At 41.2% G+C, this 121,896-nt stretch overlaps 5 protein-coding genes across 14 annotated transcripts; 2 read left to right on the forward strand and 3 right to left on the reverse strand.

Annotated features, from left to right (window-relative positions):
- Positions 1–48,120: 48,120 nt before the first annotated feature.
- On the reverse strand, positions 48,121–54,944 carry TEX36 (testis expressed 36). The gene is made up of 4 exons (XM_014879602.2): positions 54,837–54,944; positions 53,813–53,944; positions 51,744–51,824; positions 48,121–50,430 (listed from the first exon to the last, which is right to left on the reverse strand). Exons 1-4 carry the CDS (start codon positions 54,885–54,887, stop codon positions 50,155–50,157), a joined length of 540 nt encoding a protein of 179 aa, XP_014735088.1. The 5' UTR covers positions 54,888–54,944; the 3' UTR covers positions 48,121–50,154.
- Positions 54,945–56,517: 1,573 nt separating this feature from the next.
- EDRF1 (erythroid differentiation regulatory factor 1) lies at positions 56,518–78,453 on the forward strand. Of its 2 annotated transcripts, XM_088169444.1 has the most exons (25): positions 56,518–56,672; positions 58,004–58,212; positions 60,171–60,237; positions 61,390–61,515; positions 61,992–62,116; positions 62,456–62,615; positions 63,834–63,935; positions 64,205–64,326; positions 65,012–65,123; positions 65,809–65,956; positions 66,031–66,139; positions 66,444–66,555; positions 67,467–67,727; positions 68,039–68,110; positions 68,227–68,377; positions 70,106–70,294; positions 71,306–71,506; positions 71,855–72,077; positions 73,189–73,408; positions 73,772–73,930; positions 74,337–74,486; positions 74,701–74,854; positions 75,127–75,242; positions 75,805–75,965; positions 77,662–78,453. In XM_088169444.1, exons 1-25 carry the CDS (start codon positions 56,607–56,609, stop codon positions 77,828–77,830), a joined length of 3,684 nt encoding a protein of 1,227 aa, XP_088025570.1. In that variant the 5' UTR covers positions 56,518–56,606; the 3' UTR covers positions 77,831–78,453. The 2 variants fall into 2 exon arrangements, with proteins under 2 accessions (XP_088025570.1, XP_088025571.1); XM_088169445.1 differs by lacking the exon at positions 63,834–63,935.
- UROS (uroporphyrinogen III synthase) lies at positions 78,418–88,657 on the reverse strand. Of its 8 annotated transcripts, none has more exons than XM_088169458.1 (10): positions 88,522–88,657; positions 86,626–86,707; positions 85,807–85,890; positions 85,354–85,450; positions 84,096–84,170; positions 83,543–83,617; positions 81,671–81,754; positions 81,291–81,376; positions 80,661–80,842; positions 79,256–79,999 (listed from the first exon to the last, which is right to left on the reverse strand). In XM_088169458.1, the coding sequence occupies exons 2-9, from the start codon at positions 86,686–86,688 to the stop codon at positions 80,675–80,677; spliced, it is 732 nt and encodes a 243-aa protein (XP_088025584.1). In that variant the 5' UTR covers positions 86,689–86,707; positions 88,522–88,657; the 3' UTR covers positions 79,256–79,999; positions 80,661–80,674. The 8 variants fall into 8 exon arrangements, with proteins under 8 accessions (XP_088025585.1, XP_088025586.1, XP_088025584.1 ...); XM_088169453.1 differs by having other exon boundaries at positions 80,661–80,759; positions 88,522–88,656; XM_088169454.1 differs by having other exon boundaries at positions 80,661–80,759; positions 87,882–88,635.
- Positions 88,637–96,402, forward strand: BCCIP (BRCA2 and CDKN1A interacting protein). Of its 2 annotated transcripts, XR_015805217.1 has the most exons (8): positions 88,637–88,947; positions 90,453–90,527; positions 91,019–91,099; positions 91,800–91,892; positions 92,407–92,594; positions 93,766–93,943; positions 94,234–94,339; positions 96,046–96,402. XR_015805217.1 is itself a non-coding variant. In XM_014879630.2 (7 exons), the coding sequence occupies exons 1-7, from the start codon at positions 88,804–88,806 to the stop codon at positions 96,214–96,216; spliced, it is 930 nt and encodes a 309-aa protein (XP_014735116.1). In that variant the 5' UTR covers positions 88,637–88,803; the 3' UTR covers positions 96,217–96,402. The 2 variants fall into 2 exon arrangements, 1 of the variants encoding a protein (XP_014735116.1); XM_014879630.2 differs by lacking the exon at positions 94,234–94,339.
- A 233-nt stretch (positions 96,403–96,635) lies between these two features.
- DHX32 (DEAH-box helicase 32 (putative)) lies at positions 96,636–117,123 on the reverse strand. Its single transcript, XM_014879629.2, has 11 exons — positions 116,854–117,123; positions 114,352–114,542; positions 112,423–112,795; positions 110,397–110,642; positions 108,185–108,284; positions 107,911–108,069; positions 100,844–101,035; positions 99,756–99,911; positions 98,591–98,781; positions 97,587–97,768; positions 96,636–96,828 (listed from the first exon to the last, which is right to left on the reverse strand). Exons 1-11 carry the CDS (start codon positions 117,121–117,123, stop codon positions 96,636–96,638), a joined length of 2,253 nt encoding a protein of 750 aa, XP_014735115.2.
- Between the last annotated feature and the right edge of the window lie 4,773 nt (positions 117,124–121,896).

A 121,896-nucleotide genomic window follows, 5' to 3' on the forward strand; every position in this document is an offset into this window, starting at 1 on the left:
CACTGGGACAAAGCCAGGAAATCTTTGCTGGGAATGCTGTTAAGAGCAAGGAGGACAAGTTTTGTGCTCGGGGGTCCAAATAAGAGCTGGGTATAAAGTTCCTGAAAATATATTTTCAACATATTTCACTCATTTCTCCTGCTTTTGAACTGTTCACTGTTATCTCCAGTGTATTCCTCACTTGATCTGCCACTGGCTTGCTAGATCAACACAAGGTCCCTACTTCTGGGTACAGATTTATTAGGATTCCAACTTTGTCTGAGCAACATGATATATGCCACTAAATAAAGGAGAGATTACAAATACAGGCCTTGGATATCAAGCATCATACTGTCCTCCTTTGTGAAAACAATTCAGCTAAAATTACATATATGGAAAAAAACAGCATTAGTCAGGATGATTTATTAATTGTACATAACTTGCCTGAAGGCAGATTGGGAATGGAATTTAGATGGATGGACACAGAGGAGGATTAAGCCAATAATGGCAAGGCATGGTGCAACTTCTTAGTCACAAATGCTCTCATCACATGAAATTCTTTTCACAGATGATATTTATACTACAGCAGGAACTGCCCTACAGTTCCTCTTTTAAACATTACAGAAACTGAAATGCTGGTGTGATAAAACTTTTATGCTTACCAGAGACTTTCTGCAAGTCTCTTTCATATCAAAATTTGACAACCAAGCACTTTATTCTTAAGTCTGACAGGTGCTCAAGTCATTTAATTGGGAAACTTGCTCTTTGCTCAACTTCTGCCACATCAGGACTAGATGGGATCCTTTCCATATTAAAAAGGAAAACAAGAAAGGAGCTAAAAAAGCGTGGAAAATTGCACAAGAGACCATTCTTGTTACATGAAAACAAACGTTGGGGTTTCATATGAGTGATTTAAAACTTTCTGTCACAGGACTGAATTTAGCTCATGATTTATAAATACTGGGCAGAAATGTTCTGCACTGGTCTGGCTTGCCCATTAACTGGCCATGGTGATATTTCTTGTGTTTTCCCTGCACTGGACATTGCCAGACATAGGCTGCTGCAATAAACAGGCCAAGCTCTGGTCCAACAAGGAAAGCCAAGAAAATGCTCTCCCTCATAGGGGATGGACAGAGTGGAGGAGCAAGGATTGGTAGGAGATCCACGATTGCCTTGGAAAAGACATTTAATTTGCAAACAGCAGGAGATCCCAATCCCATCCCCAAATGCACAAGTGGCCCTGGGAATCCTACATTAAGGAAATCCTCCATCAAAGCCCCCCACCCCTCTCACCGACCTGTGAGCCTCGAAGGGCCAAGGCAGCACAGCCAATTCCTGTTCCAGGGAGCCCTTCTGCCAACGGGAAAAAGGCAAGACCAAAGTTTCAAGTCAGTAATGAAAGCTGAGAGGAAATCCACGCTCTTTGGTCCTCCCAGGTTTCCTTGCAGTTGCCCTGTGGTGGTGAGGCAGAGGAGGGAGAAAAGCTGCAGATGCTGCCAGACAAAGAGCTGGTGCCCTTCAGTGCTGCAGATGGTGGAAGCAGAATCCTCTTTCTTTTCACACTATCAATTAAGCAATGTTGCCAAACCCGCATCAGCTTCTCAGTCAAACATTTCATTTCTCAGCAGTCTGTGTGAAGTTTGAGAGCTGCAGTATGTTCTGCCAGCGGCCTCCAGAAAGCTGCTTTGCATTGTTTTGCTTAAATGGCTACAAAAGTGCTGTCAAAGAGACACTGTCAACTGCAGCTTTTGTGTTTATGTCTTTTTTACTTTAAAAAAAAAAAAAAGAAAGAAAGGAAAAAGAAACAAAACACAAAACCTCGTGGAGTTGAAAGAACTGATTTCTGCTTGTTTTATCAGTCCTTTTTACATTCCTTTGGCAGACACTGGGTTTTCCTCTCCACTATTCACAGTGCAAGCATATTCAATATTGAATAGACCTTTTTGACAGTTTTTGAACTTGTTCCATATGATTCCAAATGCACTGATTCACGGGGATTTGTAAAGTTCTTACAACGTTAGAAAAGTCCACTCTGACTCAAGAATTGTTTTACTTTAGGATAATTTAAAACTTCTGCTCCTTCATCTGTATGATTTCTCAGAGTCAGAAATAAACATTTTCACAACAGTTTTGTCTGCTTTGTGCTCTGAGAGGGATACAACAGCAAGCACTCACTGCCTAGAAGTCAAGAAATCGAATTATCTAATATTAGAAAGGCTCTGTTTTTGTCTTTCAACACCTAAATGGGGGTAAAATGCTGGTCTTGGAAAGAACAGTCCACTGATTCTCATATTTTAATGAGTGTCAGTGAGGAACAACTCTACACACATTCAAACACAAACTAAATTTCACTACTATGGTTGTAGATTTTTTTATTCACAGCACACTCTCATATTTTGAGTTTCCCAGCAGCCTGGCTATTTTTTTTCCTCCAGTATCCCCTCCATTCCCCTAATGCTGCTCCTCCAACAACTAACACCATGGCAGCAATACTGATTATAGTTTAAAGTTGCTCCTGTTTCCCTATTTTAGGAGTATTTCCAGCCTGATCCTCACTTTGGAGAAGCAGATGTGAATCCGTGTAAATTAATAAATGACAGTAGTGATGATTGCAGTAATGTGTTATGGGCTATTCTCAGCTGCTCCCAGACACATGGAGTGGTGGTTACATGTTCTATTCCACGGCCAGCATAAAGGAAATAAATAAAGCAGTGGTTCTCAATTTGTTGTCCACAGATTCACTGGAGTAATTCCCACATCAAGCAGTGAAGTCTACGGTCACTGAGTGCAAATTCAATACACAAGAGCCCACATGTTTTAGTGGAAATTTTTTTGGTGCCCACAAACAAAAAAGGGATGAAAACCACTGAGGACTGAAGCACATACAAATAGAGCATTAGATCTCTCACATATGTCCTCCTGGGGAAAAACTCCCACAGAAAGCACCAGGAATTAAATCTATAGAAATGTAATACAGCTCTATGGAATTTCCTCTGAAGGCCTATAGAATTTAGTACAGCAGGGAGTCCTTTTCAGAGCCCTTTTTTTTTCAGACAACTCACAGAAGGATATAATTCTAATGAATGGGATTTAAAAAAAAAGTAATAGATCGACAATAATCTTCTATTAAATTATTTCCCATAGAAGTATTGACAGCAATAGCTATTAACATTATTTTATAAAACTGGAGAGATATATTGATTAGTGGAGCCATTCTGTCCTGACACAGAGAACTCAGGCGATTTATGTTGCTCTTCATTGTTAGGCAAAGGGGTTTGTTCTTTCTCTTTTTTTTTTTTTTTTTTTAACATCTGGAGTCCCATGAATAATTACTTTAATTAAAATAAGAGACTATTTTATCTGCTCTCCTTGACAAGAACTTTGCCTCATGCTACCTAGCAAATCCATGTAAATACTTTTCATGGATTTTTTTGTGTGATTTAGGATGCAATTTCCTCTGGGGATTCCCAGCTCTTGGACTTTGCCTGAGCATCCCCAGGTCGCCCAGGGAGGAGCAGCCAGTAGAGCAGAGCTGGGCTGGCTCAGTGATGGACCAGGGATTGGATCCATGGCAGTGACAAGCCTGGGGACAGCAGAGCTCCTTGCACAGAGAGAGGTGAGGGGCAGCCAAACTGCAAAAGGAGAGGGAATCATGGAGTTACAGAATCATTTAGGTTGGAAAAGCCCTGTAAGACCATCGAGTCCAACTCTGCCAGCACTGCCAAGGCCAGCACTGCCCCGTGTCCCCAAGTGCCACATCCACGTGGATTTTAAATCCCTCCAGGGATGGGGACTCCACCACTGCCCTGGGCAGCTGTGCCTGGGCTGGACAAACCTTTGGGTGAAGCAATTTTTCCCAATATCCAACCTAAACCTCCCCTGGCACATTGTGACAATTTCCTCTTGTCCTGTCCCTTGTTCCCAGGTGGAAGAGCCAGACCCCTCCTGGCTGCCCCTTCCTGTCAGGTTTGCTTGTCCTAAGGACTGGGTGACAAAGGAAATGGGGAGAAGAGATGAGGACACAGACTTTGGAAATTCCTCCTGCCCCAGCTTTCTTCCCTTCCATTTAAAAAGGGGAGGGAAAACAAAGTAATGAAACCAACCTTATATGCCTTGTAGTGCAGGGATTTGTGAACTGATTAAAATATCCTGCAGAAAATATTGAGCCTATTTGGGTTTGACGATTTTCTCTAGATCCTCATTAGTGTTATCACAGATTCATCTCTAATCTTTCCCACTGTGAGGTGGCAAAGTCAGATTTGCAAGGATCTATCAGCCAAAAGCAAAAAGTCAGGGAAGGAAAAACTGTTTCTTCCTTTGATGATGCAATTATCTGGAAAGAATTTTTTTACATTTTATTTATTATTGTCTCCTCAAGTGTCCTTCATTTTGTCTTCTCTTCCCTCATTTACCTGAATATTGGCTAAACACAGGGAAACAAAATACTGAATTCTACTAAATTTGGGGACTCGACCTCACAGGAGCATAATCCTAATTTTTTTTTCTTTTTCCCCAAAGTGTGTTCTCCATGCTAAATCCTAGCCCCACTGAAGTCAAAGTGGCAAAATTCCTAATGCCTTACTCCCCTGGGAGCAGGATTTGGCCCGGCAGGGATGGGCAGTAGCTAAACCCACCACCTCCCATCCCTGGAGATCTTCCCAAGGCAGCAGTAATCAAAATAATTCATTTGCAGTTCTAAGCCTTTGATGCATGACTGCTGAGAAAGAAGATTTGTGAAAGCTGTGACAAACTTACACCTCAGCTTTCAGAAAAGGAGAAAAAAATCTGTTACTGGAAAATTTGCCAATTTTTCCCCTCTAGCCCTTAATGCAGAGCAATCCATTTGACCATATAATTATTACTTAAAGGAAAGGAGTTGGTAAAAGAAGTGTAATTTATGAGGGTGAACAAGGGAACAGATGAGATATATATGGATGAAACATTAGAAGAAAAATACAAAAATAAGAAAAACAATTCTGTATAATGCTGTCAGACCTAAATCAAAGTCAGAAAGGAAAAATGAGATGCTCGTGTACACAGATTATGCCACACCATCGGTTTTTGCTGGAGAAGGAAGAACCTTGGCAATCAAGATTATCTGATAATTACCTTTCTTAATGCATTAAATTCACTCAGCTTCACCTTCAGGCTCTAGCTGAAGAAAATAATGACACACATCCTCATGGTTAATGGTTAAACCCTATTTCCAAGAAATCTATTACACGTGGTGTCACCTAGAAAGCCACACAATAAAGCATCTTTAAAAGAAGCACTGATGGAAAAGGATGGGGTTTGGAAACATAAATAGCAGTTGGTTGCATCAAAACATTTTAATGTGCAGGCTTTAGTAATACTAATGAAAGTTTGATTGTCTTTGTTAATTAGCTCCCCGCCCTCCTTTGTCAGCTGCAGAACAAACCTTCTCCTGCCAGCATCTCAGGATGCATTAGACATCATTAAACATCATTTTAAAATGAACATTTCATTTAAAAGAGATTAATTTTCAAAGTATGGCAGTGCTTGAAAACTAATCTGTTCACTGATACAGCTGCTGAAGAATACCTCCACCTCCTAATTCCCCAGTATTTATGGATAGATCAGTCCACGTGCTGCTGCTAATGGGGTTTGGGGAGTCTATTTGATAATTTACTGACTCACAAAGGGTCTTTTCCAAGTGCCAACCCCTTTCCATAGGATGTGCAAACTAGCCCTGGGCCAGCAGAGAGCCAAACACATCATCTACCCAGTCACACAAGCTCTGGAAAGAATAAATTTAACCTGAACCTGCTTCTCATCCCTTCCTGCACATGAGGACATGTCCCTCACGGGCAGCATCTCCAAGATGAAGGGCTGGTGGGATGAGCCTGATCTCAGGGGACCAGATGCTCAACCCAGCACATTCCCCATGGTGCACACCCCCTCCACAGCACACTCCTTTTCCAGACCCTATCCTCTGCTATTTCCAAAGGAGTGATGGGATTTCACCTTAAAATATTTTGCAGGGAGTTGTTGGGTTGTCCTGGGTGTTTGAATTAGTCACACCAGACACCAGCAGGAAATAGAATCTTCTATGGTTCATTGCCACCATCATAGGGTCAGCATGGAAAAAGAAAAACGGGCCAGAGCTGCTTTTTAAATACAGAATGAAACATCATTTTTATGTGGAATTTGGTTGGTCTTAAGAAACTGACCAATTTTTCTTCTTATGAATAATTTGTTGCTGAAGAAATGGTCATTTGAGAACAAGTGAGGTGTCTGTCTGCAGCATGAAAAAATTCATGTGCTTCCAGAAAAACATGGGAAATTATTCTTCCAAACTGGATGTCCTTTATCTCACAGTGGGTTTCCTTTAAAGTGTAAACTAAAACTTTCTGAGACAAAAAAAGTCCAAAAAATTTTAGATAATTCTTCTAAAATGGTCTGAGGACTCTGTCATGTCTCCAGCTGCTCCACTGAGACAGGGAGAAGGAAACCAATCAGTCACATCATGGAACTGCTTTAATGGTGCACAATGAAATGGAATTTGCTACAGGATTTGGGAAAAGAAATTCGAGCTTACCAGGACAGCTGATTTTCTCCCGTGCTAATAAAACTCTGGTGACTCCCACGGGACTCTGCCTGTCACAGACCTTCATTTAAGCCAACTCTTTGGCAATGTCCGTGAGTAAAGACAGAAATTTAATAACTTTGCTGAAGTCTCAGGAGTTGATGAGATTTCAGCATTATCTTTGGGCACAGTAAATACTAAAATGGAAGCTGAATTGGTTTTCACTTGCTATCATTTGAAAGTGTTCTTGTTACCTTTTTTCTATGTGGATTGCTTAATTAGAAATACAGGTGCATTCACTGAGCTGTGTTTCACTGCTCAACTTAAAAAGCCATTTTTAAACTGCTGATACAAAGCAAAACAAATACTTGCTGTTTAATTGGTTTTTCTAAAAGTCATTTTAAATTAGTCATTTTTTAAATTAATTAATTTTAATTATACAGTGCAAATATTTATCTGTCAGGTGAGGACCCATAAAATGAATATGAGAAAGGAATAAAGATGTCACTAGAAGGGATGAAATGGGCAGCATCTGTGTCAGTTACTAATGATTGGCCATTATAAATAAAATTTTCCCTTCTGTTGCATGACATCATTTTTGATCTTTTTTTTGTACAGACGAACCATTAAAGCACTTCATGTATGACTCAGAGTGTAATTTTATTCTATCAAAGTCTATCTATCAGGACCACAATGTACTTGTCCAGGATCAACACCTACACAGTCTCCAGTGCCCTGTACAGTGGAGGTGAGCAGCACTGACAGAGCTGTGCCCCAGACATTTCGTGCTGCACTTGGCAGGGCACAGCTTGGCCAAGGGAAGCTGTGTATCAGTGATGCTGTGCAGCAATGCTCAGGAAATGACCCAGCAGCTTCACCCAAGCTCTTATGGGTCATGCTGGAGACCAAAAGCCATTTTTATCACCCACTGCCTGCACCTGACAATCACATATTATCTGCAGATGTCATGGCATTACTCGTCTGCTGTGCAGGACTCATGGAGAATGCTGTCAAATCAGCTCTCCCAGGTAAAACAGCCACATTTAAACCCTGATTCTGTGCACGTTGGTTACTTAAGCAGAATCCCTGGAGTTTACTGCAGGAGAAAAGGAACCCAGATTTGGTCATTAAATTCAGATTCTTTTTGCTCATCTTATTCACACAGTCAAAAAAGGTATTTGTATCATTTTGCTTTTCAATGGATGGAATAAAATTAGCTGCATAACAAGTGTCCTTGATCATGAATTATATAAAGCAATGCATATATTTGGAATTCCAAATACACAAAAGAGTGAATGAGAAAATACACCTGCTGAAAGAAGAAAGGATCCAATTTTCCATGCATAGTAGAGATCATATTCCTAAAAATGGCTGGAGCAGTCTGAAAATGTCTAAGGGACACATCCTGACAGTCCCTTTGACAGATGCATCTTAATTGTTGATTGACTGAGATTTTAGGTATCTGCACTGGGGTCAGTGAGCAAGGCCAGGTGGGTTCATCTCATGGAACTGCTTCATCTTTGATGCAATTCATGGAAACCCTGCAGAAGCACAGAGAGAAGCCACTCTGTCCCATGCCTGCATTCCCACCTTGCCAACAGCTACATCCAAACTGTGGCTGTGCCTCTAGGCAGAAATCTAACCCACTGAGGTTCAACATAAGGATGGTCATGCTTGAGGTGAGACCAGAGGTTCATCTCTGTGCTGGAGTGGCCAGTGTTCCAGTAGATATATGGAAAAAAAGGATTTTTTTGAGCACGAGGTTGGTTTTATGGATTTATTAATCCCTCATTGGATTTCCTTTCCATGAGAAAATGCATTTCTGTCTCTTTGAGGCTATAGGAAGCAATTATGAACCTTCAGGTGCCATTCTCCACCTTAGATCCAGACCTGAGAATGAGAATCGTTCAGGTTGGAAAAGACCTTTAGGATCATCAAGTCCAAGCCAGCAGCACCACCATGGTCACCACTAAACCATGTCCTTAAGAGCCATACCCACACGAATTTTAAACATTTCCAGGGATGGTGACTCTACCATTTCCTCTTCCAGATTTTCCAGGTTTTTTTACCTCCAACAGTGCTCATCCATCAGATCAGCCACAGCAAGTCTCTGCTTTTACAAGCCAGTAGGCATTGAGTGCAGTCAGAGTGACCCCACATGAAAATGTCCTTTCCAGGGGATGCTCAGCTTGAAAGGACTCAGTCTTTGGTCCCAGCACTGCAGGTGGGCATTCACAGCTCAGACAGAATCTCCTCCCTACTGAACACCACCCCCAGCCAGGCAGGTGGAAACCCTCACATTTTTGTGCCTGTGCCCTATGGCTCGTGACCATTTTGAATGACACCATCAATGGCTACCAAAAAAAGCCAAATGCAGAACAAAGGACCCAGTCCTGGCTCTATGGTTAAGGACCTGGAGCAATTCCAAATGATGTAAGGAATTATCAAATTAATTTAAGTTCCTTCCAGGTCGGACAGTCCTTGGCAGCCAACTGGACTGGGTTCAGTCTGAGACCCTGGGCAGAATGGATTCCAGCCAATATTAATAATTACTTTACTAATTGAGGTTCTTTGTTTAGAATCTACAAATTATAATTTAGGGTCTGAGGCATCTGGCATTCCCGTCCATAAAAAATTAAAGCACCTGGATGACAGCATTACTATTTTTCAGCTCTTGTTCAGCATAACAATTTTGAGATCTTGACGTTGGTAACATGCTTATCTCATATAGTTTGGTGTTTTCCTTGTTTTCTTTGATCCTTTGGAAATGACTGGAACCATGAATATCCTCTGGATGACCACCTTGGACCAAAGGGAATCATTGCTCAGTGATACAACTGATTTTATCTGCATAAAAAAGAAGAAAGAGAACTCCACTCCACCATTTTTCCACTTGATTTGTGCAATAATGTGAAAGCCCAGACCAACTCAGAATTATGCAAAATACCAGGACACAAAGTGTCTAATTACATTCTGACTTTACTGCTTTCTAACACCCTAAGTCAAAGTAGGTGAACTATGAAGAACATGAAATAATTGCAATCATTATCACATAAAAAGCACTGTATATGATTTTAGAGTGGTTTTGGGCTAAATCTATCTTTAGCTTAGCCTCATGGTATAAAGTCCCATTTGTGCTAATAATTCTGAACCTCAGTTCAGGGAAGTGCAACAGAGCTTGATGAAAGCCAAATCTGAGGAGTGATCAGAGTATTTAATTCTTCTGGTGCATGGAAATTCCTCTGACAATGAAATCTTGGATATTATTCCATTGATGCTACTTCTAGCAGATCGTCATGGAAGTGGTGAAAATGGAATCAACCTCTCAAGATCTGGACCTTGCACCGCTGAATTTCTATGATTATAGATCAAGATAGAGAACTATAATTCCTTATATCTATGCAACTTTTTATGAGATCTGCTACAAGCCTGTGGCTATGAGATCTGCTACGAGCCTGCAGTTTAATCCATTTGCTCATAAAATCAGCTTCTTAAATAAATTTTTAAGAAAACCCTCAGCTCAGCTCAGCTCAGCTCAGCTCTTTTATCCTTTATTTATGCTTTGTTTAAAATTACCAGAGTTGATAAGACTGAGCAAGGTTGCTTTGCACCTCTCAGAAGATGTGTGCACATTAAACATATTGGCAATATTTATTTATTCTGCCATCTGTCCCACCAGCTCCACCTTCTCAACAGTTTGGCCTAGAGAGGGCCAAAAATCACCTGAGCACCATAAACCGAGTCCCCGGCTGTCAGTGGAACACACTGAGCCCACAGCTGCTGTCCTGCTGCCCGATTTAATGAGGTTCCTAAAGTACGTGGGCAAGATTCGGGCTCTTGGTTGCCATGGCGATGGAGCGGGTGTCAGCAGCATCCCCATCAATGGGAATCAGCTCACGGCCCGTCAGCCCTGCAGATGTGCCCGGCCGGCTCTGCCCCGACACCGGGATGGGCTTAGCTGGGCTCAGCCTGACACCCGGCTGGGCTCAGTCCCGACACCCGGCTGGGCTCAGCCTGACACCCGGCTGGGCTCAGTCCCGACACCCGGCTGGGCTTAGATGGGCTCAGCCTGACACCCGGCTGGGCTCAGCCCCGACACCTGGCCGGGCTCGGCTGGGCTCAGCCCTGACACCCAGCTGGGTTCAACCGGGTTCAACCCCGACACTCGGCCGGGCTCAGCTGGGCTCAGTCCCGACACCTGGCTGGGCTTAGATGGGCTCAGCCGGGCTCAGCTCCGACACCCGGCTGGGCTCAGCTCCGACACCCGGCTGGGCTCAGTCCCGATGCCCGGCTGGGCTCAGCTGGGCTCAGTCCTGGTAACCCAGCCGGGCTCAGCTGGGCTCAATCCTGGTAACCCAGCCGGGCTCAGCTGGGCTCAGTCCTGGTAACCCAGCCGGGCTCAGGGCACCGCACCTGCCCGAGGAGCAGCTCTCTGCACGGGGATTAACACCTTGCTGTTCGCTCTGTCTGTTCTCTCACTGTTATGCAAACACGGTGTTTTGTATCCTCTGAACACCAGCACTTCTCTCAGGTTCCAGGAGAAGCCCAGAATCATGGAATCACTGGTTTTGCTGACCCATCAAGACCAGGAAATTCAATTCCTGGCTCTGTGCAGGACACGCCAACAATCTGAGCATTGTCCAAACTCAGTCACTGCTACATTCCCCAGAGGAAAAAGATTCTCCCATGGTTGAGTCAAGCACCTCTGAATTTCCCATCACTTTTCACAGCATTTACTACAATAGAGCAGCACCTACATTTCTGAGGCCAAATGCTTTTTTGCTGAGTCAATTCATCTGTTTTTGGAGGACAAGCATTGATGTGCAGTCTGTGATTCGTGTAGAAGTTTCCTCACCCAGAAGGAACTGAAAACCAGAGCAGCAATCCAGTGACAGGGAGAAAACATGTCATGCCAGATAACTCAGGTCGATTCCCACACATTTCCCCACAGCAGGCAGGGACAGAATTTTTTTCTCACATACTTTCAAAACTAAAATGTTTTAAGTGTATTTTTCCTTCTGTCCAGAAGCACGAAAGGGGTAATTTAGCTATTTAAGTAAATCTGGAATACCCAAACCTGAATGAAAGGTTGTCTCAGACGTTTATCACACCCCAAAAACCCAGCAATTAAACATATTTTAATGATCCAAATCTCAATTTACCACTTTACAGGCTTGTGAGATTATTCTTCAGATCCAAAGGAAACTGTTTCTTGCCCCTTTCCCAGCCCTTCTGACAGGAGCATTCAGACATTATCTTTCATCCTGGAATATTAAAGCCCAAACAGCACCATACCAGAGGGATTAGTGGCACATGTTTACACTGCATTGGCCATTCAGCCTTGCTTGTCCTCAGATGAATCTTAACAATAAAGCAAACACCTACACTGTGAACAACCAAAGTGGGTAATCAAGGCCTCTGGAAAAAGATAGGGAATTAGAGGGTTTGGAGTTTCTGTGAAAGAAGCAGAAGATGTCATCAAAGCTGGTACAAACTGACATTTAAGAAAGTATCACATCAAGTCACAAAAAAATGCTGTAAGTATTTTGTAAGGGTAGGTGAAAAAGCACAAGATCATAATGACAAAAATTCAATCCCTCTGGGATCATCTTAGAAAACAGGATCCACATTTCAAGCAAAGAAATTTCCCAACGAACCCAGTCCTCTCCATATGAAAAAGCTTCAATAATCAGGCCTATCCTTGACATGGCATTTTGTCACCCATCAAATCCTCTGTGTCCAGAGAGGGAAACAAATTCCAAAGGAATTCACCTGGGGAGTAGGAATTTCCTTCTGTAAGAATTAATACCATCATTTTTGCTACAGTTCTGAGCAGATGTTTTACAGCTCATGCTGCTCACCAAAACTGAGCTGAGCCCTCAGGAGCTGAGCTGCACCAGCTCTGCAGTGGGGACAGCATGGTCTGTGTCACTCTGTGGTTTGTCACTCATCGAGCTCGGCTCCAGTGCAAACACAGCAAACACGGCCCACACAATTTTATTTGCAGCTGGAGATTTATTTTATGCCGTTTATTACAGCTGCAGTTTTCATCAGGGATGTCTTACAGACTGGATTTCCTCATCAAAAGACAGAGTGTTGCTTTTTAACTTCACGTCCAGTTTTCCTATGGCAGCTACAGTGGCCAAGGGACATCTAGGACTTCTGGTATTGATTCAGCTCAAGGAATTTGTGACTTGGTCACAATCCAAGATATGCTGATCTTCAGAACAAAATCTACTGCTCTGCTGGTGTTCTCTGCCAGTCCTCATCAGATTCACCAGTCGTGGTAAGAGGAGATTTAAGGCAAAGGCACATCCAAAGTCTCTCCAGTGAGGAGTGAAGCATTTCAGCACTGCACCACAATGGCACGTTGGATCTTGGCAAACCTGGCCTTGGCAAGAAGCTATTTCTGCCATGGCCTTTATCTTGTTCTCTTCAGTCAAATTGGGTCTTATGGCATCTCTGTGATGTCTTTGGCTTGCTGTGAGTAACTGGAATGGATGAAGATAGAAAAGAGCATCCAGAGATCACTTGGAAATGGTGCTGAGGGCTGAGGGTAACATAATTCAGGAAAGGAAATGAAATCTTGTGATTTCAATGAAGATCAGTTGGACAAGGTTGGGGCCATTTCCATGCAGTTGAGGTCCTCTCCTTCACTTTTCTTCTTTTCACTTCTTTTCAGATTTTTGTCTCATCAATGTGCACCAGTTCATTTTTGCAGTTACTCCTCCTGCCTTTGTGTTTACCTTTCATGATTTCAGCATGTCTGTGGGAACAGTTTTGGCAAATTTCAGCCCTTTTCACTGCCCCTCATTTCAGCTCAGCCGATTGGGTTAAAGTCACTCCATTTGCAGATTTTTTGGGGATTTTTTCCATCTGCAGTTGATTTGATCATATCTCCTTTTCAGAGTGCTTGTTCTACTTTGTTCTCTGCTTTCAAGATTTCATTTCCTTTCCTCAAAGCTGTGACCACACAGCCTTCAGTGGTCAATCATGAAATGCTGCAGTTCATACAAAACATCTTCCCACTCTTTGCACAAGACCTGACCCCACCAAGCAAAGTCAAGACTAGAAGATCAACAACAACCAGATATTCAGATTATTCTGATTCACAAACCTCTCAGAAGTGTGTGTGCCTTACCTGACCCCTTGCATGGTATTTTCATGATGGCCAATCCTCATTTAAATAAGCAATAAAACTAATGACACTGACCATTTCCTGTCACTGCAAAGGCAAAACATTTATTTGATTAAACTCAGAGGAACCTGGCTTGTGGTTCAGAACATACTTGAAAGAAAAGGTAGAACATTCCCAACAAAAATTGGCTCAGCTGCCCAAGGGCAGAAAAATGAACCATTGCTGTATTATCTGAGACATTCACTTTACTAAAGCAGTAGACAGACAGGTGGAAAAGCACTGTGGACTGATCTGCTCATTGCTTTCCCTACTGCACTACGAGTCTTTCCTTCCACAAGGAACCTCTCACCAGGCTTCAGCTTCTCAGACTGACCAGCCCAGAGCATCCACTGGCACAGCAGCAGAAACTTCCTGTAACAGAGCACTGGGATGAGCAAGTCAATCAAAGCCATCCCTGAAAACCTAAGGCTGGTGTCTCCACTGATACCACCAGATAACTGCCTTAAACCCTGGTAATGTAATCCTACTCAATTATTTCTGCAGTGGTGATTTCCACACAAACTATTTCTCTAAAACTGAGGGGTCCAAAAAAACTCTGGCTTGGGATTTTTTAATTAGTCTTTCTATTTTATGGAATATACAGAAACTTAAAAGAAGTTTTTAAATGTTTGAGATTGAGTTTGTTTTTACAATATACAGACTCCAAATTTGTAGTAGTAAATGAGAGCTCTGTTCCATCTTCTGCACAAAGACACAATTCTGACTTCTCTCTCAACTTGGATATTAAAAGTTAACTTCAAATCCCTTCATGAAATGGATGTTTATTCTGGGAGGTTTTATTTGCAGTTTTTGGCATAGTGTGATTTGGTTTATATTTACTTTTCCCCATCATGGCTATAATTTCCCCTTTCATGATAGTGAAGTGTTCTCTAATTGGCTTTTATTTTGCTTCATATACTCTTTGCAACTCATAACAGAGCTTTGAAGAGCTCCCACTCTGGTGAGAGAATTCCTACAGAGGCTGTACTTGCTGTAAAATATGATGACATTAGTTAAGTGATATGATTCTCTGAACACATATCCCTGCCATCAGCCTCCAGGAGCCTGTATGACAGGGAAGCAGCAGTCCATAATAAGTCCATATACAACAGGGAGTGATGTGATCAGAGCATGTCCTACTGAAACACTTGTTCTTATGAAGTCCATGAATATTGCTTTTAAGTGTAAAAAAAGTAATCTATTCTGGAAAGACACTTATGAACAGAAAGGAGGAAAGAATACTCTCTGATCTCTTGAGCCGAGCTCTCAAGACATCAATGACTATGCACTCATTTATAATCTCCACTAATTTACTGGCTGCCCTAGAGACACACTTTGATCTTTGGGAAGATCTACTGTATCTCTCTGCTTTGCAACAGGCAATAAAAACTGTAACCCTTATAATAAAGTGGTCTAAATAATGTAGTCATAGCATCTAGCCCCCAATTCATCAAGGAAGATGCCACCTTGCACTTTACATTCTTGGCATAAATATTCATCACCAGCATGGGAAGGCTTGGCTGTGCAGAGCAAGTTTTGTAGTAGATGTCCTCTCTCTGCAAGTACATGTGCTGTGTGAAAGTCTGTGTAATTAATGTCAAGGATCACTGCTACACTTTGAGCTGAGGACAGGAAGCAAATGCAGTTTTCTTCCCAAAGCTGCCTGGTTGGTTGGTCAGTCAGATTGCTGTCATTAGAGGCTGTGGCTGTTCAGGTTTATTCATTTACAGCGTTGGGTACACGAGGCAGCAGCTCACATCCTGGCAGCACAGGGATATGTTCTGCAGGAGGTTTTGCAGGGGAAGGAAAGCACATGGAGAACTCAGCCCAGGGGCTGCAGGTGCCGAGCTGTGCTGGCAGAAGGAACCAGGTACCACGGGAGAGGTGAGGAGCAGAACCACTGCACGTCCAGCACTGAAACTCCTGCTCCTCCACCTTCTCCTTGCCACGGCACTCTGAGACAGCAAGGGGGCTCTTACTGCTCCCTGTGCTTCACTTCAAATGTCCTCCTGCAGGACTCGGCTCTCTCCTCCTCTCCCCTTTCTTTGGTGTTCAGCCCCACTCTCACTTGGAGCACCACACACCAAGGAGCTGACACTGTTTGGTGTCACAGTGCCACTCACCCTGCCTGTGTGTCACCCCCCTCCCTCCACATCCTTACAGTTTTTTTCATTAAAGTCCAGCCCAGTGGTCAGCAATCACTTCTCCTACAGGAAAACCCCACCACGCATCTGCTACTCAGTGCAGAGCAGAGATATTGCTCTGAAAGGAGCAGAAATATTCCTCTGAAACTTCTGCTCTCATCAGTGGAAGTGGGATGCTCTGCACTGCTGCAAAAAAGTTCAGAAAATCCAGCTAAAACTCAGAAAAAAGCAAGGCCCCAGAATCAACAGAAATTTTTTAATGTTTTGGCCTAAATAATGAATAAGGCTCCCAAGTAAACACTCCCAGGATTAGCCAAGATTATGAATGTCTCAAGACTGTAAAACAATAAAAGTCACAGCCAAATTTAACAGCATTATTTAGCATATGGTACAGATAGAGGAAGAATAATAAAATAATTCAAAGAGCTAAAACTTCCCCATTATAGCTTCTGAATCTGTAGATCCTTTGTACAATTTCTTCATAACAGCAGAAAGCAAATCCAGCTATTGGGGTTACAGGAAATCCCATGGGGAGGCATTTTTCTTAATTGTGTATCTAAATTTCATTTTGCTGGAAGAAAACGGATTATATGTTTTCTGCAGTTATAGGAGCAAGGCATAAAACACCACCAAGAATCCCAGATCTCCTGTGCATTCACTTTCTGTCACCCAGGGAAACTGTGGCAGAGAGATCCAGCAGAGAGCAGGATTAGTGACAGCACGTTTGTGCCAGCTTGGGTTTGTCATGTCAGAATCAGCTTCCCATCCTGGTGTACCTGTCTGGGAATCCTGCTCTTAAACAGCACAGTGCAGCCACACAACCTCTTGGGAGATGCTTCCAACTATACCTGGGGCTGAAATGGAGAGTGAATTGCCCACTTGCAAGCCAAAATTGAAGGGAAAAGCAGATTTGCTGCTGACTTTGCCGAGGTCCCTTTGTAACAAGGCAGGTGTCACACAGGAGTGGGTTTGTTTCTTATGAGGAAGCACCTCCTCAGTGTCAGCAATGAAATTACAGCACCTCCAGATGTTGTTACACACCTGTCCACACTTGTTGATCCAAGGATGCGAGAGACAGCACATGCACGGCATGGGAAATGACAGAATACACATCTGGATGCCAAAAAGCATTTACTGCAGCAGTTGCTCTGGGAAATGACCAGCCAGATACACATGGCTGGAAATATTACCATGGGATAGGCAGATCCAACAGCAGGTTAAAAGTAACAAAAAGAGAAGAAGCACAGCGGTATTTGGATAAAAAGAATTAAATACTCCTCCTGTCCCCAGACAGGCCCAAGTCTCTAAGGGGGTAAAACAGAGAGAACTGAATTTTCACATGCAACCAAAGCCAAGAAGAGACAGCACAGAGAGGCCTCAGCACGGAGCCCACTGCTCACCTGGAGCTTGGCTGCAGGGAACAGGGCGACTCTGGCACAAGTGAGGGGCACAGGACAGCTCTCATAGTCACAAAGGAGAGGAAACAGGAATGCTTTTTCTTGTGGAATGGGCAGATACAAAGCCTGGTGTGACTTCTCCACAGGCTTTCTGCTTTCTTTGAAGAGCCTGTAAACAAAACTAATGACCAAACAGGCAAAGCTAATCACTCATGCTGGTTTCAATACATGAGCTATTCATACTCAGTACAATTTTACCTCATGTTTTTTCTGAACCCTTCATCCTAAGAACGTAAATGTTCTTTGCAAAACTGCAATACAAAAATGGGACCCACACCTCTAAGTTCATTAGAATTAATGATTAATACTACCCAGAAGTCAGTCCTAAACCAAACACCATCACATAGAGTCATTTTCTCAAACAGAAACAGAGATGCCCAGTAAAGTCTCTTCACAACAACAGCCTGAGGGGAAGGAGGAGCCCAAGCAACATTTAGTTTTCACTATAAGAGGAATTTGTATAAGCTCTAGGAGAGTCACTGGAGATACTATTCCTGCAGGTCAGTTTAGTGAGATATTGCTGTCTCAAAATGACACCCATGGCCATCGAGTAGACATCCTGGCCATCACAGGTGTATGTCAGTTTTCCCAGCAGCACAGCAGGATGGAATGTTTATATCCTGGAAACAGGAGCACAGGGCTTGGCCAGAGCTGAGAGGAACAAGACAGAAGGAAAAGGGCAGAGGGTGCATTTGAAACAGAGGACTGGGGTAGGAAGGGGAGCAAAGACCCTGCAGAGTGTGTGGCTCTCTGCTGACCACGGGATGGAAAAGGAAGAGATTTCCTGTTGCTGGTGGGCAGACTCCCTGTCCCTGTCCCTGTCCCTACTCCTGGTGGCCACGTTTTCCCCCCAGGACGATGGTTTGCTCAGCAGCAGGAGCTGCCCTGGACATGCAGGGGTTTTGCTGTAGCACTGGGAAAGAGCCACAGCCATTTCACTTCATCTCCTGCTCCAGGAATCTGCCACGTCTGCCTGAGCCTGGAGGGGAACTGAACTCAGTGTTATTGTCAAAATGCCATAAAAAAAAAAATTATCCAATACCAAAAGGCTCCTCAGTCTGATCAGTCTGACAGACATTAGATGCTCCATGGCTTTAGCTGCCCTGGTAGAAAGTCAGACAAATGATGATCAAATAAGTGAAGTACTACGGATTGCACTAATGAAACACAGGAGAACTTTGTCCTGTAATTTGCCATGGATAAATGAGCTATTTTTTTTCCATTCATGCCACATCTTTGTTAACTATTCCTTTTGGGAAGGCTGAATCTCTGTGACTTAGGGTGAAAGAGCTGAAATTAACTCATGGTATATAAGATTTATAAAAGTATGTATATAACAAGGTGACTTTCCAGTAAGATGCTCAGACTCAAGCATGCTCTAGTATTTTTATTTTTCTAAATAGTTTTATTTTTTAGGGGGAAAACATAGAAGTGTAGAGCAAAGCCAATCCTGTTCATGTCCTGGAGTGAGCACACACATGGGAGAGCACAGCTCAATTCTCTTCTCTGCAGCTCCAGGGCCAACCTGGCCTCACTTTTCTGCCCAAGGCCATTCCTTCTCCCAAAGTATTTCATTGCTGTTGGGACATCTTTCTCAGCTTTGCAAAACTACTCAAACACTGTCCAGAGAGGTATTTTAAGAGTTTCCATTTTTTTGGTTTTCATTGATTGAATTTGTATTTTCCCTGTTAAAAGTTTTCTATTCCTGCTTTGCTGCACCATGTCCCTATTTTGGAATTTTAGACACCTCTTGTGTGAAAATGAAAACTCCACTTTAACTGGGAGAGAAGAATCAAATGCCATTTGCTGGAACAGGTTTCACACCAAAAAGGGAGCATGGAACACGCTTCCTCTTCATAATTACCATGGAATTTGTGCAGAAGGAATTTGACACAATCAACAAAAATATGAACAAGAAGAAATGTGTGTTAATGAAATATCATGTATTTGGAATTCATACAGAGATCATGAGAGCTCACAGGAAGAACACACAGCAAACTCCAGCTGCAATCACACCCCAATTTTAGCAGAAATGGCCCCATCAGTGAGCAAAATATCATGGTATAAAGTGATAATGTATTGAATTAAGAAAACTTTTTGGAAAATGATACTAGAGGGTCTTTTCCTAAATGGATGGTCATGTTTAATTAGGTTTAAGAGCAAATATGGCAAGGGATCCTCACACAGCAGAGCAGACTGCTGTTAACTTTGGCTGCTTCCTGAATTTTCAATGAGATCTCTAATATAAAAACCATTTTGCCATTGCAAACATTAAGGAAAAAATGCCTTCCTGATCAAAGAATGCCCCCTTTTGGAACATCTCAATCCCACAGAGCACAGGTACTGCATCAAGGTGGTTCTGAACACCCCATCCATGGATGAAGTCTTTTTTTTCCTGTTGGACAGGCATGCAGTGCAGGTTAAAACCAGAGTTCACTTCATGCCACTCACTCATGAGCTGTTCTAAAGGCAGACCAAATTAACCATTCCCATGCAGCCTCTGCCAGCCCATGGCTGCACCAAGCCACTTGTTTGTGCCATTTGCTTTTCCTGACCAATTTCACAATTCCTATCTCTATTGACTCTTCAGCATGGCATTGAGCTTCATTTCCAAAGCAGCAGCCAGGAAAAGCTAATGATCCAAAAATGATACTATTTTAAGCTCATGGTGAGCCAACCAATCCCTTCCACCCATGGATTGAAGGGTTTTGCCTCTCAGCCCTGTGGGCACACGAAGCTCAAAGGCTGCAGCACTCACAGCAGTTCTGCCCCACTCAGGATCATTGAATGCAGGTGGCAGTCCCAATTTCCCCTTTTCCCTCTTCCCTTTCCATTACAGAAGAGATGGCAGCTTCCTTCTTGTCCAGGACAAGATATTTCCCCGTGGATCAAGTGCTCAGGAAGAGGGGAGCACAGCAAGGGAAGTGCTGGCAATCACCTCTGGCCTTTACAAGGGTGAAAGTGACTGACAGGTAAGCCAGGACTAAATCTCTGAAGACAAATCTTAGGACTCTGACCTTTAAACAATACCTAATCCCTCAGAAAAAAAAAAAAAATAGAAATTCAAGGCTTAAACTTCTAAGGAGCTCTTTAGACAATTTCAGATCGAGGGGTCTCCAGTTTTAGAGCAATTATTTTCAGCACTATTTCGTTTCTGTTAGGGAAAAAAATAAACAAAATCAGGCACTATTTTTATAAAGACAGGAATAGGAAAGCAATATGGGCATATTCCAGCAGCTGGAAAAATTATGCCTAGAATTAACCAATATAAGTGGACAGCATAAACCAGGGCTATCCTTTCTGATTAGGTTTTTGGGGTTTTTTTCAATTGCCACAAATAGTGCTTTTATTACTATTTTATTTTATTACACATTCCACCTCGAGCAATGGATGTCCAACTGCATCCTTTAAAAAGAATTGCATTTTAAGAAACACAAGAACACATTAACAATGGAACTAAGTAACTGGCACTATTTGTTACCTCTGATTTTTGAATTCCTATTGGCTTTTCTCATTTTTTTTTCTCCCTCCCCTCCACAGAACAAGATAATTAGACAGAAGCAAAGAAGATGTACAGAGCTAGAAAACAGAAGAGCCTGACATGTGTAGTGCATGCTGTCAGCCATATGGCATTCTATATATATTGTTACAGATGAAAATTGTACCACACACTGCGCTGTACATTAACACTGGAATGCTATACAGTAATTCACGGGCAGAAACTGATACTATCTGCTGTGTTGGCTAATAGATTTTTGAAGTTTTCTCCATAGCATTTTATTTTAAATGACAGTGTTTTCTATTAATGGGTGGGCACTGTCAGTTTGTTGACCCTGGTCGGGAAGGACGTCTTTTTGTTCTGATGGCAGCCATCATTTCTGTGAAGTGATGCATGTAGAAAAGCCAGGAAATGCAATTCACCTCACACGCGGCTGTCACTCAATCTGACATCTACATGTTGGAGTATTTTCTCAAAGTTTTCTCCATGTGACCTGCAAGTTAAAGATCAGGGAGGTTACCTTCATCCAGCCCATCCATGTGTCAATCACCCCCACCTAAAAATGAAAGTTACAAATAAACTGCAGCTCTATTTATACTCTGCTGCCTGTCCCATCTTTTCCACATCAATCTCGCCGTCTCTCATTACAGCTACATCACGCTGCCCCCCTTCCTGCTTTGTGTATCCCAGATTAAGTGCCTTTGTTTTTCTGCCTCTGTCCTTCTGAGCATGTAAAGCCCTTAATGCCTTGGCTCCCTTTTTTACCCTGTAAAACTTTTGAAAGGAAACTTAGAAACATATTAATGGTCTTTTAAAATCAATGCGTGGCTACAAATCAAATAAAAACTCCCTTCTCCATGCACACACACAAGGCAAGTAAATACAACCCTGAAGCTGGAGTGCCTCAAAGAGAGTAGGGTTAGTTGGAATATTGGGATGAAATTGTTCCTTGTGAGGCACAGGTTGCCCAGAAAAGCTGTGCCTGCCCCATCCCTGGCTGTGTCCAAGGTTGGATGGGGCTTGGAGCAAGCTGGGATAGTGGAAGGCATGGCAGGAGGTGGAATGAGATGAGTTTTAAGGTTCCATCCCACTTTGTGATTCTATGATTTCATTCTTTCTGTGCTGCCTGTTGGAGCATGGTGAGGGAGCTGCCAAAGGCAGAGCCAGGGACCTGGCTGTGTTTTCCAAAGTCCTTGGGGTATCACTGTCACTGCTCAGTAGAAATGAGGGGGTTTTACATGTGCTTAAAGTTGACTTGAACTGAATTACACCAAGGAAAAGAAAATATTACCAAAACAAAAAAATGCTACTGCAAATCACCTCTCCAAATATTCATTGTATTTAGAATAATGCTTCATAAACTCCTGACCTCTTCCTAATTAACAGAGGCAACTCTGTTCCCCAGCCCCTGAACACTGAACTGAAGAATAAACTGGAAATAGCCCAAGAAATCTTGATTTACTTCAGCTACAATAAAACTTCATGGGAAGACAAGGGGACCCTCCTTCAAATCCAATGGCTTGGGATCAATGGCTTGTGCTACCCAAGGAGATAAACTAATCTGAAATATCCATAAAAACAGAGAGCAATGCTTTGGGAACAGCTTCCTCTCAATTACCGAGCAGGACCATACAATTCCTTATTTTACTAACATTTTGTTGCCAAAAATCTAGTCTGAGTTTCAAGCATTTTATTTGTTTCACTGTTAAATCCTGGTTCCCATTGGGAGATAAGGTGAACAAGGGCAAGGTAGACAAATTCAGAGCCTCATCTCCATGCAGGCAGCAAATTTACTCACAACAGTCTTCAAACGTGGTACTTGGGGGTTTCAAAGCTTGGCCATACCCAGGGAATCCAGAGGTGAAGGAATATTTTCTGCCTGTCTTCAAAGGAGTATATTTCCAAGCACCATCCTTTGGGAAGTGCCTTATCTGGCAGGCAAAAATAGTTATTGCAGTGAAAAGAGCAGAAAATGAAGCTAATTACCTCCATATTTTTGGCTGGAAACGTTATACCAGGTAGTCCCTCTCCAGTTCTCCTCTTCTGCTCAATCAATATTTGAGGACTGCCTACAAAGAGGAACTGGCTTCACAGAAAACACGGAAATGTCTCCATATAGCCAAATACATCCCCCAACATCTCAGCACTTGGGTTATTTTTCTTAGTGGTGGGGAATGCAAATTCCAGACTTCCCAGGCAGAAGAGGGGGTTGAACTTAGGTCTGCTTCATGCTTTCATGCTAGACAAGCATCTGACTCTTGAACATAGGCAGGTTGGGATCACCACTTCCCTGGCTTCCTCTTTGCTTTCAGAGATTTCATTTGAAAAATGGAAGCAAAGCAAAGAAACAAAGGGGGGGGGGGAAAAAGAATGGTTTGATCAAATGCTGTATTTTCCTCCACAGCTTTAGTCTGGCTGCCAAATTTGGGCTGGGGGAGGAGGTCACCCAGGCAGAAGCACAATATGCTCAGTCTGCTGTGTCTTCCAGTGGATCTGCTCCCTTGGGCTGCCAGATGGAGCTGCACACCCTCCACCAAAGCCCCTCAGCCATATGCCAGGACTCACCCGTGGCTGTGCACGGCTCCAGCTCTGCTCTTAACAACAACCAGTGGAAATATTTTGATCCTTTGTCTCAGAGCACACATAGGGAGGTTCTTCTAACCTGCCCTGAGCTCCAGAGCAAGAAATGGTGCCCAGACTTCTCCTCCTCCAGCTCGTTGTGTTTTGGATGAAGCTGAAATCGCTCTGCTCCTGTAGGAGTTCACCAGGATTTCATCCCATCAGTGGTGTGGCACAGTGACCTCACTGGTTCCCACTTCTCCAGCCGTGCCAGAAGACAGAGTCCTCCCTGCATCACACTGACACAGTCACACTCTGCAGCAAGAAACCCCCTAGACCTGGCCCTGGTCATTCCCTGGTCATCCCCACCTCGTCCAGGGCCCTGTGGCTTGTGAAACATCCCAAGAACCAGCTGTCCTGAGGAGCTTCCAGCTACCAGGAGAAACTTTCTGGACTAAGGAGGAAAAATGTCCCCTGTGCTTCAGCTCTGTCTCTTGTGAGCAAATCTCCTTCCCTGGGCTACAAATTCCTTCTGTTTTCTGACACAGCTAAGCAGTGAGGAAGGTTTTCATAAGATGGTTTGTAGGAACTGTATGAAATGACATTTTACAGCTATTTTGACTGCATGGCTGTTTACATCTCAGACTTTCAAACCTACAAGAAACAGACTATATTTACCATTTAATCAAAGAATGGCTTCTGGATATTTTGATTTGGGAGATCCAGCATGTCCCAGCATTATGTTTGGTGCCCACACTCAATGACCACAGCTTGTGCTCCCCTCTGCTCACAGGAGGACTTGGGCACAAATCTCCCTAAGACAGTGAATACTTTCATCATTTTCTTGTGTCTCAGCTGGAGCACAGAGGAATGGACTGAGAAACAGGAGGAGTAAAATATTACAGTGAACTTTTAAACTAAAATAGCAATAGAGAGTTAGATAATTAAATGGGAAACCAGATCCAAATGTCAAATAAGGAGGGGGACATCAAAGAGAAACAGCAATCTCTGATAAAGATCAAGAGAGAAAACTAAAATTTTTATGGCATATGCTGACAAATGGCTGAAGTAAAATATAACAAAGTAACTTGGTTTAGCAATATTTCTACAGATTGTCTGAACTACACTGCTGCAGAGATCAAAGGATAGAGCTGGAAACAAAATACCAAAAGAAATGACACACTACCCTTCTACCTCTTCCCCCTCCTGCCGACCCCCCTCCCTTTTAAATTCATATTTCAAACCCAGGACTCAGAGGCTGGAGATTTGTAAGAGTTTCTGGAAAGGTCACTCCATCAACTGGGCGAGTGGGAACTTTATATTTGCAATTTCTTTGCAGCATCCTGTTATTTTCTGTCTCCATTAGGAAGGTGTTCTGAAGGCAGGTCCAGGCAGTCTCCAGCTCAGATCTGCTCTCAGCTGAGCACCAGATTTTCCCGGGATGCTCAGCTCCCCTCTGCCTTTCTGTGTGGGACTCAGTCACATGGCTCCAGCAGATGGGTTTGCTGCAGTTTTTTTTCCCAACAATGCTCCCATTGTTGTTATTGAAACTTCTCCTGCTTCAGCCCAGCCCTCATTATGTGCAGATTAATCCCCTGGTTCTGCTGACTGTGCTTCTCTATCAACACTCGCCATTTGTGGGCATCCTCAAAAGAGGGAGTAATTTCTTATTTTTGGTTTGCTTTGTTGACTTGCTTATCACTTCATCATACACTCCAGCTAAATATATTTGTCAATTGAGGCATTTTGAGCATTTTGTAAATAAAACGGCCATCTGTAATTTATTTTAAGTTTATTTGCAGTAATCTCAAATGCAGGGACCCTGCCAATTATTTTTTTTCCTGTTTTTCAATTACTTAAAATTAAAAATGAAATTTCATGAAGAAAAACCCCTGGTTTTTCCATTCTACTTGAAAGCCAGCTCTCAAGATAGCTGCTTTTTTGTATTATCAGGAGACTGGGAGATAAAGATTATCTCTGACTACATTCTCCTCCTACATGAGAACAAAGACTCATTTAATAAATGAAACTCAGATTCTTCCCGCTCAATGAAAAAAAGTTGCACACAAAACTAAGACAGCCAGGTGAACTCTTGGAGTAGATATTACCTGCAAGAGTAAACTAGATTGAATGACCCTTTTTGACTTAAATCTAGGAAAAGATTTGATGGATGTAGAAGATGGACCCTCTACCTGCTGCAAACGTGTGATAGTTACAGGAAATTGCAAGTCCACTGCAGGGCAAGCTTGGATGGGAGGCACAAACGTTGACAGATAAAGTGGTTTAGCCAGTTTAAAATATCTGTTTAGTTTAAACACAAAATTAGAAGTCAGGCACTTTTTGAAAGCTGGAAAAGAATAAAACACCCCCCTGCACCATCAAAAGTGTGCAAAATGCTGCAGAGGCTCCGTGGAGCTCTGTTTTTCTGTTGGGTCCTGGTTTTTCCCTGGGACTAGGCAAACATCAATTCCCATCTCCAGCCCCACAAGAACACGGCAGCTGCAAGGCACAGACAGATCACAGAGCCCTGAGGGCAGGAAGAGGATGTTTATTGCTCTCCAAAGCACCTCCCCTTGCACAAAAGATGGATTCTGTGTAACCCTGGTCAGTATTTAAAAATTTAGGAGAAAGGGGTTGCTCAGGATCACAAGAATGAATTGCTACACTTTAGAAAATGGGCATGTGGGAAAGGACAGGCAATGAGCTGGACTGGGGGAGACTCACCCTAATATTCACCAATTCAATCTTGATTAGCAGATATCACCAGAAATGAAGTGCATCCTAACTCCTTTTGGTCCTTCAGCTTGCATGTTTGCCATGAGGAAAGTTCAGCAAAATAAACTGTTGATTTTAGGAAGCTATTTGTCCCCTCTGTGTAATAAATGCTGACATTTCCTCCCTGGGAACCATCTTTAGCCATTCATTACACTCATCCACTGAGTCTTTCCTCTGATGTCTTTATATTTATAGTTCTGTGTCTCCTTTTTTTTTTTTTTTTATTCATTGCCTCTTTGGACTGTGGAGTCAAAAAACAAATGTGGTGCCAGAAGAGACAACTGCCATTGGATTCTTCCAGGGCTTCCTAATCTGCCTCTGAAACTTCCTAGAATAAATCTCATCAGAGTGGTATGAGCCTGGGTTTATACAAGATAAAGGTGAGAGCAAACCTTGGAAAGTTCCTGCTTAATCACAAAATAATAGAATTTTGAAGGACTTTTTGAGATCATCTGCTTCATCCCATGGCACAAACAGGATCATGGTACCCAATGAACCCACTTCCTCAGATGGAGACACCACACCCTGTCTATGAGAGCTATTTCAATACCTTGCCTATCTTTTGTCCTGTAAAGCCCCTCTAGATTTAAGATGATTTAAAACAAAGCTTCAAGTCTTACATTTAGAAACAGGCAAGACTCCTACCAATAAAAAAAAAGAAGGAAAAAAGAACTGGTCTGGGTAAAAACTCCTCATTCATGGCTGTGCACTGGCAGAGATTTCCAAACTCCAAGAGCAAGGAAGAAATCCATTGCTGCTGATGACAAGCAGGAAGAATTCTTTGCTAGACAATAAAGCTTTTCATTTTAATTCCCTGTGACTTCAAGATGCAGAGGATCAAGTGGTTTTGGTTTCACACTTCACTACCACAGTTTACTTGGAAACATAAGAGGTGACAGATAACACTACACAGCATCCCAGGACACTTCTAATGACCAGAGAAATCCCAAATAACAGCCTGAGGCTCCATGGAAAATGTCTACCTAATTTCTGTGTTGAGCATGGAGTTTAGTACATGTATTGGTGGGAAATTTTTGTGCAGTGGTAGTAATTAATGGTAGCAATTAAGTTGCTAGATTATAAAGTGATAATGAAGTGTTGATTGTTGCAGGTGAAGGAATGAGCATGGCACTGTATCCAATGGGGAGTTTGGTGCCTGGAGCTCTAACAAGCACAAAACTTCATAAATAAATGATTTTCTACTCTTCACTTCCACCTAAAACAACTGGAAGGAAAACAACAAACTTGAAACAGGTATTAATCTTGGTTCCACCACCAAATTATATAAATTTAATACAAAATTACATCATTTCAATAGAGTTTAAAACAGGCTGAGTACACTGCAGACTGGTCATAAATCTTTCTTTCTGATTGAATTAATGACCAATACATGTCCAGCTACAAAATTCCTCATTCAATTCATAATTGATAACATTGCAATCTCCCCTCCGTTTAAACCATATTTTTATCTTAGGCAGAAAAAAGATCTTAACTCAGCTTTGTTTCCTGTACTGGCTCTTCTTTGACTAAAAAGGGATTTGGGATTCCTATTACTGTCCTTTGATCCCCAAGATTATATTTGTAATAATTATATGAAATTTCAGAGAGGAAAAATACCTGAAAATGAGCTATTCTAAGTAGTTTATGGGGAAAACATAAAGAAGGGGGAAAGTCAGGAGAGGAAAACAATAAATTGATTTTTGGTGATTTTAGAAGGGCTGAAGCATTGCCTGGAGCCATAAACCATGATCCATGATCCATCAGTTCTTGCTCAAAGCTCACCTGGGAACTTCCAGGGCCATGGGGTAACGTGAGTGGCACTCTGCTCCTTCCCACAGAACAAGGGACACGGAGCCCAAATGGAGCAATGACAACAGCAAATGCCTCCAGAGGCAGGAGCTGTGACCCCTGCACAAAGGGTCCTCCCTAGGGATCTCCCTCCCAGCTGGAAGGAGCTGGAAGAGGCTTTGGAGCAGAACCTCCAGGGGCTGCTTTGGGGGCACGGGAGAAGGGAACTGATGGCTGGATGGGATGGGATGCTCCAAGGCTCAAAAGTCACCTCCTGCCCTGGCTGCTACCTGACCCTGCTGCTGTCAGTGTGCTGCCACTTTGGGGTTGGGTTTCTCCTGTTACCTGCATCAGTCAGAGATGCACAGAGAAAGGAAGAAGAAAAAAAAAATGATGTGGAAAATGTTCAACTTCAGTTTAGACAATGCTTTTCCTGGCTGATTCTCCCCTTCAGCACCCCCATCTCTGCCACGGCAGGTATCCACTCCCAGCAGAGTCCCAGTGGAGTTTCCTGGGGTCCTGTTTCCCAAAGAGGCAGCCTGCCTTTGAGGAGAGCCCTCCTGTCACAGGCCAGGCACACAAGGCTGGGGCTCCCCCACCTTGGACAGAGCTCAGCCCATTCAAGCCCAGATGAAAGAGAGCATTCACTCCCATGCTCCAGGTTGTAAGATGATCACCCACAGGTCCCAGAGCAGAATTTTCCCACAGAGCTGGGGAATACCCTGGGAGTTTCCTGCAGTTTGGGATATTAGCTGTTAGCAAACTAAATGGATCCACGGGCCATGCCAGTGCAGACACCAAAGCTGTAGATGAAAGTTGTGGGCAACAACTGATCTAAATTATTCCAACAAAATAACTCTGTGCAGGAAGCCAGAGAACAGCTGTTAGTTACTCATTACAATAAACCCACTACATCAGGAAATTGGCATACACAGGTACTAGAGTTATAATTAATCTTCAGCAACTGCTATCAGAACCAGTTTAGAGCACAGGACTCCAGTGAACCTGTTCAACAGTGGCAAAGAAGCTTTTGCAAACACCAATGTGTGCATGTGCACCACGTCCCTCTTACCCACAGTCCAGTGCAAAACAAACATGGACACATTCAGCTGGAATTATTCAAAACTTCTGAATCAGGTCTTCAAAACCAGAAGACTGAATTTGAAGATCTTTTGTTTTTCTCTCTGTTACAGGCCTTTATGGTAGACCTTTCTCCACAGCTACAGAGACTTTATTTCCTCTTTTTTTATTACATAAAATCTGAGAGTCTCATAAATAAAGCAGTAATCTAAAAATCTGGAATGTGAGCAATGTCTTTGGAGACATCAAGGCAGGCTGCAGTGCAGTGAAGAGGGCACTGAGGCAAAATCAATAAACACATTCCCCATGAAAAGAAAAACCTCAAAAGAAATAATACAAAATTTAAGTCAAGAATCTAACACAAAAATACAGAAAACAGTTTTCAAGGAGCAAAAAGCAAGAGATATTAAGAGGAGAACTGCAGAGGAATGTGGCCTAGAGTAGGATTATAGGCATTTGGCTCTGATTCTTACCATGAGTAAGGATTAGCCTTGATTACACAACGGCTCTGCTACTATTAGTGACTTGCTCACTTGCCAGTTGCAATAAAAGCAATGCAAAATATATTTAGTTAATTTTGACACCAGAAAAGCAGCCACAGGGCATCTATTTAATCATGATCATGGAAGAAAAGTCCCATTTTTTGTTATCTTCCAGAAGTAGATGCAGTCTGTTTTTACTCAAATCAATGCCATTATGCACATACTGTCATTCCTTCCAAAATCTCCTCTGTCTTTACCCCACATAAATAAACCCAACCACCCTCTAACCTCAGTCTCTGAGGCAATGCTTCCAAAGAACATTTGGCCTTAAAAAAGGCACGGTTCAGTCTGAATCAAATAATCTTTCAGCAGAATCAACCAAAACCATTTACACTCTCTTCTCACATGGATTGCCTGATACTTGAGATTTCCAGAGGTCCTGGTAGGTGGGGAACTCATCTGCAGCATAAACACTCCCACACCACAGCAGAGATTTCACCTACAGAAGTCATTTTGTCCAGGGGCTCACCACATTCTTAGTCAGATGATACCACCACTGAGGGTCATAAAAAGACTGAGCTCTATATTGCACATAGTTTGACAAGCAGATAAATGCACAAGATGCTCCCTCAATAAATTACATTAAGGCCTGATTTTAGGATGAATAGGATTTGATAACTTCCCAGAGTTGCAGCAAGTCAATATATAATAGGTTTCAGACTTGCTTTAGAGCATCCCTCCCCTGTATGCCAAAGCAAACAATCAGACAGATCCCACTCAGCCCTTTCCCTTTCAAACTGAGCACTCCCTGTGTTGGTTGTCGACTCCTGCTCCTCCTGCTGTTCACTGGACCAACGGGAAAAACTAATAAGGCTCCTGCCCCATCCATCTAGAACTCAATTCACCTGAGAGATGAGATTTGAATTTCATTATCTGAAGGAGGAGATGGAACATACATCTGTTTATGCAACACATCACATTTCCTTGTGTAAGTACAATAGGTGTCTGATCACAGCTATTCAAAAGGCATTTCAGTGTTCAGCTCATTTCCCTCCTTCTGCTGTCCTTTCATCCCTCCCCAGCTACAACTCTGACTATTTTGGGGATCAGCTCTGAGTTCTGCCTGGAGTCTTCACTTGGTCTTGTCAAAGCTGATACTCAGCCCGAGGAGGATTCTCAGGCAGTTGGCAAACATGGGTAAGGAATGGGAACACTTAAGACTTGGACATCTTCAGGTCTGCACAGCCAGGAAGTTGAAATTTTTGGGAACTCCATTTTTGGGTTAGGCAGCAAATTTTACTTAATATTCATGGTACAGTGTGGCAGCCAGCTAAAGTGTACTTAAGACCATGTAAACTCTTGGAGGGGAAATCCTGACCTCTCCACTCTGAGTGCTTCTCCTGCACTTCTTTGGACTCAGCTTCAGTGGCCCATGCAAGAATCTATACTAAACTAAACTAAACTAAACTGAACTTTCCCTTCTCCAATTAGTGTGCTTTCAGCAGCATCACCTTGCTGATCTGAGTGACTCCAAAATTCCTCAAGCACCGCTGCCAGTGATGGGTCACCCCAGGACCATGAGTCTGGGAACCAGGAGAAAGCCTGGATCCACTCTTTGGCAGCATCTCAGACTTAAACTTAATTCAGTTGCAAAATACATTCTTAGCTGTTTTATTATATTGTCTTGATCCCATCAAAGGTAGGTAGGAAGACACAAACACAAAAGTCTCTCTCTGGAGTATCCACTCTGCCCATCTCTGTGTGTTATTCCAGGCAGGCAGGTCTCTGCTCCCAGGTCCTGGTGTCATTCCACACAAAATCTCTCATTCCCCAAGGTACCAATGCAGAACTTTAAATCAGGAAGACAGAGGTGAAAATGATGTTGTGGCTTTTGCTTTTCACTGAATTGCCCTCGTTGCAATGGGCATGGCAGGAGAGAGGGAAAGTCCAGCTCATTCCTGACAGGAGGTTTGTTCAAAGCAAGGGATGGTGGCACTTTGGCTGTATCCATTCAAAAGCAGCATATCATGCTAACTTTATCTGCAGTAACTGCAAAAGTCTGATACAGGCGACACTTTAATCTGTTACTAATCTTTGAACTGATAAATACTTCCCTGTTTCAATTCCAAATTCTCTGAGGCCTCTTGAAGGAACAGGATCCTGCTGATTAAAGACAGTGTTAACACCTCCAGTGCCTGGCCTAGATTTTCAGAGAAACGTTCAGATACTGAATTGAAAGTTCAACTTTTTAAAAAGCTCATTCCTTCCTCATTACTTGTCTAGCAAAGATGAAAATTTGCTATTTGAATTTTCAAAGAAAAACATTTGGAAGAGGATTTGAACTACTGTTGTTAACCTTACCTATTTGTCTTAGCCTAGAATCCAGAATTGTAAGTAATTACTTTTACAGAAAAGGATTGTAAACACAGACCATTCAAGTCCTCTACTTATTTTTTTTTGCACATCACAAAATACCGATTTTCCAGCACCAGAACCAAGCCAAAGGGAGCAGGCAGACTCTTATCTGTTTTTCTGACACACTGCTACAGATTTATTCATCGTTTATATTGATTTTGTTTTTTTATTTTTTAGTCAGTTAAAAAATTCTTTCTTTGAAGGCACCAAGACTGATGTCTCCCTGGTCTTAAATAATAGAGCTGGTACATGGCCGAATAACTTTTTGCATTGTTTTATTTATGAATTGGCATATGTAGCTATACTTAGGGTGCTTAAAACATTATGCTATGCTAAGTAAAGGGAGATTTTATTTACTTATTTATTTTTTCTCAGCTGGAAAAGCCTCTTTGGGACATTTGTGATGAACATCCGTGCCCAGAGACTGCGTGTACAGGCACGGGCTGGCCTCGCTGCACGCCCCGAGGGGTGAGTGCTGAGGTGTGCGCTGTTCCTCAAAGGTTTACAGCAGCACCATCTACCGGAGAGCCCCGGGCTGCCCGCGCTCCCAGCGCTCTGCCCGGACCCCCGAAGGGAACGGCAAGCGCTGACAGGGGCTCCAAGCGGCGGACACCCAGCACAGGCACCCGCGATGATCAGAGACACAGGGACAGAGATCTCAAAGATCTCTGCCCTGGGACAGCATCACCTTCAGTCCCGGGGGCGAGCACAGCCACCCGCGATGCTCAGAGCCACAGGGACAGAGATCTCTGCACTGGGGCAGCATCACCTCTAGTGCTGGGGCGAGCACAGGCACTCGCGATGCTCAGATCCAGAAGGACAAAGATCTCAAAGATCTCAAAGATCTCTGCACTGGGGCATCACCTCCAGTCCTGGGGGCGAGCACAGCTACCCGCGATGTTCACAGCCACAGGGACAGAGATCTCAAAGATCTCCGCACTGAGGCAGGATCACTTTCAGTCCCGGGGGCGAGCACAGCCACGCGCGATGATCAGAGCCACAAGGGACAAAAATCTCAAAGATCTCTGCACTGGGGCATCACCTTCAGTCTCGGGGGCAGTTCGGGCACCGCAATATAAAAATGATATTGAACTATTAGAGAGTGTCCAGAGGAGGGCAATGAGGATGGAGAAGAGCCTTGAGAGGAGCGGCTGAGGGCTCTGGCTCTGTCCAGCTGGATCCCTGTGTCCAGGGCAGGAAAGGAGAGAGCGTGGCTGGAGCCGATGATGTGCGAGCACCCAGCCCAGCTCTCGGCATTGGCACCTCGCAGCTTTGGTTCCTCAGATTCTTGTGCTGTGGTTTTCCTTTTGGTAAACACGGGATTCACTTTTCTCCAAAGCAGGACTTGTAAAGCACTACGAGATCATGGATTTAAAACTAAACTGTAGTGAGACCTATGTAATACATGGCAGGCTTGGGCTCTGCTCTGGCCCCCAAAACACCCTTTTTTAAAAAATCTCAAAACAAACACTGAAATTCTCTGCCTGAAATAATGTCTTATTGTGAAGGAGCAAAAGCAATAGGATGTAGATTCCCAAACACTGATGCTTACAGCTTAACTAAATAAAACTATTATTAGCAGCTTCTTATTCCAAAAGATCAGTGGAATAATTTAGATGAACTAAGGAATGTAGGACATGTATTAAAAATCCTTATGCTGTATACCTATAAACACGTGCCCATCTCCTAATTTAAGGGCTTTAATTCTGTTGAAAATGAACTTGCAATCTTCTAGGACAAACTGCCCTTCACTTCAGCGAAAGCTCTGCCATTAAATTCAAAGGCAGGAAGGCTGATCTTTAATGACATTCATCTATTTATATCTCACTTCTTAAATAACTGTAGAAATCTCTTTCCAGTGTGAACAGACTACAGAATATTTGTAAATGCATGCAGGAAATACAATGCACAATTTTGTTTTATGCTTTCTAGAAGTGCCATCCTCTCAGGTGGAATTACTGGGATTAATTTAAGGACCATTAAAGGACAAAGCCCTTCTTAAAAATGGAACCAGACCAATTTATCTCTTGGTTGCCAAGAAATGCATTTAGGAAAAAAATCAGCTACTTTGCATTTTGAACATGAGATAATTTAGTAATGTCAACATCCAGCAAAATGGACTCGAGTGTTAAAGTGACTGCCAGGGTGTAATTAAGGCTCATGTCTTGAAGGCTATAAAGCAGATATACCTGTACTCCACTGGGGTTGACTCCACTACACTGGCTAATTATTTTTTTAGGAATAATGGCAAACCATGTCAGACATCTTGCTGCTGATTTAGTAACATTAAGCTTCTAGGAGACAACCTCTATCTTTCAGTTAAATCTGAAATAGCAAACAGGGCACTTAAAGAAGGGACAGAAAAATTCTGGCTGCTCACCTTTTCTCCCACAAATACCTCAAAGCACATCACAATCTACAAATCATCAAAGAATCAATCTGAAGAAGTTTAAATGCACATCCAGACAGGAAAACATAAAGAAAATTGCACAGATCTTTTACTAAATTTACCAGGTTTTATTTGAACTATCTTGGAGGCTTTTTGGATGAGTTTATTATTCATTGTTTGAATTCTTTGGGGAAGTTTTTCCCAATTGCTGTAATCATCTGTGTTAGCTCTTCCATTCCCACTAAACCCTTTCTAATACAGCTTGATCAGATTCAAGGAAAGCAATTCAGGTGCTGCTCTGCACAGAATCAACACAAGGCAGTAAAACAGTTTCCTTTTATGCATTTCTGAAAATAGTCTTATATTTAACTCCTGAAAGTTATCCATCTGAAAGGTTATCCTTTATCTTCTTACAGAAACTTCTGGATTTTTTTTTTTTCCTGAGGGTCTGGAAAGAATTTAGAAACTATCTATGTTGTATCCATGTGGGGAGTTATAATGATTCTCTCAAATATGCTTTGATGCAATTTTAACACCTAATTCCATTTCTTTCATGATGTCCAAACACCAGCATATACTGCTTTCTTCATTTCATCCACCCCTCTTCAGCATTAGTTTCTTCTGTAAATTTTAACATATTTTTGTTCTTGTTGTATCCTCTCTAGTAAAAGACTGAATGAGATGCAATAATAATTCTTAGGATACGTTTCTGCCACATTAGAAATTAACTGTTCTGATGTTTTGAGGGTTTTTTCAGGTTAAAAAGTAATTACAAAACTGAAGAAAAATTAGCTCTCTCCTGAGAATTTACTTGTTCTACCAGCTTACAACAGACATTTGAAAATCCAAATTTATTATCTGAACTAGCGAACCATAACAAAAAAATTCTACTTGAACAGAAAGACATGATTTTCATATTAGCTGTAATTTAAAAAAAAAAATCTTACAGCACAGTAAAGATTACATCTTGTGGGAAACAGGAATTTTCCTCACAATCTTCTCTAATTTTATTTTTTATTATTAAGACAGAAATATGAACTGTTCATCCAAATCCCAACCATTCAATTTTCAACAGAGAGGACCCTGATGATGCTGCTGGGAAGGCTGACAAGAGCTGAAATTTTCCATTGGATACAGACAAGATTTTGTCAAAAAGGAAGTATTATTTAATAGTTTAAAGAATTCCATCTAATTTAGCTTATCTGTTGTTTTTTCCAATTTTTGGTTTATTTCTGCTCTGCCACTTTTTGACACACCAATACCCAGCCCTGCCTTTGTTCCTTGTTCCCTGCCACTCTTGATTTGAGTATATTTGAAATAATTTCTTGTTTATCTTTCCATCTTCAGTTGTTTGCTCTTCAAATTCCCTTCTTAGTCTTGCTTGACTTTTTCCTGTAATGGTTTGTTCTTTCTGTTGGATCCATTTGGGCAGGATTTCCATTTTCTCTGTTTGGCTTGGATAACCCCTTAAACTGTACCAGCAGACCAAAAATCTGTGATGCTGATTGAGCAATTAAGATTCTTTAGGCGTGTTAATGAAAGGACACTGACAAGTGACTGAGCTATATATAATCATGGCCTTTTAGAACACCAGGAAAATAAATTCACTAATACCAGGTCTTTTAGACCCCATTAGAGAGCAAAGTCTGCGAGGCAGCCTGAGCATTTCATCAGGCTGGCCAGCTTTGTGCTGGGTTTTGATGAGCTCCTCATTGCCATCCATGAACTTTCCAGATGAGATTCACTCGCCTGATTATTTCCCTGGGGGATGGGAAGAGCACTGCCCTAATTAGCAATCTACTTTGATATGAAATAAATATTAATTGCCTTTTCTAATCTGAAGGTGTCTACAACCCTTGCCTTTTACTATTAACAAGAACCCCCATTTTTTCTTTTCTTTTTTTTTTTTTTTTTTTTTTTTAATTCTGAGATGTTTGTTTCCCTTTTACATTTAAATAGACCTTAAACTTGCTCAGGCAACATCTCATAGTTACAGGTTTGGTTTGTGTTATTCTTGCAAAAACACTGGGAGTTTTAATTCCATTTTCTGATTTCTAGAAAAATCTGTAGGATTATATTTCTGAAATATCAGCCACATATAAACATTCACTTAAATTCCTTGCACAAACAAGTATAGATAAATACAATATCTATTTTTATAGTATTTTTAAATACTAAAATATTCAAGGAATATGGACTTACTCCTGTAAAAGTACCTACATGGAATTAATCTAACAAGCTGCTCCTGCTCAACATTTAAGGGATAAAACACCATATATCAGGAAGTCAAAGAGGTGGCTCTCCACAAAAGCAATTAGAAGTCATCAATGCAGAGGAATGATTAATAATAAGGTTGGAAAACAAGTCATGGGAGTCCTGAGTGTGAGGAACAGGGGTGGAAGAAGAAAAACAAAGAGGAAACGAGAATTCTCCTTTCCAGTCCAGTGCTGAATTTTCCTCAAGTGAACTTTTTTATTCTGCACCACGTTTTCCTTTGAAAAAAACAGCAAAGCAGTTTTCTTACACAACATCCACAGAAATCATGTCCTGTAAGAAACCTCAGGAATACAATGTAATTTTTACAGCTTCTCCTCTTCAGTAAGAGAGCAATGGCAACCTGGCAGAAATAAGAGGCAGGCATGAAAGCCTAGTGAGGGTTTTTTTCTTATTATCACACCATTGCATCTGAAATAATTCCAGGATTCCAGCCAAGATCTTTGACACAAGTATTTGTAATGTTGAGCTAAAATACCAACCCAAAATGCAGCTAAGCACTGTTTGCTAAGACAGAAATCTTCCTGCAGGGTTTCTAGACTTATCTATCTTAAGAAGATGGGTGAAAAAAAAGAAATCCAGAAGTTGTTTTTTTTTTAACTGATACAGCTTCAGGATTAAGGGTGATCTGTAGACAAAACATTTTACAAGGCTTTTTATCCCTGCCATGGGAGTCATTTCACTTGAATGTTCTATTTCTGGAGCAATGGGGGATTTTTAAGTTTGCTAAAACAACTGGACACATTCTTCCAAACAATACAGTGGTTCTTTCTTGTGAGAGCAAAGCTAATCAAACACACATCCTGTGCTATTGATGTCAGCCAGCTGCTCGTGGCACTACTGGAGTCTCTGCTTTTAGGCCAACAGGAGTATTATGGACTGTTTCCTCCATCTGCTCTCAAAGCAAATGCCAAGATGGTCAAGGTGTCAGAACATCCCACTGAAAACCACATCAAAGGAGTGACCTGAGCTGCCATTTCAGGACTTGAGTCTTAGAAGAGGCAAAATCTGTAGAAACAAACGCAACAGCGAATCCAGAAAACATTTACAAGATAATTCAACAGGAACAGCCCTGGATGGGCTTTGAGGGCTCCAAAATCCCTACCCCAAAATAGCAAAAGGGTTGATTAAAGAAATATATAATGTGATCGCACATGGCTGCAGCCACCTCTTTGTAACCTGACAATAAAGATTTCCTCAACACAGAAAGAAAGCAAGCTGGAAGGAATTTACAGGATGGGTAAGTGAGGCGACTCAGACTCAGGTGAGAGGCTGGAAAAAGGGAAAAGGAGAGGAATGGGAAAGGAGGGAGTGACTGACATGGACACAGTGCAAGAAAGTAAGGAGGGTGTTTGCAAAGAACACGCTCTGGTGGAAGCAAAACCTCTTCCCACAAAACTGAGTATGAGGTTTGGTTAAAATCTCTCTTGGGAGCTGCATAATTTTTCTAGAGACTGGAAGGAATGGCACTTCAATAAGAACAAGTACCTGGCAGACAGAAGCCAGATAAGGATGCTCAGATATCCTTGGTCTCTGAGCTCCTCTCAGCTCTGGGATCCCAGCTGGCCTGGAGACACCAGAGCAGGAGTGCAGAGGGCACAGCCCAGCTCCCTGTGCTCAGCTTCATCTGAGGTCACCTCTAGGAAATCAGAGCTGAGCCCAACCTGGCTGAGGTTTGCCTCCCTGGGGAGCCCAGCCAGCCCAGGTAAAGCTCTCAGAACCCATCACACCTTCCTGAAAACCCAGATGTTTCCTTCAGCTGCCTGCTAGACATGTCTGAGGCTAAGCCAGCCCTCCTAAGCACGATTTCACTGCCATGGGAAGAGGCACCTGAAGGACAGGGGGCAGCTAAAGAGGAGAAGAAAAGCTGCCTTTGGCCAAAGCAGACACCACCACATCACTCCCACTCCACCAAAGATGGCAAAACCAGCAAATCCAAATGTGTGGGACTGTCCATCTCTCACACCTACCTTCCTTTCACTCCCCTTGCTGTAGCAGCAGGATCCAGTCCCTGACACCTCATCAGGGGTAGCAAAATTCAATTTTATCAGTGCTGCCAAAAGACCTGGATGAATTCTGGTCTGCTGTGCCCAGAAAAGAGTTTAAACTCATTACAAATTCCAGGCAAGCCTCGAAGTTATCAGCGAGGTGTTTTTCTACAGCAATAGTCAGAAAAGCCTGTGGATTCCAAGCTTCCATTTCCATGTAAAGCACCACATCTCCCTGACTGACCGACCAGGCTATTATGATTTGTGTATTAAAGCCTTGTGTTTTCCACCTATTGAGTGCATAAACAACAGTTTAACCTTTATCCCAAGGCATGTACACCCTTTTACTCCCAGAAAAATGAAATCATGTTTAGCAGTCAAATCAGTATCAACCTGACCTTTAAACACATCAGTGTTTCTTGGAAAAATATTATGGCTGGGATGCCTACTGTGGTAAACAATATTAGCTGCTCCAACCCATGGCTGAGCCATGCTGTGAGGAGCCTTATCAAAATAAGGGGGTGAAAACCAGCAGGGACTGCAGATCTTCTGACAAACTCCACAGGATATGAAGAACAATGTAAATGTAACAGTACTGGCAGATATATTTCTATATTACTGTTCCAGAGATAACAGCTAAGGTGAATCATTTCCCACCACCTACAGCACTGAATTATTTCAAATTCTGAAGGGACCATATTTATTTCATTGGTAGGTAGCAATTTACTTAGCTGAAGATCATTATATTTATGTGTCTGTGAAATCCTCACAATAATTATATATTTGAGCTGTCTCAGAAGTGCTATATATATTCTCATTAGTCATGTACTTCCAAGGATATTATCATTTTTTTTTCCTTCAACAACCTTTGCAATCCGAGTGTGAAGTACTGCACTGCACATGAACCTCAATTCTTATAGTTTTCTTAAACTCCACTTTAATCAAACAGCAGGGTGGCCTATATTCAAATGCAAATGCTAAGCGTGCTATGAAATATCTTCATTCCCTTAAATGACTGCACTGTGGAGCTTATTTAAAACAGACCACACCGTGCAACAAAACAGAGGAGGACATGGGAAAAAAGTCCCCTGTTTGATATTACTTTTGCCAGACTTCTCCAAAAAAGGTCATGAAAATGTTTAGAGCGCGGTAAGGAGATCAAGGCGAGGGGGTTTCTTTCATTCCAGTTTATCTGTGCCAAGCAGTCAATTATACCCCGTGGGTGGAGAGAGGTCCATTTGTTTTCTTCAATGCACTTCACAAGTCTCATGTGAAAAATATTTTGAAAACACAAAATGTTGCAAGGCTCTAAATGCAAATGGCAGTCCGTGGAGCCAGAGATTAATAACCCCAGGAGGATCAGTACACACTGACATTAAAACTTACAGCCCTCAGACCTGCAGGAGAAGATCATGCTGTCCTTCACACCACCTTGTTACCCTCTTCAGTGTTCCTGCAGGATCACCAGCTCAGTTTTCCCCTCTCCTTTTTAATGCAAAACCAAGATGAGGTGCCAGGCTGGCACCCCTGGAGATGGATGCTGGTGGTTAATGTAAACACTCCACCCTTCTGCAGAAAGGTTGAGCCAAAGAAACCCAAGAGCTTTAAAAATATTAATCCCTCACATCACTACTTGCATTCTGTCCAGTTTTTAATTTATTTGAACACCTTCCACAAGCAATAAGGAAATGGACTCAGTTGTGTTTTCCTTTAACATCCTTGCCAAAATCTGAGAGATTTCACAGTTTCTTCTCTGTTTTGGCTGATGAATTTTTCTTCTCCTTTTTGAAAATAACTCAGTACAAAAAGATTTAATGTCAAACTTGTTTTGATATACCAGGTCATATCAATTACTCACTAGCCTTAGACCTGCCAAAATGACAAGTTAGAGCTAAAATCAACAAGCAGCACAGGTAAAAGACTTGGCATTACATCTCATGGATGTAGTGCAGTAACAAAGCAGCCACAGCCACTGAAATGCTGTGACAGTTCAGCAGCAATGCACTGCAACTACCAAAATCTGCAAAGAAAAGGGCAGAGGCTAAATTCTGTTCCAGGCTGCATAAGCACAGGTTGAAACAAAGAGAAATAGTTCTCACTCTTTTTGCTGGTTTGGAAAATTGAGCAGTGAGGAGATGCTGAGGAATATCAGTTCCTCCTGTCATCAACCCATTTCTGCAGTAACCTTTACTCTTCCCTTCAGCAAGTGCCTCAGTGCAAGTATTTGCCATGAAAATTAAACCCCCATCTTGTGGTTAAAAGCAAAGTTTCAGTTCAGATCACCGAAGAATCAATTAAAAAAGCAAAAGCATAAAGTTTCCTGAAAACCACCTGCATAGTAAATGAAAATTGAGCAGTAACTGACTTTGAAGAGGTCACTGCACCTCTCACCCTACAGATTTATCTATATCTATGCTACAAACCCATGACACTCTTGACTTTGCTGGGGCTGCTTCTAAGTAGTGCAGTTACACTTAGGAGCTACCATTTCTCTTCAGGTGAGCACCTATTTCTACCTACAGAAATTTATTTATTTATTTATTTATTTATTTATTTATTTATTTGGATACTCCATGGTTATGGAAGCAAGCACTGAGCAAATGTAAATAAGCATGACTTGGTAAACAGACAGACTCAGTGTGGAAACCCCCCCACAGAAAATTAATCAGCCTAAAAGACTCTCACAGTTTGAAATTGGGCTTCCTAATCTATGATGGGTGCCACGTTTAGTTTATGATGATATAAAATAAACATCACACCTTTAAACTTTTCCCAGGGCTGATAAATCAGTAAGGAGGGGATGACTCTCACGAGAGGATCATGCCTGTGGTTAGCAGAGTCCCACAGATACACAAGAGATGCAATTATGCTGGAATAGCCAATTCTAGAGCTCTGACATGGCTTATTATTTGACTAGCAAACAAGGAACTTCTTCAACTTAATTGCAGCCTTGCTATTCTAATGCTGATCTTTTTCATCCTTCTTTTCCTTTAACTATGGCCTTCATAGAATTTTGCTTTATTTCAATCCTTTGGTTGTTGATGTGTCCATTTCTTGGCTCTGTTTTGTACCTGCTATGGATATGCACAGCTTCTGAATAAGTGTAGATGCTGATAAGATTCACCCCCTCACAACTCACTTCTTAGAAATTCGTGATTCAGAGTAAAGGAATTTGCAGCATTAATTTCAGCCATGCACTGTTAGAGGTTCTTAACTGTGGCAGTGCAATGCTTCTGAAATGTGTGAAATCACTGACACTCTCGGTGCAGTGTTTACCTTTGGATGCATCAGATGATATTGTGCCTTGTATCATAGTGTATGCACGTGTGATAAGGAATTTATAACTACAGGAGGCAGCAGTAAACATGCATCAGGAATTATCTGCATGATCTGCAGTGTGTGAGGGGAGCTGAGCTCTGCCAGGGGTCAGAATCCGTGGAGCTGCAGGTGCTGATCACCACCTCAGCCACACACCAAGGACACAAACTTGTCCTGCATGAAACCATTTCATCCCCTGCAAGGTAGCCCTTCCATCACCCCAAACACAAGGAACAAATGATTTTCAGTAATTAACAAACAGCCTTGGCACAGGCCCAGGCCCCCACTGCCCGTGCTCCGGTACCGGCTGGAGGGAGCACGGCAGAGCAACTGCTTTGGCAGGTCTGGGACTTTAAAGGTCAAATAATTACCAGCCTTTTGGAAGCATAAACTGCCTTTAAAGTCAGCAGAGCAAGCAAAAACTATTAGGAGAGTCATCCAACATTTATCTTTTAACTTGTTATCTCTGATACACATACTCATTCTTATACTGTTTGCATTGCAGCGCATAAAATATTAAAATTAAAAGGCTTAGGGACTTCTGAGGGGGAAAAAAGAGAGTAAAACTATTTTAGATTCAGAAACATTTCATCAATATGTAGTGTATTTGCATACTGGAATCAGAGAGTCCTGATTATGCATGTTTATTGATTTTGGCTTTGTTTTGATTAATGATAAAACTATGATCCGTCTTGTAAGGTAGCAGGGCTTGAGGGAGCTCAGTGCAATACAAATGGTTTGTATTTTAAGAAATCCTATTTATGCAAATAAGAGCACATTCACATGCATTTTGCTCAAGCATGGTTGCAACAAAGCTCTCCAAACATTCTCTTTTATACTCTGGATAATTTGGGTAGGCATGTTTAATACAAAAATGCTGCATAACAATTACTTTTTTTCTTCATTATGAATGACTCCCATTATATCACCTTGGACAAAAGAACAAGCTTCAATTCCCACTGCGCCTAATTTATTATCACAGCTGAAGATATTGTTTTGTGTCAGAGTGAGTGCAATATTTCTAGAAATGGATTGCAAAAATCCTGCTGGGGAAGTTCAAGGGGACTAGGGAGAAGTGAGAAAGAAAAAACAATCCGGAGCTGGCTGGAAAAGTTTTTGCATTTCTGGAAAAGCAATGTTGGCATGTTTGCCTCCAGTCTGGAAGGGGGGGAGAGGTCTCCATCAGACAAAGCAGCCGTAGATACTCATTATCAGAGTGCAAGGAAAACGTGAGGACAGACTCCCAAAGTGTCATGTCCTAAGGACATCAAGAGCTGTGACAGATTCTATTCCTGCCTTGGTTACCAGCATTTAGACCATCCACTAGGCAGTGGACTGAAATGATTCTGAATTTATCCAACCAGACATCTGCACATCAAGATAAATAAAATTATCAGTTGGCCTGTGTTCTGACACATGAATTATCACACAAATCTCAGCAGGATCTTTGTCTGTATGACAGCTGCCATATTTGCCTCTGATATGTACTTTGGCAGCAAGGTCAGAGTCTGAACATAAGAGCAACCTGAGAATAAGTGAGGGAGTGGAGGCGAGGAAAATCTTCCTCCTTAAGTTATAATTCTCAAACACTCTTTTTTGACAACTTAATATTCCAAAGCTGTGCTGTAGAAGAAGGATATGGAACAAAAGTGTCCACATCTGCAAGCAAGGCTGACCCATCTGCTGAGACCCTGTGACAATTTCTTTTTAAAAGACAGTGGGGTTTGTTTGCCTCCTGTGGCTTCTTTGGGGCTGGGGACAACAGAACACCAAGAGAACACCAGAAGAGCACCAAGAGAACACCAAAAGAACACCAAGAGAACACCATCCCTCCCATCATCCTCCACTGACTCGGAGTATTTGCTTCCACAGCAGTGCAGAGCTGTTCCATGCTGCAGGAAATCTGGTTGAACCCCTTCTCCAGGTGCTCCTTTGTATTTGGAGAGAGACCCAGCGAAGCTCAGAGGGCAGAGGAGGGGTCAACTGCACAGCAAGAAAAGGTCAGGCTGCCTCACCACCATTCCTGCAGCTGAAGGACCAGATTTCTCTTGGAAATTTGGGCTCTTAATGTCTTCACTGGTTAATAATCCCTCTTCTGTTTCAGGGACTTTGTTACATGAACTAGGTGAAACATTCACCTTGCTCTTCCAGCTCCAGCTGCCAGGAACTCTCCACCAGTTTCAGAAGAAAAGGTGTTGCCCACGGGAAGCCTTTGCTTTCACAGAGCACAGCATTGCCAGGCTGCAGGGTGGCCTCTGCCTCCCAGCTCCACAGGGATCCTCCTCTGGAGGTGCTCAGGTCAGGAATATCAGAGTCAGGACAGGCTGGGGAGGTCCCTGCTATCTCCTGAACACCTTCAGCAGGGAGCTCAGGGCACAGGAGCTGGCACAGGACCCCTGCCAGGTGCTCTGTAAGAAGGGATCAGCTATGCCATGAGGGCACACAAACATTTCTGCCTCCAAAAATCCAACTTTCACTCGGTTTTCAACTCACTTGAAAAGGCAAATATGGTTTGAAATTTCAAATTTTGTAAAGAATTATTTAACCCAGAGGCTAAAGCTGTTTTGTATTTAAGACTGAATTTAGCTTGAAGCATGAAAAAAAACTCCAGCATAAATTAGCACATATTGAAAACTTGATGCTAGAGAAATAAAAAGCTGGTTTAAATCCAAGTAGTAAACCAAAAAACTAATTTTGTGAATTTGTTTGATACTTTCAGTGATTAAATAAATAACTGTAATCAGATTATAGGCTCTCTGAGACAAAATAAAATAAATGAGTATTGAAAAACCTTTGAACTTTATAAGCATTAAATCCCCACAAGATATTTCTATTTATGCTGAAATCAAGTTGTTGCATTTCTCTGACAAAATTTGAGAGCTCACTGATATCAGTATAAATCTGATAATTCAACTCCCAACTGTAGCACTTACACTAATATAACACATATCAAAATCAAGCCCTTCAACACATCTGCCCTCCTATGGAACCAAACTGCATTGCATGTCACAAAATCGTTTGAAGATCAAATGTTAATTCTCATCTAAATGATAGCACGTTTAATTCAGAATGAAAATAACATCCCACATGCACTGAAAACCTTCATAGCAATGATGAAAAGATGGAAGTTTGGAGTTTAACACTAGGAACAAAGATAGGATTAGGCATTTTTGATGGAAAATATTGTGATTTTGAATCAACAGTCTTCCCCTCCAGTCCTTTTTCTTTAAGTCTTTAAACCTGGTGCTTAACTCATTCCATGAAATATTCCACAATACGTTGATCATGCTGGGTTTTAATTTCAACTCAGCTGAAGAAGTACTGTTAAAAAGAATCACTATATCCCAAGGGAATCAGGAAATTAAACTTTATTTATTGGGTTTGGCTTTCCCATATGTAGACAGAACCATATAGCATCTAATTAACCTGTGAGGGGAGACACAGCTTGAAAAAGAGCCCTGACAATGTGCCACTTGGGCCATTGATTAATTAAGCAATAAGATGAGGAGGTCTGCCACTTAGGGTCATTAATGCATGCCTACAATGCCATTTGGGGCACGAGTATCTGGTTAATACCATAGGGCCTGAGCCCACAACAGTTTACATTTGGGCACAGGAGCTGACACTTGTGCTGCTCTCTTTGCTTATTAACATTGCCATTTGTAGGTGTTGGAATGTGCTGGGCAGTCTAAACACAACCTTCCTTTTTGGGGGTGGTGGGGTGAGAGAGGGACAGGAGATCTTAATTCTAAATCTATTTTCATAGCATCGTTTGAGTTATAGAATTTGTCTCTCATTCCATAGAATATTGAAAAGGATTACAAAAATACATACTCGTTGCTATCAGAGTAATGCTCTATGAGCACTATTTCCACATGCCCCACAGTAAGGAATTAAAATAAAAGATATTCCTAAAATTCTTCTGATTTTCTGAACTGGTTCAGGCAGCCTGGAAAACCACCACCCTCTACCTGGTCTGCCAGAGCTGCTGCATTTTGTTTGCAATAGTTAAACACTGGCCTTGTGAGAAAGCACAGGGATTTCCCTGGTTCAGGGGGCTGGGTACTCACCTGGGAGCAGGCATTCCCAAATTCCTGAGTTCCAGGCCTTGCAGTCCCAGAGGTCTCCTCCTCCGAGCATTTCTTTCCTTCTGTTTGAATTAAACTTACCTGTTTCAAGCTACATTTTTTTTCCTGTACACCACATTTCAAAAACGGTAATTTGAAATACTTCACTTTCAGGTGAATATAATGAAGAAATAACAAGCTTGACCAGACAAGAGGTAACATTCTTTTCATAAAAGCAGCTGCCTGTCCAAATCATAAATTGGGTGTTTTACTGGTTCACTCATACCCACTATGGCTAAACATCCAATTTAAGGTCAGTTAGGATTGCTTCCCTGCTGAATGGACTTCCCTTTAATTTGATATTCCACAGACAATGTTTTAACAGCTTGTTATTTTATTACTTGGTTGGGGAGGCAGGAATAAACCAAGAAATTGGTGATGAGGCAGCTCTATATAGTTCTTTCCCACTCCAGAGTTGAATGGGTCTCTGTCCTTGCCATCTACTGCTCATTAGATAATGTATTAGCAGCAGGAGAGAATTAATAATAATAGCAATAATAATAATAATAATAATAATAATAGTAATAAAGTTTGTGTACTGTGGCTTGCAGATAGAGATGCCTAAGAATTTTCTACTTAATTTCAGAAATGTCATTTCTTGCCAACCAGCATGGCCAGCGTATCAACATAAACACTTCATTAAACACAGGTCTGTATTCTTGGTTCAACATCAGCACCACCACAGTCACATCAATATTTTCCTCAGTTATGGAAATGCTAAACCAGTGAAAGAGTATTTAAAGAAGCTTAATATCATCCAGACATGAACTATATCACTGTAAATAAATGAGCATCAGCTTTGGGTTGAGACAGAGCTGGGACAGAATTGTCACTGTGTAACTGTGCAGCACAGGGAAGGAAATGCACTCATCTCCAGTGCCACATCCTCATGAAGTTATTTCACTCTAACCTTGAAAGCACAAGCTAAGGAACATTTCAGCTACACGGAGTGATGAGATTATGAACACAGTGATTAGATGAACAGCAGATGACTTGGAAGTCAAACTGCTGCATCCCCACTGAACTACCAGCTCCAGCAGCAGCAGAATTCCCCCTTCCAGTGCTCCCCACTTTAAAGTCCCAGCTTTAAGGACTTCTTTAAGTCTTTAGACACCAAGTAAACAAAAGACAAAATTTCCGTTTTGTCTCCTATTGTACCAACCTCAATCTGTTCTCTTAGAACACCAGGGTCTCTAAAGACTGTAAACAGCCTTTTATTGGTCACAACACCTCACAAATGACACAGCTGTAAAAGGTGACATCCAGCTTAACAGGGCATCACGGGCTGAGCAACAGCAGCTTTGAGGGAGACCATGTCCTCACATCTTGTTATCAGCAAGCAGGAGGGAAAGAAGGAAAAAAACCCCACAATTTAAAGAAGTGAACATAACACTGCAGACACAAGCACAAGACTGTCACCTGGCACAGCTCCACCTGAGAACCAAGCCTGCCTCAACCAGGGCATGGAAACTTCAGTGGCAAAGCTGTTACTCTTCAGCTCAGCTCTGTCAATCACAGAATCACTGAATATCCTGAGCTGGAAGGGTCCCACAGGAATCATCAGTCCAGTTCCTGGCCCTGCACAGACACCCCAAGAATCCCACCCCGTGCCTGAGAGTGTTGTCCAAACCCTCGTGGAGATGTGGGGAGCTGGGGCAGTCCTCTGGTTTAACTTCTTAAAATTGATTTTGTTTGAGTTCTGTGAATTTAAGTAACACACTGAAAAAACACTTTGAAATTAACACAAAAATATTTCCTAAAAATGCTGTATTGACAGTCCCTACATTGATGCAGGCTCAGGAGAAAAAAAACAGGGCAACAATACTCCTAGGAAAGGATTAGAGGATGAAGGCTGTTGTTTCTGTAAAGAGAGTGTTTGGGTTTGATTTTTTTTAAATAAAGCAATGAACAAAATAAGTCCATCCTTATCAGCAGCCCTTACAACAGTATTTGGCTGATTTAACCCACAGTATGCTCATTCTGCTGAGCCTACCTACACCCATCTGATCCCAATGAACTCCCAGCCAGGAGCACTTTCCTGCACTGACCAGAAAATTTTAGGAGAGTTACCAGCCTTATTTCAATCTCTTCCATTCCCAAGGAAACAAACAACCAAAAAAAGCATGTTCAAAAATGTTTTAATTCAATAGGACCTTCTTCACAGAGACATTATCATCACAAGAGTAAACAAACGGTTTCTATCCAAAGTAGACAAATTTATCTGAGGAATTCATTATTCATTTCCAAATTCAGTGTAGTGTGTCTCCAGTTATTTACCCAAGAAACACTGGCAGAGCATGAGGTATGTGGGAATCACCTGTTTTTTCAACCCAGTGTATTTGAGCTTATAAGGGTTTCATGGTCTCTTCAGTTTCTCCTCTGCAATCTTTATTACAATATAGTTGAAAAATATGTATTAGTTCACAGGTACTTTTTTCTTTTTTTAATCCACACTTTAACCAAGAATGAGAAGAAAAAAAAAAGAGGTGGAAAAAATAAATCTGGAGTGTTTCTATTGGTGTCTTAAGGCATAACAAACTACAGCAATTTATTTCACCACATCCAGTTGTAATGCTAAACCACAGATAAACATTACTAATGGAGCAAGAATGTGTTCCTTCCTTCTGATGGAGGTCCAAGATTGCCCTTTGGAGTTTGCCAAACAGCATGGGGCACTTCATTCACCATGTGATTGGCACACACTTCACTTCTGAATCAGTCTGGGGATGAAGTTGTTGGCTAAAGCTCTGGAAATTCTGACTCTGGAGCTGTCAGGCAGGCTGTCTTTACTTCGAGAAAAAGCAATTCTTTTTAATAGCACTATGTTACTTGGCTTTTTATTTGGTTTTACATTGTTCATTGATGTTTTGGATTTTGATGTATTGTGCAGCACCCCAAGAACTCTAACAGGGAGAACTCCATGAAAAAAATGAGTTCATTATTTCAACATGTACTAATAAATCTGCTACACGTTTGGGGAATCTAATCCCATCTATTTTGATGGCACACAAAAAAGACCATCAGCTGCTGCATGCTGATACCAAAAAATGCATCTGTTCACCTAAAGGCAGAAATGTCATTTCTTAACTGAGTTCATGGTCAAGGCAGCTCTTGCAATGCAGGGAATTCTAAGGGTCAAAGGTTTATTTTTCCATTTATCTTGTAAATAAAGGAAATTATCTCATCAACTTATGATTGATTTATTTTTTGTCAACATTATTTTGCATAGCAACAAGCTTATTTGCAGGATATTTTAAGACACACAGTTTAGCTCATTATTTTATTGATATTAATGGAAATGATCCAGAAGAGGAAAACACATCATCTGGATGTCTGACTCTACTGCCTGCCACATCCTAACATCAGTGAATATTCTGGGAGCAGAATGCTTGGAGGATTGGGTTTGAATTCTCTTCCTGGGGGAACATGTAACTAAAAAATTAGTTCTTTTAAGATCCATTCCATCCCAAACCCAAACCTCCATGCAGCCTTCCATCTCAGCTCGAGTTCTTTTCCCCCCTTATAGCCATGAATCAAATTTGTGAGTGCACAGATGTTGTTCACAACACTGTTTTTCACTTCTATAACTGCTGAGCTATAACCAAACAGGACAATTATTTTGCACAGCAATCGAATGCACAGCTTCTTTTTTATCTGCTTTCTCTAATGGCTGGTCACCTGCCTTCTCAGCCATGAAACCTTCCAGGAATGTTTCTCTCTGAGCTGAGCACACAGGAGTTTGGCTCCCTGCTGTGACAATCCCTTGAGGATTTAGTTCCATTATGCTCCTGTGTCAATACAGGTGCTGTCAGCTGCCTGGGGTACAGGCCTGCCACTGATTCAGAAGCTGAAGGAGCTTTTGTATTAAGATGAGGGTCAACCAATATCAGGTAACTCAAGCACAATCCCTATCTCTGTTCTCCTAGTAGAGGTATGTCTAAAAATATGCACAATCTTGTTTTTCCTCATAATGCTCCTCTTCTTTAAAGGTTTTTTAGTAATGTATGTTTTCAGAGTAATGTAAAGTTGTTGATCACAATGAACTCTCAGCTGTACTACCACGTGCACTTTACACAAATGTTTATTCTTTCACCATTGTTTGGAGTAGTGAATAGTTCAGATTTGCTTGGTCAGTGCTCCAGAGGTGTTTTGCTGCTTAAGTTGTCTTGTCTGGCTGCAGGGCACTGTCATCCTCAGGAGCAGGTTTGTCACAGCACTCTTTTGGGTTGCTGCACTGTTTTTGGGTGTGGTGTTTGGGATAGCGCCTGCAGCAGCAGCCCTCGTTGCCAGAGGCCTGATCTGCCACAAACGAGGTCTGGTAAACGGTGACAAAGCCTTCGCTGCTGCTCCTGCCTGGTGCACGAGCCCACTCGAAGAAGTTATGGGAGTTCTGTTTCTGTTTCTCTGGATCTTGCTTCCTCAGGCCCATGCCCTAGGAAAAAAAAGGAAAGAAAAATTCATGCAAACATATGACTTCCAGTCACAGCTTCACAGATGAATCTTGTAACAGTCACTACCCCACTGTAAAGTGAATGAAACTGTTACCACAGTGATTGCAAGAACTCAGGGTTGATCTTTAACAAGTTAAAAATAATATTGTCAGACTTGCCTGTATGAACATTTTTGGTTGCATATATAATGGAAAATCTGCTGACCTTCCACCTCTCAGTGCTAATAAACCACTTTTACTTTGCATTTCTGTAGCACGCCATCTACTCAAGGCTATTTAGCTACACGTGGCTAAATTAATCTTCAGAGGCACCCAAAGAAATAGGTTAATAACTCTAGGTTTGGACTGCAATAAAGAAACTGAGACAGACCATGAAATCTGAATCTTCAATGCTATCCCTTGTGTGTCCAAACACTGAGAGACAGAGCCTGATTTTCACACTCCACAGCTCGCAGGAAATTTAGCTGGAATTATGGTTGATCAGTATCTCTGAAACTATGAGACACTGCCCAAAGTGCACAGAAATTGAGGTTACTCAGTGAATAATGAATTCCAAAAAGTCTAGGCCTGACAGAGCTCAAAGTCAGACAAACTCCCTATATCACAATTCACTGCTTCCTTCTTTGCTCATTATCCTGTGAACTGCACTTTTTCTTTTGCTGCCTGGAATAATATCAACAATCTAAGGGGAATAGAAGAACATGAAACTGTTGCCCACACAGAAAAGCCCAAAACAATTTAAATTCTAGTCAAAGTTGTGGCTTCTGCAGCACGCATTTAAACAGGTGTATTGTAAAGAGATATGGGTTGGAAAAGAATGCATTCTTGAGATAAACTGTGGGTATCCTAAGGATTTTGGTTAAATTTATGATAAAGATGAGTCTGAACAAAATATTTAGGTCTGCAAATTAGAAGTGGCTGAGATCTCTACAAGGATTCATTACAAGGCAAATCACTTAGAGAAGACTAATAGGACATTTAACTGAGTTCAAAACTAAAACAGGAATATTAGAAAATGCCTGCCAGAGACCCAAATAATTTTTTTTTTCTTCTCTTTGAATCATGCAATTCTCAAAGACTGTGTGTACTGCTGCACATCTGTGACAGTCCCAGAGATGTCCCAGCCCTACACTAATAAAAACTGTATTTTTCTTTGCTATTTACATTTTTCTCTTCTCACAAGTTTTAGCATCTATTTTTCTTTTTCTGCAGGGGACAGAAAAGATGCTCTGATTAATCTCTGGCAGACCAATAGATCTTAAGTTGCTTGATTTGTCTCAGTGCTGGGTACTTACCAAGTCAAAATATTCAGCTGCATTGCATATGTCATGTCTGTTGTCATGAGAAGAAAATGGGAAATTATTGTTTCCTGCTTCCTGAAAGAAAAGAAATTATAGCAAAAAATAAGAATTTTCAAAATTTCTGGAGTCTATTAGTCTTCGTTCTTATATTGTGAGATTACAGTTGCTTTTGTTCTAGCACAGAAGTCATATTCCTATGTTACCTGCACATGATTTTATAGGGGTAATATGGACTTTTAATTTTTTTTTTAATAAAATGATCAGGAGGATTTGCTGAATATATGCATGATTAATATAAAAGTGTGAATTTTCAAATAAGAAATGATACATTCTGTCTGCAAAGCAGCAAAATGCTAGATATATGTCAGGACTGCCTTGCTTGATTTAGTAGTAGGCCTAAAGCTAATTAAAATAAACTACAAAAGAGACCTCAAAACTGAATTAGTGTGTGATTTATGAACTAAATGTCATGGTCACTGCTTGTTGCAGGGCAAGTGGAAGAGGTATTAATTGCTTAACTAATTTATGACCTCGTTCTTTAACATGATCTTCATCCAGTCTCCAAATTAAGTCAGAGTTTCAGAAGAAAAAAAAGGACAACTGCAAAGAGAGCTATCCTAGACATAATGAGCATATCTGACTTTTTAAATGTTTGGTATGTATCAGTGCAATATCCCAATTGTCATATTCCCCTCCAAACAAAAGAACAAGTTTTAATATAACACAGTCTAAAGGAGGTGTTTCAAAAGTAGGGGAACCTGAATATGTTGTAAATGTCAATGTAACTGGAGGCCTGATCCAGCAAGAGCATTCACCAGACACAAAATGTGCTTGCATGGTCACATCTTAGGATATTTGGTTTACTAGGCAGATTCTCTTTCTTTTTTTAGGTATATTCACAGGTTCACTTGTCTCATACTGATTCACCCAGACTGTAGTTCAGGGGGTAAGTAAATTCAACAAATACATGTGTTTAAGCACATCCTGAGTCTGTAAATTTCTTACTATAATATCCTACTGCAATTAAATGTCCATTTCAGCATTTCAGGAATAGTGTTTATTACCAGTGCCTAAACAAACTTCCTCAGATTGCCCCATTTTAGCCTTCAGTGCATCTTCGTGCTCTCACCACTGATTTCATATTAATTCTTAATTTACGACATGCAAGAATTTCCCTTATTCTATATAAAAGTGGAGGGCTGGTAAAGACAAGACATGTAACTTCAGGTGAAGTCACACTGGTGTTGATAAAAGGTCTCTCTACCCTGATTCTCCTTTCCAGGCAGTGGCTAAGGCCAGATGTTCCACAGAAAGATAGATGTAATATTAACACAGTGTATACGTTACAGTATCTTCTCCTTTTCAGTAGCCCCAACCTTCCCTCTTAAATATTCCTTCCAAGCCCTTCATTTCTGCCCTTTACTATAGCAAAACATGTGAAATGAACCCACTGTAATTGCTGTGCCTATACAAAATGAAAATACAAAGCGTTCTGTGCACAAAATGGGTGGGTAAAGCAAAGCTCAGTGTGATATTAAAATAAGGATATGAAAACGTGCTTATAACACTGCAACATTTTAAATACTTGTGCTTTAAAAAAACACTGAATTTCATCCTAAATTTTTTCACAGATTTCATTTTTAAGCAAGCCTTAAAAATGTTCCAAATGAGGAGCTTCTAACTTTTAAATTATCAAAAAGAACACTCCTTTGTGTGAATACACTGAATTTCTGACATTCATTGCCAAACAGCTGATCAAATTTCCATTAAACATTCTTACAAGGCTTTACACACAGGATCATAATGTATTCGGTGTCTCAATAGTAAAAGAGAAAATCAGCAGTAATACAGCAGGACTTTGAGCAACTAAAATTATGAGTAACAGGGAAATATGTTTCTTCCACAGCACAGGCAGCAATCACTCCATCCCCTGAGGCACAAAGTCTGCCAGCCCGCTGTGACTGCTCCTCTGACGACCTTGAGTGCTGTTCTTATTCACAACTTAGCGAGTGACAACTTGCAAAAGAGCTCCGAAAATCGGCTGTGTTGCCACAGGAACTCACCTGCACACGGGCTTTGTATTCCAGCGGCATTCTGTGTTCCTTACCCAGAGCGGCTGCCGAGTTCAGCACATGTCTTTGTGAAGCGGTGGTTGTTGATTCCAGCTCGCACTGCTCCACTCCAAGGTGAGCAAACTAGAAAAATAATGAAGATTATGACCCTTTAAAATAAAAAAACAAATGATAATAATAAAAAAAACCACAAATAAATCTGATCAGAAATGCGGGCAAAATAGTATTTTCCCATTTGTGTTTTTTTATTGCTTGGATTGCAGCAGCACCTAGTGGCGTCTGGAAAAACGAGGAGTCTCCCACACACACAACACAAACCCTACCATAAAGACCTTCGAACCTACATAAAATAATCACACATGAATTAGGGATCTTCCAGACAAGACTATCCAGGAAGTTTCTGAAAACTGTTGTTCATACAGCAATAACCACCAAGGAAAACAACGACCTTCCCTCTCCCCACCCCATCCTATTGTTGTACAAGTTTGAAAGCACAGAATTTGTGGGAACAGCTCAAGCAAACATCAGGCCAAAGAGTTCAGAGAGTGAGAACAGCCTGTGCCAGGAGTGTCACAGTGCCCTGGGATGCCAAGATAACCCAGCCCAGTGTTTCAGCCGGGAATACAGTGTTCTCCTGGAGGCAGGAACTGAGGCAAACCTTGGCTGGACTTCTCCAGAAGAGAAGGAAAATCAACCATGGCTAACTATCAAATAAGAGACCTCCAGCATAGCTGGAAAACTGGGGAGGGGGAAAAAAAAAAATCCAGCCAGGGTTAGTTAGCAAGCCAGAACTTTTGCACACTTCTTATGAATACATAGGACACTCTTTCCTCGTAAAGCTCAGGAATGGGAATACTAATTTCTGGCTAAAGGACAAAGTCACCCTTAGCGTGGTGGTTTTTTGAGAGTTTAAAAGGGTAAAGAAGCCCTTTATGGGGACAGTCTCTAAAGTCCTTTTTAGGGTAAAGGGCAAAGAAGACCTGTGAGGAGCACGGGGCTCCTGCTCGGCCCTCACCCAGTCGCCAGGGCGCCGGTCGCCGGGCTGCCCAGAGCCGTCCTCAGCCATGCCCGATGTCACCGCCGCCTCCGGAGGCTCTGCCGGGGCCGCCGCGGCTCCCTGGAGATCGGCTCCCAGAACGGGCACGGTGTGGAACCCTCCTCCCCTGTGACCTCAGAGCCCTCCCCCGGCCTTTCAGCGGCATCCACACAACCAGAAAGGGACGCTGGGCAACGCTGCTCCTGCCCGTGTGCTGCAGGGAAGAGGGAAACATCGGCTCGTCCGAGGATTGAGTGTTGAAAACAAATGAGTTCTGCACAGTCACCTCAGTGACACTTCTCAGCCTGAATAGGAATCCGTGCGGAAAGGAGAGCTGTTTTTGAGGAAGACCCAAAGGACGCTAGAGACAGAATTTTTAAGATGCAACTTCCTGCTCTTTTGAAAATGGGTTTCCACATACATGCATCTTAATTGAACACACGCCCAATATTTACAGAAAACCTGACTGCGTCTTTATGTTTTTTTTCATTTTGAGTTTGAGCATTGGGTTGGAAACATCCCAACTATTTAACTGCAGCACACTTGGCCAGAGTAGCACAAACCAAGACTTTGCTTCCTTGGCATTGACAGACTGTAAAGAAGACGACACTTGTGTCCTTTTTGGCTTCAAACTAACAGAGACTAGGTTTAGATTGGATTTGAGGAAGAAATATTTCCCTGGGAGGGTGGGGAGGCCCTGGCACAGATTGTCCAGAGAAGCTGTGGCTGCTCCTGGATCCCTGGCAGTGTCCAAAGGCTGGACAGGGCTTGGAGCACCCTGGGATAATGGAAGGTGTCCCTGCCCATGGCAGGGGTGATCTTTAAGGTCCCTTCCAGCCCAAACCATGCTGTGATTCCATGATCTAGATATATGCATGTTTGTATATATATATATATATATATATGTGTGTGTGTGTGTGTGTGTGTGTGTGTGTGTATGTGGCTATAGATAGATATAGATGTAATTTAAGAGGCAGTCAGCATTTGTACTCCCTGACCAATCATGAACTGTACTGCCTCTTGTGGTTTACAGAATGAGGAATACCATCTACAAGGAAAGTAATAGATATTAAAAATCCCATGGGCGCTATTCAGGAATTACTTGCTTTCTGAAGCCATCACAGCTTAGCTTTTGTGGAACTCAGTGTACAAGCAGAGGGCAGGACACTGCAGTTTTCAATCCTCTCCCATGCTGAGGTATCCCATCCCCAAGTTTTAGCTTGTTTCATTAAGGTCCCAGTTATCCAGGAAAGCCAAACAAGCTTGGAGAAAAGGAGGCTCGGGGAGACCTTCTGGCTCAGCTGTGAATGACCTCAAACTGTGCCAGGGGAGGCGTACATTGGAGAATAGGGAAAATTTATTCATGGAAAGGGTGGCCAAGAATGGGAAGGGGCTGCCCAGGGTGGTAGTAGAGTCCCATCCCTGGAGGTGTTTAAGGAACGACTGCACGTGTTACTCCGTGCTTCGGTGTAATTGACAGGGTAGGGCTCGGTCACAGATTGCCCGTGTCTATTTCCAAACTCAAAGAGTCGCCGATCCCGCTGGGCGCGCCACACCCGCCCCTCACGGAGCCGCCGCCGCCGCCTCCCGCCCCTCACGGCGCCGCCCTCAGAGCCCGCCCTTCCCGCGCCTTCTCGAAAAGTCTCGCGAGAGGCGGCGCTTCCCGGCCGGACGCCCCCGGGAAGCGGCTCCGCTCCCGCCGGCCATTCCCGCTCCATTCCCGGACTATTCCCGTTCCATTCCCCGACCATGGAGGAACCCTGCGGCGCGGGCGCCGCTGCCCCGCTCAGGGGAGACGCCGAGGAGCCCAAGCAGGTGAGCGGCGCTGAGGGGGGGCCGTGGTAGGTGAGGTAGCGGGGCTGAGGGGGGGGGTCGAGCCTTCAGCTACGGACACAGCCCCCAGTGGTGTTTTAATTGAAGCGGTGTTTTTGATCTTCCTTCCGGTTTGTCAGGGCCAGAGTGCGGTAGGGAGCACGCTAATTATGATTAAGCGTTAATTGCGAGTAGTGTTGCTGTTGTTATGCCTAAGTGCATTGCATTTACGTAAGTGGTGTCCTGTGGAGCTGTTTTTTCCTCGACATGTGTTCGTTCAAAGCTCCTCGCACACGGGTGACAGCTGCGTGTTTTGCTGTGTTTGAAAAGAAATAGGCAGACACAAGGCTTATTTAATTTATTATTATTCGTTAAGGCAGAAGAGTGTTTGGCTTTAATGTTGGTATCGGTGGTAATGCTGGTGTTAGGGAACACTTGCTGTTAATAAACACGTACTTTCACAAACTTCAGTAGGAGTCATGAGTTCGTTTTAGCCTTTCTGAGTGATTTTGTGTTGTGTGGGTAGCTGACCTTGCTGGCACTTCATTCTCATACCTCAGTGTGCCCAGGTGGGCAGGAAGGCCACTGTCACCTGCTTGGATCAGCCAGTGTGGCCACAGGACCAGGGCAGTGGTTGTCCCCTTGTACTGGGCACTGCTGAGGTCCAGCCTCACATTTTGGGATTGCTTCTGGGGTTATTACATCAAGAAAGACCTGGAGAGTGTCCAGGGAAGGGAATGGAGCTGGAAAGGGGCTGGAGAATTTCTGAGGGAGCTGGGAAGGGGCTCAGCCTGGAGAAAAGGAGGCTCGGGGGGGCCCTGGTGGCTCTGCACAACTCCCTGACAGGAGGGGGCAGCCGGGGGGATTTGGGATCTGGGAACAGGGACAGGAGGAGAGGGAACGGCCTCAGGCTGGGCCAGGGGAGCTCAGGGTGGGTATTGGGAAAATTCCTTCATGGGAATGGTTGTCAAGCATTGGGATAGGCTGTCTGAGGCAGTGGTGGAGTCCCCATCCCTGAGGTGTCTAAGGAAAGATTGGATGTGTTGCTCAGTGCTCTGGTCTGGGTGACAGTGTGGTGATCCATCACAGATTAGACTTGATAATCTTGGAGGTCTTTTCCAACCTAAGTGATTCTGTCATAATTCCTAAAATGAAACTTATGCTTGACACAAGTTGAAATTGGGATAACCGGAAAACTGTGTGCTGGGGAAAGGTAAGTGAATATAGAACTGGATTTTGGTCACTTAGCATTAAAAATAACTTATCACAGAGCAAGCCTGATAGTTTTAATTGCCAGCACTTAAATAGAAGTCTAATTTCTCTCTGGAAACCAGGGGTCGGTGCTGTTCCTTGGAGGCAATGAGGTGAAGAGCAGTGCTGTGGTGAAATACTCCTCAGCCCCTCCTCAAGCAGCCTTTGCCCGTCTGCAGGAGAAAACTGACCTGAAGCTGCCTCCTGCCAACTGGTTACGGGAAAGTGCCAAGCTGGGAGCAGCAGGGACAACCATTCTGGGCAACAGCAAAAAAAGTAAACCCTTCTCAAGGTAAATAACAGCAGCCCCTCTTTTTTTTTTAGGCCTTTAAGAATAATTCTGATTGTGAATTTGGATCCTATGTCATTTAAAGTAGAAGGTATAGGTTTTACCATAGCAACTACATACTGCTTTGTCTTAACCATTCTCCCTCTACTTTTTCACGTTGAGTTGTTGCCTCTATGCTCTGTTCTTGTCTCCTTTGTAAATGATTGGTGATGTTGATTATTACTTTGTTCATGTGTTCGTGTTGACACCTTGGCTCACACAGTCAAACTTTTTGTTCTTCCCTGGTTGGCCCAGATCAAACTGGACTGGTTCAGCCAGCCCTTCTGCCTTTGATAACAGGTGAAAATGGAATATGTGGTTCCCCTTGGAAACCAATTTATAGATCTTCTGGATCTTTAGAAACTGGACCTGATTAATGGGAAATGAAATCTTGTATTTATATCAGGATTTCATATTCTATCAATCACATTATAGTGAAATGAGGGGCACACCCCAGGAGCAGTGTTACCTTTCAGTGTGGATATTTGCTAAATTGTTGAATGAGTTGAGTTCAGAGTGTTCATAAACATGAGGCTCAAATCCTGTGCTGATCAAGCAAATTCACACCAAGTCAGCCAGTCAGTGAAATTTAACAGTTTGTTCAAGGTCTGTGTTTATATCCTCATCATCTCTTTTAGGAGCTGTGCTTTTCAGAGCACAGTAACATGTTTTTCAGGGCTTTATGAATTTTTCATATTTATTTTAGATACTGTGTTTGTCAAATAGAGGCTGGCAGTTCAGTCTCTTTCTCTAATGTCAGTATTAAAAGCTGATAATGAAAGTTTAACATGCACATCACATATGTTTTGGATTTTGATAGTATTTGGATTTGTTTTAAAGAATGATTTGTACATTGAAATATTCCAACTTAAGTACCTTGTAATTTCCTTAATGAGGGTGGAGGAAGAGACAATGTGTCTGTTACAACATGTAGGGCAGTTCTGGAAAATGTGAATAAGAGGTAAAATTCAATTACAGTGACTAAAATTAAAGTCTTTATTAACCTTAATGCCTTAAAGAGAAACTCCTTAAACTCTTCTTATTTTCAGTGTTAAAAAGAATTCTTCCTTTTCTCTGATTTTTCTTGATTTCAACAAAGCTAAGTGTTTTAGAATATTGTTGAAATTAGATCTAAGCGCTTTCAAAGATATATTTGAAAAACTTGCAGAATATGAAGATGAAATAACTTTGCTAATTTTAGGTCTCATTACACTTGGTGATGTTTAGCTGGGTTATTTTTTTAATGAACTCTTTGAAAGACTTAACAGATGTTGGAACCCAGAAGCCTGGGAGTTTTGAACTTTCTGTACTTTCTGGCACTGACCCTCAAAAGAACACTGCTTTTGGCTTGAGGCCTTGGAGAAGGTTTCCAAATTGGAGTGATGGAGTTAGAATTACTGGTGTGTAGTTGGGGTAGAAGTGTGTAATATCACATGGTGAAGGGTTTGGAATGTGGGGTTTTAGAATATAGGGATAGGTATGGGACAAGATGGAAGTTCTGGGGCATTGTCTTTCTTCCTTCTTATTTCTCCTTCTTCTTGGTTTCAGGCAGTAATTTTTGGTTAGATAGAAAATCCCACAGTGCAGATCACAGGTGTTTGGTCATTGGGTCAAAAGTATAAATAATATAGATGTTAGCTTTTAATTGGACTGTTTGCCTTTAGAAGACCTTGTAACAAGCAAGATAGAGCTCCATTTTGCCATTTTTAGCTTGTTAGCTGGAAGTGCTACAGAACTCACTGTATTTTAGATAAGAATTAATAAACAACCAAGTCCAAACAAGAAAATCTGTCTCTTGTGCTTCAATCCTGGCTCTGACTGAAGGCAGAGGAAAGGAAGATAGCCACTAATAAACAGATAGAAAAGCCAGGTCTGGAGTGTCACACTGGAACTGTCTTAACTTGTAATATTCTTTTAAATAGCTTTGGGATGGCCTATGACTTCATTGACTCAGTTGGAAATGATGTGGATGTCGTATCTGATTCAGAGGTATGGATGCATGTTAAATTCTCTCACTCAAATTCTTACGTTGCATAAACTTTTAAGGTACAGTGATGGCTTCTGGCATCTTTGTGTCCTTTGGGGAAAAGGAAAGATCCCTTAATGAATCACAGATCACCAAGTAAGGGAGCTGTGATCACTGAATAAGGAATGTAGAGAGAAAGTCATATTTCCTCTGGAGTTCTATAAGTAATCTGCAGCTAAAGTATGCAGTTTAGTGAATGCAGCATCTCAGTAGTTGTCTTGTGTGTTTAAAATCAGTTATTTTGATGGAAACTGTTACTCTCAAGTTGTGTTGGTTTGTTTTTTTGCTATTTTTATCTAGAAGAGAGACCTCCCCTCCAAGTTCTTCTTTCCTTTGATTTTTGTCAGCTTATCAGCTCTTTTGGTGCTGGTAATATCTGTAGAATTCAGATGAGGCTACTCAGAAGAGAAAACACACTAATGTTAATATTTGTTAGCTTTGTATTCAGACTTAGATCTCTGTCTGGATTGCTTTGGACACCTGTCAAAGAATTGGTATTCCTGCTGTGGAAATAAAGGTTTACAATGCAAATCATCCACTTGCATATTTTTGTCATTTTTGTTGGTATGGTGATCCAATCAGAAGATGTTTAGTGTGTCTTGTTTCTACTGATGACTTGGTCTCTTTATCACGGTCACTTGTGTTCTATGCCCTCAGCAAATGCATTTTCTTGTGGAATGGTTTTTAGATCCCTGGCACTGTCAGGTTTTATTTGACCGTGTGTGCTGAGGTAGAATTGATTTTCTTCCCAGTGGCTGGTAAGGGACTGTTTTGGGATTATCCTGAGCACAGGTTGATGATACAGAGGTGTTTTTGTTGTTGCTGAGCAGGGCTTACACAGCCAAGGCCTTTCCTGCTTCTCATCCAGCTGTGCTGGCAGGGGGTGGGAGTGAATGGAAAGCCAGGGAGAGACACAGCCAGGACAGGTGACCCTGACTGACCAAAGTGGGCTGGAGGGAAAAAGAAGGAATAGGGAATGTTTGGAGAGATGGAGTTTAGACTTGGAGTCTCCCAAGTCACTATTACACATGATGGGGCCTTAGTTTCCTGACAGTTGTCATCCCGTGCAGCATAATTATATTGAATATTCTCTCTTTTCTCTTTTCTTCTGCAAGAACATCAAAAAACTCCTGAAGATCCCTTACAGTAAGTCCCATGTGAGCATGGCAGTGCACAGAATTGGGAGGACACTCCTGTTAGATGAGCTGGATATCCAGGAGCTCTTCATGAGATCATCTCAGGTGAACCACTTGGTTCTTGATAACTATGGCACATGGGCAAAATGCATTATTTCAAGAATAGAGTGGCAAAAAAATGACTGGAAATCCCTAAAAATCGTATGTTGGTACCAAAGGTGTTCTGTTCTGCAGCAGTTTACCCACAAATTATATCTGATGTCCTGTGTTCATGGTATTGTAGGGTTAATATTCTGTGTTTCACTTTTGTGTAGTATTGCTATACAATTTGATTTTATAAGCAATGTGTGTTTCTTACTATGTAGCCTCTTACATATCTGATTTTCTAATTAAGTCAGATTTTCAGTACAAACAAAATTTCCTAGAAGCTATGTTTTCAATAAATGACCAATTCAGGACTTCAGCTCTGTAGTTATTTTCAGGGTTTCTTCTTGTGGATGAATGTTTGTAAGTTTATAAAGCACTTGGATTACTTTACAGATGCTGCTTGACATTATTTTCATATTTCTTCTGTTGCCTAGACAGGGGACTGGACATGGCTGAAAGAGTTTTATCAAAGACTGATTGATCAGAAGTGGCAAAGAAAAAAGAAGAGTAAAGAACATTGGTACCAGAAGGCAATACTTTCTAAGTTTTTGTATTACAGGTAATCTTTTGTCTACATGAAACTTGAATTCTGCATCACTTTTGCTTGGTTTTTGATCTTGGGAGTAAATCTTAAAATTCCTTTATCGTCTGACTTACTTCTTTCTCTTTATACAGAGGGAATTGAGGGGTGAGGTCAGGAAATAACATGAAATATTTTCACAGAAATTGAAGTATTTTACTTTAAAATTGAAATACTCAAGCATAAAATAAACAGCATGACTTAATTAACTGCATATCAGCCAAGTCGTTTGTTGGCAAGGGTGCATCAAACATAGCAACTCTAAAAATGGATCTGTTTGCATCTTGTCGGCTGAACTTGTAAATGTTTCCTTGTTAGCATTAATGGAGATGGAGCTGCTCAGCCTGTTCCTTCCACTTCCAAGCAGCACCAGGAGGGTCCTGTTGCAGGTGAGAGTGATGAAGCAGGAAGGGCCTCCTGGCCAGCTCCTTTTGAAATGCCTTCCTCGCTATCTGAAGATCCAGGTGCCTCTAACCAGGTTGGTGTGGAGAATGTTTTACATGGCACCACAGTGTTTGTAGAGCCACAGATGTGCAAAGGTTCTCAGAAATGCTGCTGCAGATCCCTTTGCTGAAAGAGCTGAGCTAAGGCATGAGAGAACTTGGCAGGAGGTGCAGTTCCAGATTTGCCAGTGGTTCAGAGTTCCAAATTTCAGCTATTTGTTTTGTCACTGTAATGTTAAATTGCTGTTTATCCCAGCATCTTTGAGAAACAAAGCCTTTGGCTAAGAGTAGTCATTGGTGCCTTGACCTAAAACTAGGGAAATCCTGATAATCAGAAGATGTGTCTGGAAGCTTAAAGTTCTGGCCTTTCTTTTTAAAATCTATCTTCTGGTGACTCTGAATTTATTAGATGAAGAGGAAAATCAAAATTTCTGGAAAGGGAAAACAGTTAAGCAGTACTTAAAAATATTTGCCATGGGATTACACAAGTGAAAGGGGAAATGTTTACAACAATTATGCAACAAGCTATGATTAGTATCAGGCCCTAATTCAGGGTTTCTCTTCTGGCTTAACTTATTTATGAAAACTGTTAATTCCTGTGGCTTTTGTGAGTAATATAAAACAGGAATTGATTTAATTTTGGAGAGGTTGAAAGATCTGTTGTCTTCAGTCTGCATTAATATAATAATGATGAATACATTTGTGCTTGCACAGTATTAAGACTGATCTGCCAAATTTAGGGAGCTTCTAACCTACATAAGCCATAAAATTGTAACAGCATGTACTGTGTGGAGAAACACTTCAGTGCTTGAAAGCTTCTAGAAAAAGGACTTCTCTCATCCACTCTCTTGAGGAATCATTGCCCAGTTCAGCAGACTGTTGATCATCAAGAAGCTGTTGTGCATTTGCACAGTGCCATTTTATTCAGTTTATAAGTAAGCCAGCAGGATATAGAGGTTTTTCTTCTGGACACTGATTATGGTGTTGACCCTGGGTTAGTAAGGAGCTCCTATAAACTTCCTGGTTTCTTCCCAGAACCTCTGAGTATATTGCAAAATATAACATTTTGGCACTAACAATATAAAAGAAGCATTCTAGTCACTACCTAGAGGCCTTTGCAGTTTAATGCATGTTTATTTAAAGTTGCTGGTGGTAAAGTTTTTTCCCTTACATGCTTTTGTTGTTCATATCTTTTTAAATGGCCGACTTGACCTCAGCAGCAGAATCACTCCTTATCCTTGTGCTCTCCACAGGGAAATGTGCCTCTTGAACCCTCATATCTAGTGGGGCACGTGGCCTCAGCCCCCAGAGAACAAAACCTGACTCCTTTGTTCAATGACGGGGAGAACAGTCAGGTATGCTTTATGTGAGAGCTGAACCCCCCAGGTTAAACCAATGCCTCCAAACTGGGCCTCAACTGGAACCAAGGGCAAACCTCAGTCCCTGTAGAAGTAGCTTTTGTGGCATCTGCAATTTTAAGTTCCTGTGAATGTGCTGGGTTCATCGTGTGCTGGCTTTTATTTGCTGCTTTGGCTTCTTGCTGTCTCATAATTCCACAGAATGTCATAGAGAACAAGTGTTATACCACTGATTTACAGGCCAATTCTGTTTTCTCTTAATGAAGGGGCTTAAAAATGACTTTGTTCGTAATATCTTGTGGACCTTTGAAGATATCCACATGTTAGTGGGATCAAATATGCCAATATTTGGAGGTGGGAGATACCCTGCTGTCAGCCTGCGTCTCAGGTGAGCTTAGAAGTTCCTAGATATTATTTATACCAGCCTTGACTAATTTGTTACTCTGTTTCATAGTTAGCTATCTGCATTTTTTGCTATTTTTATAAAAGAGAGCAGTCATAGTTCTCCTCCTGGGAGTCTGAATTTCAGTAGCTGCTTGCTGATAATAAGCACTTAAAATGTGATTGAGCAGTGAGACAGGACTGTTCCAGTCCCAATTTAATATCATTCCCTTTGTTGTCACTCTTCCTGTTCCTGCCTCTACATAGGCGAAGAATGAGCAAAAACTTGAAGCTCATTTGGTGTATTTGCCATCTTTTTAAGATGGAATTCTAGGAATTAACAGTACCTTGCTCTTCAAGGAATTCTGGAAGATCTGGTAGAAGGTTTGTGCTATAATTAGTTGCAGCTGAAAGTGCTGTGCCTTTAGAAATTCTGAAGTACTTACTATCTTGGTAATAGTGTGGCATCTGAAGCCTGCTAAGTGTGGGCAAAAACTCCAAACTGCTGATGGAATGTGAGCATATTCCATTGGAGAGATCAGCATGTCTATTAATACAACAATTCACAAATAATTGTTTTAGTATTCATCTGCTCTCAGGTGATTTAAACCCAAATCCTATTAGTAAACATCCCTAATAGTTCCTGAAGGTTAAACAAAGATTGAAACAACACTAGAAATATCTTGTTTTAGGGATAACAACAAGCCAATAAATGTGCTAACAGGGATTGACTATTGGTTGGACAACTTGATATGCAACGTACCAGAGCTTGTGATGTGCTTTCATGTCAATGGAATTGTTCAGGTAAGTCTGGCTCTTTGCATTATGCCTTAAAATAATAATTCATTCTTCATCTTCTAAAATTGCCTCAGTTATAATAGATCCTTCACACTGTTCTGAGCAAAGATGACAGAAATCCTGTGTTGCAGAATGAGAAGCATCTTAGGAAGCTTGCAGCAGTCATCTAAAAATAGTGTGTTCTTTCTTCCCCTCTCTTTCATGCATACAAGATTCCTTCTTCCCCTGATGTTTGAGTGAAGAAGAAAATAAAGAATGCAACAGCAGAAATAAGTTCCTTACATCTTGAAATGTGCAGTGTTCCCTTGCCAAGACAGGTGCAAGCTTTTGAATGCTTGTTTATACTGTCTTACTGTAGACCAGCTGTGTTTCTCTTCTACCTGGTAGCCTGGAGTTGTTTCTTTGGCTGACTAGGTTTCATTGAAATAACAGCTGTTGCACCTTCTCCCCCTTATTTTTCCTCATCTTTTGTTCTCCATTCACCATGTTTGTGATAGCTTTAAGAAGGATCCATTTCTTTGATTGAGTAGCATAGTCAAGATGTGCTTGCTTAAAGTAAATCATGGAAATTAACTCAATTTATCATAATAGAAGCCTTTGTTTCTTTTAGCTGTTGATAGAGACACTGATATATTAATTTTGGTGTCACAAAATCCTTCTAAGCTTGAGTTTTAATTTCTGTTCTTTGCAGAAATATGAAATGATCAAGACTGAAGATATTCCCAATTTGGAAAACTCTAATTTTTCTACCAAAGTGATAAAAGATATTGCTCAAAATATCTTATCTTTTCTGAAATCAAATTGCACCAAAGAAGGACACACCTATTGGCTGTTTAAAGGTAAGAAGGTTTAGATCAATTTGAAAAGATCGATGGTAATGTGATGTTGATTAATGAAAGATTTTTCTTTTCAGCAAGTGGGAGTGATATAGTAAAGCTCTATGACCTCACCACACTTTGTGAAGAGACTGAAGACAAATACCAAAACCCTTTTACAATGCCAGTGGCAATTCTGCTGTACAAGTGAGTTTTTATCATTTTTGTTGCAGTACTTAATTCTTATTGCAGTTCTGTTCAGAACACAGACCAAAAATCATGACCGAATGACAATTATTCACAAACTTGCTATATCTTAGTCCCACTAGATCAAAACGAACTTTTTCCTTTTCACCATTTCTCCGTGTAAACTTCTTTGCTGATAAAATCTTGTAGACCCCTCATAAAGTTTGGAAGATTTACAGTTGAAGAATATTGTTTAAAGCTTCTTTTTTTTCCAGCACAAACAATTTATCCAGGGATTTTACTGTTTTGTTCAACTTTCTCTTAGAGTTGCTTGCAATATGATGCTGAAGAAAAACCAGAACAAGAAACACTATGGCACAATCAGAACGTTGCTCCTGAATTGTCTGAAGTTGTTGGACAATGGCAGACATCCTCAAGTAAGAATTCAATGTTTTCTTGCACTTTTATGTAAATATAACAATGCTGTCATCATAATAAACCTGGTAATAAATAGTGTGCTACTTCTTCCTCCAAAAGATACTTAAATTTATAAACGAACTTAAAAATTAATTTTATTTTTAAAGAATCGCCATGCTATTTTTTAATTAATATTTTTTGCTGCTCCTCATTGCAGCACAAGTCTTCTGTCGTGCCCCAAAAAGGAACTTTTTATTACATTCACTCTCTTCTTGCTGCCAGAGAGCCCTCTGGGAGCAGATCCTGGATAAAAAGTGTAAAATGTGAATATATTCACATTTTACTCTGAAAGTGGCTGAAAACTGGGACAGGGCAAACAGAGAAGTTGTAGTCTCCATCCTTTCAGATACTCAAATCCCAGCTGGACACAGTTCTAAGCAACCTGTCTTGATAAGTGGGTTGGGTTAGAGAGTCTCTAAATGATTTAAGCTGTTTTCAACTGAAAATGAATCCCAAAAATGTGATGTGAAAAATTTGAATCATATTTAGAACGGATTACAAGGGGAGACATGGCACACTTTAAACTAATAAGAATGTGGATTCCTTCTAGAGTTGTGAAAGGTTTTCAAAATCCCAGTGGCATCTCTTCATTTTTTTTTTTTGCTTGCATAAGATCCTTGTGCTGTCTCCTGTGGTCTGTGGGCTGTTAGAACAGGCAGTACTTGTTCTCTACCAATTGGTTTTTATTCTCTTCTAAACTTGATCAGCTTGGATCCTTTTCCCTTGCAGGGAATTTGCTCAGGGTGTATTTGCAGGTTATCAAACACCTCTTTGCATGTCCTCTGTACTCTTTATTCTAAGACAATTTATGTTCTTGCCTCTCAAAAATTTAACTTGAGAATGAATCATTTTTTTTCTCTTCTTTGCAAAGATTATTGCTTCAGCAAACTACATGTTATCAGAGCTTTTTCAGCTGGATGAACCTAAAAAAGAAGACAGTGCAGACTTTCCTATGAATGGAAATTCTGATGAGAGTTACAGTGAGGAAGAGGAAGAGATGCCAGACAGTGATGAAAATGGTTCTTACAGCAACAGTTCTGATCCCCCAGATGACAATAAAGCAGTGGCAATAATCAAATCTGTTGGGGAGTTGTCAGTACCAGAAAAGTACAAGTCTGTGCATCGAATACGTGTAAGTGACACTCTGGGGGTATTTAATGGTTTTCCTGGATGATTCAATTCATGGGACAAAAGTGAGGAGTGAAATTCAGTTCCCTGATTTTGCCCTCAAGTTAACTGAAGTGGGCAAAGAAACATTTGATGAGCTGCTCATAAAATCTGAGGTGTTTGAATTTTATGGTAGAGCAAGCTTCATGTAAATTTTTTTCCTTATCATATTCCAATTAGTCTTGATGTTACCTCTCACTTGTATCTTCTGGCCAGTCATTTTTATATTTCCTATGTTGACATTTCCTCTCTTCCCTCTCTGGTGCCCCACTGAAGCCCAGCTGTGCATTCCCTGTCTGCCACGGCACCGAGGAGCGCTGCAGGCTGGTTCTCAACCACGTCCTGGAGGTGAGTTCACTGCCAGCTTCCTGAGGATGCTTCACCTCCCACCCAATTCTTCATCCACTCTATGTTTGCTAAATATTGCTCTCAAGGTGAATGAAATTATTTTCTCCCTTTTGCAGGGTTTGAAGTCTGTTGACAGCAGTGTTAAAAAAGAAGGCGACCTTCCTGCAGCTGACCCCAGCACTCCAATCCCATTGAAATATGAGGATGAATCCACCAGTGGTGGTCCTGAGTCTCTGGAAAAACAGATGGCCTTATTTCTAGACAAAAGTAAGTGGCATTGTTGTGCAAATAAGACCTTTCCAGTGCCAACACAAACTGCTGCTACTTTATTTTGATTGTCAAAACAGTGTGTTTAAATCACTAATTACACCATTGCCTAAGGAAAAGTGCGCTGAAAATTGGAGAACAGTCTGTTCCTTTTTAAATATGAAAAGAGAAGCTCATTTGGGTTATTTTGCATAGCAAAGAATCTTTTATTAGTCAACACATGATTTTACTGGACCCTGTTTAGATGTGGCTTTCAGATGACTTCCATAAGGGCTTGGTATTTTGAGGTTTGGTATGTGGAGCACCATAAGTTTTGTGGGTTGTTTTAAAAATAGGCTTAATTTCTTTGTGTGTGTGTGACCTGGATGCTTTCTGGAAGAATTTTATCCTTCTGGCAGGTTTTGTTCCTGCATTAGTCTTGGTGCTTGAATTGCATATAAAATGTCTACTAGGATTTTGTTTTCTTTCTGTTGTGAAAGGAAGCAGCAAATAAAATATGTTTTGTTTGCTTAAATGCTCAAACTCCAGAAGTTTCAGACTACAGTATCACTATTTTATTTTGTTCTGGAGTGAGATAAAAAGTTCCAGGAAAGACTTTTTGTTTGAAAGCAGTAGAGTTCTTTGCAGGGCAAGGAGCCCTGTAAGCATAGCCCAGAAAAAACTTTGTCTTGCCTACTTTGGCAGTTCTTTATTCTTTCCTTTCTCCTTCCTTTTTCCCTTTGAAGAATCTCTGAATAAGAAATCAGTTCAGTTTTGAGTTATTCATACTCAGACGTTCCTGGATCTGTTCTTGAGTCCATCCCTGAAGTAGCAGCAGTGCTACTTGTTCACTTCTGTTCCCCAGTCCTTGAGTTTGTTTTGTGATATGAGTTACATATTTTCTCTGCCACTTGTACATATTTACATACTTAGGGAAAGGATAAGTGCTGTAAATCCTGGAATTTCTGACTTCAAGAGAACTACTTACACACACAGGGTGGGGTGTTACTGTTTTAGGTATGTCTTTGTCCTAATAAGACATGTAGTGCTTAAGACTTTATTATATGTTTAAATATTGTTATAAGATAGTGGGTTTACAAGTCAGGCCTTGTAGGTCCACCTTAAGCAAGAGACTCATTTCTGTGTGCAAATGCTGTCAGGGCAAAACTGTCCCTTGGTAGGGACAGGCCTTAAATCAGGAACAGTGACCTGTTCTTTCTGGCTCCATAACCACTGCAGCATCAAAGGAAAGCTTCATAACCTTCTGCAGACAATATCTTGAAATAAGTGTGAAAATGTGCTTGGTTTTCCTGTGGGAAGGACCAGGTTATCCACGTTCTTGTGTGCTGGAGGCTAAACCCACACATGGAAGCTTTCTCACCGCGGCTGTTCATACAGAAACTGAGCATTTATCTTAAGGATTTGGTAGAGAATATGACAAATTCTGCTTGTGGCTTCTTTGTTTTTTCCTATTGCTCCCTGAGAGAGTAGTGGTGGCCTCTGCTGTGTTTCACAAGCTGAGCTCAGAGGTCACCTGCAGTGTCACTGTCCCACTGGATTCCAGCATCCTGCTGTCCAGGTGCAGAGCATGGAGCAATGATAATGGAGTGGCAGACGAGCTGGCAGAGCTCTGCCTGTGCAGGGCTCTAATCAGGCAATTCCCATCCTGCCTGTGCAGATGCAGTCATGTCCAACCTCTGGCGTGTGTTAGAGGGGAGGGTCACTAACGAGGTTCTGTTCCTCTTACAGTGGGCTCCTTCCAGAAGGGGAAGCATTGCAGTCAGTCAGGAATGATTCCTGGATCGTGGCAATATAAAATGAAGCTCCAGCTCATCCTGAAGTCATCCAGAGCTTATTATGTCCTGTCTGATGCTGCTATGATCCTGCAGAAGTACGGGCGAGCACTGCGATACATCAAGCTGGCCTTGCAGTGCCATGGTGAGATTCTTGAATGGATTTGTCACCTGTGCCACTGCCTGGAGATACCTGTCACCACTTCAGATACTGCTGTGAATGATTTTTCCCTGTGGTGTGCAGTGACAAGTTTGACAAGCTTGTGTCTAACTAAGCTCAGTTTGCAGGGCAGAAGTCTGTAGTGAGGGTAGAAAGACAATCCCATTTTGACAGGTTGGGAACTGGAGGGCACATTTGGAGGAGCTCCAGAGCAGTTGAATTTGGGAGAGTCTGCCCTGGTGCCAAGGCCAAGTCAGTGTTCTGTGCTCCAAGTGAGGCTGCTGCAAGCTGATGGTTTTTCCCTGGTGGTTCCCATGTTATTTAAATATATCCTTGACTCTGAGAAATACAAAACCTCTTCAGCAGCTGAATTGGATGCTCCTCTAAAATAGAATACATCTTGAAGTATAACTGAGGAAAAGGAAAAAAGTAAAATCAGGCTGTTTAGACTAATACTGCCATAATGAGAGTAACTAACTGGGAAATGCCAGTAGCTAAAGTGCTGCTATTTTCCTGCCATAAGAGAAGGCTCCTTTCTTAGGGCAGGAGGAAGTTTATAAAGCAAACCCACTTGATCTTAGCACAAAGCATCAATAGACCTCTCAATAACTCAGAGCACTCTGCAGCTTTCAGTCTTTTATAGACTTGAGAAGCAACTTTAAACTCTACCTTTTGGAAATGAACTTTTCAAGCTGTATCTCCCTTGAGTTAATCTGCAGAAAGTCAGTTTTCCCTTGGTCAAATTTGAGGTTAGCATTTGTAATTACCAGACTGTTCATCTTGGACAGCACAGGGCTCTCTTTAAACCATCAGCTGTGTAGAGCAGCTGTGACTTTAAAATAGGTTATTTCTTCTGAGGATAACATGTTGTCACACTTATTCTCTGTATGCAGACAGGTAACATAAAACCCAATTATCTTGTCAGCATGTGTCAAGCCTTTTGATGTGTAATTCTCCTCTTTCCCCCTCCCTCATCCATGTTTTTATTCCCACCAGATACCTACTGCTGTCTGTGTGGCAGCATGCTGCCCGAGGTGCTGGTGTTCCTGTGCCAGTGCTTAACCCTTTGTGGAGATATTCAGTTAATGCTGGCTCAGAATGCAAACAACAGAGCAGCCTACCTTGAAGAATATAATTACCAGACTAAAGAAGATCAGGAGATATTACACAGCCTTCACAGAGAATCCAGGTGCCAAGGTATGATCCTGACACAGGAGAAGTGCCAGACTTTGGATGCATGACAGACATAAATAATTCCATTGGGTTTCCTCAAAACCATGCACTAGGAGAAATTGTGGCAGAGGGGTTATTGCACTTCACTTCTGTTTCCTTCAGAGAAGGCTCATCCTGCCTGTCATACTGAAGGGGGTTGTCAAGGTATTGTATGACATTGCCTGAAGCTGTGAAACAACTAAAGGCAGTAACTGTTTCAGTAATAAATAAAATCTACCTGACATGAGTCTTGTACTTGCTCTCGACATTTTTCCCTAGACTTAAATTGGAGAAATACTGTTTGGCACAAAGGCTTTGCATTTTGTTTTCCAGTGTTTGCCTGGGCTACAGATTTATCCACAGACTTGGAATACCAGCTTTCTGTCAGCTGTAAATGCTATGAAGCAGCTTATGAAATCCTACTCTTCAGTAACTTAAAAAGCCAAAATCCAGAGCAGCACATCCAGGTGCTCAAGAGGATGGGCAATATCAGGAATGAGATTGGAGTGTTCTACATGAACCAGGCAGCTGCAGTGCAGACTGAGAGAGTAGGCAAGTATCCTTTCTTCATTCCTGACCGTTTCATGGAGCTACAGCAGTGATCAAGTTCACTAATTGTATGAGAAATCTATTTCTGAGTATAAAGAGGACATCTAAATGACTTTGTAGTTTTTTAATATCCACTGTCATTATTTGTTTACAGTAGATCACTGTGGCCTGTGCACTGTTGTTAATTGAACCTAAACTGAATAATGGAATATATTGTTTGGATAAATTCTTTTAAAATATGTAGAATGCTCTCAAAAAGCCATCAGGGAAACTTCAAACTGTGTTGTGAAAGGGAGGGCACGTTGCATTCTTGATGTGTTGGGTTTAGCCCAGCATGAACAAGCATCATCTTAATTTAAACATAAGAATAGCTTCAGTAAATTACAGTAAATCACAGGCTTCAGCCTGTGAATTTTTTTGCAAGTAAAACCTTGGAAGCTTCCTTCTGGTTTTATTTTTGGTGAGTTTTTTTGAGGAAAAGCTTTTTAGGGTGAGGTATTCAGTGGGGTTTTGTTTTTGAAAGCAAATCCAATCTTGTCTGGGAGTAAGAGTTCTCTTAAGTAGAACAAGTGAGGGGCTGGTAGTTCAGTATAAACAGCTCCCATTCCCCAAATGCCAGCTGTTTCCTGTGACCTTTGTCCAAGTGTTAGTTGATGAATTTTGGCTTGGACTTTGAATTCTCTGATTTGTCATCATCTCTGGGTTTTTGCAGAGGTTACTTAGTTGAAATTAAACCTTAAAATATTGCATTTTTTGTCTGTTAACTGTCTGTAAAAGTCATATTTTGTTTGCTTCATACTGAAAATTTATAGAAGTAACTCCAATCTCCTGAATTATTACTGTGGAAACAAAATCTGGTGCATCCTGTTAATTTTTTGGTGTTCTGTGTGTCCTATCATTGGAATTCTTTTGTAAGTATAGTAGGTGTAATAGTGCACTTCAGGGATTAAACCTTCAACCATCTGGAAATCTTAATATTTTTTGTGAATTGGATCTTTAGAATCATTTACCCCCCCTTGAATTCTAAGAGATGGTTTATAGGGGAGACAGAATGGAAGGGTTTGTTCAGGATGTCTGAGGAATTTGAGTCTCTAAGCCTTGTGCTTCACCCTAGTGAGTAAAAACGTCTCAACAACAGAGCAGCAGCTCTGGAAGAAAAGTTTCTCCTGCTTTGAAGAAGGAATTCAGAATTTTGAGTCCATTGATGATGCCACCAATGCTGCCCTTCTGCTATGCAACACGGGGAGGCTGATGAGGATCTGTGCCCAGGCTCACTGTGCAGCTGAAGGGGATTTCAAAAGGGAGTTTTCCCCAGAAGAGGCCCTTTATTACAATAAGGTAACACCTCGCTGGTTTATGCAGGGTCCAGACCCCAAAATGCCTTTTACTGTGAGGTATTTGTGAATACTTTGGTATCTGGGTGGAATAATCTGGGATAGCTGTCCTGCTTCCATACTATCCTAATCCTTGCTGTGTGGGCTTTGGTGGTGGTGTTGAGGTTTGATTGCTGTGACATTCACATGCTGATACTGAACATAATGCAGGGCCACACACAAGGGAGGAGAATTGCATGGTCAGAATTGATTATCAAATGGGAAATGCTGAAGAGAGCTCAGGGAGATATTTTGAGTAAAGGGGAAGTTGATTTCTAGTTGTTAGAAATGTAGGCAGTAACTGTGTACATGATTTTGTCATTTGTAGGCTATTGACTACTACCTGAAGGCATTGAGGTCTCTGGGGAAGAGGGATGTGCATCCAGCTGTTTGGGATTCTGTGAACTGGGAGCTGTCTACAACATATTTCACCATGGCAACTCTGCAGCAGGATTATGCTCCCTTATCCAGAAAGGCTCAGGAACAGGTAACAGGAGGCATTTGTTGTGTCTGAAAAAATGCATTGTTGGCATGCTGGAAAACTCACCAGGGAGCAAAATTGGTATTGGAATTGTAGAATCATACAATGGTTTGAGTTGGAAAAGACCTTAAAACGCATCCAGTGCCACCCCTGCCATAGCAGGGACACCTTCCACTGTCCAGCTTGGCCTTGGGCACTGCCAGGGATTCAGGGGCAGCCACAGCAAATCTGGACACCCTGTGCCAGGGCCTCCTCACCCTCACAGGGAGCAATTCCTTCCCAGTATCTACTCTAAATCTTCCTTCCTTCAGCTTAAGGCTGTTTCCCCCTTTGTCCTATACTACATGCCCTTATGAAAAGCCCCTCTTCAGGGAATTTTTATTAAATTTGTATGTATTTATTTCTGTTGTAGATAGAGAAGGAAGTCAGTGAAGCCATGATGAAGTCCTTGAAGTACTGTGATGTTGATACAGTGTCTGAACGACAGCCCCTGTGCCAGTACCGAGCTGCCACCATCCACCACAGGCTGGCTTCAATGTACCACAGCTGCCTCAGGAACCAGGTATTGCTGCAGACTCTTGGATTTTCTAAATTCCCTCCTTAGCATGTTCAATATGTGTGGAGCTGATATTTATCCTTCTGCCTGTAGCTGGGATATATTTATTTCAATTACTTAACCAAAGAAACGAGTGCTGTTTCCCAGCCCTCTCTTTCCAGTGGCTCCTCATGAACATCCAGAGAGGGGAGGTTTACTCTGTGCTCTCCTGTGAGTGCAGGTTGGGGATGAGCACCTGAGGAAGCAGCACCGTGTCCTTGCTGATCTCCACTACAGCAAAGCAGTGCGACTCTTCCAGCTCCTGAAGGACGCCCCCTGTGAGTTCCTGCGTGTGCAGCTGGAGAGAGTGGCCTTTGCAGAGTTCCAGATGGCCAGTAAGTGCAACTCTGGCTTTAAACAGCTTTCCAAAGCACCACTACCTACTTAGTTTTGTTTTTAGATAATTAAATTTATATGAGAGCAGGAGCAATCTGCTGCTCAGAATAGAATTTTCCTCAAGAGAGGAGACAGAGCACTTTTATCTTGCTGGTTTTCAGCTCACCAGGGCAGTATGTGCTTTCTTCCTAACTCTTGAAGTCTTTGGATGGAAGAAAAATACAGTCTGTAACTCAAGCCTTTTGTCCTTCATTTTTATGGTTATTTTTAGGTCAGAACAGCAGTGCTGGGAAATTAAAGACTCTGTCTGGGGCCCTTGATATAATGACCAAAACCAAGGGTGCATTTCAGCTCATCAGGAAGGAGCTTGTGGCAGAAACTGAACAGGTAAAGGAACTTCAAATGATGTGATACCTGCTCCCTTCTGGCTTGTGCCTTCACCAAAGAATGGTCATTTGGCAGTTAAAATATTCCTTGGTTAATTTTCCATAGAGCCAGTGGCTTAAAGAATGTGGGCAGAGTTAGATGTATTGCAATTCTTCCTTAACCTGAAGTGGATAAAAAAATTCCTCCAAAACATGATCCAGAGATGGATTAAAACACATTTTTTACAAATGTGGACTGCCTGTGTCAATGGACTTCTTGTGCAACTCTGCTATTCCTTAAAAATTTTCTCTAAGAACTTCAGAATCTGTGTATAATAAAAAGCTCTCTGTTATAATTAATATTTAAATATTAAAACATGCAGGGCTGTCTGTAGCCAGTGTGAATTATGTTCCTCATGCCTCAGTCAAGAATTACTTGCAGGATGTGCTGATGTGTGTGTCCCTTACTGACAGTTTGGGTAACACATGTAAAAGCTCACCTGCAAGAGGGGTTTTATAAATCACTCTCTGTATTTAAAAGGTGGAATTCAGTCAAATTGTTTTGGGTTGTTTCTCCCCTGTAGATCAGTAAGGATAAAAGTCCTGAGAGCTTGTCAGTGAATGATTCCTCTGCAAGCCTTAACAAAGAGGAAGTCTTGAAACTGCTCGGGATTTTTGAGTCCAGGATGTCTTTCCTTCTCCTCCAATCCATTAAATTGTTGACTTCAAGCAAAAAAAAGATGGGGTAAGTTGAAGCTTGGTGTGCTTTACTCTGACTGACATGGGATTGCTGTGTGACAGAGCAGAGTTTCTGGGGGAGAAGCTGCTGGGTGCTGCTGATCTCTTGATACATCTTGCTCTTAAAATGTCAGTGGAGTTTGGCAAGCAGAGCACTTGAGAAGAAATTCAGGCATATCAGTAATTCTTCACAGTGAGGGATGTGCATTGGTGTTACAGAATTTACTAATTCCTATTGGAGTCTTCTGTCCTGCTGCTGGCATTCAGGAAAAACCTGACTCCTTTTGGTGCTTAGAAGAGGTGTTGAGATGTGGTGTGGCAGCAAGTTCCTTCCCTCATGCCTTCTGCTGTGATCTGAGTGTGTGTGGTGTTCCTTTTGGCAGCCAGAAAATACCTTTTAATACCTTTCACTCCCCCAGCAGCAAGTGTATGATTACAGGAGCTGTTCCTAATGTTATATAAAGTGAAGTTCTGAAAATGTGACATTAGTTTTAGAGGATTCTTTTAGGCTTGGAAGTTGGGTTAATAGTTTTGGGGATTGAAGCACTGCTGGTGGAAGAGCTGTTTTGCTAAAAGTAAACTGTTCAAGAAATGAGTTCATTGTGCTCAGGAAGTTGTCTGCTGATAGTGGGAGACTGGTAAATACAAAACATGAGAAGAGAACACAGCCTGGGTGCGCTTTGAGCTGTTTTTCAGGCAATGTTAGGAGCTTCCACCTCCTAAAAAAGAGCTTCCACAAGGTGGCAATCTGAATACGTGAAACACAGAGGATTTTTGCAGGATAATTTGTTACCAAGCAGATGTCACAGCTAACTGAGTAAATGGGTTTAGTTCTGTTGTTTTATACCATGAGCAGCTCCTCATTTTTTGTTTTGAAGGGTTTTTACCCCCACATTTGCCTTGGCATCATGCTGAGGTTTTGCACTCAAGATTCCACACAAGGAATCTGTTAGTTTGAGTGATATGACTCTCTTAAAAATCTGCTCAATTCCTTAAAACTTGGAGGCCAAGCTTGAAACTACTTTTGATCTAACCTTTCTTGTGCCTTCTGTACATCCTGTGTGCATTTCCTCCCTTCTGCTCTGCAGAGGGGATGTTCTGCCATCTGCTTTAATAATGGGGTGAAAAGGGAGGAAACTGGAGCTCAAAATGCTTCAGTGTCTCAGGTACACTTCGGCAAAAAACAGGAGAACATGTAGGAAAACTAGTGTTTGATAGCCAAACTTGCAGCCTGGCAGTCAAAATGGATGAAATGAGTTTTACTCTCCCAAAGTGGAATCATGAGCAGAACAGAACTTGGCTGTGCAAATCGGAGGGGAGAAGTAATTGAAAGTAATACTTGGTTCTGGGAATACTTGTAACTTATCCCAGAAATACTTTGCATTTCAGTGGCTTTTTATTGAGTACCTGTTCTGTTTAATAAATGAACCTGATTCCTGCCAAGTGCATGATGAATTTAATTTGCTTCAACATTTCTCAGTCACTCCTGAAGCACTTGCAATTAACCTGACTGCTGCTTGTACATTTTATATTATATTGTATTTATGTTTTATGTTCCTGCCTGCAGTACAAACAGACTGCAATGCAGGGAATAGTGGGGGCTGAGGGATACTAATCAATATTATTAAATAACGCTCTTGATAATTTGCAGAAAGAAGAGTTGTGGTCAGGTTAAGAGCTGGGATTCTCTGCTCTCTTTGCAGGGGCAGCAATGACGAAGAAGCAGTTCTGAAAACAAACAAGCAGGTTTATTCCCTGCTGCTCCGTGCCACTGCCAACAAGGGGCTGTCCCTGCTGGAGCGCACCGAGCTCATCCTGTCCCTGCTGGAGCAGCTGGCTGCCAGGAGCGAGGGCAGCCCGGGCAGGCAGTGAGGGCAGCCCTGCACAGCTGCAGCACCAGTGCCTTGCTGGGAGCACTGGGGGTGTTCCCATGGGATGTTTGTGTTTATTGAGGGTGAGTTCTCACCACTGTTGTTCCATTGGAACCTGGGGAAGCACAGGGATGCCTTTTTATCCCCGCAAAGCTCTCCTTGTTCAGCTCCCAGCATTTCTTTGTTTGAAATGCCAGCTTGGAGTTCTGGAGATAAAAATGTAAGTTTTGCACCTGATTTTTCTCTTGCAGTGAGATCTGTGTTTTGCATAAAGATGTAACCTCACAGCTGCTCTGGTTTGGTATGTAACGAAATGTGTTTTGTAAGCAGGGCTGCACTAGAACACTTTCACTGCTAAAGGCAGCTCAAGCTGTACCAGGAGATTTCTGTGGAATATGTGGATGCACTACTTAATCCCAGGGAGGATCCTGCACAAAAACCTGTGCCTTTCTAGCTTTGATGTGACTCTTGCAATTTATCAGCCATCTCTGGGATTTTGTTTTGGAAAGTAAATGGTTTCAGCTGTGTTGGAATTGATCAAGAATAGTATTAACTTTTTCAGACTTGAAACTGTGAATAAAAGAGAGGATATTTTTAAATAAAAATTTATTTATTAAATATAAACACGTCAGTCTGCCTTGTTTTTCTTGGTTATGACTCTCCTCAGAGCAGCAAACTGCTCAACAGAATTACAACTATTTGAAAGAGAAAAAACTTTGTAAACTCCACTGTAACACTGAGCGAGGTCTTACCTCAGCATGTGAGGACTCTTGGTGTTTTTTTTTGTTAATAAAATTTTCCAGAATATAATATCTGATGTCCTGATGTTCTTCTACAAATAAAGGTGGTTCATTGTTGTATAATAACAGTATAAACCACTTTATGTAAAGGTAGAAATGGGTTTTACATGCATTCATATGGAACTGGATGAGCTTTAAGGTCCCTTCCAACCCAAACCATCCTGGCATTCTGTGATCTTCCAGTAGTTTGTGCCCTCCTGAGATTCCATTTCATCCTGAGAAAGGGAAGTGTTTCATAAGCCAAACCCTTGTCCTGCTGTCCCAGTGTGACTGATGAAGCCACACTCTGGAATTATTCAGTTTATAGGAACAGAACCAGGCTCAGGTTCCCTCTTGTTCCAGGTGTGGAGCCTCTCGTGTGGATGGAAATTCAGGTCCCATCCTCAGCCTCGAACTGTGCAGCAAAGGAGGATTTCTCTGTTATTCCAGGAACCTCAGCACTGTGCTAACAACACAAATGACTTTCAGGAGGATTATAAATGAGTATATTATGATTCAAATCTCCTGTGAAGCCCCTGGCATTAGCTGGAGGGAGTGTTAGTGCTAAATAGGATTATTTTTCCCCTTTCAGAGATAAACAATTAAAGCATAAACCACATCCAAAACAGACAACTCTAACACCATCATTAACTCTGGTAAGCCAGTTTATTTCTGTTAATAAATCCTCCTTTACAGGAACAGAAACCAAAACCTCATTTTTAAGACTCTGTCAGGGTAACAAGGGGCAACAGATGACCTTAATTAACCCCACACAGAGCAACTTCACTGCAAGAATTCTCCTGTTCCACTCAGAATCTGCAATTATCATTTGTATACAAATATTTAAAAAGCAGAACAACAAACAAGTTCACAACAGAAAATACTTCATTGGAATACGGGGGCTTTTCCTACAAAAGATGTGCAAGTAAAACTGATCATACAGAGCAGCTCCAACCTGAGCTGTGTGCTGGGGGATACCTGAGGTGAGGGGCTGATTTCAGTGTCTCAGTGTTCACAGCTGCTTTTCAAGGATAAAATATTCACAGTGCACACAGGAGGAAAGGGAATAGCTGGATGCTTTAAGGATGCTGCACAGATTCCAGATTTCTTAAGATATTTCGATGCAACCTTCTCACACCCATTCCCGACCAGGACAGTCCTTCATAATCCCAAAAAAAACCACCTTCTTGCAGGACAACAGGTCTGCAAAAATCCTGGAGCCCCGCGTCGGCCGTGCTGGGCTCTCAGTGTGGCACAGAGCAGTTGCGTAGGTGCAGGGCTGTGTGGATGGCAGCAGCCAGGTCCTGCGGCGTGGGGCTCCGTGCAGTGCAGCTCACGGCGATGCCGGCGCCCTGCAGGGCCTCTGCTGTGCTGGGCCCGATGGCAGCGAACTGCGGGGACAACATTGCACTGTACACGCTCGGGCACAGCACCACGGCTCAGCTCTGTGTCCTCCCAAACAGCACTGAGCAGCTCAGGCTGAAGATTTGCAGCATTAAAAGCCACCCATCAATGCAGCTACTTAGCAGTGACTCGGGGAAGATGAGCATTTATCTCGCCATTACAAACACTGAAAGCTCTGAGTCCCACAGAACAGGGAAAAGTGAGAGGAATTTTAATCAGCTGCAGCCTGGTGCAAGCAACAACTTCTCACACCATTGCCTCACTAAGGGAAAATGAAGTCTGTCCTAATTGAGATGGGGGAAAGTGGTCGGGGAAAAACATTCCAAGTGAAAACAATTTCTTTTTTAAAATCCAACCAAGGCCAGGTTGGATGGGGTTGGAGTAATCTGGTGTAGTGGAAGGTGTCCCTGCCTATGGCAAGGGGGTGGAACAAGATGGGTTTTAAAGTCCCTTCCAACCCAAACCATCCTGGGATTCTATAATTCTGTATAATATTTGTATTTGTTATAAACTGGGGATTTCTTCAGAGAGAATAACACAAACCAAAGATAAAATCAACGTTTGCAGTGAATGTAAGAGCCTTTCTATCTTATTTGCCCACCCCAAATTTCCTGCCTCTTGTATTCCACCATTTTTAAGAGAAGATACCTTGACTTGGTTGATCAAATCCCCTGAAAGCTTCTGGATGTGCTGGAGGCAGAATTTGACGCCGGATGGGCTGAAGAAGGCGACGCTCGCAGGGATCCCCTGGTGAAATCAGCAGCGTTGGTACAGCTCACTCCCTCCTCCAGCAGTGTGCACATGGGCACAGGACACAGGGAATGGCAGGGCTGCATGGGATATTGGGCAGGAATTGTTCCCTGGGAGGGTGGGCAGGCCCTGCTACAAGGTGACAAGAGCAGCTGTGGCTGCCCCTGGATCCCTGGCAGTGCCCAAGGCCAGGTTGGAGCAGCCTGGGACAGTGGGAGGTGTCCCTGCCATGGCAGGGGTGGCACTGGATGAGCCTTAAGTTCTCTCCCCACCCAAACCACTCCATGATTCTGTAATTCTATGATGGAGGCTCCTAAAATGGAAAAGTCAGAAAGCCCATCTTGAAAAATGAAAAGAATGATTACTTTTACACAGGCTGCATAGGGCAGATTACTCCTGGATTCTGATTTGTGACACACAGTGAGGATGCCCAGTGATATTTCAGTTACACTACTTCAAAAAAAGGAATATTCTGGGAGGCATTGTCACCTGCCTCAGAAAATCCCAAACAACATCAGTGTCCAGTACCTGTTGGGAGAAGTAACTGCTCAAAGATTCCTGCAGATCAGGGTGCTGGGTTGTTTGATAAACAGTGAGGCTTTCCAGGGGTATGCCTGCAATCAGGATATGCAATCATAATTAATGCATTCATTAATTTCTATTATTTCAATTCAGCACTCACCTCCTAACTGCATTTAAGTGTAACTATTTTAGGCTAAAAAGACATAAAAGTTCTGTGAAGGATTTGCACGTCCAGAGCTCTGGGCAGCCATCCAAGCTCCCAGTGTTTACTCCCATCCTCTCCTCAGCACGTTCCATTTTTACTTCTTCCAATTTGGTTCACAAGCTTTAGATGCAACTTTTCTCATCACTGACTAATTAAAATGGGTCTCCAGGGGAAGTTCAACCTTTTTCTCTAAGCACTGTAGGAAGTACTTCTCTTTTCAGGGCTCCACAAGGAAATAGGAGAGCTGAGGAATTGGGTTTCTCTCCTGTAAACACACAAACAAGAACTTTAATTAACTCAGGCCTTTAATAAAGAGTAAATGTGATTTAATACATTTTAAAGGTATCAAATGCTGATTTATCAAATGCCTCACCACAGACACAGCTCTAAGGCAACTGAAAACATCTGCAGCCCCAATTCACAGGACAGAAGCTACTTAGCAGGAACATTAAGAATATTCCATAACTAGAATATGAATATTGGCAAAAAAGATAACTTCCTTTGTAGAAGGGCAAGGGGAATAGAAATGCACTTTATCTCCTCCTCAACACAACCTGCCTCAATTTGATATTTAAAATCTGTGCCACTCAATAAATGACAGAGCTCTCTATAAAAGAATATTCAGGCAGACAAAGAAAAGGACAATACTGTGCTGAAAAGTTCTGGTCTATCTGCAATTGCATTTTCTTAATTCTCCAAGGAAAAAGGATTCTGGTTGCTCTGCTGGGTGGGAGTGGATATCCTCATTTGCTTTTATCAAATTAGGAATTTAACAGCAGACATGCTTTGCACAGTTTTGGCTTTTTCTATAAATAAGAAACAGAGAACATTTCAAGATGAAATTCTACACAGATTGATACAGCTTTGCATTCAGCTTTCCAAAGAAATTGAATTATTTTATTCCTAATTCAGATTTGTTAATACATTTTTAAGAGACAATTACTAGAGAAAAGATGCTTTTAAGTGCTGAAAGGAGATTGCTGGTTCATGCAAGCAGACATTCTCCAAAAAATCCTGGAGGATATTTCTATGTCTCAGCTACAAACAGAATCCAGTGACTGAAATTCACTGCTTGGTTAATTTTTTTCACCTTCATACAACACAATAAGCAGGTATTTCTCGTTTTTCTGCTAAAAAAAAAATCCCTGGCAAATATTAATTCATTGCCAGAGTAGATTTTCCAGCACTAAAAAATCATCTGAAACCTTTCTTTGCTTTAGTACATCTCCTGAAGAGGGGAGATGGGTTATTCTTCACTTATGACATATTAGTGTTGTAATTTTAATTTTCAGAATTTATTATTTGATCTTTTGTTGGCAACTCTTATTTTTAACATTAAATATTCCCTAGAACTGAAGTATTTTATTTGCCAGTAAATCAGAGAGCACTGTGCCCAGCAAAAACAATTTTTGCCAGCTCCAATCCCGTTTTTCTTTTCCCTATAAATCTCTGCTACTGGGCAGACTTTGCTCAGCAGCTCTCTCACATCTTTACAAAAACTCTTTTTTCACTGCTTTCAGCCATCCATTCAAAAATAAACAGCCCTTAAGTCTAAAAATCTTATTAATTGCTACTGGAAATTTTAACAAATTAGAGTAAAATCAGTGGAAGTCAGAAAAAAAAAAACTTTAAAAATCCCCCAATAATCTGATAATAGGTTGAGAAGCATTACAGATTTAACCATAACAAAATGGTTAAACAAGACTTAAATTATCACTTTAATTTCTTCAAAACCCCTCAGCTTTGGTGCTGAGAACCAGATTCCTCTGAAACCACAGGGTAATTTTGGGAGAAGTCACTAGTATTTAAATCTTCTCATTTAGCAGCAATTTCCAATCATTACAGCTCTGATCTTCCCCTAAAAATAAATCTTTTCCTGCTGGCTCATATAGTATTTATTAATTAACTAGAGGGTCTAAGATTACATGTAAATTAATATCTTGGATATGTATTTTGAAGTATTTTTGCCTCACTGTGATTTTTACCTGAAGGAAATTCTGAAATGACAGAAGGGACATTACATTAATTTAACTCCAACATTTTAGCCACTTACTTGAACAAATATATTCAGCTAATTTCTCAGCATTTCCAGCCTTTTCTCCTTGTGGACTAAGACCAATTTCTTCCACTAGAGCCAAAAGAAAAAACCATGGGAAACAATGAGAACAATTCAGATTTCCTGTCACAGAACCCTGGGATGGAAAGGGAGGCACAGCTTGAGCCAAGCACACAAATAATTTGTGCACAATCTCAACCAGGTTAGAATCCCTTTCATCCAATTTTATTTCCAAAGACAATGACAAAACCACATTCAAAGTAAGAACAAAGGGTTGTTTTTTTTTTCCCTGTTTTGACCCAATTTTTCAAGCAATGACCATCACATTCCAACAAAAGGAGCAGAAATCCAGAGACTGGATTCAATCCATGGATATCCTTGGCTGGAGCATGGATAATTCTAATGTTTATATAATTACCTCTCTTCCAAATTATCCAGTTCTAAAACTTTTTTTTTTTTTCTCAGCACCCTTGAACAGCAGGTCCTCCTGCAAAAATTGTACTTACAAGCCAGATTTAGCCAATTTTTCATTTTTTATACCCCAGCTTACCTAAAGAAGCTGTAGCTTTTCCTACCACATATGTTGGTTTGATATTCCACATTTGTTTAAGAGATTTTGACCAGGCTGAAAAACATTAAATTATACTACATTAAATGAAATTTAAGCACATGGCAATAGAATGTGAATGCTAAATGACTACTTGGACTTCTGTTTAATCCACAAATACAGCAAAATGATAATAATTAATAAAGTTGCACTACACATTCAGGATGTACAAATCCTAACGGATCAAAAATAGATACACCAAGTTTTTTACTGTCTTCTTTTAACAAAAACAGCACAGAACACTGAACTTTTTTCTGAGAGTCCTGGGGGGTGAAAAAAGAAATACAAACAATAACAGTAAAAATAAAAATCAGAAGGGAAAAAAACAAGGATTTATTGCCTTTGAGAGGAACCTGAATAGGAACTACAGACTCATTTTTGTTACTAAAATATGTATTTTCCAAAAGTCCTAATCAAGATTAGGGATGAAATTTAGAGAAGTGATTACTTTTGACCTAAAATCTTAATATCCTGTCCTCTGGTGCTGCAAATGTTACAATAAACTGAGAGTCTCAGTGCATTTACTGCTTACTCAAGGGTGTAACTTACTCACAGGATATTGATTTATCCACAGCCCAAAAATGGAGCAGATAAAGTAGAAACTCCATGCCAGAATCACCCAACATAAGAATTTGGAAGAGTTTACAAGGATTTGACATTTCACTGTGATGAATATTTCTATTTAGCAGGATTCTTCCTCACTCCTGATCTGTTGGCTTTTATGTATCAACACTTCTTCACCATTTCTTAACTAATAATTAATTCACTTGAGAAATTTCTTATTCAAGACAGAGAACTCCCTTTTCCTGCAGCATTTCATACAAATTATACAGGCACAGAAGTCATGGCCAGTTCTTATGAGATATCTTCTCTTTAAGGGAGGAAAGCAGTCAGTGAGCAAACCAGGCACTGCAGCAAAATATTCCTTCTGCATGAGAGGAGCAGAGCTGGAAAAGCTCTCACTAATCAGTAATTTGCACCAAAAGCTCTTTTCTTTCATTTTTAAGTGTGGAAAACACAACCCTTAAAAGCTCAATGTAGCATGAGCCCTTTATGATGCTAAAAGAACTGTGAAATTCAGGTTTTGTTTTTTTAAAATCATGCTCCAAATATCTACTGGTGGGTGAAATAAAATTCAGTAAAACCCAAATATCACAAGATGCTGAAAGAAAAAGACCAAAGAATATCAAGATATACTTACCTTCTTTTTTACTCTTCTCTTTTAAACATATCTTGATGGCTTCTAATGCTCTTGGGCTTGTAAAAACTAGGCCTCCATAGCACTCTGGATGGGAAAGCTATTTAGAAACAGTAAATTTAAGAAGTAAAAAAAAAAAAAATAGTAAATTAATTTTAAAAATCAGTTGAACCATTATTTATAACCTTGTGACAAACACAAGAGCTTCAATAACTGCCTGAAATGCCCCAATACTTGTGACAATTTATGGTCACACAATTTAAATGTGAATTCTCTTTGACCAATTTAATTCTTTAACAAGCAGGGGCAAGGTCCTTGATGCTGTACAAGAAATTTTAATGTACAAAGCTGGTTTGTGGCAACACAAGAAGAGGTACCACACAGAGAATGATTAAATGGGATCCTGGCAACCAAATCCTGTTGGAAATAAGACAACTGAAAGAATTTCAAATTTACCTTCTCAAATAAGCTGTCAAGAGAGGTGAATTCAAATGACAAAACTGGGATCAACGTTGCTTCCAAGCTGTATGATCCTAATTCCTATCAAGAAAAGGTTTGCAGCTCTTGTAACAAATTCCAAACAGCATTTTTGCTCTTTCAAAGCAAAGCACAAGCATTTATCTTTGCTAAAGCAAAATAAAAAAGCATTTTATTTCCTTTCCCTGGTAAATCTAGTTTGGATTTGTTCATTATTTAATATTACAACATTTTGTTAAATAAACAGCTGTGGGACTGTGGCCTTGTGAGCTACAGGAGACTCCAGCACATAATTCTGAAGTCCCCAGGTGCCCACCCAGTCCTGCAAATGTCCCTGTACATCTCTGTAATTCTGTCAACTGGTTTTTTCTACAGAAATAATCCTCCTTGATGAGGAATTCTTGCTCTTATGAGTGAGATTTACTCACATGACCAAGGGCACCACAGTGGCAGGAGGGACTCCAGCAACACATAACTTCTATTTCACATCACATTTCCAGTAAAAATACAAAGAATTTCTGTAATCTTTATTCTGTCTGTATGAGCATAATCAATATTAATGAATTCAAATGAAGCAGTACTTTGCTGAGAGCTTTACAATGAATTCAGTACAAATGGCCCACAATTAATAAAATTCTTTGCAGGAAAGGCAAATTTTCTAAGGTATTTTTCTCTCAGCATAATTTCAGACATGCACTCCTAATATTGATGAAGTCCCTTTTCCCTCTTGAAACAGTTGCATTCGTATTTAATAAAGAAGTGACACATTTTTTTTTAGTTTTCTTAACATTTACTCACTTTAATATATGGATCTGGTCCTGAATCTTTGTCTTTGGGATCCTTCAGCAGCAGAACCTTCATTGTTCACCAAAGCAGAATGCTGAAATACAAGAATGGAATTTATCTAAATTAGATCTAAAGGACTTTTTTGACTCGAGCAGTGACTTTAAAAGCTCCAAGAACTGGGTTGCTACCAGTTGTACTGCTCCTTACACAATGAGTAAGCAGTTATTGTGCATTCTCCAGGCAGGAACACCCACTCTGATAAGGGCAGAAAATAAGAAATATGCTGCCTTTAGATAACACAGCTTAAGGAAGAGACTCTAATGAAACTCATCAAGGGGAACATATTTGAAAGAATATTTTGTAAAAGCAGTAACAGGCCCTACAATGCCACCACGTTCTGCAATTCAATCATTGTCTATCTATAAAAAATTATTTATTCTATTAATTTCCATGCTGGTTTTCACCCTCTGCTCATCAAAATGAGTATGCAAAGATATTGATTTAATTTCATGTGTGTGTCTACATGCACACATTTATACAGCTATAATAACATATATAATATTCATATGCCTTTTCTGATACTCTAGGAAACAAGACAGGGCTGAAAACATCTATTCTGCCATGAAAATGGAAGATGATACTTCTCAGTTCCCTACAAGTTTCAAAGTGCTAAATTCAAAGTTACAAAACATAAGCAAGTACACAAATAACACTAACAAAAATCCACTCTCTTAGTGTACATTTACCCCAGTTACCAGTGTGGCATTTTCCTCATAGAGCACACACATAGGAAAATTCATCTTTATCTAAATTCTTTCCCTGGATGTCAGTATTCAAATTTTGGCAATGACCTAATTGCTCCCAGAGCAAACACAGCTTTCAAAAAACAAAACAAAACAAAAAACTCCAATCTATACATCTATACATAAAAGCATAAAACAATTACAAAACAATTTAACCAAACCCAAAATAAAAAATTAAATCATAATTAAATAATTTGTCTAGTTAACTAAACCTTACACCATTATAAACCTGTTTTAGAACAGAGGTTTCTTTCTTCTTTATCTTCTTCTTCATAGGTTTAAAAGTGGTACTTTTGTAATTAGATAGAAAATTCCACATTGCAAGTTCCGAGTGTGTAATTAAGCTAAAAGTAAAAATAATTTACGTGTCCGTTCTTAATTAAACATATTAGCTCTTAAAAGGCCTTGTACATCCCCATTTATCACCATTTTTAACTTATTAACTAAAAGTACTGTGATACTCACTGTAATGTAAATAAGAAAATAAACACAGATGTGTTTGATGCTTTCAAGGGAACATGAAAATTGGAACCCTCTTGAAGGGTTTTATAAAGCTGGAATTCCATCCCAAGACTCTGTGCCTTGCATTTCTCCTGGCTGGAAACAGCGAGTGCTCAATGCTCTTCTCTCCATGTAACACCCACCTTTCTTCATTAATTAGACACAAAGTGTTAAATGGAACACGTTCCACATAGCGGAGGCTTGATCATTAATGAGCATTTCTTCAGTGCTTAGGATATTTCAACGCGTTTTCCCGATTGGTATTTTTCACAAAAAACCAGAATCACATTGTGCTTACTGTGCTCTCCCTATCACCCTTTCCTGCCGCTTTGTCTGGAATTATCCAGGAATTTGCTTCAGTGGAAGCCGGGACACAATTTCTAGAGCAAGCAGCGGGCGCCTGATTCCTGTTTTAAATGGCACTTTTTACTAACGCTGCTTTTTACTCACAGTAATTTTTGCTAATGTCGGAGATGCTCAGCACACTTTATTTCTGTCAAACAGAATCTCAGGATGGCTGAGGCTGGAAAAACCCTCCAGGATCACCGAGCCCGATCCGTGCCCGATCCCCACCGTGTCCCCAGCCCAGAGCCCCCAGTGCCACCTCCAGGCCTTTCCTGCAGGGATGGGGACTCCAAAACCTCCCAGGGCAGGGCGATTTAACCCGCGACAGCCATTCCGGGGCAGGAATTCCCTGTGTAAGGAAGTGACACCACAGCACCAAGAGGAAATCCGGCATTGCGGGGACGGGACGCGCCTCCCTCCTCAGGCTCCGCGGCCCGTCCGCGCTCTCCGGGCGCTGCCTGCCGCTCGCTGTGGCGACATTCGGCGACATCCCGCGTCCCGCCGCGTCCCGGCCACACCGTCCTCTCCTCCGAGCCGTGCCATGGCCACGCCGGCCAAGCGGCGGGCGCGGGGCCCCGCCGGGGAGCAGGGCTCCAACAGCGGCTGCGGCAGCTCCGAGGGCTCCGACAGCGGCTCCGAGGGCTCGGCCTGCTCCGACTCGGACTCGGAGTCGCCCATCGATGAGGTGAGAGGGACGGGACCGCATGGATCCCACAGGGGATGGCCGGGGGATGTTTGGGACGGGACCGCACAGTTCCCAGAGCAGATTGTCGGGGAATGTTCAGTACAGCCTGCACGGCTCCCACAGGGGATTGTCGGGGATTGTTCGGGATGTTTGGGATGGGCCCGCATGGATCCCACAGGGGATTGCCGGGGGATGTTTGCGATATTCAGGCTGGGCTGTGTCCCTGCCGTGTCCCGACGAGGCCCCGCGGGCACTGGAGCGTGTCCTGTGGGAGCGCAGGGAACGCGTCCCTCTGGCTCGTCGATCCAAAGTGTGTTCGCTGCCTTGTTGTTGAAAATTTTGAATTTTTTTAGCTGTTTTTCAAGTGTTGGGCTCCCCGAGGCCTCAGCAGTACAGCCCCGGCCTTTGGCGTGCCCGCTCAGGTGTGGGGCTGGAGTGCTTGGAAATGGTGCTGTCAGCACAGAGGATTAGCTCTTTTGTTATATTCTGCCATGTTTTATTATTATATTACCTTGCTTCCTTTTACTATAGAATCTCAGAATAGTTTGGTTTGGAAAGAACCTTAAGGCCCATGCAGTGCCACTCCTGCCGTGGGCAGGGACACCTCCCGCTGTCCCAGGGTTTTCCCAGCCCTGTCCAGCCTGGCCTTGGGCACTGCCAGGGATGCAGGGAAAAGCTGTGCCACTGTCTCCTGAATTTTACTGCCTCCCAAGGGATTGTGTGCCTGTTTTCTACATTACAAACAGGTCTTTAATGCTGTTCTTCCAGTGGCAGCAAAGGCTATGACCTCGGTGAGGGATTGGAGAAAGTATGAGGCTGAATGGTGGCTAGAGTAAGGCTGAGTTGTTGAGGTTACTCAGGAAGTGTAATTGAAACTGGCAATTAAAAGGCAAAATAGCTTTAAATGATCTTGAACAGTGGAGTAGGTGGGCAGAGTAACCTTGGCAGGTGTGGCTTTTAATACTGAATGACAATAAAAATGTTGGTAGACACACAGCATTTGTTCTGGAAGGAGAAGCAGCAGTTCCCATCGTGGCTGCTGCAGTGCCTGGCTCTCAGCATTTGCAGAGTTTCACAGTGGGGTTAATGATGCCAGGAGGGTTTGGGGAAGTAGCAGAAGTGTGGGTTTGTATGTAATTACTTAAATGTCTGCAGCAATCTTTAGCTGAGGTTTTACATCCCAGTCCTGAAGTTCCCAGTGTTTAACTGCCTGGATCAAACCTCTCTGCAGGAAGAGTCTGTGGCTACAACAGCTGTAACTCTGTAAACCAAATGGCAGAGCAAAGCATTAAAGGTTTGTTTGTGACACAATTGGTGGGTCAGATTTGAAAAGTTACCTGCACAGATGTTCTCTAAAGATCACAGGAGAAATGAACAATTGCTGGGATTACTGCAAGGTGTTTCTGCTGTTTGCCATTACTTATCTCCAAGTTTCTTACAGTTGAGCTTTCTTCAGATGTAACTTCTTGCCAAGTGTGTGTGATATTCTCTGTTTTACTCCATAGGAAGTGAATATTGAATTTGAAGCACATTCCATAACAGACAATGACTATAACGGGATAAAGAAGTTACTACAGCAGGTACTGTGGTTACTTGTTAACTTGGTTGATATGTCCATTGATAAAAAACACCTAAGGAGTTATGCAAAGACATCAGTTCACATTCTCTATATTGTTTTCTAGCTTTTATATGTTACTTTGCTTCCTTTTGTTAGATAATCACAGAATTGCCTGGGTTGGAAGGGATATTAAAGCCCATCCTTAAAGCCCCTGCCATGGGCAGGGACACCTTCCACTATCCCAGATTGCTCCAAGCTCCATCCAGCCTGGCCTTGAACACTTCCAGGGGTGGAATAGCCCCAGCTTTCAGATCATATCAAACTCCAGAGGGTACCAATGTGGAAATATCAGCATGTGGAAGGTGCAGGAGCAAGCACCTCAAGCAGCTGATTGTTAGCTTTTGCAGTATTATAATGAAGGAAGATAAATAAAAAGCTCACTTTATTTTGTACTAAGTGATCCATGAGATACCTTCAGTGCCTGAAACTTAATACTTGTTTCCTGTCTTCCAGTTGTTTCTAAAAGCTCCTGTTAACACTGCTGAATTAACTGATATATTAATACAACAGAACCACATTGGGAGTATTATCAAGGTAAGACAGATATTATGTTTGTAATTGAAGTACAATACTTTCTTTGTTGAAATGATTTCTGTATTTCAGAAAGGGATCCTGTCTGTGTTATTTGTGTGCTTTCTTGCTTTTTCATCTTTAAGAATAATTTTTCTATGGGAACTGTAATTTTCCATACCTACTTTCAAGCAAAGAAGGAATTTGTTATAGTGTTTTTACAAGGAAGGCTTTTCACTCCCTGAATTTCAGTGTAGTAATGCTGAGAATGCAGTGGAGAGGTTTGTTACCATCTCCATAAGAAATGGGAGCTTATGACTTTCCTACAAAGACAAAGCTCTTTGTCTCCCTCCCTATCAAAGCTTCATTGCTCTGTGGTTGTCAAGACATTCCAGGTTTACTTCCCTGTGTTAGAAACTGAAGGAAATTGGTTTTGCTTAAGATATTGCCATCCCCTGGGCTGAGATGCTGCTTAGTAAACGAGAGCTCTCAACCTTTAGTGCCTTTCAGAGGACTCTGCTGTAGAAGATGCATGACCTGGCCCTCTCTAAAGCTCTGAGCACACTGAGATGTTCAGTGATGCAGCAGAATTTGCTGTCTGTGTTTGTACAGATTTCCTCAATGGTTTTCATCTTCTGATATCACCTGGAAAGAAAAACATCTTTTGCTACAGAGTGGAAATAGAATGTCAGTATGAGTTGTTGCTTTTCCTTTCATTCAACAGCAAGCAGAAGTGCAGGAAGACAGTAGTGATGATGAAGAAGATGATGATGAAGTATTTGGTTTTATAAGCTGCTTGAACTTAACGGAAAGGAAGGTTGGTAATCCTCAGTAACATCTGGTTATAAATATTAGCATCAGTAATAAATGAGACTGCATCTTGTGTGACAAGCCTGGACAGCTGGACTGGGATTTGGAATTCCACTGTGGAGGGCTGGGGTTATAAAATTTGAAGTGGCTTAGCTTTTTCTGACTGCAGTAACTTGCTGAGGGTCAAATATGAAGCAAAGAATGGAACAGAGAGTTAAAGATGGGCATAGTTATTCCAGGGTAAGTGAGCTGTCAGTCTCTTGTACTTCTTCCCTTTGATCTTCTGCAGTTTGGAGTTTTGCTGTGCTGTTGCAGTTCCTTGTTCCCATCACTTCACAACCTTTGTTTGCCCTCAGCTTTAGGGCTGGAGAATGATTTCAAAGCAATTGTGCAGTGCTTTAGAGGCTGCTGAGGGAAATTGGCACCAGGCCTGTAGGAAGTTCTCCTGAAGCTGTCATTCAAGGTTTTCTTGTGTAAATAGTTGTTATGTCAGGTAAAGAAAATGCACCTTTTGATTGCAGGGCACCCAGTGTGCTGAGCAAATCAAAGAGCTGCTCGTGAGTCGCTGTGAGCAGAGCTGTGAGCAGCGTGTGGTGGAACAGCTGAGTAAACTCCTGAACGACAGCACAAAGCCTGTGGGGCTCATCCTCAGTGAAAGGTTCATCAATGTCCCTCCACAGATTGCTCTGCCCATGCACCAGCAGCTCCAGTAAGTTTGTTTATAGTTTTTTTTTTTTTTCTTGCATGATGTAGAATGGTGTTTTTTCTTCATATTTTTCAGAGCTGTGTTAAGACAGTTGATGCTATAGATATGAGTAAAGCGTGAACAAAATCAAATTAATCTCATATATGGTCTTTAGTTAATTTTTAAAATATTTTTATATCTTTTTAAAGGTAAAAAGCTTTCTCAAATTCTATAGAAGATATAATTTCAGAACACGAGCTGTTCTATAGAAATAGCTGTGTGTATGTTGCAGTTTTTCCTTGTATTGTAGATTATTTTCACACTGATCTAGGAAAATTTAAAAATGAGAACTTTTTTAGCATGCTGATAAGGAGCAGCTTGGGTATTTCTGTTTCTGTGTTAAGGTCTGGCTCTGGAATGGGAGATTTGGACTGAGGGAAAGGATTAAAAGGTGAATTAGTTTTGGTCCACATAAATATGCAGCGTTTTGATTAGTTTCAAGTAATGAAAAAGCAGGTGAGGTGCTGTTTGATCTCTGCCAATTCATGGATTATATCAAAAGCTGGGTGAATGTAAATAAATGAATCCACTGAAACACAGCATTACATCATTTTAGTGCCGTGCTGAGAACTGGGAGCAAGGAAGTTTTGTTGGATAAGGAACCAGTAACAGAATGGAGATAATCTTTTTTTCTTCTTTAATTTTTGCCTTCTTTCCTCTCATGTGAGATGAGATGAGAAATCAGATTGAGCTCACCACAAATATAACACTTGTCACAACTCAAATTCAGATCTCAGCCTCTTTGTCTTAAAGGGTTTGGAGTGACAACATGGTGAACACGAGGGTGAGCAAGAATATTTTCTGTCCCTGCAGTTACAGTTCCTCAAGGAAGTGATAATGTGATGTATTTTTAAGGAGAGTTGCACTTAGAATCATTGCACAGACACTCTGCCATGAACTGGATTGTGGGGAAAAAGGATTATTCTGTGAGCTGTGGCAAAACATCCATATTTTTATAGTTTAAAGTACAAATAGTATGTTTAAGTACCAGGAATGCATCTGCAAAATTGTTTTTCTGAGGTACTCATCAAAGAATAGGCTGCAATTTGAATATCCTTTCTATACCAGTACATTATAAGGTTTGCTTATATGCTTGTTTAGGATTTAAATTGTATAAACATTTATTCCTCTTTAGGAAGGAGCTGACTGAGGCACAGAGAACAAACAAGCCCTGTGGAAAGTGCCACTATTACCTCCTTATCAGCAAGACCTTTACAGAAGCCACAAAGAGCAATTCTAAGAGGAAGGAAGGGAGAAATCAGCCAAAGGAGGAATTAATGTTTGCAAATGCAGAGGAAGAATTCTTTCATGAGGTAACATGATTATTTTATTTAAAATGCTTGTTTTTCTTTACATATCCTCAACAAGAGATGTTTCACCTCAAATTCAAGGGGAGCTTATATCAAGATGGTCACAAATATTTTTAAATTTAATCCAGGGTGTTTTGGAATAGTGTGAGAGAGGAGCAATCAAGCTCTTTTTGTGTATGATTTATCTGTTTCCTCCTGGGTACCTGTTACTTGCAGAAAATGTTTGGAATGAAAACTTATGGAGATCCTAAGAAATGGCTCTTGCTTCCCTTTTCTGTCTCTATTCTACTCAGGGCAAGTATATTAATAAAAAGTGGTGAAACACTGAGATGAAAATATTACTTCCCATTTCCTAAGGCAACCTGGCCACACAATTCTGCTGGTCCCAAGCCAGATCAGGTGAGGGGAAAATACAGGAAATGAAATTTAAAATGTGCTTTGAAATGCAAAGAATTTTTCATGGTTTCTTGTTTTTTTTTTAAACCACTATTGTACAATATTATTACTTTGTCAAGAGACTCTTATTTTTCATTTCTGGCAGTGCCTGCAGGGCAAAGGACTTGCACATGCAGGGGGTGGTTAATGGCAAAATTTCCTTCATTCTGACAGAGGCTGTGATAGGGCTGTAATTTTATTTCTTGGGAAGGAGAGAAATGTAAGTGTGGGAATTCACTGGAAGCTGTAGGGAATTGTGTTGTAGCCTCTGTGCATTGCAAGTTGGGGATTTTGTTTTTGTGCTCCTGCCACAGCAGCTGAAACAGCTGAAGCTGAACTCTGTAAAATGTTGTTGAAAAGCTGCTGGGGAGAAGCCTGTGATGCTCATGTGTCTGTGGGTGTTCTGTTCTAGAAGGTTCATTTTGTATTTATTTATCTCAGCTTTGTTATTTATTAAAGGCTAATTGTGTGCTTTCATCTAACTCCAGTAATTCTCAGCTCCAAAGGATAGACTCAAACTGAGCATGTTTTTCTTTTTAACAATCTTCCCAGAGTTTAAAAAAAATTCACTTTAAACATTATGTAGGGTATTAAATGAAATGTCTCTCTGTACTTAATAATGTGTGTGTTAAATTAGTGCTGAGTGTCTGTCCTCCCTGATCACACATAATGTTAATTAGATTGCCATAAAATAGCATTAAATGTGGTGAGGCACTTGGAGCCATATCAAACTGAGAGAAACCTTTTCCTGCACTTGGCACTGCCCTGGGCTTCATCCTGTTCCTTAAAATTATAACCAGAAAATCTATTATAACCAGACTTGGAATTGATTAAAGGTGCTCAAATTGTTCTTGAGCAAAGCCACTCAGTTAATGTGGTAATTGGTCCAAAATGAGATTTAAAGCCTTGATGTATTGTTAGTGGAAAGCAAACCTAAAAAGAGAGTGGATCTTAATTTTCCCCCAAAGGGAAGGAATCAGGTAAGTTTTTCTACTTGATGGTTCAGCTCAGAGTTTTAAATCTGATTTGTGTCAGATTGATTCATTAGGAAATATTCATTAGGTTATTTTTCTTATCCATCAGGAATTTTATCTAGGAGAGCTGATGAAAAGGGACTTTCTGTATGGGATTTATATCCCTGGAAAGAAATAATGCACATTTGACACACCTGCCTGTTTGGAGAAGCAGAAATAGATCTTGCAGTTGCTCCAGCCACCTGGGACCTTTCCAAGAGCTTGCTGAAATTCTCCTCGGGATTCATATTGGTGCCCATCCTCTTAATATTTGATTCCTACTCATATTCTTACAGATTTGTTAATTTTTAGGACTCTGGGCAGTTTTAAGAGTAGGCCCTGAAAGCAGCAGAGCCTCAGAACTTTGATTTTTTTTTTTTCTTCCCTCTCTCCTAGGTTTTTTCTCTGATCCCAAACTAATGGTAGCAACCATTATAGAATTTAATATGAATTATATAAATTCTCTGAAAAGAAAATAGTTTAAAACACTTGAAATAGTAGATTTTTTGGTTCTTTTTGGTGGATGCTTCAAGAGGAAAAAAACTTCTTAATAAGCATAGGCATAATAGGTTCATTATTTTTATTTTGTTTAGATGATGCATTATTTTCATGCTAACTAAACATTTTAATCTGAATGCTTTTATTTCTGTTGTTTAGAAAGCCCTTCTGAAATTCAACTACTCAGTGCAAGAGGAGAGTGACACCTGTCTGGGTGGCAGATGGTCCTTTGATGATGTACCAATGAAGCCTTTGAGGACAGTTATTGTAGTTGCAGCTGATGGAATTCATGGAATTATGGATAAACTCAAAGATTATCTCTCACTCTGAGCCTCCCAGGTTTTTATAGAGCAGCCATGCAGGACTGTGACCCCACAATATTTGCAGAACTGCTGTCGAGCCAACGGTTTTGTGCAACCAAAAATATCCACCAAGTGAATCTTTTTAAATATTGCATCTTATTTGACTTTGATATCATCATGAAGCAGTCAATAAAAACCCAGTGTCAAAAGAAAACCTGAATATCTGTTCAATGTGTTTTGAACCAAAGCTAAATCATGTGGTTTTGTTCCAAAATCATGCATGCAACTCCTTTTGTTGAGAAAAATGCTTTTTCTTTGTTGCTTCTGTTAAATACATTTATGTCAAAAATTTGAAATAATGGGTTAGGGTGGGGATGTATTTTGGATATATTTTGGATATATTACTTTTATTTATTGTTGTCCAGTATGTGATGGTTCAGTCTAAATTCACTGAATAACACATCTCTGCTCAGTGGGAGTTTGGGGAGATTCCTCATTTTCTTTGCTGTCATTGGCAGTTTTCTGTTCCTCCTTTGTGGCTGAAACAGGTGCCAAATGATTGATCACTTCCTGCAGAATATCCTTGCTTTCACTTGGAGGAAGATTGCTGAAATAGTACTGAGGTACCAGCTCTGCAAATCTGGGGAGGAAATCACACAAAACATTATTAATTTTTGATTGAATTTTGAAATATTTGAGTAATTATTTCCAGGCATATCTACAAGAAGCTACAAAGTTGATATTTCAACCCAAAACTGCAAGAATCCAAGATTCTTTACAAGATGTAATAGGAGTTTGTGCTTTCAGTAGCCTTGCACTGAAAATCCTCAGCCTGCACTTGAGGTGCAATGCAGTTCCCAGTGCTGCAGACTGTATTAAATAGGATTTTCCCTGCTTTAGAACAGAGTGGTTCAATAACACAATGAAAAAAGCTCTCCTATAAACATGGGAAATAGAAAAGATGGGAGAGTCAAATGTATATTCTTTGTGTAAAGATATTTTTGCAGAAGGAAGAGTCTGGTCTCTCCCTGAATCCATTAACAGTCCATGATTCAGCTGTCTGGGTACAGAAAATATGTTAAGAAAAGGATTTGCTGGAAAACAGATTTTCAGGGAACCCAGATCTTTCTAGCTGGATTCATATGTGGGTACACTGTTCTGTTCACTCTGAATTTTTTTTCTATATTACTTTGTAAGAAACTTTTGCAGCTCATAATGTGAGTTTTCCAATTGATTACAATTACAGTGGCAACTATTGAGAATAGTGAGGGACTGAGATCACACATGTTCCCATTTTTTTTTGTTTGCTTGGGTTTTTTTGCTTTTTTTTTAATCCTCCCAAAGTGATAATTTTGTGGATTTAGGAGTGAAGGAGCAGTTGCATCACAATTCACTTACAGATGAGGGGAGATCTCGGAGACAACTCTGATGGAATTGCCCTCTGAGATGCTGAACTCATAGAATAAAACCCACTCTGGAATCCTCTTGGTGTTGTAGTAGGATGAGAAGGGATGAAGCTGGGCCACTTGTTTGTGTGTTAACATCAAGTAGTTCCCTGAGCCATCCACATCACGAGCAATCTAAAAAATAAAACCGATGTGGAGAGTTAGCCATTATTTAATTGATCAGTGGCTATTAGATTTAAATTAAACTTTCCTTCAGATACTTTCAATTGGAACCTCTTCCCAAGTTTGTGTGGGAAGGCTTGGGTCTGGATACCATGAAAAGAGACTTAAAGAAAATGTGGATCTGTGTATTTGAAAGGAAGCTGCAACAAATAAGTACAAAAGTATCAGAGTTTGGCTTTGAAGGGTGGTGTGAAAAGACATACACGTGTATTCTTTAGCATATACACTTTTCATAGACTTTTAAATACAAGTGTCAGGCCATGAAATGTGCTCTTGGGAGAGGTCGTTTTTGGGTTGAGAAGGAGCCTAGGGATGTGAAGGAAAGCCTGGGGACTTCAGTGGCAATAAATCAATCTACTCTACATTTACAATTGCAGTTGGAGTGCCTTCCTGAGATGAGACAAGCTGTCTGTTATGCACACCTAAATATATCCAAGTCATTTCTCTATTTCCAGGCAATTTTCACCTTCAAAAAGGAAATAATTCCAGAGAGAATATTGCAAATTCAAGAGTTTTTTTGAGGTGAAAGAGTTCTTTGAGTTGAAGGCATATTGGCAGTTTTCTTATTGCTGTGGAGAGTGTGAACTCCATGCAGTGAGAGATGAACCCCAGAGAAAAGGCTGAAATGGGCAGAAATGTTTGATACACTGGGAAAAAAAAAATTGTTTTTCCTTTCTGGTGATCAAGAGATTTCACTAATGAACTTAAGTTTTCTGAAAGCATTCTACATAATTTAACAGTGCATGAAGATGAAACCACAGTCTTTTTCCTTACATGCATGAAGTAACCAGATAAAAGAGCTTTCTTAATGCTTAGTAGATTTTCTTCTGATCCAAAGTCTGGTTCTGAAATGGGAAGTTCAATGCGCTTCATAATCTCCACCAGCTCGGCTCTGATCATCTCTGCCATGCTCAGAGCAGAAGAGCTCAGGAAAGAATCACGGCACCATTTCTCAGTGCTGAAGTCTGTGGGGAGAAAAACAATGTTTTGGCTTAAAGCAGAATCTCAGTGATGTGTGCAATCCACAGAGGTGCTGCTCTGTGAATTAAATGCTCTTGCAGTGCTGCAGATGATGTCCAAAATTCTGGTAATGAGCCATACAGACAGCCCAGCCTCAGCCCACAAAGTGGGTAATACTTGATATCCTCACTTAGTTTTATAGAATTGCAGCTATTTCTTCCTGAATCAAATCCTTTCTTTGCTGTGTTATAAGTAAAGCTTCCCAGAGAATGAGTAGCAATTCTATTTTTCAGGCCTTGTGGATTTAGGCCAGGATATGGAGCTGAAATCACACCTGTAGGGCTGGTGCTGATCCTGCATTCTGGTAAAGGACTGGTTCTACTGGAGCTCCCTTCAGCATTCCATATGAGTGAGCAGGAAACAATCCTGCTGTCCTGTCTAGAGTTTTTACTCAGTGTGTGCAAATTTATCCCTCTGCTGTCTGAGCACTGGGCTAAATGAACTGGAGCAGGATGTTTGAGCACAGGAAAATGCAGTGAAGAGTTTCTGCTGCTCTGCACTCTCCTGGCTTTTATTTCTGTTCCTGCAAATGTGCACTTTACTACTTTCCATTTTTCCTTTAAATTTTCCTTTCAGTTCACAGCTATCAAAAACCCACCAGAATTGTTGGACTGCTGGGGGAATTGAGACCATCCTCACCAGCTTTTATTCATCCTAAACTTGGATTTTGTGCTTCTTCATGAGGAACCATCAATCTGGTTTTGCACAGTGCCACTTCAAAGGACAGTTGGAATAGTGGTTATGGATAACTGTTGGGTAAGAGATGCTGTCCTAGGACGTTTTTAATTAATTAGTAAATTAATATTCATCAGCATAGGTTTCTCCCTGCATATCAGCACTTCTAGAAGGAATCACCAGATTTTTTTTGGCTTCGTTGTTTCCAAACTGGCCCCAGTGTGCTGGATTTTGGCTGGGGCACGCTTGCCTGGCTGTGTGGGGTTGGCAGTGGCTGCCCTGAAGGCGTTGAAGACGTTGATGAGGGTGCAGTGATCTCCTGCAGGGTGCGAGAAGCGGCGCCAGCGGCTCCGAGCGATCTCCTCTGTGCCGGGAGGGGCCTGCAGGAAGCAGCTGGGAGCTGAGCAAAAAAAAAAAAAACAAGTGGTGAAAACACACAGGTGCATGCACAAAACCCCACTGGTTATTTTGGGGGTTTTTCCTTCCTCTGTTGCCTTTAACAGCCAGTATTGGATCGGTGCTGAAGAACTGAACCTGCTGTATTCACCAAGGGTTTATTTTTGTGGGTGTCTTTTCAGGCTGGTTTAGTTAATGTGGGCTGTAAACACAAAAGAGCAGCTTTCTCCCAGGCTGATGCCAAAAAAGCTTCCTAATGTCACAACCTAATTTAGCCAGAATCCAACAAATGGTCTCTTTATTCTAAAAAGACATCTATTGATTTAATGCTTTAATTTGCCCCTCTGTTGAAATTTGTGTTTTCCAGTGTATTCTCCTTTTGTGTCTTTTGAAATGGTTGAGCTTTTCTAAAATTGAATTGTGCTAATGCTTAATCATTTACATTTGTTATATGTACTTAAAAAAAACTGTCACAAGTTAAAAATCAACCCGGTTTGGGCATAAAAAGTTGTCCTACAAGGAGAACAACTCATGCAGCTCGATACCCTGTGGTTCATGTACTTGCTGCCCACAACTCCAAGGTCATGGCAGTTTTATAAAATATTTAAAGTAGAGAGACAATATCACAAAGTAATTCTTTGTAGGTAAAGAATCAGATCTGTAACAAATGTAGATTAATATAAGAAAGTTTCATTTTGAAGGGATGTTTCTGACAAAAAGGAGGAAGCCAATGGGCAGCTGAAGCCTGGAAATGGAATTCTCTGTGGGAATTCTTTACTTAGCTTTCATTGTATCCTTACAGTTAAGACTTGAACAGCCAAATACATTCATTTACTTGAAATAAGCAGGATAACAAAAATTTGCTTTTGTGGATAGATTGGGAAAGATTTGGGGCAGGTGGCACAAGGCCTGCAGTGAGAGCTGATCCAGGAGTACCTGTGAGCATGGCTGCAATGGTGAGCATCTCATCCACACACTCAAATTCACACGAAGCCAGCAGTGACTTGGACAGCTGAGGATCCAGGGGGAATTCTGACATAATAATCCCAAATTCAGAGAGGTTTCCATTGTTATCCAGAGCTGCCAGATAATCCAGATCTTCCAAAGCCTGCATCAGACTTTCAGGAGCTGAGGAAAAGGGAAGAGAATTCCAGTTCTTGAGAGTGGCTACACCGAAATGAATGTCTGAATTCTCATTATAATATTTCAGCTGTGGGGAAATGATACTTCTCTTATTTGACAGTGATTAAGAACAAAAAATAATGCATGAATGAAAGGCTGAGAAAATTCTGGAGGAAGAAAATAAGAGGTAACAATCATAGTGCAACAAATCACTTTGTTGATATTTTTTTATGTCAGAACAGTTTTTGTCCCAGACAAAATCCTCAGTAGTGTGTTAGCCCCTAGACTCTGTCAAAATTGCTTCCATTATTGGCAGTTTTCAGGTGGGTTTTTTGTGTTCTTTCTTTTTCAAGAGGGGTGGTCACATTTGAGGGGTGCTGAGATACAGGTCTAGGAAATCTCCTTTTTAACCAGAGGAGATATTCTGATATTTGCAGAAGTTATAACTGTTATTCTTGCAGGTATTTGGAATTCTCTTGGTTGCCTTTATAATTATTATACTTTTTTTACATGGTTTCTCATGATACCAGAAGAAAAATGGGAATGTAGTAAAAGAAAATATCTCCCTAGCAACTGGCTGTACTTTCTCACTCCACAAAATTCAATGTTCAGTTTTCTCTTATGTGTGAGTTACAACTTCCTTACAACCTCCATAGGTAGAATTGAGAACAGTGAGGCAGCAAAAATAATGAGGGAATATAGGAAAATGTCCTGAGAGGACAGGACTGAGCAAATCAACACTTAAAATTAGAACTTGAGCAGGTCTGTAGGAAATCTGATGGTGATGAAAGAAGGACAAAGAAGCACAGAAAAGCTTTATGTGGCTCCAGTTCTGGGGCTTGAGGAAGGGAACCTCAAACTGAAGTTGTCAGGCCTGCACTCCAAAAAATTGTTGCCAGAGCATGAAAGGCAGGGGTGGAAATTTGGGAACTCCTGAAGTGTGAAGGTTCTTTAAGGTTCTTTCCTCCCAGCTCTTATCCAAGGTAGATTTCTATTCCAGGTTATATTGAATGGTCAATATCTTTCATGGATACAAGTTCATTTATATTCACAACTGCTCTCCAACCACTGCAGCAACTTTCTCCTGACTCCAGCCTGAGGATCTGGTTGATAATTTCTTGGTTTTATGGATAACAAGTTAAATTCCAGTCCCCTTGAAGCTGGTGGCAGAAATTCCACTGCAGCAGGACTTGGCCTCATCCCCAGCCCTGGGAAGCTGCACTGGCCATTTATCAGTTTCTGTGGGCTGCTGTCAGTCTGTATATTAATGGGAAAAAAATCCCTAAATAAATAACCAGACCACAAGCACAGCTGCCCAGACAGGCAGGGGGTGTATTTGCACTTGGATCTTCATTAGTAGATGACTAGAAATAATTTCTTGCATTCATTAAGAGTGGGAATGTGTATGGCATCACCAGGACTAAAAGCAAAGCAGGGCTGTAATTAGCTGCTAGGTCACATTTAGCCACAATTTCCCACAAATTCTGCAAGAAAATCTTGAGATCAGGTTTTGACTTCATTGGCTGTGAACTGTTTATTGCCATCTCTCTGTAATTAACTCCTTATAGCCAAGGAAAAAGTAAAATGGGAAGCAAACACTTGTTGTTTTTAACCTTATTGTGTTATGTCTGAAGGGGAAAAATGATTTATTAATCCCCCTTACATGAGTTTTCCAGAATTTCTCCAGCATCTAAATCTGCTAATGTGACTTCAGTTAAGTTTAAAACACTCCATTTTCAGACAAATTCTCTCAGGAACTTGTGAATTTCTTTTAAAACTGTGGACCTGCTTCATTTCAGTCTCAGAATCCTTCCCTCTGCTTGTACAATTCTATCTGGAGAAGGCATTTATTATAAGAAATGTGGGGTTTAATGGGATAAACGATGAGCCCTTGCAAAAGCTGAAGCATCTGAGAAGAAAACACTTAGGAATTTTAAAGAAATGAGAAGTAGCAGCTGATGATGAATACGAGTCAGTGACAGGAAATAAAAATCAGTGATTGAAAATACAGGGAGAGTAAAAGGGTCATTCAGATGTGTAGTAATTACTTGGAGATCATAGAAAGCTATTTTCCAGAAGTCAACAAAGTAGTTTGTGCTAGAGCTCACAAAATACATGGTTATATGGCAGCCAATTTCAACCCCCTGATAGCATCAGTAATTTGCATTTTTATGCCCTCGAGTTAGTTGTCTTGAGATTTATAAGCACATATTACTTCCCTGTCTTGCTATGAGTGTTCTGAAAAAAAAAAAAAAAAAGAAAAAAGAAAAGATTCCTGGAGTTTTATTGCTCTAGAAAGGAAAAGACAGTAAAAGTGGATTAGAGCAGGTGAAGGAACAATAAAAAAACAGAGAAGGGCTTTTTAGGGCTTCTTGCCAGCACCAGCCACTGCTGCCTTGAGGTGTGAACCACGAGGATTTGTGACTCCACTACTGCTTTCACAGGAGCAAAGTTCAAAAAACCTCTCAAGATGTGTCCTGTGCTTTCAACAAGAAACTCTCACATCCCTGGAATTTTGAAAGGTATTTCCTAATCTGATATTTTCTTTCCCTGCTCTGTGTTCTTTGGCTGCTCAAGACTGGGCTGCTCTGGACTCATTTCTGGAAATCTGACCAATTTTATGTAAATACAGATCCTGCTTTTGATCTTTCTTAGGCTTAGTAAAGCAAATATATAACTTAATGTTACTGTTAGCATTGGAATCATTTATCTGAGAGTTTCAAGCTACTTTAAATTATATTCTTGGTTTCATATTTTTGGAACTTTGATGTGAGCAGGGTAAATGCTGTCTCTAAAGGAAAGTGCACCTGTAGTCTTCAGTACCACCTTCCATGTGGCTGAAATGCAAGTGCTCAAGGTGGGAGCAAATAAATTCAAAAGAATTATTCTTGTTGCATTAGGAAACTATTTAGGTTTTAGGGATTTGTCAAAGTTCTGTAATGAGTTGATATTAGAGATAGGAATGAAACTTAAATGTTGTGATTTTTAATAGTCCATTTAACTGCTCTCTTGTGCTTCTCTGGGAGATCCACAGCTCCTGTGTTCTGGTCTCCTACTCTGCAAATGCTGAGTATGTAAAATAACTTTTTTTGATAGATCTTTTCCTTCCATAGGAGTAACTTTAAAAGTTAGAGCTGCCATGGCTGTGAGGTGAAGGGATGTTGTGTTTGAAGAGCTGATGCTCTGCCTGGCACACCACAGGTTTTGCAGGTTCTGTTGGCTGAACAGCAGAAAGAACTGCTGGAGTAACTACTGCAGAGAGAACAGTCCTGGGGAATGGTGTTTGCTGTTCCTGGTTTCTGCCATTGCTCCTTGGACAGCAAACTAAAAAGATGGAGGTGTCTACGCCAAGTTTTCCTCAAATTATGCCAAGATTTTTCTTCTGCAAGCACAAGTTTCTCTGTGCAGGCTTCCTCCTGATTCTCTTTTTCCCCCTTCTAAGTCAGGATTTTTTGTGTCTGTTTTGCTCTGAAGCCACCAGTTCTAGAACTATTATTTTGAAATGATAGTTGATCATTAAAAATTACTTTCCCAAACTCATACTTTGCAGTCTTTCCATCCCCTCTCATGCTGCTTCATCACTCCTGCAGTCTGGCTGGTGATGGTCCCTGCTGTGCTTTCCTGCCAGCAGGGACAGCCAGGACAGGGCCTGACCTGCCTTGTCCTGACAGAATATAGTGAATCATGCCTACACACTTAATTTAATTGATGAAATCCAGAATTTAAAGCATCAAAGAATTAACAAGTAAATTTAAGATAATAAATCTGCCCTGAAGTGATCTCTGTTGAGCAGATCTTACATGGTGCATTGAGTTTCTGGTTTTGACAGTCTCCAGTGAAAATATGCCTACAGTTTATTTCTCTGAAACAATCTGAAATTATATGAATTTATACAATTCTTGTTATTCTGGATTTTCTAGAAATATATTCTCCAGAGGGTTGTAAAAGCATAGCTCTCAAATGTCATGGTCATGACCATTGACACATCCTTTAATCTGAAAATTTAGGGAAATTCTGAATGAATGAAGAATCTGCAAACGCTTTCCCCTTGATTCCACAGAGAAATATTATATGGCTTCATCGTTATAGTGATTTGCTTAGTTGAAATAAGGATTTTCCAGTGATTTAGAAAAGTACTCAATGTGGCTGCAATCTATGGGACTGGAATTCTTTTGTCCCATTATAAACCCCAGCAAAGATCCATCTGATTAACTGATCCAAATGTAAACACATTCCTGTTCTAGGGGCACAGGAATCCCACCAATGCACTTTGGAGCTGCAGTGCCAGATTGATTTTTCTCTGGCTCATGAATTCCAGAAAGGGGAACAAGCTTTGCTGCATTTGCTCCTCTCGATTATGGCATGAATTAAATGCAGCAGCTGTAAGCCTGACATGTTTGTTGCTTTCATAATGCAGTAATGAGTCAGACTTAATCCAGGCTTTTATTTCTCCTCAAAGAGCAGCAGAAAAAAAAAATCCCTTGTGCACATTGTTGCTGAGCAGAAATAAAATGTTTTACTGATGTAATTTTTGTTTCTTATCTGCTGCATGCTCTCCATGTGCAGGAAACAGATTGAGAAGTACTTCTTGCTATGAATTTCAGTGTCCTCCTGATTTGTTTGTTCACCAGTTCAGGCCTGTGTCTTACTCTGTCATCTCAGTGAAAACTTGATTTTGTGTAGGAGAAATTCACCTAAAACCCCCTGAAGCCTCCCTCTGTTTCAGCTGCAAAGACAAGGTGAGAATTTTTGTTGCACAAAAGCAGCGCAGAGGAAAGCCTGTGGCACACAGGAGCTGCTGCAATGTTTTTACTGCTTTTACTCGAAGGGAACTCAGCTCCAAGGAGGTGAAAAACATGGAACAGTCAAACCCATGGCAGAGGCTTGGAACTGGATGATCTCTAAGATCTTTTCCAGCCCAAACCACTCTTAGTTTGTGTGCTTGAAAGCTTGGCGTGTTTTGGGTTCTGTGAGTTGGTCTAAGACCAGAACTGACTCTCCTGACAAATTTCTCCCTTTGGTGTTCCAGTTTCTTTCAGAGAATTTCACAGCAGGCACTTCAAGCTCTGTGTTCTGTCTGTGGGAGCTTTGCACTCCTCTCTGGAGGATTGTGTAGGGATCAATCCGAGTGAGGAAAAAAGTTCACTGCCTGCTCCAAAGTGGAAAGAAAGCCAATGTGAGATGTGTCCTGGAGAAAGGGAGAGCTGTGCTGGATCATTAAAGCTCTGTCTCAGATGTTTAATTGTGTAAGGCAGGAAGCAGACAAGGAAATTGTGCAGACTTTCTCCTCTCCTTTCAGAGCACCCCTGCAGCGTTTGTGGGATTTTTTCCTTTGTTCAAGCAGTTTCTCCAACATTCCCCCCACTGTTCAGTAATTCCCAAAACTATTCAATACCTGCACCTGACACACTTGATCTAGTCAGCAAAAGCTTTGTCATATTTAATGTCCATCCAAATAAAGCCAATTCATTCACTCATCAAATGCCATTACAATTTTTTACACACCAGGACAATGCTTTCTTCAGCTCCATTATCCAAAAACGCAGCCAAACTTAGAATTCCTGCATCTGTGAAACCCTTATGTGCCTCTAGCATTTCATTCTCTCTGAATGCTGTCCCCATTGTGCCTTTAAATCCAAAAATGCCGAATACTTTCCCTCATATAATTTTACTAATTCCTTCTACAGTTCAAGACCAACTTCCTTCATATCCAGGAAAAACACTAGTATGTTTTAGCATATGTTTTTTTAATAGTAAAATACATTTTAAATTTGAGTGGGAGCAAACTGTATTCCATAAGCATTTTCCATGCAGATTTCGTGGATCCAGCACAGGAGATGACACTCACAAGGCCAAAATACTTCAATTCTCATTGGTTTTGAATTAATTACCATCAGACTGGCCATGTTTATTCCTATTTCTTTTAGGCATGTTTCTGCTAAACAGGCACACAAGGGAAAAGTAGAATAAATTTTTCTTACAAATTCCACTTAATAGTCTATTGCAACATCCAAGAGTGAGAATTAACACTTTATTACTGATTCATTACAGTGAAAACACATAGAAGAGATCATTCCAATTTTGTGTATGTGCACAAGGAAAGGCAGGATAATATAAGAATTTTTTTTCCTGTTTGCACTGGAAAATTATCACAAATGAAGCCAGGAATCCCCAAACCAACGAAGCCAAGGGTATTTCCCTCACTTTAATGGGTTTCAAAGCAACAGCAGAATCTGCAATGGCACTTGGGTTTTGTGATAAGCCAGAACAGAGGAAAATATCCTTCTATGGAAAAAAATCTAAATTATGAAGTCAGGGGAAAAAAAAGGCAAATTCCTTCACACTCTTACTTCAAAATTCAGTATCTTCCCTGCCTAGTATTGAAAGTGTATTTGGGTTTATTTTATAGGGAATATTGTCCTTAAGGAGCAGCTCATTGTAAATTTGAGGTGGGAGATGCTGGAGGATAAGGAGGAAGCTCATTTCCTGCACACACATCCCCCAGGTAACAACAGTGGTTTATTTGGGTTGTAAACTTTTGATTAAAGGAATATATTTTGTTGGATATCTGTACAACGCCTTGTACAACAGGGCACACATTTTCTTTGTGGGTTGCAGGAAAATGATATGTGACCTAGATGAGAAGATACTTAGAATATTGATTTTCTTTTTTAACATTCCAATTCCATTCAGATACTTTATGGTCTTTTTTCTAAGTGCTATTGAGCTGAGAACTGCTGTAGCAGATAAGTGGGAAAAGGAGGGTGATATTATTACAAGCCCTTAAATAAAAAACAATCCTGTGAGTGACAGGGCAAAATTAACCTGGAAATAACTTCTAAAATAATTTAAAAATATGACAAATTGGTGCATCCCCTTACCTGGGCTGCTGATGAAGTCACAGTGTGCAAAGCCTGCTATGTCCATCCTCTTCAGGAACAGCACCAAGCTGGTGAGCTTGGATTCCTGAATTTTAGCTGGAATTTGTGGCTTCATTTCCTTGTATGTGAATTCTTCAGGATACAAGCAGAAGATTTTCCCTGGAAGAGAATTCGGGAAAATTACCTTTTTTAAAATGCTTCCTCCTTGCTTTGCCATGTTGATTGTATTAATAATTTGAGCTAATGGATTTAAATTTTGAGCTAATATTTCTACCTGATGGAGACATGCCCAGAATTTGTTTATGCACCTCTGCTTGACTTTGGCTGATAGGCTGGGTTAGAACAGAGTCTGCTCTGATTCTAGGATTGTACACCTTTAAATGAAAGAGATATCAAGCATCAGATAAGTACACAAGGGCTGCAAAAATATGAATGGTCTGTACTGAATTTCTCTCTAGGTCATTTTACAGAAAGGGTAGTAAACAGGTTTCATTTCTTTTTGTTTCAGCAGCTTGGAAAGGAGAGCACTCAGCACCCTGACAAACTGATAGATGTTTTGCAGTCACTCTTAAGTGTGCTCTGAGATAAATGTATTATTATTTTTTCCTGAAGAAATGTACCTTACTAAAGCAGAAAATGGTATCATCAAGAAAAACATTTAAAAAAAAATATTTATTTCTTCCAGTGATAGAATCCCAACATTTCCTGACAGGATTTTGTTCCCTAATTCCAGATTTTTGTCTTAATACTGAAATTAGAGATGAGGGTGGATTAGAGATATATGAAGCCATGTTTTATATTTTTCTTAATTATACTTTATTTTGATTAAGCTGAGGAACTGATTCACTCACTGCTCTGGCAGCAAGCCTGTAGTGTCCAGCAAGACCTAAAACTGCCTGGAAAAGGCAGCTCTCTATTCCTGTCATCTGAGTCAACTCTGTCTGCTTTAAGCAGGGTTTTCACAAAAAAAAAATATAAAATATCCTTCAGTGCAGGGCACAGATTTCTTTTCTGCAGGTGAATTGCTGATATATCCCAGCTGCAAGGCTCAGGTGGGATTTTGCTCTGCACTCAACTTTTCCTCTTCCCTCTGTGCTCAGCTGACTTTGAGGCACAGAGACTGAGTGGGAATTTGAACTGGTGAGGGAGGAATATCACAGGACTAAACAAAATCATTGAATTAAAAGTAAAAATTGCATCACTGATAGAAGTGATTTGATAGATATCAGGACTGTTGGACCTGTTTGTTCCCATTGCTTTGTGTTTTAAATTTACCAACTTTTTAATTTGTTGAATTGTACTTTGGGCTTCAGGTTACCATGGGAGTGCAATTCATTTCTGCCATCCAAGAAAATTGCAGTTGTAGGAGTAAGTTTAAGAAATAAACATGGTCTAATTCAAAACTGCTTTTAGGATCTTCTTCCTTACACACAAAACTGTAACATTTTTTTAGCTTGCCCTGAGACTGAGTTAGTTTATAATTCCCAGTTAAAAACCTTTGAAAATGACAGATTTTTGCCATGAAAATGAAAGGTACTGGCAGCTCACAAGCTTTTCCCTGAACTGCTTGCAAGGCTAATCAGGATTAATGATCCTTGCTCCAATATTTTAGGAACACTTAATTGCAATTTTGATTATTCCACCTTGTATTATAGAAAGGAAATGTATTATAGTGGGTTTTTTTGCCTGTTACTGGAATTTTTATTTTAACCAGGACAGCTACAAAACCTGCAGCAGTGCAGTTCTCCAGTTCATGTTCCTACACTGTTACTCATCCCTTAGGACATCAGTTTTGTAGAAATAAAACAAATTAGATTTTTTTATTTTTTTTTTTTGCAGCTGCACTAATCCTTCCCAGGGTGAAAAACAAGAAATGAGACCAAACTTAGAATACACTGAAAAAGGTCAAGCATTAATTAGATAAATGGCAGCATTTGGAGGTATTTGGATGGCAGCACAAACAGCTTGAAAAAATAAAGATTCCCTGTGTGAGCAATTACTAAGTCATTAAATAAGGGAGGAGAATAAGCTCCTAAACCAGGGCATCTGCAAACAGGTGCCTAAGAAGTGATTGTATTTTGCTTTATGTATAAAATACTGAGGAGAGATTTATGACTGATAGGTCAGAACTCAGGTGAAATGCATTTTGCAAACAATCTGTCATTGGTTTGGTGACCCAAATGAGTGGCAGTTTCAACTGGGAGCATTCATCTGGCTTTAGAAACTTAAAAAATCTGATTTCTGATTAAATTTGGGAAATAATTCCGGTTTCTTGCTTGGTTTTCACAAGAAATGTCATGAAAATGATTTAAATTTTATTAATTTGCATGTTAAAAATATCATAGAACCTGTACTGTGAAAAAACATGTGATCCTCTAGAGACTATTTGCATTAATCTGAGCTGCACAATTCCCTTTGCCCTGCCCTGAAAAAGCCCTTTTGCAGAGTTTATTTTTGACAAAGTGCTTCTGGTTCCCTTCACTGACCTTTCTTCTCTCCACACCGACATCAATGACAAAAGTCACGTTTTTAGTCCAGATCAAAGATTCTCCAGAGCTGGTGGTGAGTAGCACTTTCCTCCTGTATTTTTTGCAGCATTTCTGTTTTTCTTGGGTTAATTTGGGAGTCAGCTCTTGTTTTGTGGGGTATAAAGGGATGGGGATGAGTTCTCCAAGGTCAGGGTTTAAACTGGATTGTTCCTGTCTGATCATCTGATAAGCTTTTTCAATTTCCTGTAATCAAGAGAAATGCATTTTTTCCTTATGAAATTGTTATATTCTTAGTCCAATTACAGCACCTTAAATGATTAAAATATGAAGAAACCTCCTTACTTTCCCTTAATTATTATATTTAAAGAGATACAAGTATTGTTAAAGTTTGAATTTTTTTTCCCCTAGTGATTAATAAACTCTATAAAGATTTAATAAAGTCAATAAAATGTCCCTAACTTGTGTTCGTGGAACATCACCTCTAAAATATTTCACAAATCCAGAGGTTGGACATGAACTGTAAAAGCTTTTTGTTGTTTTAGTGTTTTGTTATTGGGGGGTTGGTTAATAAGAAGCCATTTATGTTCTGCACGATTTTTTGAAAGGCACACAAAAATAATTCACGGGCTGGCTCAGTCTGAAAGGGAATTTTTTTAAAAGCATTTTTATTAGCAAACGTTTTGCAAAATTGAAAAGCCAGACTGAGTTTCTCTTTGAGAGTGACACCACATTTCCAGTAGTTATAGGTTGAAAGTGCTCTATAAAAATAGTTATAAAGATACAAGAGTGACATCTAATAGCAAGGCTGGCAGCAGGGCAGCTCATAAATCCTGATGTTCTTGGTTAATTCATATTTTTGTTTAGTTTAAAAGACAGTTGAGTGCTTGAGAACAGTGAACCATTACCAGTATGAAACTTTAAATCACAGTTAAACAAAATTCATGGGATGCTCTGGTTCATAACGAGTGTTCTGTTCATTGTTAGAGAGAAAAATGAGTGATCTCTTCTTGGCAAGAAAGAAATTCCTATTTTAGTTTTGGGGGGAGTTTACCTGTCAAAAAAACCTTTTAAGCAGAAATAAAATTTTCTTCCCTACCTTTTGAAATGGAAAGTGTGTGTGTTTTCTCTATAACATTATCTATTGTAAAAATGGGGACTAACACAGAGAATTCATTACATTATAATTTGTAAAATTGGTGTCTATAAGGCTTAAAACTGATTATTAACATTATAAAAAGTGTTTCATATCCATCCCCCTTTTAACAGTGATAAGCAACAAACTACCTGGGTAGTTTATGGTAAATTATCTTTCCTTTAAAAAGTCATTATTTCCTGGTGAGTTTCTCATTCTAAAGCAGATTTAATGACACACAATGGAAAATTGGGGATCAGTATCAGGAAAATAATCATAATAATCATATTGAAATATTTATTTGATTGTCAGATTGCTTTGACAGCTATAAAGGACCTGCTGGTGCAGTGAATTTAGGAATTCACTGCTGTCTGCAAAGATTCAAAGGTGTCACTATTTAGAATGGCCAAGCCCATGCAGATTCCTGGATTTTCTGTCACGCCTCTGGAGTGACATTTTCCTCCTGCTGTAAATGATTGGGAAGAAGAATCCAAATGGAAAAATCTTCTTGGGAGGTTTAAGGTAAAAGCACTCCTGTGCAGTAGGGCATTGATGGAGACTGGAATGTGTTAAATCCTTGTCCTTGTGGCCTCTGTCCCTGTGTGCTGCTTTTACAGTTTTTTTTTTTGCATCAAACAAAAGGATGACGGCCTCTCTTTAAACCTACAGAAAAAATATACATTATCTACACAATATTTATGTGTTATATAGATATTTTATGTGTATTAACCACAGTGATATGTGTGCCATGACTTCTTTGAAGGAAAACCCTGAAATTATAAAACCTGGTGGCACACCTGCTGTCTTAGCTCCTGCCACCAAGATATTTACAGGTCAGACAAAACCGCACATCTCCTGATTAAAATCAGGGAGGGAGCAGTAATAACTCACTTGCTCACATGCCAGGAAGATGACGATGTCGCCCCTCTCCTTGGTGTGGTGGATCTCCAGGAGCAGCCGGAGAGCAGCCAGGAAAGGATGGCTGTGGGTGCTGCAGGAGAACACGGCCTCGGCTCGGTGCCTGCCCCGCGCTCGGATCACGGGCACGCCGCCACAGAAACCCTGCAGGCTGCTGCACATGTGGGGGGCAGTGAGGATCACCAGCCTCAGCTCTGCTCTGGCTGCCAAGACATCTTTCAGAAGGCCAAGCAGGGCATCTGTTGCCACGGTCCTTTGGTGCACATCATCCAAGACAATGACACCGTAAGAGTTCAGAAGAGGCGTGGACATCATTTCCCTCTGGAGCATCTCATCCGTGCAGTACCTGCGGCACAGACACACAACACTCCACCAAGCTTCTGGGACTGTTAGTGTAAGAAATTCATTCAATGCCTTGGGGGCAGCTTGGTTCTTTCTGTTCCAACACTAAAGATTTGATAAGAACAGGGAGTGTTTTGTAGACATAGTTATATGTTTAAATCCTTCCTTAAGTAGTTACAAACCTGATGTGATCCAACGACACTCAGTGACACAGTGGTGGAAAGGATGCTCCAGGCAAAGGCAGAAATACTTCTGCCCTGAAATCATCTGTTCATCACATGTCATAAACAATTCCTGAGCTAGGAGTGAATCCGTTTGAGTGAGGAAAAGAAGGTGCACTTGAGGCAGAACCAGAACCAGGAGGAGCAATTAATTTCTACCATAAGGCCCTCCTCACTTCTATCCCTGCTGCTGACAGTTTCTTTAAAGGACAGTATTTTTGTTGTGTTGCTCAGCAGGACTTGGAATTTGTGAAGCAGGTTTTGATGTGTGAGAGGAAGGGATTCATCTCCCTCTCAACAGGAGCAGCTGCAGGAAGTTCTGCTGCAGGATGAGATTTAAGGAGCTCTCTACAGAAAGGACAAGCAAGAGGAAGAGCGGTGGAAATCGATTTTCAGAAGTGGTGAGTATCCTCTTCTCCACTGGAAACCAGGGGCTGAGAAAGAAGCTTGTGGTCTAGATATGATCGTTTGTGCCTCCCATATTAAGGAACCAGAGAAAAGAATTCTCATCACTTTCTGGGAGGCTCAAAAGCTGAATCCCTGTGTTGCTGCTGTCACCTGCCTGTACTTACTACATGAAGTGCATTTATTATGTCCCAAAAAATTCCCCTGAATACTGCTTTCATCTTGTTGCTGGATATACCCTCCTCTAGCCATGTTTTTTAATTACATTTGAATTTTAATTTTACTTTTGGAAAGATTATCCCAAGTTTTCTTGTAGTAAGGAACACTCTTGTACTGGAAAACAGAAAAAGAAAATGTAGAGGAAAAGAAAAAGAGGTTACTGAGGTGCTTAATGAAGTTTTTCATGGACAGTAACCTTGCCCACTTAAGTCTCTGCTACGATTTACCCCAGAATGCTTCTTTCAAACCTTGTAGTGCTTATTGATTGATCACAAAATCTCTGGAGAAGAGAGAGGAGAACTCATCGCAGTCTGAAACTTCCATGTGAGGGCAAGAGGGAGGCAGGCACTGATCTGTGCTCCGTGGTGGCCATGACTGAGGGAATGGCTGGAGTGGTGTCAGAGAAGGTTTAGGCTGGATATCAGGTAAAGGTTCCTCATCCAGAGGGTGCTGGCACTGCCCATGCTCCCAGAGCTCCAGGAGTTTGGACAGCACTGCCAGGGATGCTCAGGGTGGGATTGTTGGGGTGTCTGTGCAGGGACAGGAATTGGACTCCATCTTTGTGGAGTCCCTTCTAACTCAGTGCACCCCGTGATTTTATAACATTACTCAACTTTACAGAGCAGCTTTGATTTTTATTCACAAGCTCTGCAGTGCTGTCAGCTGCCAACTTCTCCAGCCGCAGCCGGGCCCAAAGGCCTCCAAAGGCACCAACCTCAGGATGGTGTCGGGCGTGCAGCAGCTCTCCAAGGGCACGCAGTAGCCCACCTCATGGCCCAGGCTGACATCCATCTGATCGGCCACGCGCAGGGCCAGCGCCACGGCGGCCTGGCGGAGCACCTGTGTGCACACCACGGCCCCGCGGGGCTGCACGGCCACACAGTGCTCGGCACACCACTGCGGCACCTGCAGGGAAACATGGAAATAGGGGATGAGAGCTGGGCTGCAATTCCAGTGGAACACCAGGAGTGAGAGCTGGGCTCTCAGCAGCACTGCAATTCCAGGGAAACACAGGAATGAGAGCTGGGCTCCCAGCAGCACTGCAATTCCAGGGAACATGAGAATGAGAGCTGGGCTCCCAGCAGCACTGCAATTCCAGGGAACATGAGAATGAGAGCTGGGCTCTCAGCAGCACTGCAATTCCAGGGAAACACGGGAATGAGAGCTGAGACTGCTCAGCAGCACTGCAATTCCAGGGAAACACGGGAATGAGAGCTGGGCTGTCAGCAGCACTGAAATTCCAGTGGAATATGGGGAATGAGAGCTGAGACTGCTCAGCAGCACTGCAATTCCAGTGGAACATAAGAATGAGAGCTGGGCCTGCTCAGCAGCACTGCAATTCCAGGGAAACACAGGAATGAGAGCTGGGCTCAGCAGCACTGCAATTCCAATCAACAGCAAAATACTGGGAGTGAGAGCTGGGCCTCATTCCTAATGAGGTACTGCAATTCCAAACAACAGTGAAATACTGGAATAAGAGCTGGGTGTGCTGAGCAGCACTGCAATTCCAGTGGAACATAGGGATGAAAGCTGGGCCTGCCAGCAGCACTGTAATTCCAGTGAAACACCAGGAGTGAAAGCTGGGCCTGCTCAGCAGCACTGCAATTCCAATGAAACATGGGAATGAGAGCTGGGCTGTCAGCAGCACTGCAATTCCAAACATCCACAATTCTTGCAGCAGCGTGGTGCAGCAAGATCAAGCTGAGCACTCGCTGCTCACCAGGGGCTGCACCCTGCACAGGAATTACTGATGTCATCACTGGGAATTTCTTAAATGCTCAGCATGGATTCGAAGGTTTATCTAGGAATTGCTCAGCTGGATGTAGGCTGGTTGGAATTTGCTGCAGAGGGGGCAGAAAAGGGAGGAGGTGGCAGCAGGGACACTACCAGCACATGCTGATGGATCCAGCGGGGTCACTGCAGTTTGCTCGGGGCTGGCTCAGCAGCAAACCTGCTCCTGCTCTATCACACCCATGGAAAACATATCCCAGGATTTCAAACTGACAAATGCCACAGCCAATATCTGTCATTTCACATGAATTACTCTGCAAACACAACTGAAACTGACCTGCTCCAGGAACTTACACAGCAGCTCCCTAATTTATCTATTTATATAACGTCAACACTGGAAAATATCCATGTGTTGTTATGAGAAAATAAAATTACATTTTAAATATTATTTTAATGGATGTATTAGGTTTCAAATCCTTAATTTAATCAACATCTAAACCTAGGTGCATCAGCCACATGTAATTTATTTCTGTATAGTTATATGCATTTCTAGAAATGTTTAAAAACCAACCAGCAATGTGCTACATCTTATTAAAGGTTCAATAAAAATTGCCTTGTTTAAGGACAATTTAAAAGCTTATATTTCTTAGCAAGAACTGTTGTTTACTCTTACACAAATAACAAGGGGTAAAAACTTGGCACTCCAAAAATGATTCAGGTGTGAATCATTTTTATGGGAACATAGGAATTTTCAGGGAGAAGTGTGATGTCTCTTGTTCAATGTGTGATCTCTAGAAGTGTCCAGCATTGAAGTCTGTAGGATATATGAGATACCCTGCAACAGTGATTATCCTGCAGCTTTACCTGCAAGAAATATTTCTCCTGATCCCAGTCATAAACAAGAGTATTTTGGCTGATAGCACTTACTTGAAAATTCTTTTCTACTCTTTGTGACAACAGACCTGGCTTGTTATATATACTTACAGCAGAATTTCATAGTCCTGACTGATACATGTGTACTTAGACTCAGCTGAGATCTTGGCTTCAGTGAGTTCTTTTAACACGAGTTTTGTAAAGTAATTTTGTGCTGTTGGAGAAAACATTTGCTCCTGGCTGAAGGGAGGGAAAGACCATTAATTCTCCCTGAGAAGCAGCCGTGCAGACTTCAATCCTTCATTCCCTGGGAATTTTTTCACTTTATCTTATGACAAATCCCCTGTGTTTCTTTCCTGATATAGCTCTAATCAGAACCAAAACACAAAGTAACTTCAAATTTTTTTGAGTGCTTGAAGAAAGTTACTATAATGTTTAATATATTTTAAATCTGTATTTGGCTGCATTAATCTTTATTTACCTTCTGTACTTCATTTTCCCTTTCTGGCCTTAATACTTGGATAACGATAGTTACAGTGACTCTGAAATTCATACCTAATTAAATGTCCTAAAAATACATTAAAAAACCCCCAACCAAGTCTGTTGTACTGACCTGGGAGCTCTTGCCAGTCTTAGCATCTCCTGACACAATCACAATTTGATTATGAAGCAAACTTTCCATGAAAGTACTTTTTTCTTTCCATATTGGAAGCTCTTCTCTCTCTTTCATCAGTCTATAATAACGGGAGGAATAAGGCAAGCCATCAAAAGGATTAAGCTCTAAATCTTCTCCACAGACAAGTATTTCCTCTTCATCCCCATCGCTGCCTTCGAGTAATTCTGAAAAGCAGTGGTTCTCTGGAGAAAAGGTTAAAAACTCCATTTTTCTTACATATATTATTCCCAGCAAAAGCACATTAGTGATGGAAGGAGTCCTTTGTGTGCTGATTGATCATTTTGGCCCCCTAAACCTGAGCAAATCCATTTTTCCTCACTCCAGGATTAGTATTTCATAGCTCTTGGGTTTAAAAGTTCAGGCTCGGTGTCCAGCTGCCTTTGTGATCTGCTTGTCCCACTCTGGGTGGTTTAACAACCCCAAGGAGCCTTGAGAAAATATATTAAAAAAAAAAAAAAAATCACCCAAAGTATTCCAAATGGCAGTGATGATACCAAAAAGAGAAGCTGAGCAGATTTTTCACTTCAGCAGTGAGTCCAGCCCGTGAGTCCCAGTGTTTGCTCTTGTCCAGGCTGGGGAATAATTGGGAAGAGCAGCTGAGCCTGAGCTTTGTGGCTGCTGTGGGAGGCTCTGGAGCTCTGGCTGTGATTGCAGGGCTGGCATGTGGGAGCTAATCCCAGCACAAAGCCTGCACCCCTGGGTGCTGCAGCAACGGGCAGGGCTCTGCCTTTGTGCTCTGTGCAGGGCTTTAGTGAGGCAGAGAGGCAAAAACTCTTTTATGCACTCTCTGGATGAGCCTGGGGGTATTGGGAGGCTTTAACAGCTTTTATCACAGTTAAAATACACTTAATACATGAAAAAACCCCAGAGTGATGCCAGTTCTAATCCTTCAAGGGCACCAGGAGTGGCCTTGGAAGGTGGTGGAAGAAAAACATTACTGATGTAAAGCAACTCCAACTCGGAGGACTCCAAAGTAGCAAAATAATTTCCTAACCTTGGCTGAGCTGTACTGTAAAACAAATATTAAATAACACTTTTTATTTTAGCTCCAGAGGGAAGTTATCACCAGGATGCTGATAATGTCCAGTTTTCATGCTCAGTTAGGTTGTTCAGCTGCATTTGGATTTCACTTTTCCTCTGACCTTCATGGATCCCTCTAATCCACCCTGTTTGATTTTGTGTCCATCCCTCCCCTGCTTGTTGTTGCAAATTCCACCACTGAGATCTCTGCCTCTCCCAAATGGGCCCCAAATTATTCAATAAGGCAGAAATGTCAGGAGGGGATTGGAAATTCAATCCAAGGAAGGTTTTTTGGTTTTTTTTTTGTGAAATTCATCTTAAAATAATATGAAGGATTTTTGGGGGGTAAAATTAATCTTAAAACGTCATGAAGCAAACATGTAGGTTGTTATTATTCTGCATTTTCCATATTTTTCACATATTTAGCAGCAGTTGCACTCTGATTTTCTCATTTGCAGTACAGGCTCATCTCCTAAACACTGAGAATTGGACAGCAATATTCCTGGTTCACTGAACAAATTTGAATTGTCATACCACAGCAATTTTTTTTTGTTTTCCCTTTTTGGTATGTGTAATGCAAGAAAGCAGATTAAAATGTTACCAAATCAAGAAGAACATTTTACTATTTGAAAATGAAATATTTTGAAACTAATATTCCTTTCAAGATAATGTTTTAACAGACCGGGTTGTTGACTGATTGACATTATTTATCTCTGCTAAAATAGGGCCTGTAAAATTTTATTTTTCTTTTCAGCCAGGCCTTCAAGGACTTACAAGATGTGTGCTTTAACATAATACAGCAGGTTTTAATTAATTCTAATAAATAACAGAAGCACTCTCTGCAGATGAGTGCTTTTAGTAAATTAGGGTATAAGCTGCTTTCAAAGATATCAATGAGAACTTTGCTATTGATTTAAATTATATATTGTTGTGCAAGTGCTGATGATAATGCACTCTAGGAAAGGAATAAATACCTCATAAATATTCTAGATATTTAATAAAAACTCCTTAATACATAAGTACACTTTGCAGCTTTGCTATTAAATCTTTGAGAGGAGGAGGATTTTCTATGTGTAGTTTAAAAGAATTTGATCTGTGCTATCAATGGCATTACCAAGATATTTTTTCTCCATTTTTCCTCCCTCTTTTCAGCAGAAATATTTTGTGATAGCAATGGGAGTTTAAGGGTGTCACTTTTTTTTTTTTTTCCCCCCAGAATGTTGTTAGAATAGAAGGGTTTAGATTAAATTTACTTTATAATGTAATGGATAAAGCCTGTGAAATGTGAAGGTGAAACATCCTGTCGTTTAAAAGCAGAATTACAGTTTATTGTTGTTAAATGAGAACCAGCAGATGCTGTCAAGAGCAGTTCCTCTTTCCATCCTATTTTCCAGCCCAGACTCTTTGATGCCAAATCCCTCCAGTGGGATGTGGAACAGCATCTTTGCAGCTGGAAGTGGAGGAGCTGCTCCTAACCTTGAATTATTTTAGTCCTGAAAGCTTTGATAATTTTCCCCTTTACACAAAACCCCCCAAAAGATGTGTGCTGGTATGTTTTGATATTTCCTCTTTCTGTTTGGGTGGCAGATCCTGAGCTGATGTCTCCCCTACACTTCAGATCACGAGCTGGGAATCAATTTGAACTTTGGTTTTCCTAATGAATCCAACCCAGGGCTGTGTTTTACCTGCCCAGACACCTGAGTTTGTTCCCTGGGACTGGATCATGTTGCTGGGCCTCTGTTTCTCCATGGTGTGACACTGTTGGATTCCAGGGGTGTGAGTGTGCCCAGGATCAGCCCAGGCTGGAGCTGAACCTGCAGCTCATCATGCACAGCCCAAGGCAGGGGATGCAAGGAGGAAAGCTGGGTGACAGCTACATTTTGGCACATGAAATCCTCATGGAAGATGTTTCCTGAGCTAAAAGTAAGGCAGGGAATGGGACAGGGGTCTCCTGGTACAAAACAAAGCTGATCCAGTCACCTGTGTGAACAAAGCAGCTGCACTGACTGCAGGGGCAGAACCTGAGGTGAGAATGTCTCTGTGATTTATGGAGTCCTGCTGCTGAAAATGACACTTTAATAGTCTCAGCAGGAGTTTTTGTTGTTGTTTTGGTTGCTTTTTATGCTGCTATGAATATGAAAGCTTGGTGCCTGGCCAAGAGACAGCAAATAAATGTGAAAAAAACCCTCTCATTTGAAGACTCTGTTACTTCTCTCTTGGCATACAGACAGCAGCATTTAACCTTGCTTATACTGTAACTAAATTACAGTTTTTTGACCATAGTGTAAAACTAAAGCAGAGAATTTTCACCAGTGAGAGACACCAGATGTGTCACACTTCTATTGTGTTTTAATACCCACTTAAGGTCCTGCTGTCTGATAAAATATTTTGCATTACTGCTCTTAAAAATACAGATAGCCAGTGATGGATTGGTGTAGAAAAAAGTGTTTCAAGTCAGGATATTAAAAATTCCTAATTTTAAGTCTCTGGTTGCCCAGTATTGGATGATAATGTTATGAGAATTGGGCTGAAATTGTGCATGTTATCCAATATACTTGGCTGGGGTGTTATTCCAGGGCCTTCAATCCCAGGTCAGCTCCAGGAATTACTGGGATGGACTGGTTTAGTGGGGAACACTAGCTGAATGCCCTTAGTGTTCATAATCAGAAACAAAAGACAGCTCAAGCCAAGTTTTCTTTATGTATCACCATATTCCTCACCAGCATTTGCTTAATAAAACCATTGGTTATCTCATTATCTGCAGCAAAGCTGGGTTGGGACACCATCCACAGAACTGTCAGCCCCACAGAAGATCTGTGCTTTTATTCTTCATCTGAATGATTCCATCAAAAGCAAACTTGTAGCTCTGTGTGCCTTTTTCAAGTCCATTTGTTCCTGAGCTGCTTCAGAGAATGGCTTTAAGGACAATTTAAACACCAAGACAGCTTAAGACAGATGATAGGAGGCCTAAATGAAAATTTATTTTAATTTATTCGTTTTTTTAGTTTTTGGTTTTCTTTTTTTTTTTTTTTATGTAATGGGATATCTTAATCTGTTTTCTATTCTCTTTCTGTTATTTAGAAAAGTAAGACCAGCTTTGTGCTTTCAGTTCACAAGTACAATATTCATGTGTGCTATGGAGTTAACACTTTCCAGAGATGCAGGAAGAGGGAGAAATAAAGACAATTCATTGGGAAGAGAATAAAAACTATTTGAAATTTGGATTAAAATGAGATGAAGAGTCAGCTAAGACAGAATTAGCACAGTTTTTTCCACATGACAGCAACAATGGACGAGAAGTTTGGGTGAGGGCCAAAATGTCTGATGGGGCAGCAACAAAAACTGGAGTTGTAGCAGTGCAGGGAATAGAGAGACACTGGGCTGTTTGAGAGGGCTGCTTTAAAAAGTGATGAGAAATATTCTCTGGAAGTTTCCTGGTACAAGTTAGAGACTGAATTTGTGAAAGTACTGCTGATGTGGTGATGTTTTTCTGTGAAGGCAGAAATATTTTCATGGCCTGGAATATGAATTTGTGGATTTTGAGGAAATAAAGTGGTGTTGAGCAGGGAAAGAGGAAGGTGTTCAGCATAAAGAAAGATGAACCAGGTGGAGTTATCACAGACAAATACAGGCGGTGACAAAATTTATGGGCAGCAAGTGGAAAGCAAAGCTTTGGTCACCCAAAGGCAGTGGCAGGAGGTGAAAATGAGCCTTGATTTAACCCAGAGATCTTGAGAAGCAATTCCTGGGTTATTCAAATGACCCACCCCAAAAGAGAAGATGTTTGCAGCAGCAGAGGTGGCTGCAGGGACTGGCAGAGCTGCTGAGTCAGCGGCTCTTGTTTTGGGAATTCATGGCTTCAGTTTTCTTTACAGCTGCTGGCAGCAGTGTGAAACTTTGAGAGTCTTCACTGCTGCTCTGATGGATGGTGAAGTGAGAAGCCTCTGTACTCCAGAATTA

The sequence above is a fragment of the Sturnus vulgaris genome, chromosome 8 (assembly GCF_052056855.1).
Source record: "Sturnus vulgaris isolate bStuVul1 chromosome 8, bStuVul1.hap1, whole genome shotgun sequence".
Lineage (NCBI taxonomy): Eukaryota > Metazoa > Chordata > Aves > Passeriformes > Sturnidae > Sturnus > Sturnus vulgaris.

Excerpts from the sequence above, each read along its gene's own strand:
- TEX36 (XM_014879602.2), bottom strand. The coding sequence starts at position 54,887 with ATGGCTGAGGACGGCTCTGGGCAGCCCGGCGACCGGCGCCCTGGCGAC. Across the intron at positions 51,825-53,812 it reads AATACAAAGCCCGTGTGCAG|GAAGCAGGAAACAATAATTT; the intron begins GTGAGTTCCTGT and ends CTTTTCTTTCAG. Across the intron at positions 50,431-51,743 it reads CAGCTGAATATTTTGACTTG|GGCATGGGCCTGAGGAAGCA; the intron begins GTAAGTACCCAG and ends TTTTTTTCCTAG.
- DHX32 (XM_014879629.2), bottom strand. The coding sequence starts at position 117,123 with ATGGAGTTTTTAACCTTTTCTCCAGAGAACCACTGCTTTTCAGAATTA. Across the intron at positions 99,912-100,843 it reads CATTGCAGCCATGCTCACAG|CTCCCAGCTGCTTCCTGCAG; the intron begins GTACTCCTGGAT and ends TTTTTTGCTCAG. Across the intron at positions 97,769-98,590 it reads TATCTGGTTACTTCATGCAT|ATTGCTCGTGATGTGGATGG; the intron begins GTAAGGAAAAAG and ends TTTATTTTTTAG.
- BCCIP (XM_014879630.2), top strand. The coding sequence starts at position 88,804 with ATGGCCACGCCGGCCAAGCGGCGGGCGCGGGGCCCCGCCGGGGAGCAG. Across the intron at positions 90,528-91,018 it reads TAAAGAAGTTACTACAGCAG|TTGTTTCTAAAAGCTCCTGT; the intron begins GTACTGTGGTTA and ends CCTGTCTTCCAG. Across the intron at positions 92,595-93,765 it reads CCCATGCACCAGCAGCTCCA|GAAGGAGCTGACTGAGGCAC; the intron begins GTAAGTTTGTTT and ends ATTCCTCTTTAG.
- EDRF1 (XM_088169444.1), top strand. The coding sequence starts at position 56,607 with ATGGAGGAACCCTGCGGCGCGGGCGCCGCTGCCCCGCTCAGGGGAGAC. Across the intron at positions 70,295-71,305 it reads GCTGGCCTTGCAGTGCCATG|ATACCTACTGCTGTCTGTGT; the intron begins GTGAGATTCTTG and ends TATTCCCACCAG. Across the intron at positions 75,243-75,804 it reads TTGTGGCAGAAACTGAACAG|ATCAGTAAGGATAAAAGTCC; the intron begins GTAAAGGAACTT and ends TCTCCCCTGTAG.
- UROS (XM_088169453.1), bottom strand. The coding sequence starts at position 86,688 with ATGAAGGTTCTGCTGCTGAAGGATCCCAAAGACAAAGATTCAGGACCA. Across the intron at positions 83,618-84,095 it reads AAAAGCTACAGCTTCTTTAG|TGGAAGAAATTGGTCTTAGT; the intron begins GTAAGCTGGGGT and ends TTTTGGCTCTAG. Across the intron at positions 80,760-81,290 it reads GCAGTTACTTCTCCCAACAG|GGGATCCCTGCGAGCGTCGC; the intron begins GTACTGGACACT and ends TGATTTCACCAG.